The sequence below is a fragment of the Lontra canadensis genome, unplaced genomic scaffold (genome assembly GCF_010015895.1).
Source record: "Lontra canadensis isolate GAN:19392208 unplaced genomic scaffold, GSC_riverotter_1.0 scaffold43, whole genome shotgun sequence".
Classification (NCBI taxonomy): domain Eukaryota; kingdom Metazoa; phylum Chordata; class Mammalia; order Carnivora; family Mustelidae; genus Lontra; species Lontra canadensis.
Genome location: NW_022631037.1, coordinates 10,903,544 through 11,046,230, shown reverse-complemented (window position 1 = coordinate 11,046,230; position 142,687 = coordinate 10,903,544). Strand labels below are relative to the sequence as shown.

The following is a 142,687-nucleotide window of genomic DNA, read 5'->3' as shown; positions in this document are numbered from 1 at the left end:
CCCAACCCTCCCCGGCTCCAGCTTTTGGTGGAAGACGCTGGGGACGGAACCGAACGGAGGCGCTCAGACGCCGCAGATTCCGCCTCCGCAGGGGACTGCGGATCCTCTTAAGCATCTTAAGTTCATCCCGTAGTCCCAAGATACTCAGGAGGTGTGACCTGTGTGGGCCCAGGAACGGAGTGCCACAGAGTTTGGCAATAGGAGTCCTCACTTTCCCTGCTGTCTTCATTTTTTTTCTGAGCGTTGCACCCCAACCCCCATTTTGCAGGGAGGAAGACTGAGGCTCTGAGAGTTTAAACGACTTGGCCAAGATCTCAAAGCAAGTTAAACCAGAGGGCTAGCCAGGCTGTGCCGCGCCTGATTGCCAGCGCGGCACTCCCCATACTCCCCCATACACCCCATTCCCCGTAGGGGGGCACCCGGCGCCTTTCAAGAGCCGCCTTTCTCGGCGGGCGGTGGAACTCTGGGGGGCTGGGGTGGGCAGAGACCCTCTCTGGACGCTGGCCCCATCCCCGAAGCTCAGCCCCCTGGAGCTGTCAGTACCTGTGGCTTCTCTGGAGATTTGGGAGGGACTGCGGGCCGGTTTGCTGACTAACGCAGCGGGTTAGAGATGCTTCTTGACTGGGGAGGTGGGACTGGGGCGGCCAGTAGTGCGGCCCCCAGAGCGGCGAGGGCGTGGGCTGCAGACGCGGGCTGGGAAGAGTGCCCCCACCAAGAGGAGAGGCGAGGTAAGAGGGGAGCTGGGCGCGGAGGGCCTGGGGGCTCGGGAAGGTGGACCCCGCAGAGAGCGGGCTGCCCGCAGCCCCCACGGCGCTTGCCTCCGCCTCGCCCGGCTGCTGTCTGCGGGCTGGCTGTGCGCACCGCGGCGGTCCGAGTTTCTTCCTGCGCCGCGGCGATGGAGTGCTGAAACCGGAGCGCGTCCCGGCGGCTCGGCTGGCGGGCCGCGCCGGTAATGGAGGCACTTTGTCATTCAGACGTCTGTAACCGGAGCCGCCCGGCTGGCTAATGCGCCTAATAGGGATGCAACGAGGGCAGCAAATGGGTGGACAGGAGCGGCCAGGCGGGGGTGGGTGGGGGCTCCGGGATGGAAATTGGGGTCTCCCCCCACCCCCCGTACCAGTCCGGGCCCATTCACGCGCCTAGATTCTTCCCGGGGTGTGGGGGTGTGCGGGGCAGGGAGGTGGAAATAATAAAATTGGCTGAGCGCCTACTATGTGCCACGCACTGCCCTGGGTAATGTCTCTTGCGTCATTTAATCCGTGTAAGATCCCTGCAGAGTAAATCTAGTTATTCCCATTTTACAGTTGAGGCAGTTGAACCTCTCAGACTTCCGGGGCATGAAAGCAGGCTTCCCCCGTCCGTGCGTGGTGGCGCCCTTGTTGGAACCCAGAATGTTCAGCTTGGGGTTTATTCTGTCCTCCGTGGACAGGGTCTCCCCCACCCCCATCCCCCACCGCCCGCCCGGCCCCAGCCTTCTAGATCACGGGACAGGAGGACCTTAACCATCACTAGACCTAAATATTAGATCTGTGTCTCATGTCCTTGGCGCCACTCATTTGGCGCCCCTTCCCCCCACCCATAATCCCCAGGCCCCTCTCAAAGTCTTCCTACAGCCTCATCCTCAGTTAATTAGCTTGTCTCCTACCCCAAATTCAACCGCTATCTAAGGGAGTAAAGCGCATGTGCCAGCGTCTCCCCGGGTTTGCATTGACCTCAAAAGACCCTCCACATATTTGAACACTCTCCTTCCCCATGGTGGTGGCTAATGGCTCCATTCACCTAAGGAACCCCTTTGCTGAAACTGTTGTGAATGGTTAGAGCTTGTCACATTGAAGCATTCATAGAGTTTCAAATTCTTTCAACCATTTTGGTGTGTTTTCTATTTTGTCCAATTTTTTAAAAAATTTAAGGTTTTTAAAAGTCAACAATTCTAAGGGTGATTCCACCTTCGTTTTTTGGAAGCCTTGAACTGGCAAGAGGATTGCAAATATTCTCAACAATGGGATGAAATCATTCCATCAAATTGGAAATGAGTGAGTGTAATAAATGTAGATTTCAGGCACATGGGTCAGTTGATCGCTTTGGAGCAATAAGCCTGAATCCGTGTCATCCCTCCTTGCTTCCCAAGATTGCCCCACCCTGGACCAGTAGAGGGCGTGGCAGGGGCGAGGCATGAAGCCGCTTAGCAAATTGCCCCTGTGAGCCTCAGTTTCCCCAGCTGTCAGACAGGAGGTGAAGGCAGTCCCTCAAGTCCTTTTCCCTCAGCATCTTGGCTTCTGGAGTATCTGTGTGGAGTGATCTCTCCTCTCCCTCATGGGACTGTGATTTCCCTGAGCAGGGGTGGGCGAAGATAGGGTGGGGGTGGGGAGTTGGGGACCATGTCTCATTGGAAACACTTAGCTCAATGTTGAGCAAATAGTTGTTAACTAATAAATGGTTGTTAATTAATTAACTGTGAGGAGAGCAATTCCCATTCTCCTTTGGTCCCCCTGCCCTCTTCAGACTCTTCCTGGTGGGTCTTTCTTCATGTCTATCCTGCCCCACCTCTTAGGTAGTTTCCTCTCTTTGGGCCTGACTACAGCTCCCCCCTCCTCTGCCTCCCAGCCAGGCTCAGCAGCCCAGCCCGCGACAAGACACTTATCTGATAGCTAACATTTATGGAACTCCTACTGTACTCTGGACAGACTTGCATAAATTATTTCATGTAAATTTCATGACAACCCTGAGCAGTAAATATTACCAATCCAATGTTTTGTATGGGAGAATACAGGCTTAGAGAGACTGGGAACTGCCCCAAAGTTGCAGACCGTTAGGTAGCAGGTCTGGGGTGTTTTGAAATAGGACACATAAAACAAGCACAGGAAACACATGGTGACTAATTATGGGGCCTGGAGTCCAAATGGAAGACTTGGGAGAAGAGCAAGGATGGAGGGCTGTCGCCCGGAGAGCAGGCGTCAAAGGAGAGGGGCAGGCAGAGGCCGCTCGAGTGCCACGGACAGACCGCCTCAGCTCTCCAGTGCTCATCTCTCTGCTGAGCTCAACCAACGGGACCCCAGCCAGCAGCCACAAACGAGGCAAGAAAGACCTTGGGAAAGAGAACAGAGGGCTCCTGAAGTGTGTGAACACCTTCATTTGGTGTCTACAGCATCTGATGAGGCAGGTACTGTCACCTTACCTAAAGATAGAGAGACTGAGGCACAGAGAGATTTCAGCGTGTCCCAGATCACCCAGCTCTAAGCCATGAGCCAGAGCCACAGGGGCCACCGAGGAGGAAGGCAGAACAGCTCACACCTTTTACTCCGAGAATGCCCCCTTCCCCTCCCACCCCGTGCCGGTTCGGATCCCACCTACACTCCCGATGTACACCTTCCTGCCCAGGCTAGTTACACGGTTTCTACATCCAGTTTGACCTAATGAGTTAGAATGGTAGAGGAGGGGCTGCTCAGGTCATACTCTGGTGTTGGCAAAAACTGACAACTGATATCTTGACAGGAAGGAGGGAGAGAGAAACGCTAGAAAAAAAAAAAGGAAAAGAAAGAAAAAAAGGCTGATAAGAACTCAGAGACAAAAGTGTGGTGGTGATTTGGGGTAAAGAACACGAGGCCTTCACTGCACTATCGCCCAGAATCATCACTGAGTCCCCCCTGAGTCATGCAGAAACCGTGAACATATATTCCAGAATGAGAAGGGTGCAGCCATCGTGGTTAACATGAAAAACATTAGGTGATCAGAGCAGCAAATCCTCAATTCTTGGGAAATTCAGCTATCCTGAAAGTCACCCCCATCCTACATTTCCCGGCCCGGAGTTCTAGGTAATTGAGGTCGTTATTGTATTTGTACATTCTGAAATCCCGTAAATATTCAGGTTGGGTACCAGGTGCTGGGGCAACCGCAGTCCTGCCCTGCCCGGGGGCTGACTGTCCAGTGGGGGACATTGCAGCATGTCCCCCACAGTAAACCGGGAAAACATGTCACAGGGCTGCTCTGCCTCCTCTGGGAGGCATGGGGCTACAAGATCACTTCCTTGAAGTGACATTTAAGCATCAGCCTTCAAGGATGAAAAGAAATGCAAACAGACCCTTCCAGAGTCTCTCTGTCCCTCCTGGGGGAAAGCCTACATCTGGGACCCCCGCCGCCCCCACCCCTCCTGGTTTCTGGTCTGCAGATGTTCCCAGACCCATGTTCCTACCACCTGGGAAGAGACGGTGGCAAATACCCCAGGACCCCCATCCTGTGCTGCCCTCACTCTCCCTGCTGGTCTCCTGAGGACCACCAGCTGCCTCCTACACAGATCCAACCTGTCCAGCCCCCTCCTTCCACCGAACCCTGGTTAGACCTCAGGATATTTTAAAGGACTGGAGGGAAAAAGGAGTATTTTTGGCTATGAGCTTGCCAACATGGAAGCAAGGAATGTCCAAAAGGACCTTTAACACTCTGCTCTAGTCCCATGACCCCAGAGCCCATGCTTCCTCCTTGTACCAAATGGGAGCTGCATGGTCTGAGGCCAGGGAAACAGGCTTTGGAGTTTTATTAGACGCGAAGAATTTTTTTAAGGAATAGAAACATAAAGCAAGCGGCCAGCACTCTCCACCCCCTCCCCCCCCAGGGAATCTGGCGCTAAATCGTTCCATCCATGAGCAAAGAGCAAAGATGCCTCGGTGGCAGGAATCTGACTCCCCTTTCCCCTGCTCCAGCGCTGTTCCCACCGGCTGAATGGGGGCAGGGAGAGGAGAGGGCTGGTGGCTGGAAATCAGACTCTGGTGGAACTGGGCTGCTGGGTGGTGAGAGAAGCCAGCAGGCGCCCCTTTCTCCCTGCTCGGTGCCGGACTCTGGCCAATCGGCCCCAAATGGGCTCTGTCTTTGTGGGAGAGGAGAAGGGAAGACTCAGAAAGGGAAAGCAGAACAGGCCGGGACACCAGGGAAGCATCTGGATTCGAACCCATGACCCCAGCCCTCTGCCTTCTGCTCTTGGGTACAGACACTGTTCACTGACTAACATGTGAAACGGTAGAATTAAGGACCCAGAGGAGGGCCCTGCTAGCTTTTGCTAGAAAAAGTCTTCCCTCTGTGTAGACAGAGCCCTGCAACTATCCCTCCAGGGGAGAGGCATTTGGGCCAGAGTTACCTGCCAGGGGCCCCCTTGGTGGGAAGCCCCGTGCTAGCCAGCGGCCTACTGCTGGGTCCCACGCTGCCTTCTCCATGTGGTGTGCCCTCAGGATTCCAGAAGTTGCCATCACCCCAAGATGAACTCTGTAGAACGTGAGTGTCGGGGCTCTGACCTCACACCCCCGGCAGCCTGCAGGGGCACCCTGTCCCCGACTGCCTCTCTTCCCCCTGGCCCCAGCTTTGATGTGCCTGATGCCTCCGTGGTGAGCTCATCCGGGCCCAGGTGGTTCCAATAGAAGACTTTAGGAGGGGGTGTTTGATCTCTGGGAAGACACCCCCTCTTGCTTCTCTTGTTGGTCTGACCTTCCCATCTATCCCCCCACCCAGGTGTCCCTTGGAGGTGCCAAGGAGGCATGTCTCACCGGCCTGTACACCCACAGCGGGGAGTGCTGCAAAGCCTGCAACCTGGGTGAGGGGGTGGCCCAGCCTTGCGGAGCCAACCAGACCGTGTGCGAGCCCTGCCTGGACAGTGAGTACTGGGTCGGGGCGGGGGGGGGGGGTGGGGGGAGGGGCTGGGGGGGAAGGGAGGGCTCCAGGCCTGGCAGACGCATGCCCACTAGAAGCCTGACAAGGGCTCTGCCTCCTGGCAGGGTCTCCTCCCCACCTCTGTGTGGGCATCAGAATGGGTCCGGCCCAGTATAGGAGGTGAGAAGGGAAACTGAGAATGGCTGAGGAAGTCTGCGGAGGGAGGAGGAGGACCTCACGATGAGGGATCCCCAGGGGTGCCCCTTCACAGCCCCCAGGAGGAGAGTCCTGGTAGGGGAATGTGGCCAGGTGGGAGGAGTAGCTGAGGCTGAGACCAGCTAAAAATACCATCTGCGCTGTAAAATCAATGGCTGCCACTTACCCTCAGTGTGTTTGGGGGGAGGGGAGGAGGATCAAGTCCTGGCTGCCCTGGAAACTGACCTTGGGGGATCCTGGGAGCGTGTGGCTACCCATCCCGCCAGCTCTGACCAAGGAAGCAGAGCTTTCCAGAGGTAGTGGGAGCAGGGACTGTCCTCACTGTGGGGTGGTGTCAGATGGGAGAGGGCTGCTGTGGCCCGTCCTACCTGGCATTTTCCGGGGCTGCTGCTAAAGGATTCAGAAGGACGGCAGGTCTGGGGGCTGAATTCTGTGTGCTTTTGCCCCAGGCCTCTCTGTCCCTGCTGGATGTCCCCAGCCTCAGCTGCTGCCTTCAGGCCACTGGCTCAGTGCTCCTTTCCTGCCCAGAAACCTCCTCTCCCTGCCTAGTCACACCGTGCCTTCTAGGTGGCACGCACCGCGCACCTGGGCCAGTGGGAAGCATACCAGATTCTTCTTTAATCATGATAGGAGCAAGGGTATAGGAACTGGGAACTCTTTTTTTATTTAAAAAATAGATTTATTTGTTTATTTGAAAGAGAGAGAGAGAACACGGCGGGGGGGGGGAGGGGTAGAGGGAGAGAAAGAGAATCCTAAGCAGACTCCCCGCTGAGCACGGAGCCCCATACGGTGCTCGATCCCACAACTCCAAGATCATGACCCCAGCCGACATCAAGAGTCAGACACTTAACCAACTGAGCCACCCAGGTGTGGACCTCCAGGTTCCACCCTAGGAACGAGGAATGCTAAACTTATCTGCCTAGTCTGACATCTGGATTCCTCTCTACCACACCCCCCAAACACACACAGCCTGTCTGTCTGGCAACCCCAACTCCTTGGTGTTCCCAGTCACACAGTTTTCCTTTCTCTGTGCTTGTGGGTCCTGTAAGTCCATCCCACAGCAGAGAAGGGCCTGGGCCTAGATGGAGAGACTAGACATTCTGTCGTGCCTTTGCCACCTTTCCACCTGTCCTGGCCTCCCAGAGTTTCCATCCCAGGACAGGGCTGGCCAACCGTAGGCTACACTAAAACCTCCTCTTTCATTTCCTAGACTCCTACCCAGGTCCTCTCTGCCCTGGATCCTAAGTCTCCCAGGATGGGAACCCACTCCCTTCTGTCAAAGCAAGAGGTGGGGTAGAGGAGCCCAGAAGAGGGAGGCTCGGACATCTCCGGGAAACGAGGGACAGGAGCTGGAGACCAGCTAGGAGGTGGTGGCGGGAGTCCTCCCTCCCATTTGTTCCCCCTGTTCCCCTCCCCCCTCCAGCTGTGTTAACAGGCTGCCTTTATAAGCTCACTTTATGGCATTGGAGACCCCAGCGGACTTTCCCTCTATCCTCAAAACGTTTCCACAAGGAAACCCATTAAGCTCCTGCCTTCATTCTCTGCCAGAAAATACCACATTTTCCCGACCCCCCCCCCAAAACTGTCTCCCAGGAGTTTCCTACTAATTTTCTGTGCTTTCCCATGGGCAGCCTCTCCCCCAATTTCTCTCCCCCTCCATTGTGACTAAACTCACCTCCTGCCACATGTCAACCAGAGAGAATCCTCCTGTTTGTATAAGCTGGACATCCTGCATTTGGAAGTCCTTTCTGCAGACTCTCTCCCTGGGACCCAAGTTCACTAGACTTGCCATTGTCCACCCCGGGGGGGGCCAACCTTTGCAGGATCCCTGTGGTGTGTATAGTGCTTTATGGTAGAATTTCATTTATTCCCCACCCCAACCCTGTGAGTGGAGATACTATTCTGTTTTACAGAGAAAGAAAAAACTCAAAAGAGGTGAAGGAAAACACCCAGAGTCACAGCTAATAAGTGGCGGAAGCAGGTTTTGCGTCCAAGTCAGCCCCATCCCTGGGAAGAGAGACCCAGGGGTTCCTCCTCTGCCAGGACTGGCTTGAAACTGGTCTCCTTCCAGGCCCGTCCTTGTCTTGTCTTCTCTTCCCCCTCAGCGGCTTTCCTTTTCATTTCTCTCTGCTTTTCTTTTGCATCCACTTCTCCGCTGCTACCCTGAAGATAAGGGCTCCGTGCTCCTGGTGTCTTGGTTCCTTTAGAGAAGTCTGAGATCAGAACCCAGGGCAGGCTTTCATTTTCCTTTATGGGATCCTAGTCTTTACTTCTACTTCCACACGCTGAACACACCCTCCTTCCCTGGCTCCCGGTTCCTAAATCCTGCTCTTTCTGCCTTTGGAGCAAGGGTACATCCCTCTGCATTCCGACTGGCACAGAGTTTGCACCTGGGTGGGTAGGGATGAAGAAGATTTGGCTCTTTGCCTTCCCCTTCCTTGCACTTGGAGGAGAGGACCCCTGGCGTTCCTCCCTTTATTCTATCAGACATCATAACCATTAAGAGAGCATGAGTCAAGGGTGAGCTTGGAAAGCTCCCCTTTGTGCCACTGGGAAGGGCAGAGGACTCTACAGCTTGCTTTCTCAGCTCCAATCCCTCCTGCTGTTTCGTTGTCTGGAGCCAAGCCCTTAAGCAGCGTGGGGTAGCGCCATGGGTGGGAAATTCTGCGCTCTAACCCTGGTCGGGCCACACCTGAGCCCCCACCTGTGCGAAGAGGACTAGAAGGGCAGCGGAGGCGGGAGGCTCCCTTGTGAAGGCCCGCCTGTGCCTGGGTTGGGTTGACAGCCCAGTTCTGGCCCCCGGGGAGAGCTGGGTGGGAACCACGCTCAGATTATTCCTTAATCACGCTGGGAACAAGGGTCCAGGGCTGGGAACTCTCGAAGAGTATTTGCCAAGAAATGTACCGGGCTCCAGCTGGGTTATCCGCGAAGCCTCACACTCCAGACCTCCCTCACCCAGGGCTCCTGGCCGCCCCCACCTTCCTCCGTCCCCTTGGGCCGCCTGCAGATCTCACAGATGTGGGGGTGCGGGCGGATCCCGAGGGTTCGGGGAGCGGCCCCTGCATCCCTGGTGCCCAGGCAGCGGGCGGCAACCTTCCGGGCCCCTGGCTGTCCCGCACGTCCATCTGCCCACAGGTGTGACCTTCTCGGATGTGGTGAGCGCCACCGAGCCGTGCAAGCCGTGCACCGAGTGCGTGGGGCTGCAGAGCATGTCGGCGCCGTGCGTGGAGGCGGACGACGCCGTGTGTCGCTGCGCCTACGGCTACTACCAGGACGAGACAACGGGCCGCTGCGAGGCGTGCCGCGTGTGCGAGGCGGGCTCGGGCCTCGTGTTCTCGTGCCAGGACCGGCAGAACACCGTGTGCGAGGAGTGCCCCGACGGCACGTACTCCGACGAGGCCAACCACGTGGACCCGTGCCTGCCCTGCACGGTGTGCGAGGACACTGAGCGCCAGCTGCGCGAGTGCACGCGCTGGGCAGACGCCGAGTGCGAGGGTGAGCGCGCCGGGCCGAGGGGCGCCCCCTGGGGGTCGGGGAGCGCCAGGCCGGGGCGGGTTGGGGAGGCCGCCGCCCTCCTTGGAAACCCAGGCCCAAAGGACCCCCTCTCACCGCGTCCTTCCATGGGCTGCGTGTTGGGAATGCCTCCAGCCTCCTCCCAGGACGCAGCTACTACATTCCAACTCAGTTTCCAGGGATATCTTCGCTGGTGGCTGCCCGCCCGGGGTTGGATGAGCGGCAGATAAGCAACTCGGAGGCGGCCACCGTGGCCCAGCACAGTGCAGAACATGTCTGACCCTTGAGCAGGCTCTCTGGGCTGGGAAAAGGGCCTTGAGGACCCTCAGGAGTTGGGACCCTTTGGCTGGGAGGCCTGGTGTGGGTCCACAGTGGTTTATGGCTCTGGAATCTGGGATGGAATCTGCTCTGTCACTAGCTGAGTGATGGTGGGGAGGTCACTCTTGTCTCTGGACCTCAGTTTCCTCATTGGTCATACAGTTTTCAGCGATGTCCGGGTCGTGGATTAGGGAAGGTGACTGGCCCACTTTAACTGGTGTTGTCTGGGGGTGGGGTCTACAGTGGTTGTTACCCTTCAGCGGAGGATGGTGTTGGACTCGGAATGCTAAGGAGGTGGTGGGCGCAGAGGAAGAAGGGCAGCAGGAGACCCAGGGCTCAGGAGCCCAAGGAGGAGATGGGGGCACATGGAGGGCTGTCGGCCCCAGGGTGGGGGGTAGGAACTGGTGTGCTCACTTTGGCCAGGCTTTGGGCCCCAAGGAGTGCACCTAGTTCCTGGGACAATGCCTTTATTTTCTGTCCATCCCCCGTGCCCGGGCCCTCATTAGCTACTTCCCTTGGGGACCTCTCCCTCAGGGTGCCTTCACTGTAAGTAACCAGTGCCTCCTTCAGGGAGCCCCAAGTTTGTTGGAAAAAGATAGCCCTTGCCCCAGTCTGATGAGGTAGACATCCCAGCATTTAGGTCCCAGGAGGTCCCCCATTCTGGGGGAGGCAGCACAGCCTCTGCCTTCAGTCCATCCCCAGTCAGATGGGGGAGACAGTTTCCCTGCTGCGGGGAGCGTGGCTGCCTTCTGCATCCCGCTATCCCTGGCTCCCGGAGCTCAAGCTGGGGAGGGTGGTTAAACTGGGCTGAGGCCAGGTGTGTGTGTGTGTGTGTGTGTGTGTGTGTGTGTGTGTGTGTGTGTGAAGCTTCCTGCATGGGGGTTGGGAGGGGTCGGGGGAGTGGGGCCCAGAACAGAGTGGTTCCGGTGGCGATCGCCCTCAGCCAGGAGACAGGCAAGTGGCGTCAAGCACAGGGCAGAGCAGGGAGGGAGATCCAGCAGCTGGCAGGCGGGCAGCACTGTTGACGGGCAAGTCTGGACCAGCCAGCAGGGGGACTTAGTCAGGGGCGCGGTTAGAGCAAAGAAAGGTGGTGGCTGGGGAGGGGAGGGTCCCGCCTTTGGACGTGTTCACAGGTTCCTCTCAGGTACCACCCTACTCCCCCAGCCATCCTGAAGGAAGAGGGTACCCCTGACGGCTGTGTTTATCCCTGTCCCTCTTCTGTTCTCTGCTCTAGCCTCTGAAGGGTTAAATGTCAGCGGGGAGCGGAGGGAATCTTCAGGAAATGGAACTGGATGGTGGTTTGGTTGCCCTCCCCCCCCCCCAGTACATTGTACTTTCTTGTGTATACATTTCAGGTGTCAACATGGTGACTCACTCAGCCTTGGGGTCTCTTCCTCCCCCTCTCACCCCAGTGAAATTTGGGTTTAGGAGTAACCGGTCCCTCTCTCCACCCCCAAGTCTGACAGCTCCCATTCCGGAAATGGCTGTCAGGACTCGCCAAGGGCTTAGGGGGTTGGAATGCTGGTGGGCATGGCCCCATCTGGATCTCATCCTGCTGTCCCCACCCCCGCTCAGCCCTGCCCCAAAGGGGACTGGAGAGTTGAGGAGAAAGTGCCCTGCACAGCCCTGTCTTCAGCCTGGTCTGTCCCTTAATGCCCACTGCCAGTCTTTCCCCTTTGAGATTTCTGGAACCTCTGTGATGGCCTGACTTACCAACACCCCCAACATACCTTCAGCCTCTGGGGTGGAGGGGGGTCCTAGCCAGTTGTTTCTCAGCCTCAGGGCTCAGAAGTCCCCACCAACTTGCCCAGTCCCCTAGCAGGGCAAGAAAAGACCCTCCCCAGTCCGACACCCTGTCTGGGGCTGCCAAACGACAGGGCTGTGTCTCCACTTCCCGCCCTACAGCTGCCCCCCAGGGCTGAGCTGGGGGAGGGGGAAGATGGGGTGGCAGATGGCAGCCCCCTCCCTAGTGCCAGCCAGATGGATTCCAGATTCACCTCAGGGGGTTCCTTACCCCTCAGAAGGTGCTGAAAATGGGGGCCTTTGAACCATCTTCGTCTTGAGCCGAGGAGGCCCGAGAAACCAGGGGCAGCTTCCACTCCGACTTGGGTGGGCAAAACGGGGTGGAGCGAGGGAAGAAATGCCTCCCCTTCACCCCATTGGCATGTCCTGTCTGCTGCCCGTCCCTGCCCCAGGCGTGGGAAGTGAGGACGGATGGGATAGGCAACTTTGCCCAGACGGGTACCCCCAGGCCGTCTGGAGCCACAGCCCCTGGGACAGCCCCTGGCTGGGTGGCACAGTGGAAAATCCCGCCCTCTGGTGCCAGGAGGTGCCAGGCCCCCTTTCAGGGAGGCTGGCAGTGCCCACTGACATGAGAGGGCCAAGGTGGGTGGCAAGGCACAGTCCTCCCCACCACCCCCTCACCCAGGCAGTGGATAGTATCTTCTTTGAGGCCTTTGCCCCACCAACAGTCGGCTTCTGCCCAGGGAGGCTGGGGACTACCCAACACTATCTTCTCTGGGTGGCAAGACCACATGGTTTGGTTTGGGGGCCACACAAGACTGGAAACTGGCTAGCCGCTAGCTAAGGGCCAGCTGGAGGGAAGCCAGCCAGCTGGTTACCCTCTACCCCGGCCAAGCCCAGAGTTAGGGCATCAGAGACCATAAGGGAGGCCGGGTGCCAGTTCTTGGGGAGGTGGTTTGTGGGGAGGTGTCTTTCTGTCCAGACCTAAGTACCCTCATCCTTCCTTAGGACCAGGATGACTGGGACTGTTGGGACAAACTGGGACAAGGCAGAGTATGACATTTTCCCAGAGTGATGCCAGCTAGAGGCCTCCTGGTGCCCACTCTCTCTTCTGGGTGTGTTTGCCTCCATGCCAGGCTTCCGGGTACCTGGGGAGGCAAAATAGAGTCCTAGGGTCCCAGCTGCACCTCAGACGCAAGGGGGCTTAGAGACTGTCTCTCTTAGCATCCCCATGCTATAGATGGGGATTTGAGGTGTTGAGAGGCGAAGGGTCTGGTCCAGGGTCACACAGTAAGTCAAGGACAGAGCTGAAGGGGACCCAGGCCCTTGCTCTTCTCTACCGTCATGACTCATAGTCACAATCCTGGCTCTCACCCTCCCTGTGTAACGGCCTGGCGCAAGGCAGGGCCTGGGGAAGAAGGGCTGCAGCCAGTCAGTAGGGCAGGGGAGGGGCCTGGGTGGGGAGCGGGCCCTCACTCCTGCAGCTCCTTCCTCCAGAGATCCCTGGCCGGTGGATTACCCGATCCACGCCTTCGGAGGGCTCAGACAGCACCGCCCCCAGCACAGAGGAGCCCGAGGGAGCTCCAGAGCAAGACGTCATAGCCAGCACAGTGACAGATGCGGTGACCACAGTGATGGGCAGCTCTCAACCCGTAGTGACCCGAGGCACTGCCGACAACCTCATCCCTGTCTACTGCTCCATCCTGGCTGCTGTGGTTGTGGGCCTGGTGGCCTATATTGCCTTCAAGAGGTGAGGGGAGAGGGGCAGGGGACAGACAACTGGGCCTCTGCTCTCAAGGAGGGCTTTACCATGACCTTGACCTGAAAATTCACACACTTTTTAGAGTCAACCCCAAACCATGCTCATCCTCACCACCTGCTGCCCTGCGCGGGTGGGGGGGTGGTGACTCCTGTCCTGTCTGGCACCAGCACCTCCCTGCTCTCACGCTGCTCCCCTCCCTTACTCCCCGCCCCCAGCTGCACACCGAGCTTTCTTTACCAGCCACCTGTGCCCTCATCCCTCAAACCCCATTGCCCGCCAATGATCTATGTCCTCATGGGTCTCTTCCATCCCATGTGACATTGGGAATGTCGCCAATCCATCAATCCATCAATCCATCCAGAAATTCAGGATGTGCAAGAACTTCTGGAAAGAGTTTTACTTATTTATTTATTTATTTATTTATTATTATTTTTTTACTTATTTATTTACTTTTAAAGATTTTACTTATTTATTTGAGAGAGAGAGGGAGAGAGCATGAGCTAGGGGAGGAGCAGAAGGGGAGGGAGAGAGAGAATCCCAAGCAGACTCCACGCTGAGCGCAGAGCCCGACGTGGGGCACCATCTCACCACCCTGAGATCAGGACCTGAGCCAAAACCAAGGGTCAGACGCTCAGTGGACTGAGCCACCCAGGCGCCCCTGGAAAGTGTTTTAAATGTTCCAGTGCATTTTCCATTCCTAAAAAGAAAATCTTCAAAGTAATCCATGCTTGTTTGGGTAAATGCAAACAAGACCAATGTCTTATAAAGCAAAAAGAAAAAGGCCTCTTTTATCTCTCCAAATCCTACCTCTAGCCTCATTGGAATCTGTTTGGAATGGATCCTTTCCAGCCATTTTCTGTGCCTTTATAAACACATGTACATACAACTTTTTACAGTTAGACATAAACATAGAGAAGGGTTTTTTGTTTTTGTTTTTGTTTTAAAGCATCAGTGGGCTCCCACTCTCCATATTCTACAACTTACCTTTCCTACTTAATCTCCCTTGGGAGAGCTTTCCCCAGGACATTCGGATTATCTGATTGTTTGTAAGCGCTCACTCAGTGTATGGATGGATCCTAATTTGTTTGAACAGTCTTCTTTTGATGCACATTTGACTTGTTTTCAGCTTTTTCTTATTGCTAATAATAGCAGAGGAAGTCCTGGTGCATATCCCCGCACACATGTGGAGTAGTTTAGCAGGGTAGACTGGGAACAGTGGAATTCCGGAGAAATCACTGGGCGCACCATTCATTGCACGAACATTCGTGGAACCCTTGTGGCGTGCACCGAGCCCTGAGAGCCGGTCCGCCCGCACAGTGCCTCTGGTACAGGCCAGGGGCGGGTGGAGATGGAGAGGAAAAAGGATCATAGGTGGTCTAGTGGCTCTGCTTGGGGGGGCCTGCTAGGGCCCCGGTCCCCACACATCGGAGCACAGATCCCTGAGGTCCCGGGCTTGTGCGGGTCCTCGCCCCCTTAGCCTGGGCCTGTCCTCTGGCTCCAGGTGGAACAGCTGCAAGCAGAACAAGCAAGGAGCCAACAGCCGGCCTGCGAACCAGACGCCCCCGCCAGAAGGAGAAAAGCTTCACAGTGACAGTGGCATCTCAGTGGACAGCCAGAGCCTGCATGACCAGCAGCCCCACACGCAGACGGCCGCAGGCCAGGGTGAGCAGTGAGGCCTCGGGGAGGGGGAAACTGAGGTAGGGAGGAAAGGAGTGAGTAAGGGAGACTGTAGGAAGGACTGCTGGAGGGGCTGGCTCACAGGGAACGGGCCTCTGTGTGGGGTGGGAGAAGCAGGCAAGCGATAGGGGAGGAGAGGTCTTTCCAGTGGAGAGATGTGGGAGGGGAGAGCTTTGGACAAACCGGTGCATCCAGACTCATCAAGCTAATTGTGCCCCCTAGGGCTAATTACTCCCCAAAGTGGCTGCGATTAGCCTCCTGCCCTAGACTTCTGGGGAACAAGTAGTTAATGATGGGCCCTAATTAGTGGCCCACAGCCCAGCTCCAGGACACTTGCTGTGGTGGAGTCTGGGACTGAGAGGTGTCCCTCCCCTGCCCTGCCATCTTGCCCAACTGCTGGGGGTGGGGGTGGGTAGGGGGAGGCCGGGTGAGATGGCAAGGGTAATGCTGACACTGTGGGTGAGAGGGGAGGCGAGTCAGCACCCCCCAGACCCCTCTGCAGCCCTGTCCCCCATCCAAGACCTCTGCCTCCAGGCCCTGGGGGGAGGTTCCTCCTCCCTCCCCCAACCAAGGAAGAGAAATCCTCAGCCCTTCTTGGGTCTTAGCCCAGGGGCCCCCATGCCCACTGTAGGGAGCAGGGGGTGTGGCGGGTCGCCTCTGATGCCCCCCTGGTTCTTGGCAGCCCTCAAGGGGGACGGAGGTCTCTACAGCAGTCTGCCACCAGCCAAGCGGGAGGAGGTGGAGAAGCTGCTCAACGGCTCTGCGGGGGACACCTGGCGACACCTGGCCGGTGAGCTGGGCTACCAGCCGGAGCACATAGACTCCTTCACCCACGAGGCCTGCCCGGTCCGAGCCCTGCTTGCCAGCTGGGCCGCCCAGGACAGCGCGACGCTCGACGCCCTCCTGGCGGCCCTGCGCCGCATTCAGCGAGCCGACATCGTCGAGAGCCTGTGTAGCGAGTCCACGGCCACGTCCCCCGTGTGAGCCGCCCCCGGAGCCCCTGCCCTGCCCCCACATTCCGACGACTGATGCTCCAGCCGCCCCCACAGGCCAGTGTCAGAGCTGAGCTCCTCTGGGCAGGGCCGTGGGGCCCAGGCCCCTCCACCACTGCCCTGTCCCGGCTCCTGTGTGGCCCTGTCGCTTCTGATCACTCTCTCCGGTGCCAGAAGGGCCCCTGCTGCCCCTCCCACCCCTGCCCCTAAGCATCCCATCTGCATCTTCTGCTCCCCTCTCCCCACACTTCTAGGTGGGCCAGCCCCTCCCACCTCAGCAGGTGTCAGGCCTGGGGGGCTAACACCAAGGGCGGTCTTGGGGGTGATGACAAAGCCCCAGAGACTCAAAGGGAGAGACCGAGGAACCAGAGCCATGGGCTCTACACTGTGAACTTGGGGAATGAGGGACCATCACTGTGGCCTACGTCCTCCCTCAGCCCCCTCACCCTCCTCTCTGGCCCAAGATGAAAACGACCAGAGGCTTGTCAGAGCTGCAAGGGGGTTTTGAAGTCTAGTCCTACCCCCTTGTTTCATGTATAGGACAGACAGGCCCAGAGAGAGGGAGCGACTTGCCCAAAGCCACCCAGCAATGGGGAGGACAGACGTGGGCTGGCCCCCCACTCTCTGAATTAGGGGGTGCTGCCTTCAGGTTTGCTTGAGGTTAGGGAGCCAGTGGAGGGGTTGGGGGGGCGCAGGGAACCCTCTGGGAAATGTCTCAAAGCCAAATCCAGTGTGCCCTCCACCACCTCCAGGCCTGTCCAACCCCTGTGGAGATGGGAGGCTTCGCCCAAGGCCTGGTGCACTGATCCATCATGGTCAGAGGTGGACTTGATGGAGCATGGTTTGAGGTTTGTGGAAAAGGATGGCGCTCCCCTTTGCCAGTCCTGCTCGGGCATGCCAGTGTGGCATCCGTGGTGTGGCCCAGTGTGCTGGTAGCTTCCATCCCAGCACAGACCCGGAGCCAACACAGGCAGTGTCTTCTCCTAGAGCCAGGCCTGGAGGTCAGGGACTAAGGGCCCCCAACCTGGGACACACACACACACACACACACACACACACACACACACACACAGCAATCCTGCTTTTCTCCACAAGTTTTTTCTCTTGGGCTGGGACCGGATCCTGCCCAGGGCAGCTGCCAGAGAAGCAGTGAAGGGATTTGAACTCGGCTTGCCCTCTTCCCTCGCCCCTGCTTTGGCGGGCCAAGGAAGGCTGAGGCTTGAACTGGCGTCTGGCTTCCGAGGGCCTGCACGTGGAGAAATGCTCCCCCCGCCCCCCATCCTTCCTTTTCCTGCGAGCCTGGGTTTGGCTGGGCTCCGACCGCTGCAGGGAAGAAAAGCGGACCAGTGTGGGAACGCAGCAAGAAGGAACGGAGGGAGACTGGGGCCCGCAGAGGGCCTCCCCACATTGAGAAGACCTTGCGAAGGACTGTTGGTTCCCTAGCTTGGTGCCAGAAAGGGGCCGTGAGGTCTCACGAGGTCCCTCCTGGCCTGTTCTATTTTGCTGGACGTTGGAATGAGTGTGGAGCCCCTCTATTTAGCATGACCGAGCCCCGAACCCCAAGCAGGGTGTGCGCTGACAGCTACCCTATCCCCAGCCAGGGTTCTCCCAGCTCCGTGTAAGGCAGTGGGAACATTGTAAGTAGATGGCATTTCTGTGACCTCCGTCTGACGGGAGGGAGGGGGGAGCTCACCTGCTGGCCCCCACCTGTGCACCTGGAGAGCGGGACAGGATCTGAGTGTATTTATTTTCCTCCCCAGCAGCTGGGTAGGGGGTTGGGGTACCGCAAGTATGTTTTAGCATGTGTTTGGTTCTGGGGCCCCTTCTGCCTCCCTTTGGGCTGAGATGAAATCCTTTTCGCCGCCCAGCTGGGGGCTGTGAGCCCCAGATTCCTTGTCACCTCCCCCTTGCATCCTGTGTAATCATTTCTTGGGCCTTCTTAAAACCTACACATAAAACATAAATGATGAACATTATAATAGCAAAGAAAGAAAGCCAGTGCAAAGCGATTTTCTGGAAATGCATGTGATTGGAGCCAGTGGGGGTTGTGTGTGGCGGGAGGGGCCCAGGTATACTTGCTAATTTGGTGAGTTCCTGTCCTATTGTTTCTCTCCCGCCCGACCCCCCCCCCCGCCAAAATGGGGAGTGTTCATAGAAATCGAACAAATCCACATGTGTAGCCATGAAGTTAATTTAAGTGGGTTAGGGAAGGCATGGGGCCCTCTGCCCCCAGGTTTTGGCGAGAAAAGTGAAAATGACCACGCAGGAAGCCGGCCAGCTGTGAACTTGACCAGATGTCAGAAGTGAAACTGACCACAGGGGAGCCAGAGGCTGGGTAGGAGGGCCGGGTCACAACCCCACAGCTCCCAGCCACCCACATGGCCTGGGAGCCGCACACTCACACCCACACACAAGCACACACACAGGGTCTGGCTCCAGATGGCCTGGCAGGAGCCTGGCTGCTTGGCCTGCGCTGAGGCAGGCCCCTCCCTTGCAGCTCTCGAGGGGGGCAGGTCCCAACCCCTGCTCCTGGCAGCCTGGCTTCCCAGCCCTGCCTGGCCCGGGAGCGGCAGGGTTCCCGGCCCCAGGCCTGTGCCCCTCTCTGAGGCTGGTCCGGCAGCTGGTCAGAGCAGCTCAGCCTCTGCTGGGCCCTTGGCCGGGTCTTCTGGTGGGGCTGGCTCATGGCTGCTGGGGAAGGCCACGGGAGGCTTGCTCTTCCCAGAAAGAACAGAAAACAAATCTTCGTGGTCTCAGGATCATGCAGGGGCCAGCCGGGCCCCAGCCAAGCCCCAGTCAAGGATTAGACGAGGCGGAGAGTGGGGCTTCCTTCCATCTCCCACCACTACCCCCATGTCTGTGAGGGCTGTGAGGAGCGCCTGTGGAGGAGGGTGATTCGGAGTCGATGAGAGAGATGATCTGGTACTCGGATAACCCCCAGCGTGATGGGGGAGACAGGCTGTGTCTTGAGGAAGCCTTCTGTCTGCTGGAAAAAACACAGCCCTGGACTTTGGGTACTTCTCCTCTGATGAGGGAGGTACAATCCCCACCCTCAGAGGGCCCCCATTCTGTTGGGGGGGGGATGCCTCTAATTTGGTGGGGGAGAGCCAGATGCTGCCTGTGGGAATAAGGGAGACACAATCCAGGGATCCCGAGCAGGAGACAGCAAACAGGGCCTGGGTGGTGTGCCGTGCCACTCCAGGGGTGAGTAGGGTACTCAAGTCTGGAGACTTGTCAAGAAAGGGATGTTGAAGCTGAGCCCTTACTGAGAGTGGAGTCAACAGGCTGGGGGAGGAGAGCGTTACTGGCAGAGGATGCAGCTCAGCAAAGGCCCCAAAGAGAGAGATAGCAGAGCACATGCGGGCGCGGCAAGGCTCCTGTGCCTGGAGCCCAGAAAGAAAAGAAGGTCAGCGGGGCCACATGGGGAAGGGCTCACAAAGAGACAGGCTAAGGGGTCTGGACTACGTTCTGAGAGCACTGGGGAGCCACTGAGGGATTTTTAAGGGGTGGTGGGGCATGCCACAGACAGACTTCCTCTGAGAAAGCCCTCGCTCTGGCTGCAGTTCGGAGGCTGGAGTGTGGCAGAAGAGGCGGGGAGGTGGAAGTCAGTGGCAGCCTGAAGTAAAGAAAGCCTCAGCAATGGTGAGAAGAGGCCATTCAGAAAAGCTCCTCAGAGCACACAGAATTGGGAAGGGGGGATGGAAAGGGCTCCTACTGACCTAGGGTCCCCGGGGGCAGCGGAGCAGAGAGCCTGATAGCCATCATACCACAGATTGGCACCCCTTTCCCCCAGCACATTGCAGAGAAACCCTCTCTGCCCTCCTCCACCCTAACCTCCATGCCTCTTTCTCTAATTCCCCCACAAGGGCAAAAATACTTATCAGCCTCCCATCTGTAATGTGGTCCTCAGAGAGGTGCATGAGGCCCCTCCCACCTCCTCTGCACTCACTGCCTTGCTCCAGCCGTCCTCATCCTCTTCTGGGATCCCCCTACACCGGCCCTCTTACAATTCTTCAAGCTTCAATATTCCATTTGGCCACAGGGCCTTTGCACATGCTGTCCTTTCTGTCTGGAACACCTGCTCCTTCTTTCCCAAGTGCTTTCTTGGGGAGGCTCTCACCATAATCTAGACAAATCCGGTTTCTCGATTCCACGTCCAGAGGACATTGTGTTCCACTCCTTTTCTTCAGAACTCTTTGCAATCAGGGACCATTTGAATGATTATTTGATTACTGTAAATGCCAGGAATCCAGAGACAGGGTTTGGTTTTGCTCACCTTCTAATCTTCAGCACCTGGCCTGGCATAGAACTGGTGCATCCAACAAAGATTTGTGGAATAAATGAGTGAATGTGCTTTAAAAGAGCACTGTCCAATAGAAATATTAGATATACATGATTTTACATTTTCTAATAGCCCCATTTATAAGAGTGAAAAGGAGCAGGTGAGATGAACTTTATATTTTATTTAGCCCAATAGAGACAAAGGATTATTTCAACATAAAATCAATACTTTTAAATTATGAATGACATGTGCTAAAATTTTTTTCCTACTAAGTTTTCAAAATTCAGTGTGTATTTTATTCTCATGGCCCATGTCAATCTGGACTAACCCTGTTTCAAGTGCTTATAGCTGCATATGTGGCTGGTGGTCATCGCACTGGGCAGCTGGCTCTAGAGGGTCACACCTCCCAGAGTAGAGACTCATTCGGAGCCTCTAGTGGGTACCAAGGACCAACAGAGGCTGCCTTGCTTCCTCCCACGTTATCAGTCCCGTTAGAAATGAAGCTTTTAGTTCTCCTCTTCCACCCCCAACCCCTACCCCCATGGCCTTTCTCTTCTCTGCTCAGGCTGGGAAACCTCCCTTTATCTGTTTTATTCTCTAGGCTAGAGGATGAGACCCTTCATCTTTGCTCGCCCATCAGGGCCGCTTTTCTTCCCCTAGTGCCTCACTTCCCTCTTTCATCCAGTTCAATGAAGCCAAGACAAGATTAGAAGCGTATGAAAGTCCTCTTCATTCAGTGAGGAGGGGTGTGGCACCGCTACTGAGCCTGGAGCCCAGTGCTCCAGGGGGCTGGGCCAGAGCTGGGGTCACCAGGAGACATTTCCCATGATGCTCCAGGCTTTGGGGAGGAGGGGGTCTGCTGGGGGCCACGGCTCGTCTGATAATGTAAAGCAGATTCTCCCCAGCTTTGTGGCAGCTGGTGGGCAGAAGGCCAGGGGACAAAACTGATCCCCCAGGCTTCTGGGCACAAGAGAGCAGGCGCAAAGGGGGCACCTTTGGCCTCCTGCCCCCTCTTTTCTGACTGCCCCCAACACCTCTGCCCTTATGCGGACCCTCACAGCTACGCCAGGCTCCTCACAGCAATCTGCCTGGTCTGGGCTCTCTCCAGCCCCTGCAAAGTCCCCCAATTCTCAGCACATAGCCTTGATGGTCTCTGGGGCAACGCCCTCATTCATACAGGGACCCAGTATTCTTCCCAAGGGAGACGCTGACAGGGAGGCCCTTCTCATCCCCACATGCAGGGGGATTCCTGCCGGGCCCCACTGAAAGTTAAGGCTCTGCACAGTGGTCTCCATTTCCACACCCCAATTCTACCTTTTCAGTCTCCCAACTACATCAGAAGATGCCAGGAACATTTTCCTAGGGGAAGAATACTCAGGAACATTCCAACTCTCACCCTCCATCCCCCAGGGCCCTGCATCCAACCCTCTTCCCACAGCATCCTGGCACTTCCCAATCCCCGTGCCTCCCTCCCAGCAATCCCCGCTCTGGCTGTTTCCAGCAATGTTCCCAAAGGGCTCCTGGGAAAGGTAGGACTGGGTCTCCTTTTTGCTCTGAGGCGCCCTTTGGAAAAGTCTGGGAATCCTCCCGTCCCCCTCCCATATTCGAGTGACTCATAGAATCTGGTGGTCCTTGTGCGTCATCCAGCAGGAGCCCAACATCCCCCTGAGAAGCCCTCCATGCTCTCTGGCCTGGGCTTGGGGCTCAGTGTCCACATTCCAGGGGCCCAGCCCTACCCTGGGGCCTACAGCTTCAATCAGCAGTCCAGATGGTTCTCATTCTACTCCTACAGACCTTGCGATGCCAGCAGTCGGTGCTGGAGGTGCAGGCCAGGGGTATGGAGCAGCCCTGCTTCCATGGGTCAGGCTTGGAGCCCAGGGAGGTCACATGGTCATGACCTCCCGGAAGATGGTGCTGACAGCCGGGAAGCTGGCCACCTGGGAGCTCCCCTCTCCTCGCCCTGCGTACCAGTTCAGATTCTTGTTGCAAGAGGGAGAAAACCCAACCCGGGGTGGTTTAAGGGAATGTACTGTCCGTCAGAAGGGAAGGTCTAGGGGTGGGGCCGGCTCAAGGCCACAGATCGGTTCAGAGGTTCCAACAGCATCCCAGGACCTCCTTTCTTCCTCTCCATCTCTTGCCTTCATTTCCTTCTCCGGACAATTCCCTTGTGGTGATAAGGTGGCTGCAACAGCTTCGGGTCCAAGCCTGTGGGAATGAGAATACCTAAGTTCTAGAATCCCCCAGAAGGTCTCCAGGCGTCCTGGGTTCCAAATGGCCCATCCCCGTGGCCATGGAATGGCGATCAATCAGTGATCGGTGGGTCACCAATCACTTAGTCAATCAGTGACTAAGGTCACTTAGTCAATCAGTGACTAAGGTGGGGTCACACTCCACCCCGAGGCAGGAGTGTCGCCCCTCTTGATGCATGGGGATTGGGTTGGGGAAAGCAGAACTGAGGTACAGTTACCAAAAGGGGGTAAAGGACAAATGTAGCCCCCAACCTAGGTCAACATTTGAGTTCCTTCCTCCTTGCCAGGCAACCAGAACGAAACTCCACCCCCAGACCCAAGTGCATCTTTCTAGTAAGAATCTCCATGAAACAACACCGACATTGTGGTCAGGGGCAACCAAGAGGCATTGGGGTCCTGAAGGTGGAGAAAGTCCTCATGGCTGCAGGGACCTGAGGGGGAACCTGGAGGGGAGGCTTTGACCTGAGCCTTGAGGGATGGGCAGGATTTGGATTGTGAGGGGTGGAAAAAAAGGTGGTGAGAATATTTCAGGCAGAGAAAACAGCTGGAACAAAGACCAAAGAAAGAGGAGCAGGGAGGACTCAACTTTGACTGGCATAAATAATAATGGGAACAAGGTGAAGATCGGGCCAGAGCTAGCAGGGACCCCAATGCCAGCCTGAGGAATTTGGACTGAACGGGCAGCTACTGTGGTTGTTGAAACAGGAGAATGTTCTGGAAGAACATTTTGGAACATTCTGGAAGAAGAGGCAGGAAGCCCCACCGGGAGACTGGTGCTTTAGGCATGAGAACTAGCAGTGGGGAGGAAAAGAGGGGAGGAACTCAGGAAATATTAAGCAGGGAAAATGACCTCGTGCTGGCACTGGTTCAGATAGGAAACAGCACAGCAGAGCAGAGTCTCCGTGACTCCCCGTCTCCAGTCTCCAGCTATGGCAGCTGAGGGCACTGATGGTGCCGTTCATCTAGTCTGCAGCCCTGAAGGAGGAGCAGGCTTTCGTGGAAGATCTTGCATTCCCTATTAAGTTGAGAAGCCTGGGAGCCATTCAGGGGAGAAAGGCAGGAGGCATTTGGTTATACATGTCAGGAGCAGGGAAATTCCAGGGCTAAAGTGGAATGTTTTTAATCATCTGCCAGCCATTGGGTGAGGTCCCTGCTGGACAGAGGGAGGGTGCCCAAGAAGACGGAGACAGAGATGATCAAGAAGGGCCAGTTGGTGAATGCTTGGATCTTGGAGCATCAAGGAAGCCTAAGAAAGGAGCCAGTTACCAGGAGGAGGGACAGGTGATCCCCAATACCAGTGCTATGGGGACACCTGGGATGGAGGGGACTGGGATGAGCCACTGGATTGGTGGAGGGGTGCAGGAGACAGATGGCAGTTGTCAGAGGAAAAAGGGGCAGGGAGATAGTGGAACGCCTGTATGGTTTCTCCTAGAAGCTTTGCTGAGAAGGGAAAGAGATGCGCTTTGCCTGGAGGAGGGACATCGCTATGGGGAGGAGGAGGAAGGACGTGATCTCCAAGGTCAAAGAGGGCTGACCTTGAGCCATCCCTCTCCTCTTGGACTCCAAAGCCTGGCTCCATCAGCCCAGCACCCCGTGTGATGTCCCACAGCCTTGAGGGGCCAGGTCAGCAAAGGGGAGTGTGCTTTGGTCCTCAGGACCCTTCTCCTCTTGTTGCTCCAATCATCTCACCCTCCATCCTCCAGCCATTCCTTGGTCCCCCTCTCATCCCTCTCACTGCCCCAGTGCAGGATTAATTGGCAAGAGCCAGAGCCTCATTCTCAAGGAGGTCCAAGTTCAGTTAAAAGGAAGAGGGAGATTGTCGGAAAATCTACATGGAATTGGATTCTGCTAGGAGAGCCACAACCCAGATCCCTCCTCAAAATGCCACCTCATTTGAGACTTTATAAGCAGCCATTGGGCTCTGTGAGTGTCTCACTCACAGGGGGATGACTGGCTAAAAGCCAGGGCAGGAGTGAGAAAGCCGACAGCATTCACACTGGATTCATGCAAAAGCCACCTGGCCGGCTCTGGGCACCAAGGCCTGCCTCTTCCTGGGGTCACACATGGGCTGGGCACGTGCCCAGAGAGTGCCACATACCTGTCAGGCTGAGGCCTGCCTCGCGCCTCTCCAGGGAAGCTGCCAGAAGCCCCGGAGCAAATGACTCAGGCGAGGGGAGGGCCAGATCAGGCACCCTGCCCTCCCCACCCCCGAGCACCCCCAGCACCAGGTGCAGGCTAGTCAAGGGACCGGAGAGGGAGCATGGGTGCCAGGGGTGGGGGCTTGGCCTCCCAATCTGGGAGCATACTATCCTTAATAGGAGGGAAGTGGGCTTGTCAGACTGGCCTAGAGGCTGTCTCAGGCTGACCCACACTCAGAGCTGGTGCCTCCGATGCCGGGCAGCCCTCCGTCAACAGAGTCTCCATCAAGGAAGGGCTGGCACAAAGGACGGGTCTGGGGAGGCAGGGAGCCTGGAGGGGGACTGGAATTCAGTAAGAAGGATGGAGGGTGAAAATAAGCTGACCCCATTCGAACATTTTCAGTCTCCTTCCCCTTCCAGGATCCCCTGCCCCCTCCCGCAGAGTGGCAGGGACAGCTGGAACCCACCAGGGGAAGAAGAAAGGGGATCCCAGTTCAGAGCCTGGTGTCTTAACCCTGATGCAGCCACCGAAACCCCCTCTCCTCCGTGCCCAGCCCCCCACCCAGGCTGCAGGAGGCCGGCGCCACTGGGAGCCTGGCTAGGAGCCACATAGGCCAGCCCTGGTGGAGGGGCAGACCGGCACGGCCACCCTCCAATCTTGTGCCTGGACCCCTGTGCGTGTCTCCACCTGCCTGCTACTCTGCCAGTCCACGGAGACTCCTCGGGGTTTGAGACCTTAATTTGGGATTTGGATGAGTCTGCCCTTTCGAGACACCCCACCCCTCCCAACACTGGGCTCTGCTGGATCGCGCTGGGCAGCCCCACACGAACTGTCCCTGAGCCCCTAAAATGAAGGCTCCAGGGCCCTGCCAGAACCCTCCTCCCACCCTTGCCGCAGCTCATTTTGGCTCTGTCACCCAAGGGACACAAGTGGAAAGAGTGTGGGTTTTAGAGTGCCATAGTCCTGGGTTCAAACCCCAGCCTCGCCACTTCCTAGCTTGGGGATCTTGGGACCAGTGGTTCGCATCCTGGCAGAGCCTTTGTTTCTCAGCTGTAAAATGGGACTAGATGGTACCCACGTGGGAGATTTTCTGTGAAACCTAAAGTTAATATATGGGAGGCTAGAGCTCGCAGAGCCCTGGGGCCCATCTAAGCCATCACCAGCCCGATTCTGCCCTTCCAGGACGTCTCCCACCCTGCAGCCTGCCTTGTGTTCCCTGAGGACACGCTGGACTCCCCTCTTGAGGTCTTTATTGCTGTGCCTGCTGCCTGTGGGGCCCTCTCCCCAGCCCTTTCCTACTCTTCCAGGAAGCCCTCCCAACCTCCCTCTCCCATTGCCTCCAGGATCTCCTCAGCGCTTTGCATACAAAGGACCTTACTCCAAGTGGTCTCCTTGCTTCCTATCTTTTATTAGATTTATATCTTCATAGCTTTACAAAATCTTTTATTAAATTTGAAGCTGATTCCTCTTGGCAACCCTTCCCATCCTCACTGTGATCCCCTCCCCCCAGCATGTGGGGGCCCATGAGGTGCCCCAAAACCCATGGAGGCTGATTGCCTTCCTCTTCCCTGGAGCGAGCCCAGCCCATCTCCCTTCGACCTGCCTGGACCCACTTCCACACGGAGACCTCACACCAGGGCCCTGCCACTCAAGGGGAAGCCGAATGGCGCTTGGCTAGAGAGACAACTAGCGAGCAAAGAGAGAAGCACATTAACTCGGGCGGCCCTGTGATTTAATCCAGCTTGACACGGTTTGGCAAAAGCCATTCATGGTTGTCCCTCTGGCTCCAGCCAGGCCGGCAGCTCTCGCCTTCCCCCATTCTTGGCTGACAATGTGGAGAAGGAGAAGCCAGCCACAGACACCCGTTCGCAAGACAGACATAGCCTGGGCCTTCGGGCTGGAGCTGGAGGAGGGCTGTGGGGCGGGGCGGGGAGTAAAGCGGGGGACAGTTCGGAGTTTGGCTGCATTGACAGGGCAGTGGAGACTAATGCGTCAGACACCTGTCTGCTTTCCGGACTGCTCTCCTCCACCAGACCCCCGACACAACCCCTTTTAGACTTTTACTAAGGTCCCTTCATTTCACCTGAACTGTAAGCTCTGCAGGATCAAGGGACTGGCTCTTCCTGATCAATCCCTCACACCTCGCGCTGGGCAGGACAAACGGCTATTTGCACAACCACCCCACTAAACAGATTAGCAAACTGAGGCTCAAAGAGTATAGTGACTCTCCCAACGTCATGCTGTTATGCCCCAATAATGGGTCCGTGATTAAAGGAGCTAGACTGATACAAAGCGAAGGTCAAGCCAAGCTTTATTTCGCGCCCAGCATCAAGAATCTAACCGAACGTTCGGGGACGCACCTCTTACAAGAGAGGGTGACCCTTCTGTGTTTCACAGACTAGCTTTTAAGGGCAAAGGCCATGCGGTCGGGCCTGGCCACACACAGGTGGCTGATGAGATTGTAACACACACGGGAAACTCCACAGTGATGCTAGGTGACCAACTGAATTACAATTTACCCTAGTAGACATTTGAACCAGCCTATTACACCTTGGTTGGGATTGGCGCCCAAAAGGCTCCCAAAGGGCGGGGCCCATACTCCTTGGTAACCAGGGAGACAGTATTCATCCCCCCACTCATCGGATGCCTCCACCTGGCCTGACCCAACTTTGTATCTGGGCTTTGTTACCTAAAGCTGGTTTCCGGGACTTGTCTGTCTCCAAGTAAATCCCCTGGGGGAAGGGGAGCAGGGACAGTTTCTAAATAGGTCCTTACAATGCCATTGGATGTATAGCAGAGAAGGGAACCCATTTGAGATGTTGGCCTTGAAATACCCTGGGCCCTTGTCACCGTCCCCTGGGGGAAGGGGTCTTGAGGGCAAGGTATCTCTGCAAATGAACTCTCAAAGGTCAACAAGTTCTGGAGGATTCCAGGACAGAAAGCAGGCTCCTTTGGCCTGCCCGCAACCTCACCAGCATGCACCCTGGTTCTCCCAAACTGACCTCCAGCTTAGAAGGCCCTGAGCAAGGTCACTAGCCACTGACCAGAGGAGCTTCTGCCCGGTTTTGTAGCAAATCCCCACTGCTCCCCCTTCCCATGTTGCCCTGGTTCTATGGGGAAGACCCAGGACCCCTGCGGCCAGCGAGGCCCGTGGAAGGCTATGCAGGACTCTGGTCCCCAGGTTCTAATCAGTCTCACACTCTGAGCCATCCCTGTGTAAACAACAAAGCTCTGATCTCTCCCTTCTGCCATAGATCTAACCTCAGTGCCTTCTCCTCTTTTGAGCAGATTTTAAAAACTGCTAAGTAACCCCCAGACTGATGGGAAAGGCATGATTCTTGTCTGCGATCAACTCCCAGTCTGATGGCAGAAACAGGTCCCACACGGAGGACAGCACAGAGTGGTGGGCATCCATGCAGGGGATGGGGGAGGCAGAAGGAAGGCCACGGGGACGGACTGGTCAGCAGCAAAGAAGGAGGGTTGGGTTGTGGGGAGTGTTTTTGGCTGGAGGAAAGGCCTGAGGGAGAAGGGGAGGCTTGCGTGGGTGGGGTGGAGGCCGCCTGCCAGGACCAGCAGAGGGAGCCCAGGTTGGGGGTGGGTGGGCAGGACCTGGGCCCTGGGGGCCCCAGATCCTGGACTGGGCTCCCGCTGAGAAACCTAAGCCTGGGGGCCCTCCCCCTTCCCAAGGCTCCGGTGCTAAAAAGCCCACGACATTTACGACTTCAGGAGGGTAAAGAGCCTGAGAAACGAATCGCAGACCATATGGATTTGTTTCCTGGGTTTAAAAAAAATCCCTCTAATTAGGCCGGGAAAAGCCATTGGCCTCTGTCTTGAGGCCCCTGGATTCAATTACCGCCCAGCTTCCCCCACTCGTGCGGGGACCCTTCCCACCTCCTCCACGCGCAGGGTCAGGGCTGGGTGCACTGAGCAGGGTGGCCGGAGGGAAATGGGGGGACACAAGGTTGATATTCATTTCTGATGATTCCATATTATATCTCAACCTAGCACCCCCTCAGTCTCCTCACCCCTCCCAACCCCCTAGACTCCTCCAGCCCCTTTGTCTTCCCACCAGTCCCCTGCTCTCCCCACCCTAGCCCCTTAATCCCCTCCAGCCCCCACCTCCCCACCCCCATCTGCTAGGCTCTGGGAGGAACAAGGTCTTGGGACAGGACCTCCTTGGATTCTCTCTCCTTCTGCCAGGAAAAGCTTCTTGAATCAGAAGAAGGAATCTTTGAGCAAGTTGAGGGCTGTAATTATGGGTATTTAAAAAAAAAAATGTTTTAAGAGTTGGTGTAATACCTTTTCCACAATAAATTGAAATAAGCCATGAAAAAGTCCCTTACTCCTCCACCTGTGCTCTGGATTCTCTCACAGTCTGTCCCTGTAGTCTATAAACACTCTCCCACTTCCCTCATCCTATAAACACCTTCTCTGAGCCCCACCACCCTCAGGCCTCTGTCCTCTCACCTTCCCCATCAAACTCCAGATTTTCGGAGAAAGACATTCCCTCTGTCCTCCCTCTCGCTCTCAACCAATAGCACTGTGCTCCCCTCCCACTCCAGCTCTCCCCACTCCTTGTGGGATCCGGTGAGGCCTCTGGAGACCCACCCTCCCAGCATCTGAGGAAGGGCCTCAACTTCCCTGGGCTGTTGTCCTTCCCCGACACAGTTACCTGTCCTCAAGGTCAGAGCTTCGGTGTCCCCTTCTGGGCCTTCCCCTCTCTCGAGGCTGTGCTCTCTTGCTAGCTCATAGAATCTACTGCCATGGTGACCCCCATGTCTATTACCTCAGCCACCCCACTACGCCTGGTTTTCTGGTTTACTTACAAATGCCAACATCTCAAACTCTGCGTGCTCAAAATGCAACAAGAACTCCTTCTTTATCGGCACTGCCCCTCGAAAACCAAACCAACAGTAACAAAATTTCCACCCTCAGGTGCGCTGTTCATTTTTGTGTAATTAATAAACTTTTTTTTCTTTTTAGGGCGGTTTTAGGTTCACAGCAACGTTGAGTGGAAATACCAAGAGGTCCCACCTGCTCTCTGTCCTCGCAACACATGTCCGTTCCCATGATCAGCATCCCACACTACACGTGCGTTACACTGGGTAAACCTACACAGACCCATCATGTCACTGAAAGTCCGTATCTACACTAGAGTTCACTCTCCATGTTGTACAGTCTACAGGTTTGGACAAACATATCATGACATGGATCCACCACTGTAAGTATGGAGAAACTGCCTAATCATCTTCCAAAGAGGACAAGCCATTTTTGCATTCCCGCCAGCCATGAATGAGAGTCCCTGTTGCTCTGCATCCTCACCAGTATTTGATGTGTCTGGGTTTTGGATTTGGGCTGCTCTATTAGATGTGGAGTGGTGTCTCATTACTGTTTTGATTAGTACTTTCCTAATGACCCATGATGTGGAATATCTTTTCATGTGCTTGTTTGCCATCTGTATTGCTTTTCTGGTGAGGTGTCTATTCAGGTCTTTTGCCCATTTCGAATCATGTTGTTCATTTTCTTACTGTGAGTTCTTAAGAGTTCTTGTATATTTGGCATAATGGTTTATTGGATGTGTCTTTTGCAAGTATTTTCCCCCAGTCTGTGGCTCATCTTCAGCTCATCTTCTTGTTCTTTTGACATTGCCTTTCACATAGCAGAAGTTTTAAATATTTTTTAAAAAGATTTTATTTATTTATTTGACAGAAAAAGACAGCGAGAGAGGGAATACAAGCAGGGGGAGTGGGAGAGGGAGAAGCAGGCTTCCCGCTGAGCAGGGAGCCTGAGGCGGGACTTGATCCGATGACCCCACAATCATGACCTGAGCTGAAGACAGACGCTTAATGACTGAGCCACCCAGGCGCCCCCAGAAGTTTTAAATTTTAATCAAATCAAGCTCATCAGTAATTTCTTTCTTGGGTTGTGCTTTTAGTGTTGTATCTAAAAAGTCATCAGTGGCACCTGGTTGGCTCGGTCAGTGGAACATGCAACTTGATCTCAGGGTTGTAGGTTTGAACCCCACATTTGGCATAGAGATTACTTAAAACGAAAATCTTTTAAAAATTTTGTTTAAATAAAAAGTCATCACCATACTCAAGGTCAACTAAGTTTTCTCCTGTGTTATATTCTAGGAGTTTTACAGCTTCACATTTAACATATAGACCTACCACCCATTTTGACTTAAATTTTTTTTTAAGATTTTATTTATTTATTTGACAGAGAGAGAGATCACAAGTAGGCAGGCAGGCAGAGAGAGAGGGGGGAGGAACAGGCTCCTTGCCAAGCAGAAAGCCCGATGTGGGACTCGATCCCAGGACCCCAAGATCATGACCTGAGCTGAAGGCAGAGAGGCTTAACCCACTGAGCCACCCAGGCGCCCCCATTTTGACTTAATTTTTGTGAATAATGTAAAGTCTGTCTAGATTCATGTTTTGCAAATGGTTGCCTCTGTCATTCCAGCATTATTTGTTGAAAAGACATCATTGTATTGCCTTTGTGCCTTTGTCAAAGATCAGTTAACTGTTTTTATTTGGCTCTGTTTCTGGGCTCTCTATTCTTTTCCTTGATTTATTTCTCTATTCCTTTGCCAATACCACGCTGCTTTGCTTACCATAGCTTTATAATTAAGTCTTGACGTCAAGTATTATAAGTCTTCTTACTTTGTTTTTCTCAATACTGAGTTGGCTATTCTAGGTCTTTTGCTTTCCACATTAAATTTCAGAATCATGTTGTTGATATCCAAAAAATAACTTGCTTATATTTTAATTAAGATTACGTTGAATCTGTAGATCAAGCTGGGAAGAACTGAGATCTTGACAAAACTGAGATTTTAGTCCATGAACATGGAATGTCTCTCCATTTATTTAATTCTTCTTTGATATCTTTCATCAGAGTTTTGTAGCTTTCCTCAAATAGATCTTATACATATGTTGTTAGATTTATATCTAAATATTTCCTTTTGGGGGATGCTAATGTAAATGGTGATATGTTTTTAATTTCATCCACTGCTGACATATAAGAAAGTGATTGCCTCTTGTATATTTTTTTAAAGATTTTATTTATTTATTTGACAGACAGAGATCACAAGTAGGCAGAGAGGCAGGCAGAGAGGGAGGGGGGAAGCAGGCTCCCTGCTGAGCAGAGAGCCCAATTCGGGGCTCCATCCCACGACCTGGGATCATGACCTGAACAGAAGGCAGAGGCTTTAACCCACTGAACCACCCAGGCGCCCCACCTCTTGTATATTAACCTGTGTTCTGCAATTACTTATTGGTTCCAGGAGGTTTATTGTCACTTCTTTCAGATTTTCGTATAGATGATCATGGCATCTATGAACAAAGACAGTTTGATTTCTTCCTTCTCAGTCCCTTTTATTTCCTTCTCATCTTGCAGTAGCTAGGACTTCCGGGACCATGTTGAAGCACGATGATGAGAGAAGCATCCTTGCCTTGTTTCTGATCTCAGTGGGAAAGCTTCCAATTTCTCGATGTTAAGTATGATGTTAGCTATAGGTTTTTGCAGATGTCTTTCTCTAGTGGAGGAAGTGCCCCTCTATTTCTAATTTACTGAGAGGTTTGCTTTTTTTAATCATGAATGGGTGTTGAATTTTGTCAAATGCTTTTTCTGTAACTATTGATACGATCATGTAACTTTTCTTGAGCCATTTGCTATGATAGATTACATTAATTGATTTTCAAGTACTAAACCAGCCTTGCATATCTCAGATAAATCCTACTTGGTCACGGTGTATAATTCTCTTTACACATTGCTGGCTTTGATTTGCTAATATTTTCTGAGGATTCTCACATCTGTGTTCACAAGAGATATTGGTCCGTATTTTCTTTTCTTGTGATGTCTTTGTCTGGCTTACATATTTGGGTAAATCTGGTCTCATAAAGTTAGTTACTAAGTATTCCCTCATCTTCTGCCTTCAGGAAGAGATTGTAGAGAAATGGTAAAACTTCCTTAAAGGTTAACGTTCACCAGTGTGGCCCATCTGGGCCGAGTGGTTTCTGTTTTGAAAGGTTGTTGTTGATTCAATCTCTTTAATAGAGATGGGCCCATTCAAATTGCCTATTAGCTCTCTGCTCTTAATTGATGACTCTTCTACCCACACAGGCTTAGGGTCTTGGTTATCATTGACTCCAACCTCATCCCTATTTCTAACTGCAACCTAAGTAGCAACTATCTTGGTTCAGGTCTTCCTTCCATGCTCCAGAATAACCAAGAGTTTGGAAGCCAGGTTCTAGGAGACGAGAAGGAGACAATGTTCTGACACTACTACTTACAAGCTGTGTGACCTCCAACAAGACACTGAACCTCTCTGGTCTCAGTTTCTTCAGCAACTTACTCTTGGTTTCAGCTCAGGTCATGATCTCATGGGTCATGGGATGGAACCCCACATTGGGCTTTGTGCTCAGCAGGGAGTCTGCTTGAAGATTCTCTCCCTCTTCCCCTTGCCCCACTCACACTCAAGTACTCTCTCTCTCTAAAACAAATAAATCTTTTTTTTTTAAGATTTTATTTATTTATTTGTCAGAGAGAGAGAGCACAAGCAAGGGGAGCAGTAGGCAGAGGGAGAAGCAGGTTTTCCCCTGAGCAAGGAGTCTGACATGGAACTCGATTCCAAGACCCTGGGATTAAGACCTTAGCCAAAGGCAGACACTTAACAGACTGAGCCACCCAGGCACCCCTGAATAAATAAATCTAAAAAAAGAAAGAAAAAGAAAAGAAACGGTCAAACTGCTTTCCAAAGTAGTGGTACCATTTTGCATTCCCACTAACCGTGTATAAGAGTCCATTTCCTCTTTGTCCATGTTGATAATTATAGTATGATCAGTTTCTTTCAAAAAAAATTTTAGCTGTTAATAGGTGTGTAGTGGTATTTCACTGTAGTTGTAATTTGTATTTCCCTAATGACTAATAATGTTGAACACTTTTTCATGTACTTATTTGCTATCCATGTATCTTCCATATCAAAATGTAATAGATGCTTTTGCCACATTCTGCATTCTTTCTTGAGATCTCTCAGCCTCCTAAATGATTTTTAGAATTCGCATATGTGGCTCTTCACTCTTGGTAAAGCTCTGTGGGTTTGACGAATGCACAGTGGCACATGTCTACAATGACTGTTGTCATAGTTTCTTCTCTCTAAAACAAAACCCTCTATGCTTCCACCATTCAAACCTTCCTTTTGTCCCCTACAAACTCCCTGCAAACATTTGTCTTTTCACCATCCCCATAATCTTGCCTTTTCCAGAATCATATAATTAGAATCATATGTAGCCTTTTTAGACTTGTCTCTTCAACTTGGAAATATACATTTGAAATTCATCCATATCTTTTCTTTTTTCACTGAATAATATTCCTCTGGAGATATATATATGTATATATATATATAGATATATATATATACATATATATATCTCCAATTTGTTTATCCATTTACCCTTTGAAAACATCTTGATCATTTCCAGTTTTGGGCAATTTTAAGGCTGCTAAGACATGTGTGTGGACATAAAGTTTTCAAGTCAGTTGGGTAAATGCTTCCGAGTGTGATTGCTGGATCCGATCTTCAGCTTTGTAGGAAACTGCCAAACTGTCTTCTAAAGTGGCTATACCACTTTGCATTCCCACCAGCAGTGAGTGAGACTTCCTCTTGCTCCCCATCCTTGCCAGCAACTGGTGTTGTCTATTTTTAAAATTGGAGCCATTCTAATAGGTGTCTTGTTTTTGTTTTAATTTGCAATTCCCTAATGACATATGATGTTGAGTATCTTTTCCTATGTTTATTTGCCATCTGTGTATTTTCTTTGGGGGAGGTGTCTGTCCAGATTTTCTGCCCACTTTTTAATTGGTTTGTTTGTTTTCTTGTTGAATTTTAAGACTTCTTTGTATATTTTGGATACAAGTCACTTTTCAGAAATATGTTGTGCAAATATTTTTTTCCCAGTCTGTGGCCTGTCTTTTCATTCTCCTAGCAGTGTCTTCAAAAAGAAGATTTTTATTTTGATGAAGTTCAAGTTAGCAAGTTGCTTTTTCATGGATCCTGGTTTTGGGGTCACAGCTAAGAAATCTTTGTCTAACCCCTAGTTATAAAATAAACAATATTTTATTAATATTGATCACTAATATTTTATTTAAAAAATTAAAAATACCTTCTCTTATGTTTTCTCCCGGAAGTATTTTGTTTTCGTATATGATGTGAGATGTGGGTAAGTTTTTTTGTTTTTTGCTTTTTGTTTTTTTGCACTTAATAGATATCTACTTGTTCTAGCACAATTTGTTGGAAAGACTGTCCTTTCTCCACTGAATTGCCTTGGTACCTTTGTCAAGAACCTGTGACCCTTGGGGTGCCTGGGTGGCTCAGTGGCTTAAAGCCTCTGCCTTCGGCTCAGGTCATGATCCCAGTGACCTGGGATCGAGCCCTGCCCTGCATCGAGCCCTGTATCGGGCTCTCTGCTCAGCGGGGTCTCTGCTCAGCGGGGAGCCTGCTTCCTCTTCTCTCTCTGCCTGCCTCTCTGCCTACTTGTGATCTCTGTCTGTCAAATAAATAAATAAAATCTAAAAAAAAAAAAAAAAGAATCTGTGGCCCATATGCATATGGGTTATTTCTGATCTCCATTTTGTTCCACTGATCTATTTGTCTATCGCCACACCAATACCATATCGCTCCGATTATTACAGCTCTATAATAAGACTGGAAATCAGCTAGTGTTAGCTCTCCAACTTTGTTCTTCTTTGTTCTTTTTTTAAAGTTTTCATTTATTTATTTAAGTAGTCGCTATACCTAATGTGAGACTCGAACTCACGACCCTAAGATCCCAAGTCACATGCTCCACTGACTGAGCCAGCCAGGTGTCTCCGTTCTTCTTTAACAGAAGCAGGTCCAGAGCCGAGCACTTGGTCCAGGGCTACTTATGCCCCGTTCCCGAGTGTCTCCGAAACGCTGCACGGGTTGTGAGCTTTTCCAGTCCAGCTGGTGGGAACAGACACTATTGCCAAACAGGCACTGTTGTCTCCTCCTTTCAGAGGAGAGATCATCTTTCTCAGCCTTGGGTCATTTCCTCACCCATGTGCACTGACGGATACTCAGCCAAATGCTCAAGGGGTCCCCTCTGCAGATCCCCTCTGTGCAGACCTCTCCTCCGGGGTACTCTTTCCTGCCAACTCTAGACACCGTGTGCTTTGCTCTCCACTCCCCACCACCACCCAGGCTCTCACTTCTACCCCTCCTCTCTGGGAGCCCCCTTACCCCCCCTGCCTGGAACCTACTTTGGTCTCTTTTCTGGGCCACAGCTTGGAAACGCTCTCCAGGCAGGAAGCTGGGGGATCCGAGGGCCCAGCTTGTTGTTTCCTTGTTTCCTTGTTTCCTCTCCCTCCGGGATTACTCTCCTTCGTGGCCTGACCTTGTTTCACACATTCTGTCGGCCTGGTTGTTTTGGTTGTATCGGGAGGGCAAACACAGTCGCTGTTACTCCGCCCTGGGCAGAAGCTAAGGGATCGTAGGTCTCTTCCAGCTTGAAAGCTTGCAGTTAATTAAGACTCCTGGCTGATCAACCTGTGCCACAGAGGTCTCCTTGCTAAGTCTAAGGAGACCCTGCCAGGGCGCGGGAGTGGGGATGGACTGCGCAGGGCGAACTTGGTGCAGGGCATGGAGGCGGGGGTTCGGGGGGCTCTACGGCAGGGCGTCTGGGGAGACAGGCAAGTAGGAAGCAGGAGAGCAGCCCCTTGGAGGAGCAGAAAGGGAGGGCAGAACCAGGCTTTCCTGGGCCCAGAGGTGCTGCTTCCCTCCAGGAGGCTGAGGGGAGCCCCCGATGTGTGAGAGGCTTGGGCCTGGAGGTCCCACAGGAGTCGAGCTCCCACCCAGAGCCCCATGTGGTACGGAGGACTGGGGGGCAGGGGGACAGCTCATGGTAAATACTTTATTGTGTCCCTGAAGTTCTGAGGGTGGGGGATGGTGTGGCCCTATCATGTCAGCCTGGCAACTTGCTGAAGTGCCCCCCCCCCCCAGGGAGATTCGGGTTCAGTGGAGGCTGGGTCTCAGAGCCCCAGGTGATTCTGCTGTAGCAGGGGGTCTGGGACTCCGGTTTGAGAAGCACCGTTCCAAGCAATGGCCCTCTGTCCCCCCACAAGGGACAGAGGGAACGTAGCAGGCTGGCTAGTCTCCATGCTCTGGGAATCTCCCAGTCAGGAGCCCAGTGGGAAATCAAGGTCTGGGGTGAGCACTGGCTGATGGGGAGGGAAGGAGCCCAGGCAGGCAGAGGTTAGCCTGCCAGGGAGGCTGTCGGCACCCTTTCAAGTCCCTGGTGTCCTGGGCTCCCTCCCATCCCAGATCTTATCTCTGGGTGCCTGTCCCTGGAGAGAGAAAGTTCCGGGGCACCTCTGGATCCCTGGGGCAGGAAAAGGGGGCAGATCAAAGGGCAGAAGCCCTAACAAGGGAATCTGAGATGCCTTCTTTGTCTGCATCCCGGAGAGGCCCTGCCTGAGACAGGATGGATGGGAGCCCTGGGCCACGGGCTGGGGAGGAGGGTGTGAGCGGAGAAACCCAATCCTGGGGTATTCACTGTGGACAAAAGGAAGCTTTTGAAGAGGGGGTCAGGCTCCTCTCACCAGCTGCTCTGGCTGGAGGCTTCCGGCAGGGTCTTAGGACATCTGGGTCAGGTTCTCTTCAGGGGCGGAGAAGACCCAAAGGGGGTGACGTTTGCACCCCTATTGGTTGGGGACCCAGGTCCCTCACCCCCAGGAGGAAGCCTAGCAGCAGAGCCAGGAAGGGGGTGATGCAGCAGGAAATAGACCCCTCCCAGATTCTCCAATCTCAGACACCCCTGACATACTTGTCCTTCCTGGGAGACCAGACCAGCCACTTGGGTGAAACACTATCCCTAGGCTCTGGGCTCCCCCACATCTGGAGCCCCAGCTGCCGACCCACCATGGAGGCTGTGAACTCTTCCCCCGAAGCCTGCCTGGTCCCAACAACAGGAGCAGAGCCGAGGGGAGCAGCAGCTGTCTGAGCAAGGCTGTCTGGGCCACAGGCGGGCGCCGGGGCTCTTGGGAGTGGGGGAGGCCGGAAGAGGGGAGGATCCGTGTTTCACCTGCCTCTGTGGTAATTTGGGGGCTTACAGTTGCTGTTAGAGTTGGAGGTGGGTTTGGGATACAATTAGCCTTATCCCAGCTTTTCATGTGAATTCAAGGAAACCCAGAGACAAGGACCCCCAAACCATGTACCCCACAAGTCCCCCACTGAGACCTATTGGACTCCACAGAGGCTCACTGGACCAACACCCTAGTACTGCCAGGCCGGGTCTGAAGGTGGAGATAGGTGGGGTCTGGGGCAGGGCACGGGGTTCCCTCATACCTCCGGCATTGCTCCCTGAGGTCTGTTATTCTCAAGCCCCCCAGATTAGTTGCCGAGTAACGAAGTACCACAAATTTAGCAGCTTACAAAACAACGCACATTTGTCATATCATGGTTTCCGTGGGTCATAGTCTGGGTCCAGCTTCATGTCAGGGTCTCACAAGGCTGCGGTCAGGTGCTGGCCGGGCTGCACTCCTTCCTGAGTTCAGGTTCTCTTCTGAGCCCCCTCTTTTCTTGCAAGAATTTGGTCCTTAGGCTATAGGATCAGCTGCCTCCTGAAGGCTGCCCTCAGCTCCTTGCCATGGGGTCCTCTCCCTACAGGGCAGGTTACTTCCTCAAGACCAACAAGAGGATCCCTCTAAACCCCCTCTTAAGAGCTTTCACCTGATTAAGCCAGACCCACCCAGAACCAGCTCCCTTTTGATAACTTGAAATCAACTGATTTAGAACCTTAATTACATCTGCGAAAACCCTTCACCTTTGTCATACTTTATTGGCTATCAGGTCTGTCCATGCTCAGGGAGAAGGGATTATCTGAAGGTGTGATTCACCGGGCGTCCCCCTAACCTTGCCTCTGCCACACCACCGTTGAGGGTCTTTGTAACGTAACTAAGTCTCCTTCCACAGACCTCTGCCATCTCTGGGCTGTGTGACAGCGTACCCCAAGCCCAGGGAAGGGGGCCAGGTATGGACCCTTTCTTTTTTCAACGTCTACTCAACAAAGGGCAGTTGAATGTGCACAAGGCATGCAGATTGGTGAGGCCGTGACCCTGGTCGCTGAGACCCTCATCCTCAAGGGAGAGGCCAACCCCACATACAGAAGTCATTTTATACCTTTAGGTACGTCCGGGAAGGCCTCTGAGCTGGTTCCGGTGGGATTTTGAAGGTGGCCAAGGTTGGGAGTGAGCAGGGGAAGGGCTATTCTGGCAAAGGGACAGCTTGATAGCAGTGAATTTGGGGAGCAACATGGCTGCTGAGCGCAGGGCTTCAGATGAAAAGATCAGACGGGAAAGCCGAGAGGGAGGGCTGAGAACAGACCAGCTGGGGAGGCAGCAGGGAGCCTCGAACGTGAACTTCAATGAGCAGGGACACTTCCTGAGAGTCCCACCTCCCTCTCTGTGTTGGGCCCCCACTATGAAACAGACACTGGGGTGACACTGTGAGCCCAATGCTGAATCAGCAGAGAGGGGACCTCAGGGATCTCAGATGAGTCAGGGACACGGACATTAACCAAATCATCAGTTACACCTGGAATATGCGCTAGGAGGTGTGAACTGGCTATCGTAAGAGCAAGGACCTGGACCCTGACCTAGACTGCTGAGTCCACTGAGGCTGGGAGTGGGTGAGGGTAGCCTGTGTGTCACACCCCAGCAGCACCAAGATCACGGGAGAGCACTTAGCCTGCTCTCCCACATGCCTCTTCAGTCTGAAAGCAGACTGTCCCTAATGCTCATCGTCTCTCCAAGCAAAGGCCACCAACACTGCTGTGTGCCCAGCTCTGGGCCAGCACGCTCGCTGCCTCTGCCTTGACACACAGCGCTGTGTCCCCAGGCCCCGGGAGCCCCACTGTGCCACCGTGACAGCCCCCGGGGGCCGTGCTCCACTGCCTCACAGCTCTGCACACCCAGACCCAGATGTTCTCATGCCTCGTCCTCCCAGACACAGCCCCAGACAGCTGCACAGCTGGCCAGCTGGCCTATGGGACAGAGGACCTACCAATAGTCCTGGGAAGGAGGGCAAAGAGGGGACACCTCAGGCAAACAGAGCCAACTCCCTGAGCCAAAGCACACACTGGTCAGAAGCCTGAGCAAGCAGGCTTTGTATGTTTGTGTGTGTGTTGGGGGTGGGAGGAGATGTTTAACCCCTTCTGTCCCAGCACGACCCCAAGGAGTCCCCCACGAATTCATCTCTGCCATTCTCCTGCCTCCGGCTGGATGTCCCTACTCCTTAACTGGGAGTTAAGTCCTGGCAGACTCTTGGGGCTGGACAAGGAGAGACTTTCCTTGCTCTCCAGCAAGCAAGCTCACTCATTCACTCCTGTTTACAAGAACAAAGCACAGTTCTGGTCCCCCAAGGAGCCAGGGTCTGGAAGTTCTTTCTGTTGTCTGACCTTGCTCCCACTCCACCGGGGTCACAGCTGTCCATCCGCTATGGCAGCTGCTGGCCACCCCCCTCTCATCTCTAATTCCCCTCAGCCTCCAACCAGAGAGCTGGGAGATGGGTCCAGGGACAGGAAGACCAGAATCAGCGGGGGCCGGATCTGGAGGAGGCCCCAGGGGCAGCACACCCCAAGGGCTCTGCCTTGATCTGGGGGCAGCACAGCACGGAGGCGGGGAAACCTGGGCTCCCACTGCAGCCCCCCAGACCGCTGGCGGCGTGTCCATGGACAGGCGGCCAAGTCTCGGCTACCATGTCACCGTAACTGCTCCACCAGCCTCCTCCGCAATCCTTCCCACAACAGCAGTGCCTGGCTTTTGCCAGGCAGAGAGATAGCCCGAACCATCGCGAATTCACACTTGTGGGGCCGAGACGGACCCTGATCGTGTAAGCAACCAGCAAACAAGATCATCCCAGACCGTGACAGGTGCTGGGAAGAACTCAGAAGGTGGCGAGCAGAGCTCTGGGTGGATGGGTGGGAGGCAGCGTGGGGTGGGCTGGGTGTTTAGAAGGACGCTGTTGGCCTCTCTCTCCGAGTCTGCGTCCTTGTGTGCGGACAGAGATTTGCAGGCGAGCAGGCCCCAGGCCCTGTGTCCAAGACTTTCAGGTCCTGAGGGATACCCAGAGAGACACAGGTTACGGGAGCCCAGGGCAGGCAGGGGTCTAGTGAGGCTTGGGAACCACTGTGGAGAACTAGGGGGCTGGGATGATGGAGGTCCTGTGAGGTCGCGTGTGAAAGGCTCTGAGTGCCAGGCAAGGAGCTGGGGTGCTCCTGGGGTCAGTGGGGAGCCATGGAAGGTTTGAGGTCCAGAAGGGACTATTCCAGGTGCGGGTTTTGGAAGGACCACTCTGGCTGCAGTGAGAAGAGAATGGAAGTGCTGCTCTCCTCCACCCCAGCGGGTAGGGGGAACCAGGGAGCCCAGGCAGGGGCCACGTCTGTGTGTTTAGAAGGAATCAGTAGCTCCTGGAGACTTCCTGGACCAGCAAGGGGAGCCATGGGTTCCCCCCCAGAAGCCAGACTGGGACTCAGCTCACACTGTTCCCTTCGTCACCTCTCAGTGAGAGTCTGCGGGGTCGGGGGTGGGTGCTGGTGCAGACACAGCTTGAACAAGTCGGGGATGAGGATCCTGCAGAGATCCCAGCCAGTGTGGGAGACACACATCACACAAACCACACAGGGAAGGATGACTTAACGCATTATTTTTTTTTTAAAGATTTTTTTATTTATTCATTTGACAGACAGAGATCACAAGTAGGCAGAGAGGCAGGCAGAGAGAGAAGGGGAAGCAGGCTCCTTGCTGAGCAGAGAGCCCGATGTGGAGCTCGATCCCAGGACCCTGGGATCATGACCTGAGCCGAAGGCAGAGGCTTTAACCCACTGAGCCACCCAGGCGCCCCCATTATTTTTTTTTTAAAGATTTTATTTATTCATTTGACAGAGAGAGATCACAAGCAGGCAGAGAGGCAGGCAGAGAGAGAGGAGGAAGCAGGCTCCCTGCTGAGTAGAGAGCCCGATGTGGGGCTCGATCCCAGGACCCTGAGATCATGACCTGAGCTGAAGGCGGCTGCTTAACCCACTGAGCCACCCAGGCGCCCCAACTTAACGCATTATTAAAGGAAAGTGGGACGGACTGTCTACTCTAGACCTGGGCTTCTTGAGGGCAGGGGCTGTGTCTCCCCTTCACCCTAGAGATCTCTGAGGTCAGAGCAGTGAGCCTGGAGGCTCCCTACAAGGGGGTCTGCCTCCTGCCAGGGCTGGGGTTGGTCCAGCCACTGGGCACCCACCCGCTCCCCACTCCTCCCAAGAGGCCAAGGGACCGAAAAGAGACGGGAGCGGGTTATGTCCTGCCATTTCCTGGATGGAATTTGCGGCTGGCTGGGGTGGCAGGGCCCAAACCCCCACCTACCTCAGGCACACTTCTGGGGTGTGACCAGGCGTGGGGACAGTCAGCTGCCCCCAGAGTCTCCCTCAGGATTCAGCCCTACTGCCCCCTGCCCTCCCCGATGCTGTAAGCTCACCCAGCTGCTGATTTCAGGCGGGGAGCACGCCGTGGGGCACTGGGCTGAGACCACAGGTCCACACTCACCGTCCTCCGGAGCGGCCTGAGGGCAGGAGCAGGGTTGGAAGAAGACAGAGGAGAGCTTGCTAGAACAAGGAGGGTCTAGGAACAAGTTCTGGGAGACACAGCCTCTAGCCTCTCCCCTCAATTCCTATGGGCCCCCCGGAAGGCCCTTTCTGTCTTAATGGCCTGGTTTCCCATGCTGCGATGGGCTTAGGAGGGTCACTGCAGTCCCTTCTGGCCCTGTCTACCCCCCCCCCCCCTTTTTTTTTTTTTTACAAAAGTGACAATGCATCTTAGAAAACTGCAAGGTCAGGAAACCTCATGTGAGAGCCCCATGATGCGAAGGAGAGGAAGGGCTCCGGCATAAGAGATCTGAGGCTGATACTATAAAGGACTTCCGGGAAGGAAAGGAGAGTCCCGGTCCCCAGACAGGCCCTGTGTCACTGCTTCCCAGGGCCCCACCTGACTGAATAGCAGGAGGGACCTGAAGCCAAGGCAACATGGGGGGAGGGGAGGATGCCTCCAGGCAGGACTGGGTCCTGGTCAGCCTGGATTCCCTTCCTGGCACTCTGATGTTTGTCCTTCAACCTTTGGCTTAATCATGCCCCTCCCCCAGTGCAAGGGTTAGGATTTGGGGGGCCCCTCCCGCTCTCATCCGGTAGACCATACCAGGCTTCCATCTTCAGGGCCCCCCGTGGAAGGGAAGAGAACTGCCCAGGGAAAATAGGACCCAGGAGTCAGATAACCACAAACCCCAGACTCTGGAGACAGCTGGACCCCCAGCTGTGTGTGAACCTGAAACTGGATCTGGGAGGCCGAGATGACAGCGGGCCCAGCAGTGAGTGCAGTACAGGGGCCAGGACCCCATGCCCCTCGCTGCCGCCCACACCGCTTGTCTCTAGGCATGTACAGGGATGTAAGGGAAGGGGGATGGGTGAAGGCCTGCTGCAGCCTGTGCACACCTGTGAGCCGACGTCCAGGTACCGGTGCTCAGGCCTGGGGGACGGGGGAGCCCGGGTGAATTGTTCTAGGTGCTGGAGCAGGCTCCCCACGGAGACTCTGCTGGGCACCTGGGTGCAGGTGTGTGCACTGTGCATGTTAGGATGTGGGCCCTCAGTGAGGTGGGGAACCTGGGCCCGCTGAACCCCATGAGGTTGGGCTGACTGTTCTGCATGCCCTCCCCAGGCCTGGGGTCCCCTGCACAGAAGGGGGTGGGGTCAGAGGGCTGTGTGATGCTTCTTCAACTCTATCTCTCTGTGCTCTAAGCTTCAGAGAAGGCCCCGGGGCCCTGGTCGCCCACCTCTAGGCCTTCTGTCTGCCCTTGATCCCCATCCTGGCGCCCAACAACTGTGTCTGACCATCGGATCCCGTCTGGGCAGCTGTCACTGTGACATCCATTCTCCTCGGAGGGCTGGGAGCGCCCACCCAGCTCCCAAGCCCCCTCCCTCCCACCTTTCCCCCTTCCCCCTTTCCACAGCACTCCCACAGCTGGGCATCAGGCTGGGGGCACCTGGGAGCCTCCCCTGGCCATGGAGTCTCTGGGGTTCTGAGCCTTAATCCCTGAACTGGGAGAGACCAAGTGACAAACAGCTCTGCTCCCAGCACCCCCAGAGCCCCACTTCTCACTGCCCCTGCCCTGAGGACCCCCCCATGCCCCCGTCAGGGCCTCAGCACTGGCAGGAAACACATCTGATCATTTGCATATCACTTACATCTGATTTACATGTGCCTCCTGATTAGTCATTTCTAAGCAACCCGGACTTCTGATCTCTGGGGAGGCTGAGCCTTCTCTAGAGGTTTCCTTCTCTCCACCCTTCAGAAGCGGCTTAAGGGAGAGTCACACACACACCCATAGCCCCAGTACACCTGGCACACGTGAATAAGTGCACGACACACACGACTGAGCTTCACTGAGGGGCCGGGGCCTGCGCTGTGGGCTGGCCACCAGAACCCCAAATGGGCAAGACTGCCAGGGGTCCTCACGGAAGGCAGCACTCATCAAGCGGCTATTTTTAGGGGCGCCTGGGTGGCTCAGTGGGCTAAGCCTCTGCCTTGGCTCAGTTCACGCATCCAGGCTCTATGCTCAGCAGGGAGCCTGCTTCCTCCTCTCTCTCTCTGCCTACTTGTGATCTCTCTCTCTCTCTCTCTCTCTCTGTCAAATAAATAAATAAAATCTTAAAAAAAAAAAAAAAGAAGTGGCTATCTTTAGTCACTTTCCCACCCGTGGGTCCCCAGGCCATTGCTGTCAGGGCCCCAGTCCTGCAGCTGGAACCTTGTCCCCCCCTGAGCTATAGCTCTGCCTGCACTTTCTGGCTTAACAGGGGCCGCCCCTCCCACCCTGCCCAGACTTTTGCCCTAGTAACCCTCACCGCGGCCTCCTTGGGTGGTTCTGCCTTGGGACCGGAGTCACCCTGCTCACCACCAAGAACACCTCCCTGCCCTCCTCCACCATAATTATGCCTCTGTGCCTCTGCTCCTGCTGTTCCTTCTCCTCAGATGCGTTTCCTCCCCAACAGCACACGCCCATGCATCTAAGTCCCCCCTCAAATGTCACCTCCTGGGTGAATTAGGCAGAAGTACCACTCCTCACCCCACAGCTCCAGAGGCTGAGCAGAGAGGGCTGGAAAGACAGGGTTGGCCTGGGCTTATCTGTATGGGAGCTGTAGAGGGCTTCGGGGCCTGCGATCTTCCGTTTGTAAGAAGGGGCTCGCAGACTGCGTGGAGAGCACTTGGGTCTGATTTAAATTTTGCTTATTTTAGGGGGAAGAGCGTGTGCACCAGTGTCAGACAACGCTGCTTCCACCCCCTCTGCTGTGAGCCTTGGGCGAGTGTCCCGGACTCCAGCCTTGGTTTGCTAATCTGGAACATGGGCTCACCGCGGGGGATTTTGAGGATCAAACAAGAACTTGAACATTTACGGTCTGAATTCTCATTTCATCAAATAGTATAGACTAATTTAGCTCCAAAGATTTTTGTTTTAAAGATTTTATTTATTTAGTTGAGGGAGAGAGAGAGAGAGAGCCAGAGAGCGAGCGTGAGCGTGGGGAGGGGTGGAGGGAGAAGGATAAATGGACTTTCTGCTGATAGCAGGGCTCAATCCCAGGACCCCCGAGACCATGACGGGAGCCAAGGTCAGACACTTAACTGACTGAGTCACCCAGGCGCCCCTGGCTCTAAGGATCTCTGCTTACTTCTCTGTCTCCCCACCGGACTGGAAGTTCCTTCAGAGCAAAGGCTCTGTCTCTGTCTTCAGAAATGAGGATAATACCAGGACCAGCTTCGTGCCCTTACAGTGAGGGTCCGATGAGTTTACCCGGGTACTACTCACTCTCTGCTCTGACGGTTATCACTACCTACTCTACCTTGTGTAACTGAAGATATTGTTATCCCGACTTAACAGGTGGGGAAAGTGAGGCCAAGTGCGTAAGGCTGTCCTTGCCCAGACTTGAGGCTGGATCATCAGACAGAGTCTTCACCACGGTGCCCTCCTGTCGCCCCATCGCCATGACAGTTCCAGGCAAACTGATGGAGCGCCCAGCCCAGGACTTGCTGATACAGCTTCTCCACTCACGCCACATCCCTCACTGTGTCTCTAAGGCACACGGGCAGGAGGAGCTCCATCTGGGCTCAGGGACCAAGGACAGTGTAGGACAGGAGCTGCCCCTTGGTCTGATTCCCAGAGCCAGCTGAAGTTCAGCCGCATCCTGAGAACTCCACGTGGAGAGGGGGACACAGGAGAGGGCCTTGGGGTGTGGGGTCTTTGTCCACACTGGCCCAGGGTGCTGATGGGTCAGCTCCTCCCCACACATTCATTTGGCCTCCCAGTCCCGAGCGCCTGGCAGGAGAGATACTCTCCACTCCACGTGTCATATGGCTGGGGCTCCTCCCGGGAAGTTTGCCCTGGAATGTGTTTTCCTGAAGCCCCACTAGCCAGGCTTCACTCACACCACTGGACCATGACAGACCCTGGACCCACAGCTTAATGGGGGCCCCTGTCCTGCCGGGGAGTGACCCTGGGGACCACAGAGGGCCAGGGAGGCAGGGTCATGTGGGTTTCCCTTTTGGCAGCTGGGCAACGGCCAAGCCAGAGAGTGATTTCTCTACATCACACATCAAGTCTGGGCCTGCTCAGCCCCCGGAATCAGTGGGAGCCCCCTTTCCTTAGCTCACAGGCAGCAGGAGTTCCCCATGTTCTGCTGGGGACCTGGTCTACCTATGTGCCAGCTCGGCTCCAGGGAGAGTAGCAAGGATGGCCAGAATCCCAGGAGGGACAAATGAGGCATCTGAGAGGCCGCACCACTTCCTCTGATCCTGGGACAACCCACGTCCAAGAAGCCCGTTGGGTCTGGGTTGGCAGAGCCAATGAGGCATTAAATAGGGAAGGAGGAAATTTCCTGGGACGAGATGAAGCGAGACATGGCAGTGAGAGGCCTGCAGCTCAGGGCTGATCCTGCCCACAGATGTCGGAGCTGGGGCCCAGCCAGCTCTGGATTGGAGGGTGTGTCCGGGGGAGACCTCCAGGAAGGGAGAGGAGACGCAGGGATTATTAGATACAGGGGCATGGAAGGAATGACTTCTTGAGCCCTTCAGCCTCCAGATCCAGCCTGCCCTCTGCGGCCCAGGCCCAGAGAACCGGAACCCGAGTCCTGTGGACACTGGCGTGATCAGGGGAGCAGAGACAAGGATCCCTGGATGGGGAGGCTGTAGACGCGGGGGCACACCCAGGACCTCAGCCCGTAGGGAGCAGCTCTGGGTCGCGCGGAGCCAGCTAGGTGCGGCGGCGCCGCAGCGCCCTCTGTTGGCAGAAGGCGGAAGCTGCCCATTCCGAGCTCTGTCTTGGGTGGGGGGATCAGGGCTAATGCGGGCTGGACCCCAGGACGCCAGTTCTCTGAGTCCCAGGAGTCAGTGCCATTGATGAGGCCATCCAAGCTGGGAGAACCCTGGTGACTCCTGTGTCAATCCCTATGTTATTGTTGAAAAAACTGAAGCCAGGAGAGGGGTGATGACTAGCCCCCACAGGGCCTTGGGCCAGGGACTGGACTCTGGGACCAGCTGTGTCCCAGGGGGTAGTGCTGAGGGATGGGCCCGGATTCCCAAGTCACCCCCACCAGCCATGCTCCCCACCAACCATCCCAAATCAACTCACCTCCAACTGACTCTTGTCATGCCTCCCAGTTCTTCCTCTGCCTCCCACCCCTTCCACCCAGACCCTCCCTATAACAATTCTAGAAATTTCCATGTCTCCCCCAAACCCTCTTCTGCCACCGTAACCTCCATCCTCTTCAGTTCACCCCAATCCCCAGCCTCAGGAGCCTCCCTGTGCCCCCGCCTTCGACACACCAAACAATTTCCCACGTGAAGCCTTCAACTTTTTTCTTATGTTTCTCCAGGAAATGAAAGCTTTAATTTATTTCCTTTCTTTTTTCTATTAACTTTATTGGATTTTCTTTTTAATTAGAAGCCACAGTACTACATGTTCTTTGTAACAGCTTAAATAAACCAGAGGGATCTAGAGAAAACTTTGATAATCTCCTCTCTCCCTTTCCAGCCCCACACCTCTGAGGTCACCAACATGGTTGAAAGAGTGTTGTCTTTGTTTCTCTAAGACCATTTGCTCAACAAGTAGGAAGCAGTGAGACCCACCACAGTCCACTGCCTGCCCTGTGAGAAACCTGGCCTCCTAGGGCAAATCAGAGAGTGACCAGGATGTCCACTGCCCTCTCGGGGCTTTACATTCCAGTGGGGTAGGGGAGGCAATAGAGAGGGAGTGAGAATCTTCCAAATGGTGATGAACTTTCTGGGGGCAATAGCAGCGTGATGCCTGGAGGTGATGGCTCCCGGGACAGGCACCAAGCCGCTGCTGGAGGTGTGTTCTGCGGGAAGAAGGGCTCCCTGAGGTGTATATTACCAGTGGATCCCCACTTGAGGGCGCTGGAGGCCACTGTGAGGGGTTTGAATGTTATTCTAAGGTCACCAGAAAGCCAAGGTCAGCAGGACCGGGTTGCGGGTTGCAAAGGGATCAGAGAAAGCTGTCCCTGTCTTCTGGGGAGGGAAAGGGAAATAGCAAAGTGCAACAGCACGTTGGGGGGGTGGGGGGACAGGTGTCTTGCGGAGGAACAGCGGTGGGAGACATGGCAGCTCCATTTCAGGAAAGCTTCAAGAAGGAAATGCTGCCTGAGCTGGGGAAGCCGCCACAGGGAGCAGGTGTTTGCCGGGCATCCGAGAACCGGAGGTCAGGCGGAGCGAGCGGTGTGCATAAAGGCACCAGGCCAGACAAAGCCTTGCGTGTCTGGGGAGCTGCAGGTGGCTCCAAGGCCCCAGCAAGAGGGTGAGGGTAGGGAAGGAAAGGGAGAGAGCAGCTGGCCGGGTATGCGTACTGAATAGACAGCCCTTCTCTGCGCAATGCGTTAAATTACGCCCGACACCTTTTCCATGTCCAAGTTCCACCTGTGCTAGCATATACTTCATGTTTGTCTTTAAGTTAGCTACTTCTTTTCCCTAAAATTAAATACATTTTCTAGGGGCATTTTGTATGACTCCCATAAATGGGAAAACAGTATCCCTTGCTATCAGTAAAGGAAAATAGAAGAAAAGCTGTAAAAAGAAACACTTCTGGGGCGCCTGGGTGGCTCAGTCATTAAGCGTCTGCCTTCGGCTAGGATCACGATCCCAGGGTCCTGGCATCGAGCCCCGTGTCGGGCTCCCTGCTCTGCGGGAAACCTGCTTCTCCCTCTCCCACTCCCCCTGCTTGTGTTCCCTCTCTCACTGTCTCTCCCTCTGTCAAACAAATAAAATCTTAAAAAAAAAAAAAAGAAACACTTCTATCAAAATCAGAATTGTTCATCTGTGCTATTATAAAAAGGCATCTCCTAACCAACACAACAAGCACCTCACTTCAGGACGCTCTGGAAGCCAGACCGCCTGGGTTCAAATCCCAGCTCTCAAGAGTCTTTGCCGTGGATCCTTGGGAAAGTCACTTTGTCTCTCGAAGCCTGTTTTCTCTTCTGCAAAATATGGCAGTAAGAGAAACTACTTCTTTGGGTTGTGTGGTTCAATGCGAGAATTTGGATCATGTTTAGGGAGGGTTCTTGGCCTGGCTTGGCTAGTTTGGGGCAACAGCCAAACTTCCAAGGATTTGAAACAGGAGAGGCACAGCAGCTCGTTAGCATCTGGGAAATCTGTCTCCCTCTGGGTAGGGAAGGGTTGGTGGGGATAGAACATTCCAGGGCTGCCCTGGCCCTGGTGAGCCACGGGGGACCCATGAAGCCTGCAGCGCAGTGGAGAAAATTCTATTGGATCCTGGGAAGAGAGGCTCAAGGTAAGAGTGGCATGTCTGATGAGTTGGAGGCTGGAGCCCTTCATGGAGTGGGGAACACCAGAGGCCCCATGTCTGCCGGTCAGCACATGGGGGTGCGGTTTTGCACTCCCTGAGTTGGCATAGTCTGTGAAATCCTGGAGGTGGCTGACTTCAGGCCTGGCATTCAAGACTGAGGAGGTTATTATGCCTTTGGGCTGAGGTCAGGCCCTTCTGGCCTGCAAGGGCCAAGAGCAGGCTGGTGTTGAGTTGGCAGGAAGTGGGTGTGGGCAGCTACACTCCCCTGGCAGAACAGGGGTCAGAAAAACATCTCCAGGGGACATCCTTCCTGCTGCTTCTCCAAGTCTGCTGCTGGTCCTTAGGCCTCCACGGCTGCAGACCGAGGCCCCTTTCAGGTTGTGGCCATTCCTAGGCTCTGTCCCCACTCCAGCCCCATGCACTGTCCCCACACCACTCCCACTGAAATCTGGAGGCACCAGAGGGGAACCGTGATGACCCCAAATGATGTGGAGGGAGAAAACTAGGGAAGCCTTCCTCTGAACTCTCTGGTGTCAGGTCAGGCTCCTACCCCAACCCCCCACCCCATCTCTGATTTAGTTTACATGGAAGACCCCAGATTCTATCTCTCTAACAGAAACCCAGGCCTATGCTGCCCCCAGGAAGCTCTTCTACATTCTGGATCCTCTGACAGTGCCTAAACCCCCAACCCCAGTCCACCAGCTCCCACCCAAGAGCTTCTCAGCCGGGACTCCTTGCAGGGCAGAGGTCGCGGTTGTCCCTCCCTCTGCCGCCAGGCGTCACCACAGGCCTGGAAATGGAAGGATCAGCCCGGCGCGTCCGGACGCCCTGACGACAACTGGCCGGTGAGGGGCAGAAGAGCCCCAAAAGCCGTTTCGGGTGGAGAGTGGGGGGGCGGGAAGCTCCCCGACCTCCGGAAGTGACTGCCACTTGGCGCTCTGGCCCCATTGTCTGTGGGGGTGTCCAGAGGGGCGCGCACCCCTGTATTGCAGCCCATGTGGCCAGGACTCAGGAGGCAAATCCCGACTAGAGCTGCGGGAGAACGTGCGGGTCCTGGGGTGCCCTGCCTCTTCGTCCACCCCGCGCCCCTTCCGTGAAAAGGAAGCGGGAACTTCTCACTGCTGGTGTTATATTGACCCGTTTCATAAATTCAAAACCCAAGGCACATTTCCGGGCACCAAGTCACACGAAGCCCCTCTCCCCCTGGCAGCTGAGGCGACCTCCCCCATACAACTGCCCCCACCCCCCGCCCTGTGCCCCAGCTCCCGGTGTTTGAAAATCCGTGGTTGAACGAGTAACTGAGCATGCAGGTACCAGCCAGCATTTATTGAGCACTTACTATGCGCCAGACGTTGTCCTCAACAACCTCTTACGTGGATAGTGTTACTGTCCCCACGAGGCAACTGAAGCACAGACTGATGAAGTCATTTGCCCAAGCCCGAGCGGTCCCAGGGCTGGGACCCCCGCCATCTGGCCGCAAACCGCGGCGCATAGCAACGCCTCTGAGTAGCATTCGCCATGGGTTGTTTTAAGGTTGTCTTTAGCTGGGCCCCAGCGGGCGGGGAAGTGTGAGCACCAGCAGGGGCGGGGTGGGAGGGGTCGGGCCGGGTGTGCTGCGGGCGGAGGTCCTGGCTTTCCCCGGGAGCTCCAAGTGCCCACCAGGTGGCGCGCTGACCCCACGCGTCTCCGCCGTGCCACGCCACGCCCGCTCAATCTCTCCATCGCCCCCTGCGGGAGCTGGTGTTGACCACAGCGACCCGGGTCGGCCGACAGGTGGCGGACAGGTGACCTGGTGCCAGGTGTCGGCTCCCTGCCAGGTGTCCTGCAGTTTAGCGGCCCAGCTCTGGCCTTGTTTTCTCCCCCTTGCTCCTCACCTTTGAAGATACTGAGATGTAACAGCAAGGAACATAGCCAGATGCCTTTTTTTTTTTTTTTTTTTTTTGGTGCTTCTCTGTTTACAAAGCCCTCTCCACTAGCTCAGTTCTGACCAAAGACCAGAGCGGCGGTACTATGAGCCCAGTAGAGAGCCAGATGCTCTTATACTCAGCAGTCTCCACCCCACAAGATGCAGGATCTCTAGGATCCCCCTTAACAAGGAGGCTGAGGCCCAAAGAAGTGGAGAGATTCACCCAAGATCACCCCAACAGCCAATCTCGGGAGATGCACCCTGATCCAGGCCTGCTGGATTCCATGTGTTCACCCTCGCCCCTCTCGGAGAGCACATGTGGGAGCCTTGACAGCAAGGAGAGGTCCCTCTTGGCTGGTGACATCCTGCGAGAGGCAGGGGCGTAGACGAAATGACGGCTCAAAGCTTGAAGCATGCAGGCTTGAGATGTGAGTGGGCACCTTCCCTCAGAGCTCTCAGGCCAGGGGGTCTCCTACCTGCTTCTCTGGGTCCTTTGCCCCTCCCTGTCCCCGTGCCCCCACGTCCCCCCCACTCCCTCCTCCATGACTGGCCGGCCCCTGGCAGCCACATTTTGGACCCTTGCTCCCCTCTGTTCTGTGCAAGCTCCTCCCAGTCTCACCTCTGATGATGCTCTGGGCGCCAACACCTCCCAGTCTGGTCCCTCTAGGGGGTCCTGCCCTCTTCCCCCAGCTAGTCCCTGCCCCTGAGCACCCCATAGCACGGGATACTCCCCCTGTCGAGGATGGGACTGCCTCTCCTCCAGTGAACCTGATCTTAGTCTCGTCCTTCAGACCGGAAAACCGGGGGTCATCTTTGCCTCCTCAACCCCATGTCCTGAAGTCAGACTCTTCTCCCTTGCACCCCTTAAACATCTTTCAAGGCCATCCCGTCCATTCCATACCCCTGCCCTAAATCAGCCCACCCTCACCTCCCAGCCTCCAGTTTACCTCCTCCCAAATCCACCCTCCACACTGCTGTCAGAGTGATCTTTCTAGCGACTGTTCCGAGTGTAGATCTGACCCCTGTTTAAAACTCGTTATCAACCCAAACCACCTGAATCACAGGATGAAACCCAAGACCTTTCTTTAACTGGACCCCTAAAGCCCTGGGCCATCCAGCCCCATCGGCCCGGCTGGCTTTCTTCTTCCCTCTCCCGTCCTGATCTACACTTTGAGGCGCTGGACTCTTCCTCCTCCCGGGGGTCCCAGCACATCCTGTTCCTTCTGCCTGGAAGCCCCCTCTCCCACTGTGTGGCAGCCCAGGCCTCCTGGCCGTTGGGTCCCAGCTACACCGGCAGCTCTCACAGCCCCCCCCCCCCCCCCCCCGGGCCCCCTTGGGCTTCCCACTCGCTCAGAACCTGCTGTCCTGCCCTCACACTGCTTGCCACCGCTTAGAGCTCATGTTTCTGTGTGCTCGGCTGGTTCGTCTCTGCCTCTGTCAGAGCCCAAATTCTGCGTGCCCATAAGGACCGCCAATCACAGCTGTACCCCCACACCCAGCCCAGGGCCCGACATAAAAGTCGAGGCCCAATGCCTATTTGTGGAACAAATCATCCTTTCATCTCGGCCTCTCAGAACCCCACTCCCATTGCTCTCATGTCTGGCCTTTGCAGTTGCTTCCTCTTCCGGAAAGGTTCCTTCCTTCCCCTCCCACCTGGGCCGATCCTTATATCACAGGACCAATTTCTCGGCCAGTAGTCCCTGGCCCCCTCATTTGAATTAGGATTTCCCTCTGGGCTCCCTGAGTCCCCTGTACAGAGCACCCCATGACAACACTGTCACCTTGCAAATGGCCAGGTAAATATGAGCGATTGTTGCTGGTTATGATCTGCGGCTATCTCCCCACCCTGCCCCCAGACCTCTTGGCTCCAGCTGGCTCAAGGGCATCCACTCTCTGCCTTTCAAAGCATCAGGAACCCCATTTCCCATCCATTCGATATGCACTGATCAGGGACAGCCTGTGCTGTTTGCTTTCCGGCAGCAACGGGGGTGGGCAGGAGGAGGAAAGAGAGGCAGACATGATCCTGCCCTGGGAGAGGCAGAAGCAGGTGCAAACGGAGGAGCTAAGTCAATGCCAATGGCACCCGGTGTGCCCACGGAGGCACCAAAGAGGCTGGGGGCCAGGGGGCGGGGCTCATGCACTGAGTTCTGCCCCTTCACTGATCAGCTGCTCTCTGCCCCCGGGGCATGGTAGGGGAGGAGCCATGGGGACATGGAGAGGTTAGCCATGCTGGCCACCCTCCCCTGGGAGCAGCTAGAGGGCCCAAGGTGGGGTATAGCTAGCTACCAGAGGGATCTCAGCCCAACCCGGCGGTCACTTTTCTGTCTGTCTGTGGCCGGGCTGCTCGGCCTCCCCTCTTTCCTGACACTCCCCACACACCAGGGTTTATCAGAGTGATGTTCAGAGGCAACCTCCATTGATGTCACCTGGGATGGGCGGGGGTCGGGGTGCAGTGGCTTATGGTATTGGGCTCCGGTCTCCTGAAAAGCTCCCTGGGATGGGATCCTGGAATCTGCATGTGTTGTAAGGACCCCACTCTGCCTGGCACACTCAGTTGTGAGAGCCCCACCGCAGCCCTGGCTTCCAGGACCAGCCTGCCTGCCCTCCTTGCCCTGGCGTCCAGTTCCTCGCTGGGGTCCTTTGGGGGCTGCTCTTCCTCTGCCCATCCCTTTAATGCCAGGGTGCCCAGGGCTCCCCCATCCAAGCCCCTCGCTCCCTTTGTATATCCACCCCTCCTGCACCCCAGGCTAGACTTTATTCCGCCCTTGGATGTCCAGCAGTATCCAGATTTGACCTGACCAAAGCTGACCCCATCATCCTTTCCCCAGAACCCGCCTTCTTCCCTACCCCCACCCGGCCTTTGGTGCTCACCTCAGCAAGCGTCCCGCCTTGTTGCCCACACCAGAAACTTGGGGATCATACTCAACTCCTTTCCTCCCTTCCTCTCTCATCCCAGCAACAATCACCTCCTGATTATTTCACCTCCTAAAGATGTTCTTGGCGTCCCCCCTCTTTCCCCAGACCCTTGCCTCCATCCCCTAACTGGTTCCTGCCCCTTCCCTCCCTCTAGTCTCTCCTCTTTCCAGTGTGTTCCCCAAAGGCTTTCCAAAATGCAATCTGACTAGAATCACCAGCCCCCTGAAAACCCTTCAAAGGTCCCAGCCCATGACCCAACACATGAGAGCCTCCCACTCCAGCCTCTTCTCCCCACCTCACTCCCCTCTGTGCTCCAGGGAGAGCACATGGCTTCTGCTTCCAGCCTCCTACCTCTGACCAGTCAGTGCCCTCTGCCAGGAAGGAGCCTTGCTGGGCTGACTTTTCCTCACATCGTCGGCATCACCTCCTCCAGGAGGCCATCCTTGATTCTCCCGGACCCTGCCCGCACTGTACCTGGTGCATCCATAATGCCTGTTACAGGGATCCTGCTGTTCCACTCGCCACACTGAATTATAATCATTGATTTCCATGTCTCAGATGCACAGCAGCCAGTGAGATCCTTGAGGGCAGGGAGGGTGGGTGTCCCATCTGCCTGTGTATCCCAGACCCTGGCCTCGAACCTGGCACTGAGGACAGGCTCAGCTAGTGCTCGAGAGATGAATGCAGAGGGGGGAACTCGAAGGAAGTGAGAGCCGGAAACGGCCAAGAGGGCAGGGAGGGCAAGCCTGGCAGGAGGCACAGCCAGAGCAAATGTGTGGGAAGTAGAAAAGCGAGAGCTTCCCTTTATTGCCTTCCCACGACTGCCCACCAGCCACTGTGCCTGAGCTTTGTTTGCACATTTTGTCTCTTTTAGTTCTTGCAACAACAGATCAGGAAACTGGCATCAGAGAACCAAAGCAACCTGCCCAAGGTCACACAGCCGAGCCGGGAGAGGAATCCAGGAATTGTCTGGTCTGAAAACCTGTGCTCGTTCCCCTGAGCCACACTGCTCTCCTGGGGTTAGGACCTTCTGGGGATGGACAGGGAGTGGGCCCCGCGACGCCTCTGCCTGGCTGAACACCGGAACTAGCTGCCCACGCTCAGGCCGACAGCTTCTCCCTCCCAGCCGGACCGGAGGCTCAGAGGCCAGACCAAGATTTATCTACTCCTTCTTCCCCTGACTTTGGGGGTCGTTGATGGACATGCACACACACACAAACACACAGACTCCACCAGGGAAGGGCTGCTGCATCCTGGTACTGCCCAGGGTGCCTGGGGGAACACAGGGGGCTCTGTGACGCTGTCTGGGTTCTGCAGAATCTGTCTCCCTCATCGCACTTGGCCCAGGCTGATATTAAGATTCATCTGCATTCCCCGCGCACCCGCCTGGCAGATGGTGGGGGAGGAGGCTGGGTGCGTGCTGGGGGCTGCAGCCAGAGACCAAGCTGGGCCTGGAGGGCCACAGAGCACAGTGCCCACCCGGCGTGCTCCCTGGGCCCCAGCCCAAGCTGGGGCCCACTCCAGCTGCTGGGGTACCTCCTCACCCTCCCAGCCTCTAAGGGATGCTAGGACTTGACCTTTGCTTTTCCTAAGGACTTTAAAGGGGTCCTGGAATTCCAGCAAGGAAATATGGGTTATGAGTGGGATGATGGAGGATGGGATGCACCTTTGGGGATTTCAGATCAGGGTCCTTCTCTTCCTCCTTACCCTGGAGGTTGGCAGAGAGGTCAGAGAGGATGAAGGACCCCGTTTGGATAGAAGCACCATGTCCCAGCCCGGTCACCCCCTGAGTTACAGGGAGGGGAAGTAGTGAAGATTGCCGGCACAGCTCCCAGGGAGACCTTGCCTGCCTGTCCTCAGCTTCTTGGGAGGCTTACCTCTAACCCTAGCCCCAGAAATCCACCTGGCCCCTAGTGACCTTTTCAGCCCAGGACTCTGGACGAAAGCTTCCTGTCACAATGACTGGACTGGGTGTGTGGGGGTGGGGGGTGGTTATCCGAGCCCCTCTGAGTAAAGCAGAAGAGGAAAAAACTGACATTGTAACAAGGGAGTAGAAGCTAGACATCTAGAAGAACTTCCTCTGCACAGAAACAAGTCCTGCAGAAACAAAGTGACTTTCAGCTATGGGGATAGGCTCCTCGTTATTGACGTTCTTTATTGGCTGTAGGAATGGGTTTGGAAAAAATAACCTTTCCCAAGTCCAGGTCTCCTGGGGCTCGGGGAGAACAGCGGATTCCCACTGCCCGCTGCAGAGGAACGGGCGCCTTGCCAGAGGGATGGAAAGGGCAGGGTCCCCATCCCAGGGCCACCACCCTCTCCTCTCCTGGCCGAGAGTTCCTCCGCCCCCGCGTCCTGCCCGCTTAGTCCTAGGTCCCCGGGCTGCGGGCCGGCAGGGGAGGAGTTAATTCCGGAGGTACCGGTTGGGCTCACAGTACCTGCCGCCGCCGCCGCCGCCGCCGCCGCCGCCGCCGCGGCGGGTGGGAGGGACGAGGACGCGGGAGCCGCCTGGGCGCCAGGAGCGCTCCAGTCTGGCAGGGTGCTGCGCGGGGAGCGGGCGGCGGGGCTCCGCGCGGCTAGGGGCTTCCGCCAGGGGGTGCGCCGCGACGGGGCGGGAGGGGCCGTCTGGTCTGGGGAATTAGCGCCAGGGACGGGCGCGCGCGCGGGTCCCCAGCACATCTGGGCGAGAGCGGCGCCGCTGGACCGAGGGGGGCGCCTAGCGCAGATCTGGAGCGGCAGAGGCACCGCGCGGCTGGGGCCCTTCGAGGCGTTCGGGGCGCACATCTGGGACCTCGAGAAGGGGCCGCGCCGCGCACAGCTGGGCCGGGGGAGGGGAGCGGCGGCCGCACAGCTGGACCGGAGGGGGCGGGGTCGGTCCCGGGCGCCCGGCAGAGGAGAGGGCCGCGAGCCGCTGGGGACTGGAGCATGGGACGGCGCGCCTGAAGGAGCAGGGGCGAGACAGGGGCCTGGGAGCCCGGCAGCAAAAGAGGAGAGCGAGGGGCCCGAGAGCAAAGGAGGAAAATGCAACTGACTCGCTGCTGCTTCGTGTTCCTAGTGCAGGGAAGCCTCTATCTGGTGAGTGGCCCGCGGGGAGCTGCGCGGAGGGGCGGGGGCCCGGAGGACGGGGGAGAGCCCGGAAACTTTCTCCCTTCCCCACGACATCCCCGGGATGGAGGGGGAAGCCCGGAGGCCGGGGGAGAGGGCGGGTCCGAGGACCGAGACTGGCCCGCAAGGGTTAATAGGGGCGGGGAGAGGGTGCGCGGCTGGCCCACCCACTCGGCCGCCGGCGGCGGGAGGTGCGACCAGCAAGAGGGAAAAGGCCAGCAGCGGGGCGCCAAGGGTTCCTCGACCCCGTCCCGGCGCCCCGGGACGCGCGGAAGGGGAATGGAGGTGGGCGGCAGAGCTGACCACTTGCCGGGTCTGGGGCCCTGGGATCTTCTCTGACCTCGGGGACCCCGAGGGCCCGGGACCTGGGTCCCCCGGCGCGCAGAGCCTGTCCAGGCAGGGGGCGGCCCCTCGCGGCGCCCGCTCTCGCCTTCCCTCCCGCTCCCTCCCTCCCCGCCTGTTGTTTTCCTCTCCTTTCCCGGCTGCGCGCAGCCCGAGCCCCACAGGACCTGGGCAGGCGGCTCCCGCCCCGGGCGCCCGCGGCGGCTGAGCGGAGCGCCCCAGAGCCCGCTCCCCGAGCGCTCGCTCGCCGCGTCCCTGCCGCCCGGGACGCCCGGGAGTCCCACCCCGGCCCCCCGCCCCCAGTCCTGCCGTAGGGAAGCCTCGGCCCCACATCTGGACCTGCCCGTTTCCTCAAAACAATAACACTCCCCCCCCCGTGCCACCTCCCCTTTGCCACAGTGTGGAAGCACCCTTTCCTTCTATCCGCACCTGCGGCCCTTCTCCCCACCCTCCAGCCACTGAGCGGCGACCCCCGGGGGCCAAGTAACAGGGGGCTGCAGCCTGGGGCCCTCCTGGCTGTCCCTCTGCCCTACCCCTGGGGCCTAGGGGGTAGGGTCATATGCCTCTGCCTATGAGGCATAGCTGAGGCCAGAACGGGGGAGGGGTGAAGGGAGGGGGAGCAGGGAGACCCAGGGGGTCCCTTTGGAGCCCTCCAGAGACCAGCCCTCGGGCCTCCCTCATCCTCACCCCAGGGGCCACCCGGAAACCCAAACACTGCCCAGCTGTGAGCTGGAGCCCCTAGCGCTGGAAAGACAGACACGCAGGGCGAGTACTCTAGAAGCTGAGTAAGCACACTCCCGACGCTGCCCTTAGGAGACCTCGTCTACTCCCTGATGCCCTCCTGAGCCACTGGATGTCCGAGCTGGGTCACACTGTCCGGCTGGCCTGCCCCACAGCCCCTCCAGGAGGCCTTCCCAGGTGCTGCCTGTTGCCGTAGCCGATCCGGCATTGGCTGGCCAAGGCTTAGCAGTTTGGCACAAGAGTCCCAGTGGGCCTGGGCTTGGGTAGAACCTCCATAAACGACCCTATCTGGTTCCTGAGGCCAGGAGGGAGCCGTGGAATGAAAGGGCTGACCCTGTGTGATTCAGCCTTGTAGGGATGTCACCTTTGAATCCTGGTGTCCTCATCTGTAGAATGGGCATAAGAACTCCTGCCTCAGGGAGCAATAGGGTCCCGGCAAGTCCTCATGGGTGATCCCCTGAGTTTTTGACCTTCCCTATTTTGGCCTTCCTGGCGGTGGAGTTCACTCTAGGGCTCCTCCTAGTCCTCCTGTCCAAACTTAAACTGCATTTGTACATGACCGGAAATGTCACTGCTTTCTTATTCTGTTGTCTGTTGGGTCTCTTAGCCTCCGAGGACAAAATATCCTAGGGTTTCAGAGTGGCGATGTCTCATCCGACAGAAAAGGACATGCCAAAAAGCAGGGCCTACACCTCTCCTGCCAACCCGGGGTCTCTCCCAGCGTAGGGGTGGAGCTTTCCTATTCAACTCGGGGCTCCTTCAGGGCAGTGGCTATGCCTTCCCATCACCTTGTGAATTTCTCAGAGGCAGGGAATTTCCTCTGTGAAATTGTGACCTTATAACCAACTTCTCCTATAAGACCGGAGGCTCCCGCAGCACAAGGCTACGCCTCTGACAGGTGAGGACTCTCCCAGGATCAGGAGCTGGGCCTCCCCCATCAGACTGGAAACTCCCTAGGGGCAGGGACTGTGTCCTCTTGTCCGCTGGAGGGAATTCTTGATCATCCTTCCAGACTTAGAATAGTGGCCAAAGGCAGGATGGTGGGAGGGATGGGGTGGGGGTGACCTGAATGTCAGCAGGGGAGCTGGGGCCGTGACACAAGGCAGAGTGTACACTCAACCCCTAGCGAGAGTGGGTGATGTGCAGGGGTCCCTCAACGTCAGGTCAGTGGAAGGGACAGGATGTTGGTGGGGGACAGAGACCAGAACTCCTGGGTCCTCTGGGGACAAGGGTTTCACTCTCCTCCCAATTCCCTCCACAGGTCATCTGTGGCCTGGATGATGGCCCTCCTGGCTCAGAGGACCCTGAGCGCGATGACCATGAGAGCCAGCCCCGGCCTCGGATGCCTCGGAAGCGGGGCCACATCTCACCTAAGTCCCGTCCCATGGCCAACTCCACTCTGCTAGGGCTGCTGGCTCCGCCTGGGGAGGCATGGGGCGTCCTTGGGCAGCCCCCCAACCGCCCAAACCACAGCCCCCCGCCTTCGGCCAAGGTGAAGAAAATCTTCGGCTGGGGTGACTTCTACTCCAACATCAAGACCGTGGCCCTGAACCTGCTCGTCACGGGGAAGATCGTGGACCACGGCAACGGGACCTTCAGCGTCCACTTCCGACACAACGCCACCGGCCAAGGCAATATCTCCATCAGCCTCGTGCCCCCCAGTAAAGCTGTAGAATTTCACCAGGAGCAACAGATCTTCATCGAAGCCAAGGCCTCCAAAATCTTCAACTGCCGAATGGAGTGGGAGAAGGTGGAACGGGGCCGCCGGACCTCGCTCTGCACCCACGACCCGGCCAAGACCTGCTCCCGAGACCACGCTCAGAGCTCCGCCACCTGGAGCTGTTCCCAGCCCTTCAAAGTCGTCTGTGTCTACATCGCCTTCTACAGCACAGACTACAGGCTGGTCCAGAAGGTGTGCCCGGATTACAACTACCACAGCGATACTCCCTATTACCCCTCGGGGTGACCCTGGGCAGGCCGCAGAGGCCAGGCCGGGGCTGGAGGGACAGGCCTGCCCATGGAGGAGGCCATCTGGCTGGATACTGGGCAGGGAAGGGAAGGGACCTCAGGCAGGGGTGGGGATGGAGAGGAGGAGATACTGAGTGGGGCCAGGGCCAAGTCTCCAGTGGTGGCGGGGAAGGGGTCCCAAGCACTGGCCCAGCTTGTGGTTGTGGAGCGACTGGGACATGGGAGCGCTGGAGGAGGAGCGGGTTCTCTGGGCAGCCCCGCGGGGCTTCCCCACTGCACAGCAAGAAAATGCTGGGTCCGGGAGGCTTCTGGGGAAGGCAGACCAGTGTGGCCCCAGTATAGGGCTGGAGAGGAGCCCAAAGCCTGGGCTCCCTCCTTGATGTCCTGAGGAAGAGCAGCAACAAGGAGGGGGCATTTCATCAGCGTGGACACAAGTAGGCCACAAAGGACGGAAGAGATGGGGCAGCCTGCGAGCCAGCTCTGGGAAGGGAGAGGGGTGGGGAGGCAGGAGGAACTCTCGTGCCCCACGGAGGGGACCCCCCAGCCCGGTAAACCCATGTCCTGGACTATGGACTGAACTTGGCTTGAGGCTCAAGTGGTGACCCTTGAAGTCTTTTTGATGTCTTGACAAATAGACCCTCTGTTCCCAGCCAGGCCATCCCTTTCCCAAATTCCCTCTCCTGCCACGGCCTTGTCCTCCCTCACTCCCGCCCCGCCTTGTGCTGACGGGACACCCATCCTTAAGCTGAGACAGAGGGTGATCATGGTTCTCCCAACACCAAGGCCACAGATGGAAGCCCGCCCTTGCGCTATGTCCCTCTGCCACCCCACCCCCTGCCGGCTCCTCTGGGAGTGTCCTTGTCCAGCCCGCCGGCCTGGGGCTCCCCTGGATCGGGTCGGCACCTCCCCTTCTCGGCCCGTGGGGCTGGGGGCGCCAGACTGTCAAGGGCGTGCTGGACCTGTTCCATGGTGTCTGTCTGTGGGTTGGGGAGGGGCGGGCGGGGTGTGGAATCACCTGATTGTCAATTTCTGTGTGCCGAGTCTTGTTCTGGAGCCAGGAATAAAGCTTTCCCAAGGCATTGAATTCTGAATTGTCCAGGGAGGGAAAGGGCCCCGGGTGTCCCACCAACCAGCCAGCCTCGCTCAGAGGGCGGCGGGATGAGTCCTGGAGACCAGAGCTGGGGGGCTCTGCTGGAACTGTCGCTCCCTGAGGGCTCAGAGCTTCCCTTTCTAGCCCCCTTTCTGGAGCTGTCGGGAAGGCTGGGCCAACACCCCCTGGTGCTCCTGGGGGGCGGGGGTGACAGCTGCAAAGCCACTTGCGGAAGAAAAGCTAGTAGGCCGCGTGGCCCCTTGTGTTCCTTGTCACCTCCCTAGGTGGCCATCAGGGTGGGCTCTGGGTGGGGGGCCCCTGCTCTCACTCTGTCAGTATTTTGCGCCGTGGCCTTGGATAACTCCTTGCTCCTCTCTGGATCTCTTATTCCTTCTCTGTGAAATGAGATGCTTGCCCAACCCAGAGCTTCTCCCATGGGAGGGGGCATCCGGATCACTGAGAGTGGTGGGTAACACATGCATTTCTGGGCTCTGGAGTTTCTAATCCACTAGGTCTGGGCTGGGGTGTAAGGATGTGCCTTTCTGATGACGACCCAGGGAGACACCGATGCTCCTGGCCCAGGGACCACACTCTGAGGACCACTCGTATGGCCTCTCCTGTCCTCTCTGGCTCTGGCCCCCTAACATGAACAGACCCCTCTGAGGCTCTCTCCCAACTGTGACTTCCAGCTTCTTTTCCTGGGGAAATCTCCTGGAAGGGCCCTTCCGGAGACTTGGGGTGTCAGGGGTTCAGTCTGATAACGTGCTGGTGCAGGAACAGGCTGGGTTGGGGGAAAATGGGGACAGAGGGAGGCTTGAAAGCAGACATTGCCCTGCCCCCACCGAGAGGAGGGCCTCAGGATGGATGTCTGCCGGTGGCATCTTGCCTGGGAGTCAGCTGGGCCCTTTGGGGCTCAGTGAGCAGAAGGCTGAGCCCCAAATACCAAAATTGCATTACCCCCTATGAGGTCATCCTAGGTCTGCTGGCTTGGGAGGGCAGCACTCAGGTCCCCTGGGTCCCTTCCAGCCATGCGGCCAGAGCAAGGAGCATCCTAGCATGTGGGGAAGGTGGTCCCGCCACCCCCAGACAGCCTCCCCTGCCCACCGGCGCTCAGCATGGCTCGGGGCTCCTCTCACTGCAGAGCAGAGCTGGACGAGGCCTTAGCAGCTATCTTGCTGTAAGAAGTGACCCAGAAAGGGCACATGACTCAAGCTCACACTCCGGTTCCAGCGTTCCCCTCCACCATGACTCCTGGGGTCACCTCTCCCGAGCGAAGGTTTGAGACACCCACCCACACACTGGGCCTTGGGGATAGGTGCTCAGAATTCAGACAGGCCCAGGGGCTCAGGCTCTGTTCTGGGGCTGGGGTGGGGGGTGTGCTGGGATCTGGTGGACTCTATCACCTGCGGATGCCCTCCAGACTCACCTCCTCCCACAGCCGTGTGGGCGCTGGAGGAAGAGAAGCAGGCCAGTGGTCCCGAGCCCTCCTTACCTGGTCCGGTGGAACTAGCAGCAGGAAGCAGGGGACTCTCTGCCCCACCCCCTCCGGCTCCTCTTTTGTGGAGAGCCAGATGCTGCGGACAGCTGGAGGGCTGGCCCGCCTGGCACGCGGTCTGCTTGGGCAGGGGGTGGGTTCATTTCAATAACTTCATTTCAGCCTCGCGCACAGTCCGCGGCCTCATCCCTCCTCTCCCGCCTTCTCCGCTAACCTGGCTGCTCCTGTCTGCTAGGATCTTGCTAATAGGTTTTTCTCCTGAGCTGTAATTCTTTTGGAATAGACCTCTGGGCCCTGATACTCTGGCCACCCACAGATATTTCCTATGCCCCCATGGTCCTCATGAAGGTAAGGGGTCTGTTTATCCAACTATTTCTCATCACGAAGGCACAATCTCTGCTCCCTTTGGTGAGCGACGTCCATGACCTCTTCCCAGGGGAGATGGACCCCCAGTCACTACCAGGCGCTCTCTGATCGTCTGATCTTGCCATTCAAACACAGGGGAGCAGACTCCTCTGGAATGAACCTGTCTCCTCTCGCAGGAAGCAGCTCTAGGTCCCACTCCCACCCCAGCCCCTTGGCCTCCCCCACCACTGCCCTGCTGTGACAAGGCTTTTGGTCCGGTGGTCCAGCTCCTCCATCGGCTCAACCCCGCTAGGGAGCCACCCCAGGACAGAGTCCTCTTCTCCTTCATCCGAGGGGAGCAACGGTCATGGCCCACATCGCCCTAAGAGACTGAGGAACCAGGGTCTGTAACCCCATGAGGCCAGTCTGTGCCTCCCTCGTCAGACTGACATCTCCCGAGGCAAGAACGGCAATAAGGGCACGGGTGGGAGAGCTTGCTTTCAGAACCCTGGAGGCTGCCTCTGCCCTTCGGCCTGGGGCACAGGTACTGTCTAGGCCTCTGTGTCCCCACCTGTGATGGGGTGAATCTTCCCAGCAGCCTGCGAAGCTAACGAGGGAACCCATGGCGGGTCAACGGGCGACAAAGCTGAGTCTTCCTCTGAATGAAGAGTGAGGCAAAAGCAAGAGGTGTCTAGGTCCCTCCTCTCTCCTCCTTCCCCCTCATTTTTCCTCCCTGGGATGAGCAAGCGGGAACTGAGTCACCCCCTTCTCCATCCTTGGCAGGGATGCCGGTGACCTTGCGTGTGGCAGTCTCCTGAGGCGAGGCCCGTTGCTCAGAGCTGCACGAGGTGGTGGGTGGGTAGGGAAGCGGGGGGAAGGGAGTGTGCATGGAGGTGGAGGCAGCTGAAGGTCAGAGGGTGACCGGGGACCTGGAATGTCAAGTTGGGTAGGTTTGGGGGGGTGTGGGAGACACAGTGAACCAGTCACTCTGGGCTGGGAAGTGACTCAATACCATGGCTGGGAGTGGGAGAGAGAAGTGTTACTTCCGGAGACTCTGAGTCCTGTGGTGTCACAAGGAGAATCGGGGGCTGGGGCGACAGGCAAAGAGAGGCCCCAACAGCCCTACCAGGAGGAGGCAAGCTTGAATGCAGGGCGGGCCCTGCCAGTTACACTAAAGTCCCGGAGTGGCAGCTGTCGCCATCCTGAAGGCGACGAACGCCGGAGGAGACCCCGCACTCAGGAGTCGGGGGCTGGGCTCTGGTTCCACGGGACCCCTCTTTGCCATCGGCCTGCCGAGCTCAAAAGCTGACTGGATAACCCAAGTGACAGATGCCTGCTTCAAAGCTCTCCAGTCCATCATCTCGGGCCCATCTCCCGAAACACGGAGGCTGCCCCCAAACGGACAACACGTGGTGTCTGCGTCCCAACTGGCTGGGTGGCTTTGGGCATAGGACGTCATCTGCCGGACCTCCTCAGGTGGAAACCTAGGGATCTACTTACACTGGAGCACTTTGGGGGAAATAAAACGACCTTCTCGACAAATGTTACCTCTTCCTCGTCTGTTTTTGGACGTGGGTTATGTCCGCTTCAGCCTTGTTTCTGGTGTAGCTGGGGACTGGAGGGAGGAGGAGGGAGGAGACCCGGCTTCCCTGCCTGGTTCTGCCCCGTAATGCAGGAGGCAGGGAATTGTTCCATGTTATCCATTTCCCTTTCTTCCGCAGGAATGGGATCCTCAGGATTAAGCCGGGCTTCTGGCTGCCTGAGATAGATACTACATCTCTCTGCCTCACTTGTGCCTAGATGTGGTCATGTGACTGAGATCTGGCCAGTGACACGTAAGCCAAAGGGCTATTTGGCAACTTCTAGAAAGACAGTTGGGAAGACAGTTTGAAAGACAGTTCTCGCTGCCATCTTAGACCAGGGGCATGAGAGTCACATCCTGGGAGTGGCAGAGCAATGAGCTGGGGGACGTCTTGGTTCCCGAACACCTCATGAAATAGAAAATGGTGTGGACAGAAACATCATGCTAGCCCTAACCTGCCTCCCCCCTCAGACTTTACCGTGAGAGACAAATCAAATGTCTGTCTTATGTAAGCCGCCGTGCTTTGGGTCTCCATTCCCTACAGTTACATCTATTGCCACCTGCCCCCTTCCCTACCCACCCACCACCTCGCCATCAACCTGGGGATGAGTTTGAGCGCTGCCCTACTGCAGACCTGTTTCCTCATCTGGAGAGATGAGAGGATGCTCCCGTATCTTGCCACACATCAGAGAGGTTTTCCTGGGCCGGTGGGCAAGAACGAACTTGGGAAAGCTCTGGTCCTCCCCCCGGGTCCCTGGCACCGGGGCACGCAGCCTCCATTTTCGGAAGGGGAATGAGTTGCTGCAGCATGGCCCGGAGGCCCTGAGGGTTCCGAAGGATTCTCCACCCCGTCTGAAAGGCCTCCAGTCCCCAAATTCAACCCCCACACGTCTGAGTCCCCATCCACATTCTGATGTTGGTGACACGCAATCCTCGTTAAGGGCCTGGCTGATCCCAGCCAGATGGGATCCTAATTTAATTAAAACCCTTTAATTACCTGCAACAACACAGCTTTGGAAGTCCAGGGCAGGAGGGGCCCTGTGTTGGGAGGGGAGAGGGCGGGGCAGAGGAATGCCTGCCCTTCCATCACTCCATAAATGCAGGCTTTCGGGATGGTTCTTCACCCGGTGGACACAAACTGCAGGGAACAGACGGTGCAGCCCCTGCCTCTGGCTTGGTCTGCAGCCAAGCCGTGGAGCCGGGCCAAGCAGGCCCCAGGGAGCAGAGTGGCAGGCTCTAGAAACCGATGCTGTCAGGGTTGGTTTGGGGCTGGCACTAGGATGGCCATAGGGTGCAGAAGCTCAGGTCTGAGCTGCCTGAGACCCCGGCCCTGCCCAGGGCACTCTGGGTAAGAGCAGGCATGCTTCCGATGCCTCCTGCACTGGCCTGGCTTCAGAAACAGGAGTACCTCCACATCCGCCAAAGGAACTTGGGCACCGATAAGGTCCTCCACGGTGCTGGGCCTCAGCTGGCTCCTCCCTAGGAAGGCAGAAGGAAGGGGCCCCGGCCAGAGCCCACCACGCCTTGGCAGGGGCAGATGCTGAAACCCAGGCTCTGTGAGCCGGCCTAGTCTTAAGCCTTGTGGACATCATACACTAATACCCATCTGTTCTCTCCCTTAGTGCTCATCCATTCAACAAATACTGTTTAATAAAGCCTCTGAAAGTTCTAGCAGGTCTCCACGGTGCCAGGAGATCCAGAAGAGGTTTCCATCCACACTTCAGCTACGGCCTTCAAGGAAATGATTTATTGAGGTCAGCATGATGTCAGTGGTCGGAATTGGAGCAAGAAACCCCAAGGTGAAGGAGAAATGCAAGGGGAAAGATTCGGAGTCACCAGGCCCTGCAACTCCACACCCCAAATGTTCTCCTTCCAAAGCCAAGCTGGAGACACTCTGTACTTTGCTCTGTTGGACACACTCTCCAGGACCTAGGCCTTTCTGCTTCCACCTGTCCCATCCCTCTCCCCTCTTCTTGCGCTCAGCCTTGCCCCGTGCTCCGTCCCGTGTCCTCTGCTGCCCCCTGACCCCCACAGCTCTCTCTGAAGATCCTGCTGCTATCTCTGACTCAGGCTGTGCCTGCAGTGCTATGTCCCTGACAACTTGGGGACTGTAACCATAGGACATGTGGATTTCCCCTCTAGACTAATGAGAGACTGGGCATGGGAGCTGTTGCTCCCTTGGAATGGAGACTCCGTGAGGGTGGGGTTTCCGTGCCACTGGCCCGCTGGCCTGGAGCTCCCCAGAGCCAGAGGCCCCTCCTCCGAGGCCCAGCTAATGAACTCCCTGCACCCCGATGTCCTGCATACCGAACCTTCCCCACCCTGGGATGACCACAGCTGGGGAGGGGAAGTGATGACAGGAAGGCAAGTCACTGTCCCCACCTGCCATGCCTGACTGCCTGGCTAGGAGAGAGCCCCACCCCTCCACCCACTTGTCCCCAGGATTGTATGTTGTCTTCTCTAGAAGGGTCTTCAGGGCCCCAGGTTAGCTCCGAGGACACAGTGAGGGGCAGGGTCTCGACCTGAGTCCCTGAGAGTCATGGGAAAAGCCAGGGCTCTCTGTATCCTGACCCAGTACCCACTCTTTCCATTAAAACAGGCCTCCTCACCCCAGATCCCCTTCGCGGCTTAGGGTGAAGCCCAGAGAGCCAGGGCTCCCCTACCTTGAGGTCAAAGCAAGGCCACACCCCAGCAACGATGTGCTTGAAGAGAGGTGGGTTGACCTCTTAGTTGCACGTGATCATGACCTGGTCTCACCAGCCTTCTCTGGGCCACAGTTCTTTCCCCACCTGCTCACGCGGTTACTGTAAGGGACCAACCGACTGTGTGAACCGTGGCGCCATGTCGGGGGAGGCCCACAGGCATGTAGCACCGCCTGGCCCTCTGCCCGCCTGCCGGGGCCCAGGGGTTTCCCAGAGCCTCACAGGAAGGGGCAGAAAGCTGTTTCTTTCTTTTTGAGGTAGGCTGTGTAGGGCAGTGGTTGTGAGCACAGATCCTGAAGCCAGGCTGCCACTTCCTAACTGTAGACCTTGCAAGTTACTGAACATCTTTGTGTCTCAATGTCCCCATCTGTAAAATGGGGATAATCTTTACCTGTCAGAGGGCCATTGTGAACTGGAACGTGTGTAGCCATTGGAACTGTGTTTGGTGCTGAAGCAGCCATCAGGTGAGTTGCTCTGAGGAGACCCACTCTACGGCCACCCGCCCCCCTTTTGGGCCAAGCCTGGGAGGGAGGGAGCAAGGGAGAACAGTCATGGACACACGCATTTTTCTCTGCAGGAAGAATGTACAGGAGAAAACACCACAGGGGAGGTCAGAAGTCTGTCATGTCTACAAAAGAAGATGCAAACCAAGGAAGCTACTTTTGTTTTCCTCGATTCTGGCTAAGAAACGGGGCCCTTGGTGGCATTACTACTGCTCCTTGGCCCCAGAAGCCCGCGTCTGCGCTCTAGAAGCCTGGTGGAGCACTGAGGTTCCTCTGTGTCCCCCCTCGCCTGGGACCTCTACTTATAAACGTAACAACAGGCTCAGAGAACGCAGGTGGCCACAGGGTCTTTATTTAGAAGCACAGAATCATAGAGCAGCTAGCCAAGCGTACCGAGGCAGCCTGCCCAGGGCCCCTCCTGCCTTACCTCGGCCTCCCCCCTACCTTGCCTGTCTTCGTCACCTCCACCCGTCCCCTCCATCTGTCATCTCCACCCTAGGGATCGGTTTTCTCATCAGCCTGGAGGGCCCGTGGTCCCCTCGTCGGTACCCCTGAGAACTGGACATAGGAAGAACGCCCATCTCGGACGCTACCCCTGAGGTTGAGTCCCCCGGAGGACTGGGCCTTGTGTGACCCATTTCTTCCACACTTTGAGAAGGGCCAAGGGTGTGGGGTACACACACAACCTAGCCGGTGGATCTTGACTCACAGACGACCCTGGAACTTTACTGCTATCGTGGGAGTCTCTCATAGGGGTAGGGACGAGAAGAGGAGAGATGCAGGTCAATGGGCAGCATTTGCACAAGACAAGAACTGGGCTGGTTGGGGAAACAGGGCCTGGGTGTGGGATCCAGGAGCAGGGAAGGGTATACAAATGCCCCATTTACCAGTCTTGGCAGCACCAGGCCTGGGCCAGGAGGGGCTGCTTACTCAGGCTCGGCCATCTGCCTCAGCTCAGCAGAGATCAGCACTGGAGGGCTCGGTGTAGGCAGGCTTTTTTATTTTTTTAATGCGGCAGGATCAGGCTCAAGATGTCACTCCAGTGAGCCGGACTGGAGACGGGGGAGAGAAATGTCTAGGAAAACAGGGGAGAAAGAAATGGAAGCTTCCATGCTCCAGGAGGAGGGAAGGACAGGGAGTAGAGAAAGAAGGTAAAAGGAAGAGGAGCCCAAGACGAAAAATGGCGTGGAGAAAGATGGTCTTGACATCATGGCTCTTTCCACGGCAACTCAGAAGCCAGCAACAGCCAGAGAAATGGGGCTCGGGGGTCCCAAAGTAACTGCCGCCCCCTCCCCAGTCCCCAGCTCTCTTCTCACATCCGCAAAGCCCCGGGGCTTCTGCCCCGCCTCCTACCTTCCTCTCTGGAATGCCTAATGTCAAAAGCTACTTGCTCTCGGAGACTGTGACAGTGGTGACAGGGGTGATCCTACACGCACTATCCCAGGTGACTGAGGGATCTGGCGCAGGCGAACTGCTTCCTGAGGCTTCTGTGGACTCCCCCTCCTCCACACACGCCAGCCCCCTAAGAGCCCAGAGCTCACTCACAGGACACCAGGCTAGCCTCTCGACACGGGTCCTCTCCCACAGGTTAGTCTGCTCCAGAAGATTCCCCCATGCTCCCAAAGGTGCCCATTTCAGCGTCTCATCGAAGATTTATATTCCATTCCAGGAAATCCTAAAAGCGAACGGACTCCGAAGGCTATTATATGGCGTAGGCTGGAACCAATGTGAATTATGTGGTGATAACATTAGCAGTTTACCTTTCTTGTTCAATGGCAGTCACTGGATTAAGGACTTGATATGTGTTTTCTCATTAATTTCCCAAGAGAACTCTATGCAGGATGCCCCATTTTACAGATGAGAAAATTAAGGCCTACGCAGGCAAGTACTTTGGCCGGAACCACGAGTGGTGGCGGGAGTGCAGAGCTCCCAGCAATTCTCAGCCATTGGCCTTATTCCCTACTTAACACCGGAACACATCCAAGTCCTCAGGTGCAACCTTGCTCAACTCCCCATCCTCACACAAACCCGCCTGTGTCTGCAGGACTCTCCTCACACCCAGAGAGGGTGTCCCTCCTCTTCCTCCTTAAGCTCCCCAGCCCCCTGCGTGCTCAGAACCTCAGGCCATGGACCATCCCCTCTCTATTGGAGCCTTCCCATCAGTTTTAACCAAATAGGTTTTGTCCTCTGGGAAAGCCCACCTTCTTCTCATTTCCCTCCTGCAGACATTGCTTGAGTTTCTCCCCTTCACAGCCACACCTGAAGCCCGTGCCTATCCCTCACCTCCTCCCCACTCCTCACCTCCCCCCGCCCCGGGCCCTTCCCTGAATGACCCTGGCTAAGGTCACCAATGACTTCCATGTTGCTAGCTCCAATGGGCATTTTAAATCCTTGCTCTTATTTGACGGCACTGGACACTTTTAACTCTTTCGTATTGGTCCTCTTGAATATGATTTTCCTCCTATCTCTGGCCACTTCTCCTTCATGATTTATCTTCCTCCAACAGCCTTCAGAGCTAAGGGTTCCTTACAGTTTAGACCCGGGCCCCCTTCTCTCCTCACTCTGTACGCTTCCTTGGATCCAGCACACCCAGAGCTTCAGTTCCACCTATAGACCAGTATCTCCAGAACCTTCTCTCCAGTTCCCACCTCCCCTCTGAGTGCTAGGCTCATACATTCAAGAGTCCACGGGATGCCTCCCTTGGATTTCTCACGTCATCTCATGATCAGCAAGTCGGATGAAATCAGTGATCGAATTTCCCTCCAGCCTGTTTATCTTCCCATCCGTCTCTTTTTGGGGGTCTCCTTCCTGGTGGCCTCTCTGTCCCTACTCTTCCAACCCATCAACTTCTGCCAAATCTTCCCCTTAAATCTCTCTCAAATGGATCTTTTCAGCTCTGCTACAAGTTCTGAAGCAAGTTCTGTGATCTCTGGCCTTCCATAGTCCCCACTGCCAAAATTAAGTTTTCTAAACTCTAGCCAGAGAGCTTATTAAAATGAAATCTTGTCACCCTCTTCTGCCTACATCTCTCCAATGATTTCCCACTGTTCTCAATTAAGTGCCTAAATCCCGCATGTGACCTAGGGAGGCGCTCCCAGCTCCGGCGTCTACGTCGTCTACGTCGTCTACGTCGCTGGTCTGCAGGCCAGCCTGCCAGCCTTCCGGGTTCCTTAAGCGCTCCGAGCTCAGGAATTCACACCATTTCTTCTGGGCAGAACGTACCTCCCCCACCTTCCCAGGCTCACAGCCCTTCACCCTTCAGCTCTCACCTCAAAAGCTGCTTTCTTAGGGAAGCCTTCTGGATCCCCCAGATTAATTCCCTACTCACAGTCCCTCCCAGCTCCCCATACAGTTCTTCCAGAGCACTCAGCATGGTCTGGCATCCCGTATTTGTGAGATCATCAGGGACATCCTCTCATCATACTCGAGGCTCCATGGGGGCAGGGAGCAGTTAGCGGAACTCCCTGTTACCGCTAAAAGCTAGTGCAGTCCCTGGCACATTGTATATTGAATGTGTAAATGAATAATTAGCAGGGAACACCGAAGAGAATTCATTCTTGCAAGGCCACACGGAGGCCATGTTCTTAGACTTAGGTCGGAGTGGAAGGCCCTGGGGATCGCCCAGTGGTATGCAGACCAGACACTTGCGCTCCAGATTCAGAGGTCGTCGGGGCAGGGAGGACCCTCGGTGATCACATCCCTGGAATGGCTGGAGATTCCACTGGATCCTGTGGTCAGGGGATATGCCTGTTTTTCCTTAGTGGTTCAATAAAATACTTCTAGCCCTGATAAGAGATAGAGAGAAAATGTTTCTTTACCCAGAGAGATTAAAATGTGTAATAAGACGATTGGCTCACATATCAGTGTCAGTCTAACTATAGATTTCTTAACAACACGGGTTTGAACTGCATGGGTCCACTCACGTGTGCATCTTTTTTGATACGGTGCGGTACTACAAATGCATTTTCTCTTCCTTATGATTTCCCTAATCATAGTCTTTTCTCGAGCTTACTTTGTTGTACGAATACAGCATGTAATACACACACCCAGTATGTCCCTCAACTGCTTATGTTCTTGGTAAGGCTTCTAGTCGAAGGTAGGCTATTCATCATTAAGCTTTGGGCGAGTCCAAAGTTATATGCAAATTCTTGACTCCACAGTGGGGGTTGGGGGTACCCCTGACTTGTTGTTCAAGGGTCAGCTGTAACTTCCTTTTACCATTAAACGAAGGAGTTTAAGGCATTTGCAAGTGTTGTGGGGTAACAGGATATAAGGAGGTGCACAGATGTTGGGAGGACAGATTTGAAACCACACCAGTGGTTCACGCTGGCTCTCTCAAGTCAAACTGTTACATTTTTAGAAAATTTGAGAGCTGGTTGTTAAACAGCCAATTAAAAATTGAATTATATTAACATAAATGAACAGCAAAGGTAATAAATGCTCCAAATTCATCTCTCCCGAATTCTTTCTCATTCTACCATTGCCTATGTCTGCCAGGTCAGCATGGCAGAAATGCTAGGCAGCGGGGAGCTGCGTGCTTTCCTACTCTGCGCCCTGTGACGTCACCTTTGAAGTCTGAACTGGGCCCGGTGGGAGTATTTACACCACGGAAACTGGCAAAGCTACCAATCACGGCGTACATTTTGGGGTACTGAATGTTATTTTTTGGTAGCTCAATGCTGAGCCAAACCACTGGCTCCTTAAAACATTTTAAAGGTCTCTAGTAAATGTGAGGCAAACTTTTACTTGGAAGATGGATAGGTTGAAGAAGTACAGAAACATATGTCTGTCTAAATTTAGGAAATCATTCTCAAAATTGTGTTAAGGGCTGAAGGTGATTGTTTTCTTCTTCAGCTTAAAACTGGAATTCTTCTACATCCATTTTATTACAAATATCAGTTACTAAAGTGTAATTTTATGGAACAACCTGTACACCATGACTGCTAGACAAAAATAAACGTGTTGACTAAATTGAGGCCTAAGTCCTTAAGAGTGGGTGGGAGAGATTCCTTTTCTCTCTCCCTGCCAAACTTCTGGAAAGCGTAGCTTCTACTCATCCTGTATTTGCTTACCTTCTCGTCAGTCTTGGCTTCTGCCTCCACCATTTGACAGAAACTGCTCTCAGGTAACCACTGACTTCAGGTAACCACTGACCTCCTTACTGCAAAATTTCTGTTCTTCTCTTCTGTTCTCAATGTCATGACCTCTCTGCTTTGTTTCTGAGGGCCACGCCCCTGCCTCCTCCATTAGACTGAATTTGTAAGGCAGAAATCCCACCCTCTACTCCAACCCTACCCCACCATGATGTTTGGTACCTTCTGGATGCTCTGCCATTGTTTGCTGAATCACCGGCCCAAGTTTAATCCGTGTGACCTTGAACATGTCCTCTCCCTCGGCTGGATGTCTGTTTGCTCAGGTATCAAAAGAAGGTGAACTGTGTGCGGTGCCCTTCTTTCCCTTTGGCTTGTCAAGAGCTCATCTTAAAGGGTCTTGAGAAAGCTACAACTCTCCCCATTTCAGCGGAGCCTTACGAGCAGGTGTGTGTCCACTCCACTGCCAGGCAAACTCTTGGATTTTGATTTTCTCTTTGGGCCTTGGGCCTAAGCCCCAAAGCTACTCCTTTGCCTTCTGTTGCTTCTGAGCTCAGAGCCAGGTTGAGTGACCTTGAGGAAGTTACGATATCACCTTCCCAAGCTGTACGATTGGGATGAATGGGAACCGTGCAAGACAAGCTGGCAAGAGTTCAGAACTCCTGTGAGATCTGTAAACCGCGGGTCCTGATGCTACATTCCTTACTTGAGTTACGCGTATTTTATCTTCATAATATTTCCCCCCTGGAGTTGATCCCCTTCAACTCCTTAATCATCTCTGTTGCTTGTGCTGAATTCCCTCAAGTCTAAAATTCTTTTTTTTCCTAGAGCTGCAGGAATCAGAACCAAACAGTATTCCAGATGCCACTTTCCACTCCAGCATTACGGGATTTACAGAGGGGGGAGTGATCATCTTGCTAATGGCTTAGCGGCATCAAGATCCCATCAGTCAACAACATTCAAGTTTCTGCTCTCATCTGGAGGTCAAAGCTTCTGGTTCTCCCAGCTCATTATCCCAGATACTGATCGTCCTACATTTGCTTTCTTGCTCGCTGCCTCCGTGAGGCATCCACCTATTGGGTCAAAGGCCCCAACGTGGCACGGTCACCTCCGAAATTAAAAGGGGGAAAACACAGCCACCTTGTGCATGCACGTACGTAAAGAGCAGCCCGACGCTCCTCACCTGAATGTTAGATTAGTCAGCAAGCCATTAGAAATGAATCTAAATGATGTAGGGCAGAGTTCAGTGAAAAGTCATGAGATAAAGGAAACACACGGGGTCCAGGCTGATTAAAAAGATAATTGGTTGTGGAAAATAAGGTTGGGCTCCAGCCAAGAGTTTGTCTTTGACGAAGATAAACGGAAGGATCCAATGCAGTCAGGTTGGGGGATTCAGCTGCTGTTCTTTTCTAGGAGTTGAGGAGCCAGAACAAAGCAACAGTCAGTTTCAAAGTGCAGCGCCACGCCCCCTCTGTTTGTTGTTCGGCTCATAAACATACAAGCTGTTTCCTTTCATCTACACAGGCTCACACAATACGGAGAACCCACAATAGGTTTAAACCAGATTTATAAATGGATGAGCAGAATGGGGAAGCCAGAGATCTTCTGGCCTAAGAAAGGATCTTGATGTTCCTGGCTAGAACTAAAAAAAAAAAAAAAAAAAAAGAAGAAGATTCTCTTCTAAAGATCCGCCAAGCCCAGCAGAGTAGCCAGTGAGAGGCCGCTCTCACCTGAACTGTCAAATCCCATAAAGGGGTAGGAGATGCCTAATGGCAACACAGAAAGGGCTCATCTCCACAAGAGCAATGGGAAAATTTTCCACGGATGACCAGATATGGGGGCCAACAACGGGGTGGGGGGTGCGGTAGGGACCAAAGCCAGATACTCTGTTTGGACCTCAAACCGTTAACTCCAAAGGTTCTGTGAAACTACTTGCCTGAAATATTGTTTTGATAAATAAGCTATATCCTTGTGGAATTGAAATCTCCAACTGTTCCACTGGCGCGGACAGCTCTACAGTGACAGCACATGCCCCAGATTGTGGAGTTAACTTGAATTAAATTTCAGATGTGGGGGGAGCTGAGGGAGGGGGTGGTGGCAGTGGGAGGTTTATGAACAGTATGCTGGGGCTCTGATGTTGTCATAACCAGATGGCTTCAACTGTATCATTTAAACAAAAACAAACACGTCCAGAAATAATGTAATAATGACAGGAGAAGCATCGAGCAGTTTCACCTGTACCTGAAATCCTAACAGCTTTGTACCCACATTGGAGATTCCAAAAATATTGGAAAATCCCCAAAGAGACCTTCCTCCTGATGAAGCTTGGTACCAGGACTGCTCCCCTCCCGAGGGCATAGGCCCTGAAACCACCGGCCCCCAACCCACAGCTTTCTATGAATGAGGAGGAAAGCAAACCTGAAGGCGGACTGATCCTCCTGGCCCCCTGGAAGAACAGGACAGCAGATGGATCTCTCTAGAGCTTTGCTCTTGCTTCTCCCATAGGAAGGAAACTTTACCTCTGATTTTGGACCAAAATTTTCAGAAATGGAACCTCCTCCCTATACTTACGTAATCTTCTCAGGGTACTGTATATCAGGAGAACAGTCACTCGACAGTTGTGGGATCTGACGCATGTCACTTGACTGCTCTGTGTTTCCACTTCTCTTCACTATAGAATGGGAAGGTGCTGTCTGTCACTCGGTTGTTGGGAAGTTTAAATGAAATACTGTTTATGAAGGTTTGGTGAAAATCAAGAAGAGCTGAGCGAATGAGGCAATGCAGTGGCCCAGGAGGCCACATGGGCGGAGGAGACTCTGTGCATGCTGGAGTCCTGGACCAGTGTGCTGACCTGGAGAGCCAGGACGAGGTGGCACAGGGCGGCAGCCACGATGTGGAATACCGGATACTTCCTCCCAGACATTAGTCGTGGGAGGAAACTGACAAGTGCCATGGGATGGTTTCTAATAAGCGCATCCTCTGTGCGCCCGTGTCGATGCTCGGCCACAGCTGGTCATTCTAGGACCTTGGGCAAGATGAATGAAAACTGGAAAATCTGCCAAGGCCAAAGTCACTGGAGAGAAATGGGAGATGGAATACGTTGAGTCTCCATCTAAGGTCAAATGTACACACCTTGGCCACATGGCCACTGCATTTTCCGGTGTGTCCCACTGTCCTGTCCAGCACTGTCGTGAGAAAGGCAGAGGAGCCCTGGAGTGTCCTTGTGAGCCCACCTGGTATTCAGACATTAACTTTTCTGGAAACACATCAAGTCAGTGACAGAACCAGTCAGAGATAATGATTTCCCTTTATTTAATCTCCACATTCATGTCCCCTTGATCTATTTATAGTTAGCTAGGAGAAGGGCGGTTGGGAGTTAGGTGTTAGAACATGTAGGGGGTAGAAAAGCCCACCCCCATTACTTGCCTTGGCAGAGGCAGGAGCCTGATCCCTCATTAGAATGTGGCCTGTGAGATACTCGAGGAGGACAAGACACTGGTAGATGCTGGGAGCTCCAAGAGACAGCCCGGGGTGAGGGAGACACAGTAAATCCCCATGGGTAGACATTTGTCATAGAATCTCTGCAAGCTGAAGGCTCAAACCAGGACTCTGAAATCCCTTGAGGAACTCAGACCCAAAAAGCCAGCCAGGTGAGTGAAACAAAAGACCAGAGATACCACACAGTACAAAATAGTAATTATTTATATTTTCAAAAAGAAAACAATTAACATTTGGAAGTTCTCCCCTGTAGGAAAGGGGTGAGTTGGAAGGAACAGGACTGGCTCCTACGCAGGCGGCAAGTCAGGTACGAACAGCTGAGCAATCTGGGCTGGGATTTTTGTCACACAGCATTAATAATAAAATTTCCTTTTCTTTTCTCTTCTTTTTTGTTCTGTTTTTGTTTTGCATTTTATTTTCTTAGAAAAGGGGGGGAGGGAAGAGAAATAAAATCAGAGAAAAATGCCAAAAAACATTTTCCAATATATCTAAAAACAGAGAACCAGAGTTCTTGTCAAGACAGTATGAATTCTGGATGAATTATTTTTTCCAGTTTTCAACACCAATAAAGATTTTTTGCAAAAGCCACCACATCAGAACACGCATCTTCCAGCTCAAATAACCTCCTTCCCCTCTCGCCTTCACTTGTCAATTTTCATAAAAGGATAAAAGGATGTATTCTGTTCTTGCAAACAATAAGTGCTAACAACAAGAGAGCTCTTCTGATACTTGTATGGTGGTGAGGAGTTGTCACAAATATCCAAGTTTTAGCACAGCTGGATGGACTAAAATTTCTCTCAACATAAATACTACTGGAATCCACAAATTGATTTTTGAGAAATTCTGCAAAAATCCTTTCTTCTTTCCTTTTCCCTTCTCTTATAACTAAATGTCCTTTTTTTTTTTTTTTTTCCTTTTTGCTCCAGGCACCTGACGATCTGTTCTGCTCAGTCAGATGCAGACAGGTTTCTCCGAAGTACCACCGCTGGGACGTCCTCCGGGCCGGCGCCTAAAGTGAATCCCCACAGTACCAAAGTCGGCCAGGCCAAAGGGAACACAGTGACGCAGCAACAGGGTTTTCATTAGGTTGAGCAGCCCCAGGTCCCGGGCCCTTCCCACCCCCCACTTCCCCCAAGTTTATTTAGTGCTGTTTTGAAAGTCTGGGGGCCACGATGCAGTCTTCTGCCCCCACGACAGAGTAAAAGCTCCACAGATTGCGCTGTCTACCTGGTGGTCAGTGGCAGCAACGGTGGCTGCTGCTTCAGGAAAACACACGGAGTCTTACGACAGGTAGGATCTTAGGACTGCTTCAGGCGCTTGCGTGGGGGTCCCAGAAAAGGGCACTGTGCTGAAGCCAGAGAGCGGTAGGCCTCAGCCACCAAGTGGGGATGCGACACCACCATTGACTTCCACCCGGAGGTCTCCAAGACATCCGAAGCATGACTAGGAGAAATGTGGAGAGATGGATTACCAAAGGCACGAGAGAGGGCTGGGGTCCACCGCCCCCGGCGCAGTCTAACCTCCCAGAGTTCGCTGTAAAGGGGGCCAAACACTCAGGCGGAACCCTTCGTAGACAGAGCCCAGGCTGGGGCTGCAGCAGCTCGGAAAGCCTGGACTTGGAGCACCCCCCATCAAATACAAAAGGCGAAATGTTCCTCAGGCCCTTCTCTCCATCACCGATGCTCTTCACATTCACTGGTGAGGCTACGACAGAGAGAGAGCAAGGGCTCTCTTGTCCGGCAGCTCTGAGCTTCCATCTGGCTCTGCCATCATGCTGGTCCCCAACCACAGACCAGATCATGGCCACGGCTCTATTCGATCAGCCGGAGGGGACCATACCATGCCCTACCGAATGTTAACATCTAAAGAGCGCCACGCGAGTGTCCGGCACGGAGCGAGCCGTCACTAGAAGGAACATCTGGGGTCTATTCCCACCTACCTTTGCCGTAATTGGTAAACTCCTTTGAAACAACCTTACAAACAACCTTACATTGAGGAAGCTGATTCCTCTTTGGGGGCATTTTCTGTGTTAAACAATGTCCACTCATCTACTCAGCAACCTTTTAAGCCGGCCTCAGCCCAGAACTGCTGCTCTGAGGGCTTTTTTTTTTTTTTTTTTTTAAGATTTTATTTATTTATTTGACAGAGAACACAAGTAGGCAGAGAGGCAGGCAGAGAGAGAGAGGAGCAGGCTCCCCACTGAGCAGAGAGCCCGATGCGGGGCTCGATCCCAGGCCCCGGGATCATGACCTGAGCCGAAGGCAGAGGCTCTTAGCCCACTGAGCCACCCAGGCGCCCCTGTGACGGCTTTTTAAGGCCTGTTTCTCCCCTTTGGGTTTTTCCCAACTTCTGTTCTCCAACAGGCAAGGGAGCAGAACATCCCCACTGAGAATTACTGCAGAGAGCAGTATGGCCAGGTCATCTGTCATTTAGGATGACAGGACAGATCTGCTGGAATGAACACTTCCTTTCCAAGCAGTATTTAACAGCCTCGACAACTGGTTATCCCTTCTCTTTTCCCCATTCCACAATCAGCTGTCAGACACGTTTTACTAGCTCATACAAAACCCACCTCTGTTCTCCAGGAGACCTACATGTCCTCTACTAAGCCCAGGAGTGGGAAGTGAAGGTGCTGCCATTCGGGGCACCCCGCCTTTCCTGGCCAGCCACTTATCATTTCACTGCTTCCCATCACCACCAAGGAAGGAAAGCACCTCGCTTACCAATCGGGTTAGCCCCACAAGACAGAGCAAAACCATCTCCCAAAACCATCTCCCGTCCAGTCAAGCTGAAGGGAAAGATAAAAACCCTCTACTTACTACAAGGGGCTAACGAAGCCACGTGCCTGTTTTACTCCCTAATTCAAAGTCCCTCTCCTTTCTCTTGCTAGCCCGGCTCTCCTGAAAGGACAGCTTTGAAGGTGCCGACTCACTAGTTGATGAAATCCACTGCCTGAGTTTTCAACTGATCGGCGCTGTGGAGGTCAGCCAGGATGAGAATCTCTGCGGCGTTCTCCACGGAGAGGTTACTGCAGAGGGCGTCCTCGCACATGACCTTCAAGCGCTCCAGGGCATACTGGAAGACACAAGCACTGCTGTGGTCAGGGCGGGGGTGCCTCGGGGCTGCGGCCGCTGCAGCTGTGCTCCTCAGCGGGACCGCGGCGGAACGGGACTCCTGAGCAGAACTGCACAGCGCGTGACAAGGCCACTGAGCTACCGCAGTGATAAGGCACAAGCACGCCCCAAGGCTGAAAAGAAGACTGCTAAAATAACGTGCATGGCTGCCACTCAAATTCTAAAATCCACTTGCTGGGAAAATGGCCATTAGGGAGTACACCCACATCCTCAAGGTCACCCTGCCCCAAGAGGGACTCGAGTGTTTCCTGGACCACCACCACCTACCCTCCCTTACGATGAGGCATAACCCTGCTTCAAGCCAATGGGACATGACCTTTTACATTCCTGCCATCCTTTGAGTCAGAGCCAAACGAGGGTAAAGCACAGTCCTTTCTACTTAAGCAATGTCACCAGCCCGGCAGGTATGCCAACTGGCCCATCGGGCTGTGAAAAGGAGCCCCGGGGTGACTTTCACCAGCATCTCTGCCACTAGCTGGTCCTGAATGAGGGTCAACCAAAGGTCTCCTTTTCAAGACAAAGGGATAAATGGAGTCCTCTTTCCTGAGGTTGAGGTTAAGATTCTCAGGGTAGGAACAAAGCAGCAGAGACCCTGGATCCAGTTTTGATCTAAAAACTTCCTATTTTCCAAGTAAAGGGTATAAATGTTCTAGAAATGAAGGTCTGGGTTAACACTGGGCACATCTGATCTAGCGGATTTGTTTTGATGCCACTGTAGTATGTGCTCTCAAATATGAGATTATGAACTTACTAAGGAACTTCAGGAGCGAGGAGGAGGAGGAAGGTATAAAAGGAGTCACAAAATAAAACATTATTAATCAGTTCATAGGAGAACCCTCTGCTTTAAGGGTATCCACAGTCTCCGTACTGGTCCCACCTCCAGGACCTCAGAACTCAATGACACAATAACTACTTCATGCTGAATCATGGCAATCAAACCAAGACAATTTTATTTTTATGAATTCTGGGTGAGGAGGCATGTCTGTGGGCACTGTGATCTCCTGCAGCAAAAAGAGAGTTTTATTGGTTTTGGTGCAGCTTTAATTTTTTACATTTGAGTAACTAGAAAACAGTTTCCATTGAAAACAGGAATGACACTAGACAAGCAAGAAATTAGGTTGCTGTTTTTGTTTTAAAAGCCTGGAAAAGGTTGAATAAATGTTCGGTCTTTATACAGTGCTACACAGAACATTCCTCTTATCCTTTCTCGATACATTCTTTTAAAAGGACTTTTTACTGTGAATAGTTCTGATCCCTGCTGCATAACTAGACAAAAGTAGCCATTCTTGTCCCTTGGGAGACAAAGTTTTTTTTCTTAATTATGCTTCTGAAAAACCTGCCTAATGGCTGTACTTACTCAGGAGATTGAAATTGTGTCTCCCAGGCCTGGCCGACGTGTTTTGTTTTGTTTTTGGTCTAATTACACGTGTCCCCAGGAGACTGGAAAAGCCCAGAAGAAGCTGTTTCAGCCTCTTGGGTAAATTTTAGATGTTTAGATCCTTCCATGAAAGATTTCTTACTCTGTTTTCCTGAAGCTCACAATGAGGTGTAAAGGTAAAAATGTTTTCAAGTAAGCTTGGAGCAAAGACTGTCTGATAGGAAATTCTGAATGGAATTTGAAAATGCACCCTTCACTTACTTCTCATTCATAAATTTAAAGCACTGCTGTGATTCGACTACTTTATCTTTTAAAACTGTAAGTTAGCACACTATACTGAAGACAGCCACAGAATGCCAATTCAGGCCGATCCCCATGCTCTGCGTACTGACGGGGGCTGCCCAGTACGTTCTCTGGCTGAGGAGCAGGAATAAAAACCCAGGAATGCCACAGACATCAAACCCTGGCTCTGAGAATATATACCGCTCAGCCTCAGTATTTCTGTCTGAAAAGTGGGCTTTCTGACACTACTCCTCCCTTAGCCCACTACAGTGGGCTAAGTACCTGGCATGTATACACTTCACTGAAAATCAGAAGGCAGATGAGGCAGGATCATTATAAACGCGTGTTTACAAAAAGCTGTGTCTTCTAGTTCTCCAGAGCTCACGGCAGATAGTTCCTTACTGCCCCCACTGAAAGCAAGACTCCTGTGGTCAGCACGGAGCCAGACTGGGAGCACAGGGAATGTTCGCACTGCCTAACTGGATTCATAAAATCTTGAAAGGATACAGCTACTACTCAATCCTTTCAAACCCAATCAATGAGGATTTACGTGCCTCGTCCTCTACAAACACTCCAAAAAGCTGATCAATAAATACAAAACTCCACTGTCAAAGCACGTACTTCCTCTGTCCTCGAGGTGCAGAGAAAGGTGGAAGGAGACTCTTCCCACGGGGAAATCCTGGGAAGGCTCTAGTGGCCTCAGGTCTGAGCCAGCTCTGCCCCGAGATGGGTGCCAGAGCATCATACGGTAGGAAGAGGAGCAACACTTCCAGCGGGGATTGGTCCTTTTCATGGGGTCTGCTGCTGGCCAGGTATAAACTCTTTTAAGAAACTTCCAGAGGAAAAAGAGCTTGTGCTTCCTCAGACTACAGGGCCTTGGAGGACAGGTTACCGAGCTCTTTCTGACCTATCTGCATAAAGAAAGTCAGTTACCCCAGGTGTGTTTTTGGGGACACTAATTCCCAGAGGTGATTCTTGAGGAAAAGGATTTCAGGGTTGACTAAGCTAGAGAAATGCGGTCTGTCATATTTTTTTAGAAAACTCACAGTGTACATTAACATACTAAAAAGATTCTGAGAAATCTTGCAGTTAAGACAGCCAACACACAGGAACCTCAATTTGACTTGTTTAAACTCAGTGTTTCATCAACATTTCCCTCCAAACTTCTTTTGGGAATAATTGGCCTACTGGTTTTGGTCCTTCCCCTGTTTCCTTGATCCTAAGGTCCATACTTTAATTTTCACACTTCAATGTTTCTCAAATTGAAATGAAATGATCAACGCACGCATTTACTGCAGTACTATTTCTTCTTTCCAAGAGCTACCGGTCATCTTGTAATTCTGACTGTGGTATACTTCAATAGCTCCTTAGGTAAAAGTCGAAAATGCTAACCACAACACTGGGTAAAAGACTATTCTCTTACTGACAAAGTTTAAAATAAAAGTTTATGCACTCAAGGGGAGGCGGGTGGGAGGAAGGGTGAAACAGGTGATGGAGATCAAGGAGTGCACTTGTCCCATCAGGAGCCACAGGATGTATGGGATTGTTCAATCACCATATTATATATATGAAACTACTACAACACTGTAGGTTAACTAACTAGAATTAGAAGAAAAAGTTTAAAAAAAAAATCTCTCACTATTTAGAAAGAAAAAGTTAATAAACTCAAGAACACTTTGTACATTATAAAGTCAAATGTTAGTATTATCTGAATCTTTAATATCCCTGTGCTTACATGTGAGATGGGGAAGAGAAGGGAGGTGAACATCAAACTTACCCTTCTTTTCTGTAATTAGGGTGACCACAGAAGTTACTTTGACAGCAGGACACTTTGGAAAATAAAAACGGTGGTGCTATCAATTACTGCAACCCAGGACTGCCCTGGGCACACTGAGATACACGCTCGTCTTACCTACTGTGTAATACAGAGGCCCAGTCATGAAACTCACAAGGTCACAAACACTCCTCCTCTTATGATTCCTTTTCTAGTCTCATCTCACCTTGTCAGCAGCTGCCAACAAATCATCAGCCATTTTGTCGAGGTTCGGAGCCTTCCCCGTGTAAATGAAGCACATCATTTCCTTAAAAACTTCAGGCTCCACATCATTGATTTCAACCCGATTCTATGCCAGAAAAACTGAAAATGAGAAACATTCCAACAGAACAAAATCCCTAAACAATTTTCATGATTTTAAGCTCTGGTGAGAGAAAGGCTTGTTATCATCTAAAACCTAACATGGATGAGAATTCTCTCTTTGCCCTATTTCATTAGAACAGCCTTTGCTCCCATCATATGCACCACCTTTATCTTCTCAAATACAAGAGCAAGACAACTGTTTCTTTGATTTTTTGGTGTTTCTTCGCCTGAGTACAAACACACGTCTAAGAACCTCACACAAAACTCGATGATCTACCTGGGATGGAATGAGTCTGTTTAACCTAGAATGCTTCCGGACCACCTCTCCCTGCTCTCAGAAAGTGTTCAGAGAACAGTATTCCATTTTAATAACGTGACTGGAAAAATACATGTGGTGTGAAATTGGGAAATCATCTGCACCTAGTCACCTAGCTAAAAAGACATATCTTCATTCTGTCACATACCTTTTTGCTCTCCTCCATTTCATGTTCAAACATGGCACTAAAAACTGGAGAACGAGCTACAAAGTGAAAGGGAAACAGAGATAGATAAGGTTATCACACTGAAACCTCTTGGTTCTTCTGTTATGAAGAGAGCACCTTCTTTCTTGTCCTTTTGCTACTTGAAAGGGTCTTAGCCTCAAATTACACTGGAATAATAAAATCCCTCTCTTCTTACATTACACCAAGAAGTGAATAATATGACAGAGGGAAAAAAAGAAATCAGAACTTTCAAAATAATTTCTCAGGAGCTCCATTCCAACCATTCATATTGGAACGAAATTACTCAGACTGGAGGACAATGACCTCCTCTGGGCAGGTTTGGGGGTTCAAACGGAAGATCCTTCATGGTCTAAGCAAGGCATCCTAATACCTCAATTTTTGCCTAGAACAATGATACTAAATTCTCCAGTTCTAGGGACCACACGGCAAGAAGGCCAAGAACAGGGCTCAGTGCACCATTAACTAGAGGAAGAGCATGCTTGTTTACAGCAGGTGCTCTGTTCCTTCAGGCCACGCATTCACAATAGAGATGGTAACACCCCAAAGAGGCAAAAAAAAAAAACCAAAAAACTAAGGTATGACAACCATCTGTGGTCCTTCAAAGTTCCACTCTTCCTGACAAAAACTTAATCCTTAGTATTTAATATCTCCCATTAGGAATAATTTGATTTTTTTTCCTTGGGGGAGTGGGGATAATGAAAAAAGGTTGAGAAATGGTGTTCTAAGCCCACTGTGGTCTAATGAACATAGAAAAATAAGTCAACTTAATTTCAACCATGAAAGTAATAAAAGGCCTAAAACCCTCAAACTTTATCATGTTGTCGAATAAATCAGAAGTTTTGATGAAGGCGGAGACTACCAAATTTCTACCTGAGAGAGGAGCACCAGATGGAAAATGTAGCAGGACTCTGGGCCACCAGGTCACCTGAACTTGGGCCTACAGTTTATGTCAGAAAGGATTAATTCTGGATCTGTCATTTTCTAACCACATTATCTTGGGCAAATCACTTATCCCTCTGAGACTCAATATTTTAAAATATTCCAAAGGGACATTAATTCTCACCGCTTTTAGTTCAGAAGGCTTATCAGCTATAGGGTACTAAAATAAGTATATCACAAAAGCCGAAGAGTAAAAGGGCTGGTGGTTTTTTTTAAAAAGGGAAGGGTCCAAAGCAGCGGTATGCTTAGAAGATCTTCAGTGGCTAGACTCAAAATGCTGCTATGAGAATAAATAAAACTGAGGCAGGCCCTTAGGGACACCAGTGTTGACAGGGACATGTGAAGAAGAGGGAGGCCACACATCAGAAGTAGCCAGAGCATCAGAAGAAAACCAGAAGAAAGAAGTCAAATAATACACAAACTAAGGAATCCCTCAAATTTAGGAATTAGCAGGTCAGAGAACTTTGGAAAACTGCTTTCGTGGCACGGAGGTGAACTGAGGATAAGTGGGAGGAAAGAAGCAGAGACAGTAAATGTGCTAACTCAAGAAACTTAGCTCTATTTAAAGAGAAATGGAGAGAGAGGGAGAGACAGAGAAAATGAATATGAATGAATGAATAACTAGAGGGAGACGGCTGAGCCAGTTTCCAGGCTAAGGGTAAACAGACAATCGGAGAAAGAGAGATGGTGGAGATACCAGGCAACAAGGGTATAACCGGCAGAGTAAGGACTCTGGGAAGGCAGCATGCGATATGAAACAGAAGCCGAAGAGACAGCCCGCTCTGGACACGAGGAAAACACCACCTCCACAGAGAATGCAGGGAAAATGCACGCAAGGCGACAGGCAAGAGCTGAGGGAGAAGGGCCTCAATTTTCTCTCCGAAGTAGTAGCAAGCTACTCTTTCAGGAGTCCGGACATTAAAGGAGACTGGTAAACAGTCTGAAGTATCCATTGTTAAGGAAAAAGAGAGAGAGCTAACTATGTATCTGTAGAAGAGCTCTTGGCAGTGCCAAGAGCCTAGCTGCTTGTGGAGACACTAACCTAAGAGTAGATGACTTCCTTTGGCAATAGACAGCAACACCTAGTTGAGAGCAGGAACAGGAAGACAGTCAGATTGAGCCAGACTGAGGTTTTGCCAGGTGTGTATTTTAGAATGATAGAGCTGAGAGTCTTGGTAAAAAAAAATTGTTGCCTGAAAGTTCATGCAATTTCCTCTTATGTCTTATGGTCTGAACAGAAATCTGTGGCTGACTGCTATGCCTTTGTGGGAAGTAAAGTCAGTCCTGCCTTATCAGCTCCCACTCTTTGTCAGTCTTTCTGGTGTTAAGGACAATGGCCTTGAGCAAGACCTAATCCTCCACGTCACTAGCAAATTCTCATTCTTCTGGTATGTCTGTACTGAAGGCTAACGCTCCAGGGCTGGGGAAGGCTAACGCTCCAGTACTGAAGGCTAATGCTCCAGGGCTGGTTTAGTCCCAAGTCCAGAATCTTCTCCACTACATCTTAAGCCCCTGTCTAGGGGCTAACACCTCCTCTTAACCAGTGTTTTGACATCTACCCTCTAGGTGCAAAGGCATTCAATATACATCATCTACTGCTTGACAATGGTGGCCAAGTCCCCTAGAGAGAGGAAAAACAGAAACTCCACTTCTATGAAGAGTCGGCTTTTTGGTTATGACAACTAATGTCCTCACCATAAAAATACATATATTTAGCTTTATTTTTTTGTGCACCAGTTCGAAGAGTTGATGTTATTCAAAAGGTGATTATGCAGCCACCATTTTTCCTTGTTTCACCAAAACTAAAGCTTCTCATGAATAAAGACCAACCTGCCAAGATAGCTTTGTGAGCCTGGAACTCCTGGCCGGCAACGCACAGACAGCAGTCCGTGAACCGGGAGTTCTCCCACAGTCCTCCCAGCTCATCTGCCAGCCGGCACTCAGGGACCTTCACCATATTCATGGTGTTCTGGCCGGAAATGTTGACGGAATCTTGCACCACGCTCACCTGTGAAAGACAAGGAAACACAGCCCAAAGGTTTTATTACCAAGAGTTTTCTTCCCAGCAGGAGAAGAGATGACTTTTACCTCAGTGCTGTAGTACATTCAGATACAAATGTTAGTCATGTTCTCTTGAAACCACCTCCACAAATCAAGGCTTTATCCTGTGGATCAAGTAATTTCCAATCTGCCACAATCATACTTATTCTACACCATCCTAGGATGAGAGGCAAAAGCCCCACAAATCTCCTTCTCCTCCAAATGCTAATAAACTCTGCCTCCCCTGCCTTGAAAACCGGGGCAAAACGGGGGTGGTGGTGGTAGGGGGAGATAGGCACACTGACCTAAGCACACATTAAACCTCAAGTGTTTACCTTATTCTGCCTTAAGCAAAAGGTTAAATACAAAGAATTCCTATGGAGGGGCACCTGGGGGGGTCAGTCAGTTAAGTGGCTACCTTTGGCTCAGGTCATGATCCCAGGGTTCTGGGATCGAGTCCCGCATCGGGATCCCTGCTCAGTGGGGAGTCTGCTTCTCCCTCTATCCTTCCCCCCTGCTTGTGATCTCTCTGTCACTTTCTCCCAAATAAATAAAATCTTTAAAACAAACAAAGAATTCCTATGGAAACTACCATTTAAAATTCTCTAAAAGAAAAAATTTCTGATAAGCCTAAAAGTACTTCACTTATTTTAGTTAGGTCTAGAACATGAAAATAAAATGCAGCTTCTCTTGGGCCTGGTAAATAATTAGCATTTCCTCACAGATGTTAGTCTAATGATCTTCAGATCTTCTGGAAGATCTTCCCCAGCAGTGACAACTCGGTGGGTATCCCACACCACTGACACCCTTCCTCAGTCCCTTGTGACAGTGACCTACAAGAGACCTGGCTCCAGCCCCATGTGCACTTCTAGCCCTGGAACAGAGTGACAGCCACAGATTTACAGAGGGAACCAACTTGCCCCCCATGACTTCAATAGCAACACACTTTAACTAGTTCAATTAACTGTTCAGCCTTGATAAAAACCAAGATGGGTCAGTGAAACTCAGATAAACTTGTTAGATACCAAGCACAAGGATTTATAAATAACGTAGCATTCTAAAATAAATGGAAACTACCAAACTGAAGTCAAGGCCCAGCAGATCAGTCTTCTGCCTAACAACCACTGCTATGCTTTACCTTGTCCATCACATGAGGTTAAAATTGGTAATACCAAAGCAGAATTCACAAACCTGAAGAATCAGCTCCTCACTCTTGCTCTACTGCTACAAGTTAGATGAGAAAGACAGCTTAGGAATATCCTAAATGACCCAAATTTCTCTCAACCTTCAAGATGCAAGTCATCCCTTAAATGCAGTCATAAACCCAGAGGCAAAACGAATGCCCTGGCATCCAAATGACCCGTAGTCTCTTTTCTGAAGGAGGGAGATATTTACTATCAGGTCGAGAAATGTATTCATTTGTTTCAAACTAACCATTATGATCCTGTGCAGTGAAGTCTCCAACTTAATCAATTATGAATGTATTTAACATCAGTAGCACATTTATCAGAGCCAGATTATAACATTATTTTAATAGCTCAGGACCCAGCACAAACTACCCCCACAGAGATTTTCTCTTGTCCTATGTTAAGATCTCTAATTTGGTCCAGCCACTTTCTCATACTAACACCAGAAGTAGAAGTTTCCAGTCTCCAGTTACAGCCTCAAAATACTGATTTTTTTTTAAAAAAGTGGCGGGGGGGAGGAAAAGGAAAAGACCAATTAAATCCACTTCATCACAGGAAAAGGCAGGAATCTCTTGGGATGGCCAGTGGAGGGAATGGAGGATGCTTCTGGCACTGGGTTCCTAAGCTTATATTAAATCAGGTTGATAAGAGCCCAGTCATTAACACTTGATGGCAATTTACTGGATGGGGTAAAATGAACTGGCAGGAACTAAGCCGAATGTCAAGCTATGGTTACCAGTGGACCCTCTGCTGGTTAGATGCACGCTTGGTAATGAGTGGAGCCCAAAGACTGTGATCCGTCTCACTGGGGCAATTCCTCTCTCCAGACACAGACAGGAACACAGCAGGAAGGAGAATGTACCTTTACTGTCTGAGCCAGACTTGTTCTGTAGATATATGGATGCCTGAAGTCTCCAGAGCGCTGAATGTCTGGCACCTCTTACCAACATTAAATACGCTTAATTAAAAATAAATTTTAAATGGCATTCGCAAATGAGTCTTCAGAGCCCAAACTTTTAACTTAGGAAGGGATTGTTTTCCTCTGCAAATGATGATGCTAAAATGAGACCATTTTGAGAAAAACTAAAGATTTTTTTAATGCCTATGAAGTTGACTACGGAGACTCATTCAGAATTGCAGCTGTGAAGATGACGTGACTGTGACATTTATGTCGTCTTATAAATGACTACATGGAAATGTCTCAGGAAGGCTGTATAGCCCTCTACATTTCAAGTCGTAAATGGGCCTCACTTTTAAAGTCAATTCCTTGTCTTAAAAAAGAAAATTTCCATAAAAGACTAAAGAGTGTGCCAATTCTTATACATTTTATCTAAACATGAAAAGTCAAACTAAGACCAATGGAAATACATTTTTTAACTTCCTTATAATTAAAACAATCAAGGAAAAAATAGACTCTGCATAGAGATGGCTTATAGCAGCAGCATTACTTTTAATCAAAAGGCTGGCCACAATCTAAATGTCCAACAAAAGAATGAATCAACAAACTGTTTTACATTCACACAACACACTATCACATAGCACTAAAAATGAAAGCACTAGAGTTACACCCATCATTATAAATACATTCTGAAACCATTTTTATAAAGCGCAAATAAAACAAGCAAATCTAAACTAGTACATTGTTCAGGCACACACATAGTGAACAAGAGAATGATTGCATACAATTTCGGACAGCTACTTATCATCATTCCCTGAGTGGGGGGACGACAGGTCTAAGGGAGAGTGAAGAAACATATACAGGTTAGTTCCAAGTTATTGGTGATGCTGCTGGGTTGGGTGCTGCGTTTATTACAGTATGTTTATAACCTAAATAACGTTACATATTAAAATCACCATTTTCATAGGTCAAGACTAATCAAATATTAGCCTTGTCATATAGTTCAATCAATATATCCAAATAACCCCCCAAAAAAGAAGAGACTCACATATTTCAAATTTGGTAAACATACACATTCCCAGGCTATGAAAGGACATTCTATGTTTGAGAAGAAAAGGGATATTTTAAGAGTCAACTAGTGTCTGCGTGGTCCATATTTGGTATTTCAAACTTCATAGGATATTTCATGTTTCAACTTTAACTGCAACATCACAAACGGACACTGGAATCTTCCACCTGTCAAAGGTACGTACAGTGAAGGGGGAATATCTGTCCCTTTCTTGTTAGTAGCTATTTGTTTTCAGTATAAACAAACAGGGAAGGGCCAACAGAAGCTGAAACATTTCATGCAGATGTTCTGTGAGACGAACTATTAAAGAGAAAATTTAAAGTGTAAAGCCTTCCTGATTCTTTCATTACCAAAGTAAACACTCTCTGTTAGGAAAACTTGCTAGAGCCCACGTTTCCTTGGGGGAATGGCATGCGGCTCCACTTAGGGCTGCGCGGCCATCCAGAGGTGGAAAATGCAGAGCTGACATGGCCTGACACTAATTTGCGGTACAATGTTAGGAAAAATTACCTGACCTCCCTAGGCGCTGCTTCTCTCCCAGTAACATGAAATGAAGATAACAGAACTAATCCAGCTCGAAGGATTGTGATGAGACAATTCAGGGAATACTTTGAAAATGCTTCCAAATATGTTAACTAAGCCATATCACCTTGGAAGAATGGACACATTTCCTAATGGACAAAAACATCACTGAGAACTGAAGGTGAACCCAGTGTGGCACATTATAAACAAGACCACCCATTCAGCATTTGGACAGTATGCGATCGAATTTCATTTAAATGTTCATTAACAGTAATACCACTGAAATAAAGCCCAAACACAGACATGTGATTTTTAGTCTTTCGCCTTAGGATAGGAATGTGGTTTCTAGGAACAGCCAAAAGAATCCATAGAACTGTTCTTTTTTTTTTTTTATCGTGATGCAGTAAACTTATTTATAAATAATCCGTCGACAGACAGGATGGAAATGCCCAGGCCAAAGGCTGAGTGAGGAACAGAGCAGTGGAGGGCTCATAACCTAAATTTGTATGTGGACGTTGGCTTCATAAAAGCCTCTGAATAATAATAATAAAAAATAGTACTAGCTCAACCAGTAATACATAAAATAAAACATGAACTAAAATACTTGTTTATAAATAATCCACTGGCAGAAGGCAGCAACAGGTCAAAAGGACAGAATATGCAGAAAAGAATGATCTAGCTTTGGAAAGCACTAAGAACTGAGATGAGCTGCAGACATTTTTAAAACCCACACATCCAACACACCCCCCCACGCAACCGTCTTGCAATGCTGAATGCTACTAAGTCCACAGAGAGCCTTGGAACAGAAACGAGTCTCACTAGGCACAAGCCCAAGTATGAGAAGCAACACTCAGCACCTGTGGCCAACAGAGAAGTGTGAGAGGAACAGATGGCACACCTGGTTCGATGGTAAGAAACCGATGGCATCAGCAGAACTCAGCAGACGCTTCCCTGCTCAACATCTCCTCATTGCCAAAGTGTCATCTCACTTCCCTTCTAAGTCAGTAAGACGAATCTAAACTTAACCACAGGATTTCTCCTCAGAGAATTTCATATGGGGAAGCGAAGGGAGAGAATTTCGTGTGGGGAAGCGGAGCCTTGGACTTAACCACAGGATGAGAGACTGCCAAGTGAGGGCAGGCCAATCGGTTTCCAAATCAAGAATGTCAGTGCACGGGTTGGAGCAGCTGGAATGGATCTGCGGGGTGGAAGGGGGATCATGGGAGAAAAGGCTGGACCCGCTGTGGACTGGAAAATGTGGCAATACAGGGGAACACTTTGCCTAAAACACCAGAGGCAATATTTAAAGGAGAGTTCTCTTTCTTGAGAACAGTTCAAAGACTGGCTTCCATTTCTAGCAGAAATCAGAATTTTCCACTATTTCTAAATCTTTCTGAAATACCGGTCTCTAAAGTAGGTGAAGATTAAATTGATGGTCTGAAGTTTCCATCAAACCTCACACGAAACCACCTAATTGTTCTCATTTCTTCACTTGGGCAGCTGGGTTTGATCTAGTAGGACTTATATGCAATTCCAAACTCAAGTTCACAGACAAAAACAACTGCAACACTTTAATGTATTTATAGAGATGCCATCGGTCTAGTATTTCCTTCTTTTACTTCACATCAAAAAAGACGACATAGCTATTATGCAACTGTTTTATATATTCAGTGTAGTACTTTAATAAACTCTGCATCCAGACTTGTCTAACCCCGAGCAACTATTCTGCAAAAGAAATACTCAATGAGCTGTGACTGGGGAGAGAAATCGACTACTGCTGGCCAGGCCTTTTCCGAGAAAGGGCAAGATCCCTAAGGGACACCGTTCTCTGCTGCACAGGTGGCATAAGCCTTTGGAAGTGTCATTAACTCACAGCTTGAGCCCATTATTTGGCAGAACACACCGGTAGTTAGGGAACTTGCTCGCACCCTGCCCATGAACACACAGTGGCCACTTGCAAGTGGTGTGGCTCAGGAAGTGGTTCTCGACCACACAAAGTATGGGGAACACAAAGATCCCATCAGACTGGAGGCTTTATTCATTTATTATGCTGTAAGCTTATGAGTATTTGTAAATATACTGATAACAGCATGAAGTGACTTATTGGTACATGTAAGCCCATTAAAGAAACCACTTTCCAACTCACTCTGACTTTGGGAATACTTCAAGGCTTCTCCTGTTAAACCCAGACAGACTCTTAGGTCACTGGAGAGAGAGAAACTCTCCTGGCTAACGACAGATAACCCTGCTAGCTAACCACAAGTTAGAGAGCTTTATCTACCCTTCACTCCAGAAAAAATGGTTCTTGCCATCATTTCACAACTACTCCAGCAAGACAAACAGGATATACCCAACTCCTGAGACGAGTCATCTAGTGGAGCACAACAGGAAAGTGATCTGAGGTCAGACCCAAGTGGACCTCACACATCAGAAGTCAGGAAGTTTAAGGGACAAATCCACACACCGAGCTGCCGGCATTCTCCTCAGCTTTCAGCGCCAGTCTGTCCACAGGCTACCTGAAAACACCCCCAATGAGAAGCCAGAATCCTGACCCAAGCAAGTCCAGAATCGCTCATGCCAAGACAGTGCACAATCTTTGTTTTTAAGCACAGTAGCAACAAGCAGAAAGGTGACGTGCCCAACAAGCCTGAAATCGTGACGCAGTTTCAGTCACAGAAACCACATTCGTGGAGCACCACTCCACTCAGGGAGTTTTCTCCCTCTCCATCCCTGACACAACGTCATGAAGTCTATGGATACAGATCAGGTCTGGGAACTGTGACTCTCAGCGTGGGGTAAAGGACTCACCTCACAGAAGAGGGTAAGCTTGTCATCAGGGAGAAGCCCGTTAGCCTCATCCAAGAGAAAATCTCTACGGATGAATTTTTTGAATCCCCAGTCTTTGCCTTGCACAAACCTATATGCCCGTTGACTCTCTGGAGTGGGGAAAAAAAAAATAAAAGTCATATTTAGATTTATTCAAAACAAAAACCAAAAAAACAAAAAACCACACCAGATCAAATCCATCACTTGTCTGCGCATGAAATTGTTTGATGTGCAAATAAAGAGTCGAATGAAGACGAGAACATTTACCCATAGCTTTGGTTTCCTCTCCCTTGGCATTCAGGATGGAGAATTTGAATTTTGCCCGAACTTCACTCTTTGGACAGCTGACCAGTAACAGGTAAAGTGACAGATAATCTTTGCTTTCTTCATCTAGCCCTTTTGGGTTTACTCGCAAACACCTGCCCGAAAGAGGGAAAATTTAAAAAAGATGTTGGAAGCATCCACGTTTATAGGCTTTCTGAAGTGACAGGAAAAACAGAACATCTATTTCTCAAGAAAGGAAGATGTTAAGAAAACCAGTCCGGGCCCCACAGCAGGAAATTCAGATTGAACAGAATGACTACTCAGGAATCACTTTTTGAGAGCAACCGGAGTCACCTTTTAAAGAGTAAACAACAAAAGTAAAGGGGCATTCTAGAATCTGACAACACATCCTTTACCTCTCTGCCTCCTTCCTCATAATCTCGTAAATCACCTTTTTCTCTCCCTAAAATATTTTAAAACTGAGCCTACTTCCACTGTGTTCTAATCCTCAATCTCAGGAAAGGCAGCCCCCCTTCTTTTGTCAGGACTATAATGAAACTATGCAAAACACAATGTTGGGGGCACATGGGTGGCTCAGTTGTTTAAGTGCCCAACTCTTGATTTCAGCTCAGGTCATGATCTCAGGGTTGTGAGATCAAGCCCTGCATCAGGCGCTGGGCATGGAGCTTGCTTAAGATTCTCCCTCTCCCTCTGCCTCCCCTCCCCCCGCCCTAAAAAAAGTGTCATTGAGCTCTCTATTATCACCTTGAGAGAGAAAAAAAATTCCAGAGAAATAGGTGAATAGTAAATCATCTTTTAGAGGTATTTTATCAATCTGGCAATAATATCCTAAGATTGAAATAAAGAAGGCAGTATGGAGGAAGCACAGATAAAAGTAAACTCCCATTACACAGGGTAGAGTTCCAAGCTAGGCTTCCAAATGGAGTCAGAGATGACAATCTGTTGCCAATGAATCAAGACAAATTTCAGACAGATTTAATAGGTTCAATTGAGTTAAGTTGCAAATGTCATTAGTTGAACTGCATGTGGTTCACACTACTTCTACCACATATAATACACAGGCCATATGTATCCTTACGCCTTGCCAGTGTTACAGCACCTCTCTCAAACAGGTGGCCCAACCCAGTGCCCCTCTAGGCAGTGCATATGCCGTGTACACTGTGCTCAAGATGTGAATTTAAATACAATGCCCAAGTAGGGTGCCTGAAATCAAGAGTCTGACTCTTGATTTCAGCTCAGGTCATGATCTCAGGGTCATGAGACAGAGCCCCACACTGGACTCTGTGCTGGGCACGGAGCCTGCTTATGATTCTCTCTCTCCCACTCCTTCTGCCCCTACCCCATGCTTGCTCATGTTCTCCTCTCTCTTAAATACATACATACATACAGCACCTAAAAATAAAGCATTCTCTCGGCACCTAGTAATATACTGCTTAATGCACACAGCCAACAAATACTAAAGAGAGTGGTTTAACTCTTCAGTAGGTTAATAGAGATCCAAACTGGGTGGCTGACACACGTGTTGTGGTCCTGGCAGCAAACCGATGGCCGTATCCTTAACTGCCAGCGCCTCTTCAAGGGGATGCATGGTTTGGAAGGGACCGACCCCGACTCTCAGATCATATTCCCCTTGCTCTAGAGATTAATGGAGGGAACCCAAACCTAAGCCAGTCAGTACATGTAGGACATATTCTTGGCCACAGAGTTAATTCAGAGAAAGTTCAAAGAGTTCTGTTGGATGGAAGTGGGTTATACCCATTGCTATTGCCAGTCATCCTTTAACCACAAGGGAAACTGACTTGAGGTGTCCAACAGTGTGGAGAACAGAGAGATGGGGTCCTTAATCTCACCACTGGGCTGCTGGATCAAACTACCTTCAAAACCACCCTACATCCTGGGCATTCCGGTTCCATAAGCAAATAAATCTCCTTCACTGTTTTAAGAGCAGGCAATTTAAAGTTGAGATTTTCATGCTAAAATCTAAACTTCTTGCTTTTCTTAAAAAGTCAGCAAATATGACAATGGTCAGCCTTTATCCACACCCAGCCACAGAGAGCTGGAGCTGAGCAGCCACCACCCCTTTTAGAAGGTCACTCAACACTCACACCACGTATGAACATCATTTACAACACTGGCCCTCTTTACTCATTTATATTACCCTACAGCCATCTGAGTTTGCTGATCCCTGACATTACTCACTGAATTAATTCAACAAATATACAGTGAGGGCGCCTGGGTGGCTCAGTTGGTTAAGTGGCCGACTCTTGATTTCGGCTCAGGTCATGATCTCAGGGTCCAGGGATCGAGACCCGGGTCAGGCTCTGTGCTCAGTGAGGCATCTTCCTGAGGATTCTCCCTCTCCCTCCGTTCATGTTCTCTTTTAAATAAATAAGTCTTTAAAAATACATTTTTACAATGAACACCTATCACGTTCCAGGCACTGTTCTAGGCACTAGAGAATACGTGAAGAACATAACAATGTCTCTGCCTTCGAGGATCTTACGTTCTAGTCAAAACAGGTAACTTTTAGAAAAACTTTAACAGCTAGAGATAGTCTTCCTCACCATTTCAGTTTATCATTGGCTCCTGATGAAAAGGTTGAACTTTTAATGACTTCACCCATTTCCTCCCGGCAAAAGCTAAAGTTATTGATGGTCCACATGTAGGAGAATTTCACTACCTTGATCTGTTGACAGAAAACCAAGAAATTAAATAGGAAGTGGGCAACCTGGAAAACAGGCTGCAGATCAAATAATCATTTCCCTTCCTCCCTCCATCTGCATGAGTCCCATAGGAAGATAGCTCTGTCTGGCCGGCACGGTGGCTCAGCTTTTTCTGTCCCTCACCCACATTTTAAGAAATCTCACAGTGACCAACTGCTTTCATAACATTTCTCCACTTCTGAGAAACACTGGGTGGAAAGTGAGAAAATCATGGACAGGGGTGGGCAAGCAGATAATAAAGCTGTACCTAAAACAAGCCTCTGCTCAGAGCAGTGTTTGACAATTGCTGATGACACTGCTTGGGGCTGCAAACCTCAAACCTGGTTTCCTGTGAGTTGCCCAAAGAGGAACATATTTCCATCAAGGTGGCTGTGAGTGGATCTCGTTTCAAAGACTCCCCCTGCTTTCAACCTCCAGTGAAAAACCACTGGCCTAGTACATTCAGATGTCATGTGGAAAACCAAGGAATGGAAAGCTGACAAGTACTTTATCTATCCGCTCTTTGACAGTTATGTCCTAGAGAAAGCAGGAAACCTAATGAAGAAAAGAAATCTTATTTCCTTCATTCACCCAAATCCTCCCAAGATACATGTTTTACAGGGTGATAACATGAACTTACCTGTGTGTAGCACCAGCTCTCAGCTACAGGGCCACTCGACATTTCTGCCGGAGGTGGAGGACTTGGAACCCTTGACATCGCCAGTTTGAAGGTTAAACAAGATCTCCAAAGTCAGGGCACAAAGATTTCTGTTCTCTCTTCACCCTGGTTGACCCAAGAAGCATGAGGATTTTATTAGATTAATGGTATACTATCCTATTTCCGTTTGACCTTGCAGGTTGGAAACTGTGTCTCCTGCCTGGAATGCTCTACCATATCACTCAAATGGCTCTAGCGTTCAGTGTTAACCTTGAGAAGACTACCTAATCGGAAGCAGCCTCCTGCTCACAAATCTATCACCCTGTTTCCATCCTCTGCTCAATTCCTTTTTTTTTTTCCCAAGATTTTATTTATTTGACAGAGAGAGAGACAGTGTGAGAGGGAACACAAGCAGGGGGAGTGAGATAGGGAGAAGCAACCTTCCCTCTGAGCAGGGAGCCTGATGTGGGGCTCGATCCCAGGACCCTAAGGATCACGACCCAAGCCAAAGGCAGGTGCTTAACGACTGAGCCACCCAGGCGCCCCCCAATTCCTAATATTTTCTTACCAAACGGCAGATAAAGCACATCCATGAAAAGGGTGCCAAAGAGGAGACAGCACAGTGAACACCACTACAACTCTGCCACTGGCTCCTTTCTCTGGGGGTACAAACAGTCCACTCTTAAAAGGAAATGACCTTGTTACCTCTCTAACTACTGTCTCATCTCCTACACTGCAGTGCAAACTTCTTAAGAGCAGTCTTCCATTCTTCAACTCAGCGCTGGCTGATCTCCTGAAGGGCAGCATTCTCCCCTTTCTTAGATGTGTTCCTTTCTCTGCGACATTAGAGATCTCCTTGCTTACATACTCTATCACTACCCAATTTTCCAGATTCTGCTCCTTGCTCTGTTTTCTGATCATTCCTCCGTCTCTCTTACTGGAGTCTCTTTCTCCAGTGTTGCTTCCATGGTTTAATTTTCCATCATTTTCTCGATCTACATTCTCTCATTTTACCCACCCCCAGTGTCAGAGTTTTGCTTTTATACAAATGACTCCCAAATCTCTCTGTGACCTGTCTCATAAGCCACAGGCCACCTTTAAATAACTGCTGTACATCTCAAGAGGGTGTCCCAGCAGTATATCAAATCCAAGTCCAACTTCTCCCCTCCAAGGCCTTTCTAAACACAAAGCCATTCAAAACATTGGTAAATCTGGTTACAATTTTTTTAAGTACCATAAACAAAGCCAAAAAATAATCTGGGGGGAAAAAAAAGAGCTTGCAATGCATGACGAAGGGATAATTTATGAATTGATATGTAAGTTTTCTACAAAATTCATAAAAAAGGCCAACTACCCTGTAAAAATATTGTTCACACAAAAGGAAATAAAATAGCTCTTAAAGTCTTACACCTCTCAGACCAGCAAGAAAAAAAATCAACCACACCATATGTGGGGACATGGGACTCTCCGACACTGCTGGCGAGACTGTAAACTAGGATGTGTATTTTGGGCAGGAACTTCCTGTACGCAGTGTGTCCACACACACCCCAAGACTTGGTAATTCTGCTTTTACTGTCCATGCACTAGTGTAGGAGTTTCTCAAACATCAGTGTGCATCTGAACCACCTGCTGGCCACCATCCCCCAAATTTCTGATTCAGAGATTTGAGCTAGGTCCACAAATTTGCACTTCTAACAAGTTCCCAAGTGATCTTGATGTTTGGGCCCTGGCACCACATTTTAAGAACCACTGCCCTAGAGAAACCCAGCATGTGGGCAAAAGAAGACACTGAGAAGGCTGCTCAGTGTGGCACCGCTTGTTACAGTGAAAAACTAGAAACAAACCAAAAATCCATTAGGAGGGAAACAGAAAACTAAAATGGGTTATTTCCATTATAATGGAAAACTATATTTCAGGATTTAAAATTAATGAACTAGATCAGCAGCACCATGGAGATGAGATCAAACACAATGCTAGTGAAAAAAAGCAAATTTTGTAATGTCATGTGCAGTACGTTATTTATGCAAATTTAAGATTTATATATTATTTACAGATATAATATATGCATTCAATAGAAGTAACAAAACACACTGACAAGCTATGCATCAGATCCACAATGGGAGAGCCGGGGAGAAGAATGAGGCCAGGATAAGGATATAAGACATTCAAAGTTGCTCTCTCCTGTTTCTTTCTTAATGAAAATGAGGATGATCTGAAGCAAATATGGAAATACCTATATGTCTGTTAGTTTAGGATGATAGCCTCTTGAGTATATGCCATTTTTCCTACTGTTCTGCTTTATTTAAAAAAAATATATTGTAAGAATAGTGGAAGGACGTATTCCATTACATCAAACACTGGTTTATAATATCCAAGGGAGAAATTTCTTTCCTGAACACCTGGTTTGTTTTCAGCTGTGCATAGACAGTATGGATAAAACGGATCATGTGGTCCTTTGCCTGGCTACTAGGAAGCCATGAGCCGTATATGTAAGCCATCTCTTGAAACTCTAGGATCACATGCTCATTCTACAATAGCTTTATTCTTTTCTTTTTTCTACTTTTATTTATTCATTTATTTTAGAGAGAGCGAGCAGGGGGAGGACCAGGAGAGGGATAAGCAGACTCCCTGCTAAGGGCGGAGCCAGATGCAGGGCTCGATCCCACAACCCTGAGTTTATGATCTGAGTCAAAATCAAGAGTTGGATGCTTGGGGCGCCTGGGTGACTCAGTGGGTTAAGCCTCTGCCTTCGGCTCAGGTCATGATCTCAGGGTCCTGGGATCGAGCCCCACATCGGGCTCTCTGCTCAGCGGGGAACCTGTTTCCCCTCTTTCTCTGCCTGCCTCTCTGCCTACTTGTGATCTCTGTCTGTCGAATAAATAAATAAAATCTTCAAAAAAAAAAAGTTGGATGCTTAACCGACTGAGCCATCCAGGTGCTCAGTTATTCACTTTGCTATATATAATTATATATTATATATAGCAAAGTGTTATTCACTCAACTGTTTACTCTTTTATATGATACATACTTCTGGAAACTGCCTCAAATCCTTTGTAGAAAGAGGTATAAATGAACAACAAAAATCACTCAACTAACACACACTCGCTGGCCACTTAAGTAATAGGCATGAAAGGGGATTAACAGGATTCAGCTGTATCCCCACAGAGTAATACCATTGGTATTACCGGAGTCCCCACTGGTTTTAAACACTATCCTACAGACATTTACAACTAAAGCATCCCATGTAATCACAGATGGGAGTTAACAGTTTTATACACATGACATGCTATTTCACTTAAGCTAGCAAACTAAGCAACAGAGTGGCATTTGGGGCTCCTTGGTTTGTGCAATTCATGATTCCATGATATACTCAAGAAATGAAATGCTACACTTGATCACCTGTGGTGAAGGTATGCTTCCATTTGATGGAAAACACATTCTCAAGAACTGTTTGTCTAGTAATGAGTAAATGCACCTTAGGCAGTTTTACAAATCCCACTTACCATTACTGCCAGTAAGAGCCAGAATGAAATTTCAAAATTCCCACTTAAAACTATCTTTTGGGCAGATTGACAATGAAGATGTGAATTTTACACATTAGTTAAGAGCATAAAATTTGGCTCTGGAGGTGTGTGGTACAGCTCTACACTGAGGGATCATAAAATGCTAACTTAAGTTTACTTGAAGTTTTAAAAAAATACTTCAAATTTATCTAACAATTAATTTAAGGATTCTCTAAGCCTAAAAAAAAGACAAGTTTAAAAACTTTTATTTTAATGGCTTAATTGTTGTTACTGAACCATAGTCCATTATTAAAACCAGAAAAAAAAAATACTACTTTGATCTTGGTCAATTTTTTCTATCTTTTTTGCTTCTCATTTATTTTGTAGCCAAGTCTTTTTGGTTTTTCTTTTCTTTTTTAATAATATCACTTTTATTCCAATTTTAAAGAATTTCTAACCCAGCAGCTAGTAGCCCTGGATGATGCGCCTTAGACTCTGAGGAGCTCTAACCACACAACCTGCTGAGAGGGAAATTGACTAGGATAGCACAAGTCTAATGAATTTCACTCATAGCTGGCACCATGGGCAAAGTGTTCATCAGCAAAGTAGCCTAGTGTTACATGAACTCTCTAGCTCTTCATGCCAACTGCTCAGGTGCCCAGCAGAAAAACAATTTCAGAAAAGGGGAGGTCTATTTGAGGGTCATAGTTTGAGAGACTTCCTAGAAGACAACTAGGACCAAAATATAGTATCCCTGGCTTTTAAACAAGTTAGGACAAGACCAAGTTGTCTAGTGAGAAATTTCTTTTCCAAAGCTTAGCAAACTTCCCAGTATGCTGACAACTCTGAGGCTGAACATGTCTGTTATATATCATCATTTATTTTCCTGTTTACTAAATCCTGACCCATGCAGTGACACCTCTTCTGAGCCACAACAAAAAAATATACTTTAAAATATCTGTCAACTGTAAAACTGGTCAAATTCCAATGAAGGTAGTATCAAGTTAGCAACCAATAGCAATCACTATCAGAATGTGTCTTAGCAGGTACTAGGAGTTCATAAAGTTGCTAATTATTTTTGCCAAGAGACTCCAGTCCAACAATATAGTATGATTTCTAACTAGAACATTAAACTCTGGAGAGTAGACAAAAATAAAAAAGAAAATATTTTAATGCTGTCATGATGCATATGCATGATACTTTCAATCAAACCTATACAGTGTACTTCTTTTCTGCCTTCTTTTATACCTATCAACACTTCTGTTGCCTTCAGTAGACTTGAAGCTCTTTAAAAGGAACTTGCAACTCTTCTTTGTGTCCCCTTATCACCTAGCACAGCCTGCCTAAACAAGGCATTCAGCAAAAACACTTTGATGACTGAAACACTTACCCAGTTGCATTCTAGTTCATTAACTTTTCTGCTTGTTTCTCTCACATATCTCTAAAAGAGCCCTTTGAACAGTGCTGAGTATATTAGATTTGCAATGTAATGAGAATCATTAATTTGTTCTTTTGGATGAGTTACACAGAAAGCCAAAAACTCCTAGCCTGGCACTCTCAAGTACCAGCCTTGGTAAAACTAAGGTTCTCATCCAGTACCAACTGTATCTTCGTTCTACAAGGGGAAAGAGAACGGATAAAATTTCTTTCATTTTGAAAACATGAATCAGTAATTTGAACCAAACTCTTACATAATCAGGATCCTTTGAGGACAGAAGATGAATTCCCTTTACAATGGAGAGAAACGTCCCAATAGTTTAACCTGCAATATATGCACAGCTAGGCTAGAACACTCTGAAAAGTTTTACAAAGACAGCTTCTACAGTTCTTTTTTATCTTTCTTCTATTCCCCATAAGCATTCCTCCATCTTCAATCTAATCCAGTCAACCAGAGAGGGGGAAAAAACGAAGAATATCAGCAACAAACACAGGCATATCACATACATGGTATCTGTAAGTTAGCCATACAGGTCCATCGGTCTTAAAAGTACAGGAATAAATAATAATAATAATAATTACAGGAAGGAGAGAGTATGAGATTGAACCATGAAATTGTTTTGTCAGCCAAAACTAGTCAAACTTTGGCAATTTCATGTGGTTCAACATAATACACAAACACGCACAAGCTAGACGGCTGGGAACAGAGCTTCTTAAAAGAATGGTTTATTAGGGACTTTTTAAAAGCCTATTATTTTTTTTTTCTTTTGGTTTAAAGCCTTGTGCAGTTTCCAAGTAAGGAAAAATCCCAATGTCATACTATTTTAAACCTGAGAGTTGTTGCATTTTCCCAAACAGAAGATGCCAAAACGACTGCTGACCAAAAATAAATAAATAAATAAAAATAAATAAATCACAAAACTATGGGAAGAGTTGTATATATTCATTTTTGAGAAACTAATGTGACTTCAAAGTAATGTTTGTATTTCTCCTCTTAGTGTCCTCAATAATATACAGCCTGTGAGGTAATAACTTCTCATTACCCTAAGGATAGATTATTACAGGTCATACTGACTTCCTCTGTTGCAAGGTTTGAATGACTTTTGAAAATTGTCATAGGTAAACTTACTGCAATTCAATCTAGTCTAACAAAATACTAAATGTACCTTTTTTTTTTCTTTTTAATTCACAGACACTTCTTTTAAAATGAAACTAAGGGCAATCAAGAGAGACCTTAATAAACAAAGGAAAGACTGGGTTTCTTTTATATCCCTTATCAGGTTCATGCTTTATAGAATTTACAACTTGAAGATGACTGCTTTTGTCTTTATTGAGATATAACTGACATACAACACTGTATTTGTTTCTGTTTTTTTAATTCTTTAACAAAAGGATTTCGTATTAAGGGAATCTAAAGATCAAGAAGAAAAAGTCAACAGCCTAATGGAAAAATGGGCAAAGAACAGCCATGATTTGCAGAAATGTAAATACCCGTGGCTCTGAAATATATGAAAACATGTTCAACTCTCATTCATAATAAGATAAATGCAAATTAAACCACACACTGATTCACCCAGTGAATTGGCAAAGATCAAAATGTTTGATAACACTTGCTCAGGGTAAGGAGAACATTTCTGATTAGAGTATAAATTGTTACATTCTGCATGAAGGGAAATGTATATCAGAATGAATAAGAAATGCACATACCCTTTGATCTAGCAATTTCACTTCTAGAAATTTACCTTACTGATATATTTAATATGACAAATATAAAAGGTTTTTTCACTGTGGTATTATTTGTAATCACAAAAGAATGGAAAAAACTTGAAAGTCCAACAAGGGTTTGAGTAAATGAATTATGATATAAATAGACAATATAATACAAATCTGTTAAAAATGGGGAGATTCTATCTAAAGAGGAAAAAATATTATTTATTTTAACATATACATAATATTCTCTGTAAAGTTATATAAGACCCCAGGGACACTGGTTACTTCCAAGGAAGGAAACCAGGGTGCTTGGGTAGGAAGGAACTTTCCATTGTATTTCCCTTTTGTACTATGTGAATATATAAATCTTTTCAAATAAAATTTTTTTAAAAATTTTAAAGCCATTAGCAGGCTTTACAATTAATTTTTCTAACTGATGTGATGGCTTATAAACCAGAGCCTTATGGAAGACAAGATAGGAATTCTCCATCGGTATCCATTGCTATCTGAGTAAAATCTACCTCTGTCATGACTGCCAAAACCTTGGTCTATGTCCCTGACCTCATCTAACACTTACCCTTCACAGTCCCTATGCTTTAGTCACTCAGGCCTTTAATTCCTCTTAGAGAGCACACCAGGCTCTTTCCTGAGCCTGGAAAGCTCTTTCTGACTTCAGATCTTTTCATAGCTGGCTCCTTGTCATTTAAGTGTTCTATCAAGTATAGTATTCTCAGAGAGGCCTTCCCTGACTCCCCACTTCCAGGCTGCCCCTCTCATTACATTATCCTATTTTATTTTCTTCATTACCACTACCTGAAATGATCCTGTTTCAAGTTTCTTACTTGTCTAATGTCTTCCCCCCTCCAGAAATTAAGCTCAATCAGAGAACAGCATCCCCATACCTAACATGGTATTGTAACAGGTACCCAGTAAATATTTGTTCAATGAAATTATTGTTGAATAACTAGACTACTGTCTTTGGGGTTCATATTTTTCCTTAATGAGCTCCAGTTAGAAGGTTAAAGTTTAGGAGTTGCTGAGTGATAACAGCTACAGAAATCCAGGCACACTTTTAAAACAATAGAACATTTTCAAAAAGAAAAGTATCAGTTCATCTCACTCCAATTTTAAATAACTCATTCAGTATGTTCCAAACTATACTCCCCTTCGATTAAAAAAAATTCCAAGAAAACTTGGGAGATAAGATAAGCCTATACAACTAAATGGGGAGTTCTAAATCCATAAGACAATAGCGAAGAGAGCACATTTTCCAGAATAGGGCAATCCTGGTCATAGAAAGTACCACTACAATAGCTGTCAGGAATTCAGGCTAGACCTTCCGAGTTCTTTCAAGTTGAAGCTTATATAATAAAATTCCAATATATTGATAAAACTGAGGCAGATCCTTTGCATCTTTACTTAGATTTGACCTTAAATTTTCGTATCTGACATGGTTTGATTCCCTTAAAACTGACATGTAGAGAAAACATATTTAACATTAAATATATACACATGTAAACATGTCCATGTTTAATACAGAGAGACAGACATATCCCTGAAACATGCCTAGACACATAACTAAGTTTTTTCTATACCAGGCTAATATGTAGAACATATTTTCTGCCATAGCCAAATATTTATCTAGTTAAGAGTTGAATTATTCTTGCAACTATTGTTATTTAAGGAAAACTCAGAAACAGGTATACTAATATGTATGCAGGTCAGTACCTTTAAGATTCCCCAGTTGACAACTATCTTAGGCAAGCATAGACACTGAAATGATCGTCAGGATTAGATATACTTTCATTACATAAAAAGGCTACTTGACCTTCTTCTCCTCAATCTAAGTGTTATAAGATGGAGATTTACAGAAACAGCCTGGCTAGTAAGGCTCATTCAAAGCCAAGATGAAGATGAACAAGAAGGTACAGGAAAGAATCTCAAGTCATGGAAAGCAGTAGGATAACCAAAACAACACTGGCTCCCAAACCTTAGTGTGTGCTGGCTGTTTCCAGCCTTACTGCCCTTCTCCACGGGTTATAAATAACTGCAAAGTGTCCTTGTCCCCAAGGAGACCTTTGCAGCCAGCTCAAAGGTTAAAATATGGAATAATTCTCACTTTGGATGAAACTCTTCCAGTTACCAGAAAAATGAAAGAGCAAAAAAAAAAAATTATCACCAATTTAAGTTAAAGGCTGGGGAATCATTTCCCTCTCCCTAAAAACTATCAATTCTATAAAAGTTGTTACACAGACATATTGGCATAGTTCACTACTCCAAAAATATATCCAGGGAGAATGCAATGCGTGCGCTCTCTGTTCCAAAAGCAAAGGTCTGTCCTGAAAATGGGCAGATGCCACTCAACAGTCCTGCAGGATAGCATCTTTTCAGACCTTAAAGAAAGACTTTTTGAATTGTTTTGCTTTTTAATTTAGGTAAAAATGACTGAGTTAAATGCATCTATGTATCCACGTCTTGTCTCCACCTGGAGGAGGGATCCAGCACAACCAATCATGGCTACAACAAGCATAGGTTTCACAAACTCTGGGCTAATACAATCAGGTGATGTGTTGCTGTTGTTCATTACTGAACCCCTGCTAGAAAACAAAACAAAACAAAAAAACTCCATCTGCTTAAAAAAAAAAAAAAAAAAAAGGCAGGGCTCATTAGATTAAGCTTCTCCACACATCACTTTCAAAACCCATCATCTGGGAGATGTCTGTAATGGAAAGACAGGAATCCAAATCAGTAAACAAATCTGATCGTAAAGGGGCTATTTCACTTCAAAGTGGATCTCTTTCCAAAGGAAAACACCTTTAGAAATGAAGTTAAATAGGCAGAACCAAATAATCAGCAACTTCTCTCTTTTCACAAATTACAATAATGTGTTGATTCCACTGATGACTTGGACAAAAATCTCTAGGGCCACAAAGAGCAAACTTAGGAAAGATGAAGATTTTAACACATCCCACGTGTTATCAAAGATTTCTCCTCTAGGTTGAGAAAATTCATTCTAAAACAAGAGCTAGAACAGAATTTAAAAAAAGAAGGAGGAGGAGGAGGAAGAGGGGGAAAAACCTTATGGCTAAGAAGATATGTTTATTATATAATTATATTCTCAAAGCTGTTTCAAGGTTTGGGAGGTTACAGCTTTTCACCCTCTTCCCTCAACTACAAACGACGAAGAACCTTCTAAAACTCGAATAGTAAACACATGAAAGGCTTGGCCCTCATGCAATTGAAGTGTGTCCAATCTGCAAGGAATTCAAAAACAGAAGACTCATTTCATGAAGCAGACAGAGGTTGCATAAGCCCCCTAGGTCCTCTGGCCTTTCTAGAAGCCAAATTCAACAATGCCGTTCTCTTCGGCCATCTATACTTCAGTCGAACCATTTAAAAGTATTTATTAACACAATTTGGCTACAGAAAGAGCTCAAGGAATACACAGCAAAGAAGATCATCTAAACTGGTCTTAGGGTAAACTATGTGGACTAAGTTCATTAACTTCAAAGCTGAAAAGACCCATTTACTCCAGAAAATGTGGTATACTACAAAGGCAACCAATTCACTTCAGTATTAACTACGACAGTCTAGCATTACAGAATTTGGTATTCTCTAGAGATACTGTTCTTTGTAAGAGACACTTGGGCCTCCCTTCAACTATGAAAGAGAGATCGAAGTGTATTTTTGCTTTAATCTCCTTTAACTGTAGTCTTACCAGAAAAAATCTGATGACTGTTCACATGAGCCATGTCCATGCTCCTTACTTTGAAACCATCTGCAGAAAATAAATTCCCTCTTCTTCTAAAGTTATTAAAAATAAGCCAATTTTGATGTTAATGTTAAGGTTCTAACTAAGCTAAATGGAACAAAGGGCAGGCAGGAAGTTCTGTTTTTAAATGTTCATTCCAAAATTCATGACACAAGGAAAAAGTAAAACCACACAGGCAGATTTTCAAAACAGGGGAAAGTTAGACAGAATGTCTGTCTTAACAGAAATTCCTGGCTCCCAACAATTTGTGTCAGATTTAAAAAAACCTAAAATGCAGTAATACCTATTTTACCCGATAAAACTCTATAAAAACATACATAAACATTTGAGGCATGAATCTCATAGGATAAAGTAACATTTTTAAGATGCTGGCCTGAATGGCAGAAACATTTTTTTTAAGTTACCCATAAAGAGATAAAGAGATGAGCTCTACATTCATACACAAACGCAATCTGCTCAGAATCAAATGCCTTGAACAGAGTAAAATGAAACCCATGACTTACTTTATTTCCTTTTATAAACTGTAATTCCTCATTTCCCTGACGATCTTTTTTCTAGGGAGAAAAATCACCTTACTCTAAGGTCTCCATATCATGCATTAGCAACCACTGATTGCAAATGTAAATCCTAACTTTTCTCCCTTCCACCATTAGTGTAAAGCCTTATATTATATGCTGCAGTCACCACAGATCTGAACGAACAGCTATGGTTAACTTCAGGAAAGAATATTTAGAATAAAACTTCTTTTGAAGTCACATATGAAAAATGTTTAACATCATTTGTAATGCCCATTATTAAAAAAAACCCAAACCTTTCATGTTTACCTTCCATGACTTCCAACTTTACATACCATTTGCACTGAAATGAAACTCAAGATGTGCATTTTTTAAAGTCATGGTAAATATTTCTGTGCATTTCATTCTGCTTTTTTCCTCATGATCTTAAACTACGTTTAAAATAAAACTATGTAAAAACTCACCAAGTCAAGTCAGTAGGAAGACTCTAATTTGTCTGGTCTAACAGGAAACCTCTGTTGGAAATAGAGACGATGAATCAGACTTACCCAGATTCTGAATCTCATACAAGTCTTTACTCATTTTGGCTATTCCGAAAGGGAAAACCTTACAAAAGCAGGTAATACGTTTGCTAGGATTTCCTAGTCAAAATTACCATTCTTGTATTTTATCACTAGCTCTGGATATTCTATTTTTTAAATCATCTCTCAAAAAGATTGTACTTATATATGATAAGGTCCAAAAAATCCAAGCTAATTCCCTTAATCAACCGGCCTATGAATGCAGCAAAAACAAAACAAACGGATTGCTTCGTATCAACACGTACAAGAGGGGGTCATCATCACATTTGCCAGTTACCTCACAGACTGTTGAAAGAATTATTTTGTTTTTATATAAAATGTCCTTTATAAAAAGTGCTCTGTGGGTCAGTTACACTAAAGCAAGATACACTTAAGCAAAGCAATGTATTCTATGATTTTAACGAAACGCTACCACAGAGAGGTTCCTGGTAAAGACTGAGATGTCTTGGCTAAACATCACCACCACCCTAATTATCTACCATAGCCTACAGAGTTACTCAAAACAGAAACAGGGATAAGAGTGGTTGCCAGGCTTCTGGAAGCCTAATATAAGCAGAAAATTCTAGCACTCTCTTCCCTTTTGTGGGAAAACGAAGTACTGTATACACACTGGGTGATTCCATAAAAACAGAATCTCTTCTTGAAAATCTAAACACTAACTTTTACCGGTACACCTACAAATAAGCTCTTATTTTCATAAACAATATGATAAATACTATCATATTGATAGTAACTATCAATAATGGAAGGAGCCCTCACCAAAAACTGTCCTCAACTACTGATGCTAAAACAGGCCAGTCTTGATCAGAAGGTTTAAGAGTAGCAAGACAGGGTGAATTCATTTAACAAATATTTACTCAACACCAACTGTGCAAGACACAGTGTTTAAGAAGAAGACGACGACGACAACGATGAAGACAGACACAGTTCCTGATCCTCTGAGGGTAGACAGACAGATTATCTCTTAAGACTCGGTAAGAATTCCTAGGTGGAAGATACCAATCAACCGTTAAGAAATACAAATGCTGAATGTTGGTGAATCTTAAAACCAATACCTTTAGTCCCTTACTCACTCTTTTTTTTTTCAAGTGTTAAGGCTTTGGTTTCTCAGTTTGCTACAGTGAACATTTTCAGACCCAATGGATTGGCAAAATGTAAGGAGTCTGACAATACTGATGAGGATTGAGTGGAACAGGGACACCTCTCACTCTGCAGGTAGGAGGGCAAATTAATATGACTACTTTTGAAAAACAGTTTATTTTCTAATAAAACTAAAGATCCAGCAATTCCACTCCCAAAAACAGCCCAGAGAAATTCCTACACATTCATCAGCACACATAAATAAGAATGTTCATAGCAGCATTGTTCTTAACAGCCAAAAACATCAACAGTAGAATGGATACATAAATTATGGCACACTCATATAGGAAGCTAGATGGCAGTGAAATTAAACCACTGTTCTTCATAACAACACGGTTGAAAGTTACATATTGTTAGGTTCTAAAAGAAAACACAGAAGAACACATATTGTATTATTCTATTTATATAAAATTCCCCAAAACAGACAAAACTAAATTATAATGGTTTGTAAGGAATTCTAGGTTGTAAAATCATACAGAAAATGATTATCATAAATGTCAGATTCTCTACAAGAGTATGCGTTATGATCTAGAAGAAATACGCAATATAACAAGCTTCTTGGTGCTGTGAATGATATATTTCTAGGTCTAATTGGTAGTTATATAGTACTTGCTTTTTATAACTCATCTTTAAACTATACAGTTATGTTTTATGTATTTTTCTGTTTATATTTTATAATAAAAATATTCAAGACATACATTAAAATAGAGTAGCTACATATGTATATACACACATATACATATATATGTATCCATCCTCCTACATCTAAGCATATTCCCTTGTTTATTTTTTTTCCCCAGGCAATTCATAAGGAGAAATCAGTAATAAAGCAGGGCCACCTAGGAATGAACACCTACAGATAGACTTTCCTATTATACCTTCTTTCTTTAAATTTAAATGAAATACCCAAGATCTGTATTTCAGGGAAATTTACAATATTGACACAAATGTTTAAATCTACGTATGGCTACTCACCAGAAGCCAATAGTTAAAACCCAAATTATTATAAAAAAAAAATAATCCAAAGCTTCTGAAAGCAAGCCAAGATACAGTATTTTTTGGTATTGCCTTTTTTAATTTAATCGCAGCCTCTGATAGAACCTCCAGTGACTTCCCATCTCACTTGGAGTAAAAGCCAAAATCCTTGTAATGGCTGAAAAAAGCCTGCACAATAGGACCTCATTACCTCTCCAGCCTCACCTCCAATTACGTTTTCCTGAGCTCGCTATGTTCCAGTCAAACTGACCGTCTTTGCTGTTGTTCCTGATACAGAACAGACCCATTCCTGCCTCAGGGCTTTGTACTTGTCTTTTTCTCTACCCGGGTAACTCTTCCCTAGATACTCTCCTGGCACACTCCCTCACCATTGCTGGGTCTTTCTGTAATAGTCACCATCTCTGTGAGGCCTTCCCTGACACCCTTAAAAATATCATCCTCCCTCCCCCAAGGCCACAATCCTACGCCTCTTTCATTATTTCACTTTTTTCTCTAGCACATAAAATCATCTACCCTACTGTGTCTGGAACGCCTGAAAGGCAGATGCCTGTCTGCTTGTCCCCAGACTGTGTTGGGCACAAGGGAAGCCAGAAATAAACATTTATTCAATAAATGGCTGAGTTAATCTCTTTTTCTTTTGGATTTCCATTCTTGAAAGATTAGACAGTTTTTCCATACATTTAAGAAAAAAAAAAGAAAAGTGAGGCACCTGGGTGGCTCAATGGGTTAAAGCTTCTGCCTTCGGCCCAGGTCATGATCCCAGGTCCTGGGTTCGAGCCCTGCATCAGGCTCCCTGCTCAGCAGGGAGCCTGCTCCCTCCTCTCTCTGCCAGCCTCTCTGTCTACTTGTGATCTCTGTCTCTCAAATAAACAAATAAAATCTTTAAAAAAAAAAATTTCCCCTCTATGTCAAAATTATTAACAAAGTTTGTTTTACTAACAAGTTTCAGGTTTATTAGCATTAGTAAGTCACGGATAAGGTAAGGCTATAAAGAGCTGATGCAAACTAAGCTGCATCTTCCCACTACCAAGTGTGCAGTCCCTATGCTAGTGATAACAATCCTGGGAAACTCCTGGGAGGCCAGAACTCTCTTCCAGCGCACTGGTGCAGCTGTGTACTGGTCTACCCATTATGGGAGCTTTCTGACAAGATGGAGCATGAAGACTGACTGCTTCCTTTACTTAGGCTTTTTAAGTTTTCCTTTTTTTTTTTTTTTTTAAAGGAGAATTTCAGACCAATATCCCTGATGAATATGGATGCCAAGATTCTCAACAAGATCCTAGCTAACAGGATCCAACAGTACACTAAAAAGATTATCCACCATGACCAGGTGGGATTTATCCATGGGATGCAAGAGTGGTTCAACATTCACAAATCAATCGATGTGACAGAACAAATCAATAAGAGAAGAGAGAAGAACTACGTGGTCCTCTCAATAGATGCAGAAAAAGCATTTGACAAGATACAGTATCCGTTCCTGATCAAAATGATTCAAAGTACAGGAATAGAGGGAACATTCCTCAACTTCATAAAATCTATCTATGAAAAACCCACAGCAAATATCATCCTCAATGGGGAAAAGCTGATAGCCTTCCCTTTGAGATCAGGAACACAACAAGGATGTCCACTCTCACCACTGTTGTTCAACCTAGCAACAGCAATCAGACAACAAAAAGAAATAAAAGGTATTCAAGCTGGCAAAGAAGAAGTCAAACTCTCCCTCTCTTCGCAGATGACATGACACTTTATATGGAAAACCCAAATGACTCCACCCCAAACTACTAGAACTCATACAGCAATTCAGAAACGCGGCAGGATATGAAATCAGTGTACAGAAGTCAGTTGCTTGTTTATACGCTAATAATGAAAATATAGAAAGAGAAATTAGAGAATGGATTCCATTTGCTATAGCACCAAGAACCATAAGATACCTGGGAATAAACCTAACCAAAGAGGTAAAGGGTTTGTACTCAAGGAACTACAGAACACTCATGAAAGAAATTGAAGAAGACACAAAAAGATGGAAGAGCATTCCATGCTCATGGATCGGAAGAATAAACATTGTTAAAATGTCTGTACTGCTTAGAGCAATCTATATTTCCAATGCCATCCGATCAAAATTCCACCAGCATTTTTCAAAGAGCTGGAACAAACAATCCTAAAATTTGTATGGAACCAGAAGAGACCCCGAATTGCTAAGGAAATGTTGAAAAAGAAAAACAAAACTGGGGGCATCATGTTGCCTGATTTCAAGCTTTACTACAAAGATGTGATCACCAAGGCAGCATGGTACTGGCACAGAAACAGACACATAGACCAGTGGAACAGAGTAGAGAGCCCAGATATGGACCCTCAACTCTTATGGTCAAATGATCTTCGACAAAGCAGGAAAAAATAAACAGTAGAAAAAAGACAGTCTCTTCAGTAAATGGTGCTGGGAAAATTGGACAGCTATGTATAGAGGAATGAAACTCGACCATTCTCTTACACCACACACAAAGATAAACTCGAAATGGATAAAAGACCTCAATGTGAGGCAGGAATCTATCAAAATCCTAGAGGAGAACACAGGCAGTAACCTCTTTGACATCGGCCACAGCAACTTCTTTCATGACACGTCTCCAAATGCAACGGAAACAAAAGCGAAAATGAACTTTTGGGACTTCATCAAGACCTTTTTTTTTTTTTAAGATTTTATTCGGCAGAGAGTCAGGCAGAGAGAGAAGGGGAAGCAGGCTCCCTGCTGAGCAGAGAGCCCCATGTGGGCCTTGATCCCAGGATCCTGAGATCATGACCTGAGCTGAAGGCAGAGGCTTAACCCTCTAGGCCACCCTGGTGCCCCAGGACCATTGTTTTTTAAAATGAGGTTTTATTTTAATAGAAGGAAAAAAAGGTGTCTTTAAAAAGACTTATGTAAACAAAAGATAATTTCAAGAAGAAAGTTCTTTATATTTTTACTCCCACAGAAGCAGAAGGCTTCTCTTACGTATCCCGATGAAATAGCCCAAGAAGGGGACTACAGAGAAAAAAAAATGATTTCTGAATTAGGTACCAAAAATTGTTATAGCAGTTTCCAGAGTGAAAGGGAGAACAAAACTCCTTACTTATTCTAAAGAAAGATTTAAAGTAGGAACATTTCTCTCCAACGTAAGTTGCGGGACTGATGTGATAAAGACCAGGTAAAGAACTTCATTCAAACTTAGTGAGGACAGTGGCATACGGGCAATTAATTCGCTAAACAAAGCTGCCTATCAAGTGACATGATGGTCCGAGCATACAGACAGAGCTTATACTTCTGATGGAACACTCTGCTCAAGTTAAAACCGGAGTAAACTTAGATCCAAAGGTTACTTTTCAGCCACAGTACTTGTGACCTGAACTATATCCTAAGACGTGAATAAATCTGCAAGAAAATACACAGGCATCTGATATTCCATAGTTATACTTATTACTAGGGCTTCGACATGAAGGTCTTATCAACTGTTAAAAAAACACTTCACACATAAATTCTTATCAAATTCTTAAAGTCAGTTCACATACCCATGAGGTGAAAATATCATGAATATATATTCGTACAGGAGGTGGCGGCCCAAATTAGTTAAGAAAGGAAGTCCTCCTCAAACACTTGCAGCAGGCAGAGTGTATTATTAGAGAAGAGTAACAGTTTTCATGTGTAACACTTCAGCATTCCAAGTGCTCAAAGCTCTGAATAGCATCCACGTTTAAAGAGGAAAAGACATGGAGCATAAAAATTAAAAATATACTGAACCTTGCAATAATGAAGAAAGTAGAGTGGATTAAAGAGTCCAGACAAAAAAATTACAAATGAAAACTACTGACCACTGAAACATATGGTCCCTGAACAAAATTTATCAGTAATAATTCTAATATAAGGTGAAGGTTTATATTTTTAATGCTTTAATTGGGTTAAGAATGCTCCAAGAAACTCATAACTATCAGCTATGTCTGGGTCATGCTGAATTTAGAAGGTAACACAAGAATTCCCTGAACTGAACTGAGGTCAGTGGATAGTCCTACACTTAGTGGGTGGGAGCATCCTAGGAGTTAAAAAGTAGTAAGAAAGGAGGGGAGAAAAGGAAGAGGTAAGGAGTCACTGACATTTATGAAAAACAGCTACTGGATATGAGACAATAAAAATACAGAACGCTGAAATGCAAAAGTTGCCAAATTTATCAGATTCCAAAAAGAATCCATAGGAAAAGAAAATTTTAGAACCTCTGACCCTAATAAAAAGAAGTTGGCATTCCGAGTTATGAAAGGGTTTCCTCATCCCTCCCTCATCCCCCAAATGAAGATGTAAATACCAAAGTGATGGGCCAAGTGGCAGAATTCAGGTAAGATACTTAGGGGGAAAAAAAGAAATCGAACCAGGGAAGCAGCAAGAACAACTGTCAACAATAATGAGGAGGAAGTGGAGGACAGGGAAAGCGTTAGGGATCCACATGAGGAGGTGTTCACTGCAGTTCTGTCTTGTAACAGCAAATAAACAGAAACGATTTAAAGATCCATCAAAGGGTTTGGAAAAACTGAAATATTCACAGTGATATAAAAATTAAACAGCTAAAAAGAGGGACCTAGATTTATATGTATCCAGATGGAAAGACCTTGAAAAACAATAAGCAAAAAAACCCTCAAATGACTGTTACAGAATTTACATCTTCACACACATTCTCTCTCATAAAAATGCGCTCACACGCTGCACTGCAAGGATGCACCCTAAATTCAGGGTAAAGGCGGTCTCTGGGGGGTGAGGGTGGGAGAAAGAACCGAGAAAGTCAATAAAGAGGGACTTCAGCTAGAGAGGTTTATCACAATCTCTCCACTTTTTGTTTGCCTTTTAAAAAAATGTTTCAAAAACAATGAATTCAGAAGGAAAAGTAAATTAGAAATGATTCTGTAAAATCAACATCAGAGACATATTTTATTTTATTTTATTTTTTTTTAAAGATTTTATTTATTTATTTGACAGACAGAGAACACAAGTAGGCAGAGAAGCAGGCAGAGAGAGAGAGAGAGAAGCAGGCTCTGCACTGAGCAGAGAGCCCGATGCGGGGCTCGATCCCAGGACTCTGGGATCAAGACCCGAGCCAAAGGCAGAGGCTTTAACCACTGAGCCACCCAGGCGCCCCCAGAGACATATTTTAAACAGACAATAATATCGTCTGAATCAAACCAAATAAAGCCAATGAATTCAGACCCGTATTTTCTTAATAATGAAAAAACTAGTTCTTGTTGGTAAAACGCTCTTCCCCGCTGACCGGAGTCACATAGCACTGGGCTTACGTAAGCAGAGGGAGGAAGAGGCTGGCTTCGTATACCTCAGCAAGAAAATACATTTTATTTGATTATTTTTATTTATTTAATTTTGAGAGGCAGAGGGGCATTTTTTAAAAAGGGGGGCTCGGGGGGAGAGGAGCAGAGAGACAGGGAGAAGGGAGAGAGAAAGTGCTAGACATGGAGCCCCACATGGGGCTCAGTCTCATGACCCTGAGATCATGACCTGAGCCAAAAATCAACAGTCAGACGCCTAACAGACTGAGCCACCCAGGCACCCCCAAGAAAGCACATTTTACATACAAATAATACTCACAGTAATCCAGCCTATCTTCAGAGACTGTAAAGCCTTATAAAGGAACCAGGTTTCCATAGAGGACCTTCTCCTTCCTCTCCACCATCCTATCTTCTAACCTCTGAAGACCTGTCCTCCATCCTACTGTAATTTTATTCATTGCCCTCATAGGACTAATCCCACCTTCTTTAATCACCTCAATTTTTAGTGTCTGAACTCAAAGACAGGTTTTTTAATAAGAGAACTTGAGACTTTTTGAAATGATTTATGCTTTTTCTCCTCTTTCAATTATGTTTTTTCTTCTCTCTTCCTTTGCTTTTTGTCATCTCCAACTTTTTTTTTTCCTCTTCCACTCTCTTGCTGACCAATGGCTGCTTTCAACTGCTAGCAAGCCTCTGGCATATTTATACTTTTCGCTTCTTAACCAAACAAAATCCCATGCCATAGCCCAGAGGTCAACTAAAGGGGAGAACACTTAAAGTCAAAAATACTAACCATATTTTGCTGCCTTTCATTTTGGCATAAAGACCAGGAATACAGTTACAACTACCAAATAAGACAGCAAAACCAAACTTCCTTTTTTACATTTTATCATCTTTATAGGACTGAAATGTATCTGGGGCTGTCTGTTTCACAAGACACTTCGGTTAAGAACTGTAAGACCACTAAGAATAGGTCCGTAAAGTTAGGTATGACAACCTAGTGAAACCACAGCCTCAAGATTGACAACAGAGGTACAACCCAAGCACTACTCCCCCATCCTCCTGGTCTTCGTTAAAAGGACTTCTGAGGTCATCCTGTGTTAAATGTTTTAAGCTATATAACCATTTCCTCACAAACATCAGTCACTGCCTCAGTCTCCAAAGTGCTCTGACATTCATGATCTTATTTGGGATTTATAACAGCTCTGTGAGGCATGTGGAGCAAGTATTTTACAAATAAGGAAAGAGAAGCTCGAGGGTCATGGTCACATGGCTATGAAAGGATCTAAATTCAGAACTCAATTCTTTGAGTTCTCCTAATCCAAAACTTTATCATTCCTATGACTGATTCTTGGATCAGGTATGGTCAGGCATGGTCAATTCAATTCAATATGTAGGAAATGGGAAAATATCTGATAGAAGATATATTTATATACTCTAGCTTTCAATTCCCATTTCATTTTCAAGTGGCAACTCTGGTGAAAAGTATGACCTTTTTTCTAACCAATTCTGAGCACCATTATCAAGGGGGACCTGAGTTAATCATTGACAGGCTCATCCCTACTTTCAAGGCTGGGCCCTGGGAACAAATCATATGTTCTAATACTGTAAGAAAGACTTTCCACAGTTTAGCACCTAATCATCAATTTTTTAAAATAAAATGTCTAGTGTTCTAACATGCCAGAGCAATTTTCTAGCCTGAGTTTCCAAGAAACCAGCATCTTTCTCTCAAGATCTCTCTCTCTAGTGCCATAAGCTCACAGAATTAAAAAGCACAATTTCTATCATTCCTTAATATTGATTTGAGATATATATACCATGACTGAAATACTAAATAGCACCATGCCCCACCCAATTGCTCAAGCCAAAAACCCTTTTTTCCGAGGGTTCCCATCTATCACCAAGTCCTGTCAGCACTCTTGCTTCCTAACACATTCCACATTTATTCATTTCTATGCTGTTTCCTCTCACCTTAACAGGTTTCTAATTGATCTCTATTATTATAAAGGATACTGGAAACAAACCAGGAAACACACCTACCACTGGCATCCTCCAATCTAGCTTTCCAGTGTTACCTAACGTGACTGTTCAAATTCAGTCAACTGTCAGACTATCCAATTCCATTGCTCAGTCCACAGTCACAGAGCTAACGTGGCTATACAGACTGGATTCCTCCCTAAGGATGTGGGGTTACAAAGATAAATGTGCCACTCTTTGTTCTTGGCCCTCTAAGAACCCTTTTTCCTTTTCAATTCAACCAAACCTTTACTGATCACAACTGCACAGACATGATTTGACTCTGATCCTCAAGATGTTATTTTTTTTTTAAGATTTTATTTATTTGGTCCCGCATCGCATCGGGCTCTCTGCTTAGCGGGGAGCCTGCTTCCCTTCCTCTCTCTCTGCCTGCCTCTCTGCCTACTTGTGATCTCTGTCAAATAAATAAATAAAATCTTAAAAAAAAAGATTTTATTTATTTGAGTGAGAGAGAGAGAGTGTGCTCATGAGAGAGAGAGAGGACGCGAGAACGAATGGGGGAACAGGAGAGAGAGAAGCTGACACCCCGCTTAGCAGGGGGCCTGATGCAGGGCTTGATCCCAAGACCCAGGAGTATGACCTGAGCCGATGGCAGACCCTTAACTGACTGAGCCACCCAGGTACCCCCCAACAACTAATCATAACATTAATAAATATGTTTTTATATTGCTGCAGCCAAAGAGTCAATCAACCATAAAAAATATTCATTGAATATCTCCAGTCCCATGTTGAACTATCAGCCTTAACACTACCAATTTCTTTGCTTGTTTTTGCTTTTTTTAAAAAGACTTATTTATTTATTTTAGAAAGTGCAAGTGCAAATGGAGGCTGGAGGGGCAGAGGGAGAGGGAAAGAGAGAATCTCCAAAAGACTCCCCACTGAGCGCAGAACCCTACACTGGGCTCATTCCCATGACCCTGAGCGGCAAGCTGACATCAAGAGTTGGACGTTTAACTGACTGAGCCATCCAGGCGCCCCTACTTGGTTGGTTTGACTAAAGAGAAAATGTTTCTGGCCTGAAGAGCCAGGAAAAGACTCAACTTATAGTTAAAAGAAGAACTGCTCTTATTTTCAGGAACTGAGAGCTTCTCCTCAATATGTAAGTTTTCTTCCTTTAAAAAATTATCCTACCATCTTTTACAGTACACTTTGCCTTTAAATAGCAAGCCCTTTTGAAGTCACAAAAATTATTTCTCCAACTATTCAACCCCTGGATACCAAATGGAAAGAAAACCCAGTAAAATCAATTTCAGAAATCTAGAAGAGTCAGCAAGGTATTCAAATCAAACAGGGAAGCTTTGGACTCTGAACACAAATTCATTCAAACATTAAAACTTACAGAACTCATAAATAAATTCACTTTTAAGGGACTGGGCCTCCAAAGTTACAAACCGTGGGCAAAAGTTACCACTATCCCTTTATCTTTACTGCCAGAGGTAGTTCCTTTAAGAACTATCTTACAAAGGTCAACTTTTATTGGGTCTTCCAAAATCAATTCTTCACAATGAGAAATGGGCATCGGTTAGATAAATAGAATAAGAATAGAACAAGTCAATATATTCATAAGCTTCTGCTGTCCTTGGGACCTGAATTCTAGTGCAGGCTTTGCAGATGCTTTCCTAAATCAGACTTTTCTCAGCCTTCAATTGAGGATGACTGTCCAAGGTCTCTTTCAGAGCACAAGTCTATGCCCCTCTGGAAATAATGTTAAAATTTTAACTGCCTTGGGGTGCCTGTGTGGTTCAGGCAGTTGAGTGTCTGACTCTTGGACTCTTGGTTTCGGCTCAGGTCGTGATCTCACGGGTCAAGGGATCAAGCCCACTTCAGGCTCCGCCCTCAGTAGAGAGTCTGTTTAAGGATTCTCTCCCTCTGCACCCCCTCCACTCACACACACTCACTCTCCCTCTTTCAAATAAATAAATCTTAAAAAAAAATGTATCTGCCGCTCTTCATATATGCTTTCTAAAAACTAAAAGCAATACATATACAGTACAAATAATTCAAAAGTGATAGGAAGCTATAAATGAAAAGTAAAAGCTTTCTTCCAGACACCTAGATCCCTATTCTAAAGCCTAAAGACAACCACTGTTTTGCAGCTTCAGAAACCCCAAAAATGCACACAAAAAAGGGCATGTACCAGCAAACACACACACACACACACATACACGTATGTGTGTGTGTGTGTGTGTGTGTGTATTCATTCATTCCCTAGAGGCACACACAGACCTATCCTTTCTAAAGGTTGTAAAGAATTCCATGTACCCTGATGTGTGGTTTCCAGGCGTCTGCTATGGCAAAGAGCCCAGCAAACAGGTGTATCTGAACATACATGCAAAAAAGTCCAAGAAAGCCTGTACATTGTTTGATAGATAATGCCAAATTGCCCTACAAATGTTATATTTATATATATTCCCTGAATGACTGTCAGATTCCTTGCACCTTTGAGCATATACCCACTTGACAGATAGTCATCCAGGATGGCCAGAGACAGAAAAACAGAAACAAAATGAACCAGTGAGACTTAGACCAAAAAAAAAAAGTCAGAATTATCTTTTATGAATCAAGTGGACAAACTTCAACCAAAAATATAGCAAACATACTATGTGGTACTTGCTTGTTTATAAGATATAAGTGCTGCTGCTCCCCTGAGATGTTTGTGTAAAAAGACATTGACAGAAAAATAAATTTCAGGTGGGAAGCAAAAGGAGCATAGGTAAGCAACTTATACTGCAGAGTCTACGTGAATCCCAAGAACACATGGTTTTTAGATCGGAATGTGGATTTAATAACATGTATCGCTAAATTCCTTCACATATAACCTGGCTATTTTCACCCAGAGAGGTTTATCAACACAAAAGTCAATTTAGTTCCTTATCTTTGTCACTGGCAAAGGATCCCGAAGAGTTCAGCAATTTATCCCCAAATTAAATGGGATAATATATGATTCCAGAGGTGATAAAACTGTTAATGAAGCACATAGGAAGCAACTCTTGATGTATTTTTAAAGTGTTATCCACTTTGACAATTATCTTAGTTTAATAGGACGTATTCACAAAGGACCATATAAACATCAGGTCACTCTCAGAGTGTGTTTGTGTATATACGTGTGTGTATGGGGGTAGCGCATGAGTTTCTAAGAACAAAATAAATATATTCAAAAGATCTTATTTTACTTTCCTATAATTTACTATCAATATTACATCTTCACTGGCAGTATGCTATCACATTTTGGAGGAAAAACAAAAAATATGTTAGGGTTACACTGATATGTAAAACAAAACAAAACAAAACAAAAAAACCTTTTTTTACTTTAGTATCAGGGAAATGCAGTATATCTAATGCAGTATGTTTTGTTTTCAGCAGGAGCTCCCTCTAATTTTGTAAGAACACTGGGAAAACACAATTTAGGAACACATACTATGAGATTATTCCCAACACATTTTTCCTCTCCTCACCCAAGTAAACCAACCACACCCAACACTAAATCTCTCCAGAAAACTGCCCCCGGGTTCTTATATTGTCAGGGGATCACTAAAAAAGACACACACAAAGCCTCACAATCTTAAGCATCAATCGGAAGCCCTCAGAATCAAGGCCAACCTTACATACACCTACACACAAAACTAACCAAGCCCAGCACATCCTACATTGAGAGACAGAAGCATTTCTTTCAAAATGAGAGTGGGGGAAAAAAAAGAGGGTGGTTTTCTCAGCCCTTGCCCTGACTACACCACAAATGATCAATGGGGCCCAACTCCAGACACTGGACTCGGAGCAGATAGTTCTGGGTATCCAATGAGGCATCAGGTGGGAAAGGAAGGGGGAGTTGAACTAAATGGGAGGCAAAGTCAAACAGAAAGAGTGCCTGGCAAGGGTCCTATGATATTATCAAAAAATCACTTGAGACGTCCACAAATTCTGCCACTAATGAAGAAGCCCTTACCTGTAAGGCTTATGATTTGGGTAGGCCCTTTAAGACCGCAGCTGTAGAAAAATTAAAATCTTCTAAGAGCTGGCAAATTCTACCTAATGGAATTCGATGTCCCAGCTACCAGACTGAAGTCCACAGCTTAATAGGTAAAAATTCTAGATTAAGAGTTTTCAAATAAAAATTATAAACCAAACAAAAACAAATATTCTATTAACATAGTTAAAGAAGCAGACCTCAGAATGGGACAAAATAATTACGTCCTTCACTGCAATCTACTGTTTCCAAGACACATAAGAATCTGTTTCTTGGATTTGAGATTGGTATTAAGTGGCAATGAATCAAGGACAGAAAAACAAATGACTACTTGAAACTAATCCAAAAACCAAATCCAAAGACATTCAATTTAATACTGAGCTTGCACATACTGTCAAGAACGAACTAAAGCAGTATTTGGGTTGAGTTGCTATGTTGAATGGCAGACTACTATGACCTAAAAGAAAGCAATGGCTTATGATTGGCTACAGACAGTCTGGGAAACCAAGTACGTATTTATTGGTTACTGCCCATCCTTGCCACAAAGTTTATCCAATCAGATCATGAAATACAAATAACTTCCAAAAGTAAGTAGTTTGAATTTTTTTCCATTGTATCAGTTTTGAATGAATATGTCCTCTATACAAGGCACAGCAGCCAAGGCACAGTCCTATGGGGAAAGGGAGGTATCGTAGTTTTCTACTGTTGTGTAATAAATTGCGAAAATCTGACATCCAATGTCCTTGAGACTTCCACATAATTTACAATTAACTCAATCACTTCTGTAAGTATCTCATGTCTATAAACTGACTTTTCACAAGTGATGTTAATTTAGCTAATTCAAAACATCTTCCTAGTTGGCAATAAACATGATACTGTTATCCTAATTCTTTATTCCAGAATGAAATTATGACCTCTACTTCAATCTCTATAATACTTGGAGATGAAAAATTATTCAAAAAGAAAAAAATTGTTTAATTATTTTAAAAAGTACTATAGATATTTATAGTGAAATCATTCACAATTTGTAGGGAGGGAGGGTAGGGGGAGACAGGTGTCAGCACAGTGCTCACTATGCAGTTTGTAGACTCTTGAGATCTTTTCTTGCCTCTCTGCCTTCAAGTAGTGATAAGTAAGAGAAGAAGAGATAAATTTAAATCCACCCATTTTAGTACTTGTGAGCTTGGTTAAGGAACTGGAGACTAAGTTTAGAAAAATTTGTTAAAATTAGGTTTCAGCATTATAAAAAGCTTTAACCAGATCCTATTAAAAGGATCTAAACCGGGACACCTGGGTGGCTCAATTGGTTAAGCATCTGCCTTTAGCTCAGGTCATGATCCCAAGGTCCCAGGATCAAGTTCTACATCAGGCTCCTTGCTCAGCGAGGAGGCTGATTCTCCCTCTGCCTGCTGCTCCCCCTGTTTTTGCGTGCGCGCTCTCTCTGACAAATAAACAAAATCTTAAAAAAGGGGGCGGGGTTCCAACCTCTGGGTGTACTTCTTTTTTTACAGTTTTTATATGCAATAAAATTAACCTTTTTGTGTAAACTCTTGTGAATTTTAACAAAATTCATGTGTAAGACCACTGCAATCAAAATACAAAACAGTTTTTATGTAAATTTTAAGACAACCATAAATAAAAGAATTACTTAAAGCACTTACTTCAAAAGACAAGATTTCTACCAAGTCAAAAGCAGACAAAACAGGACCTAAAAATTTAAACAAGGATTTACTGAAAACAGAGGAATACTGGCCCCTGTCCACTTTTGCTCTTGCCTTCTAGCCAATCCCAAATCACTACAATTGTCCCCATTTCATTAATTCCCACAGCTTCAGTCACCATGTACGTGCCTATCTCTTCTCAACTGCAAACCAGCTTCCTGCTACTAGGCATCAAGCGCCTATCTCACAGGCATCTTAAACTCAGCAGATCCAAAATGGAATCCTATCCTCCCCCCAAAACCTGATTGTCTTGTGTGATCCTACCAATCACCCAAGTGCTCAAACCAGATATGCTGGAGTTAGCCGTAACTCCCCACTCACTCTCACTGCACCTCCACTTCCCGACCCCAAAATTAGTCTTGTCAATTTTACCTCAGAAATATATTTCAAACCCATCTGTTTCTCTTGATCCCCACAACCAACAGCTTAATTCATTCAGGACATTATTAGACTGCAATATTACCTTAACTAGTACAATACTTTCTTGCTTCATTCCTGCAGAGTAAGCTAGTGCTTGGCACAACATCGTTGCACAAAGTATTTCCTCTATCCAGAATGCCTTTCTTTCCCCTTTGTAAAGGACTAATCTCTCCAAGTTGAATTTAAATGCTTCCTCCTCCCCATTTTCAATGTGTAAATCTCTTGCTGCTGTAATTACCTGCCTTTCTCACTAGACTCTGAGTCCCAAGAGGGCAGCACTCAACTGTGATATTCACCTTGGCAAGCCTGGTGTCTAGGCAGTGCCCAGCAAATAGTAGGTGCTTAATAAGTGAAAAAGGAATGAGTGACTGTATCATGATCCAGATAAAATGGCCTCAAGGATTTTTACTTTGCTAAGATTCTACGCTTAACAAGTGATCTTCTGCTTAATACAACACAGTAGTTACAAGCTGCATGATCTCAGGCAAATTATTAAAAAAAAAACCTCTGTGCCTCAGACTCCTCACCTGTAAAATACAGGTAAGAATACTTCCTTCATAAGATTACTACGAAGATCAAATGACTTACATACATGTAAAATGCTTAGAGCAGGGCCTGGAACACAGTAAGTCCTCAGTAAACATTAGCTATTGTTAGCTTTTGCTAATAATATCCTGACACTAGAAGGGGAACGGACTGAGCAGACATACATTTTCTATGTACGTTAGACCACCCTTCAGTGAAAATTAGTCAAATGGCATTCTTGGGGAACTGAGTTCCTCAGCGTTAAGGGGCTCTTGATTTCGGCTCAGGTCATGATCTCAGGGTCCTGAGATCCAGCCCCATGTTGGGCTCTGCGCTGGGAATAGAGCCTGCTTAAGATTCTCTTTCTCCCTCTGCACTTCACCACCCCCATAAATAAATGAAAATGAATGAATGAATAAATAAATAGATATAGATAGATAGATAACAGATAGATAAAATGGTGTGCTGGTTTATCTGTCGGCCCCTTGTGAGTTTGTGTAGCACTTTTCCCTGAGGCCAATCAACTCTCGTGACACTGAAGAAACAGTTCACTTGCAAAACTTTAGAATGTACCCTGAATCCTGAAGGCCCCACCCCAACCAAAGCACCCTGAGAGGGCTTGTCAGAAGAGCTAGTTGGTCACCTTATGACATCTTACCTTGGTTCTCTCTAAAACACAACATTTTGGCCAAAGGCAGTACAGTTCAGTGAAAAGAATATGATGCTAGGTGAGAGACACTTTAAAGTATGCCACTGATTAGCTGTGAACCTGACTGTGCACTTTATGAAGTTTTTATTTTAATCCCACTGAATTTAGCCCACACTGTTATATTAGTTTCAAGTGTACAACACAGTGATTGAACACTTCCACACAACACCCTGTGATAATTGTGCACTTTTTTTTTTATTAAAGATTTTATTTATTTATTTGACAGAGAGAGATCACAAGTAGATGGAGAGGCAGGCAGAGAGAGAGAGAGAGAGAGGGAAGCAGGCTCCCTGCTGAGCAGAGAGCCCGATGCGGGACTCGATCCCAGGACCCCGAGATCACGACCCGAGCTGAAGGCAGCGGCCCAACCCACTGAGCCACCCAGGCGCCCCTAATTGTGCACTTTAAATAGAGTCTGAGTTACAAAAAGTACTAGTCAGTTCTCAATTATCCATACAAAAGGGGGTAAAAAGTGGCACAAGTAATTCAAAACAGAGAGTAAAAAACAAATCTTTAATATTTTACTTTGGAATGTATTATGTAATTTTCCTATAGACTGATATCTAAAATTGTATCTGGGCTAACCTAATAATAAAATATATTTACACAGCATGGCCATACATTAAAGTCATCATGGGAATGAATTCAAAATAAAAGGAGGAGGCCAGCATGAAATAAATTCCTATGGATAATAACAGGAAGATCATTTAAAACTGACTATTATTATATAATAATTCCTCTCAACCTCACAGCATCCTCTTAAGGCTCAATCTTAGCCATAAAATTCTTCCAAATGAAAATCTCTAAATGCCATTTAGAAATAAAAGGTGAGACAACTGAGTTCCCACAGGTGAATCATTCTAGAACTGGGGAGCCAGGAGACAATCATCCAACTGAAGATTTTTGCTCTCACAGATGTGGGGGTGCATTACTGTGCCTGAGGAGCTAGAAGCAGGTATCAGCCTAACTGCAGGCCAATCTGTCATAAAACCCAGGTTTTCTTGAAAGGTTCCATATCAACCTCAGCACCAGAAAGTATTTCAGCGACCACCCTATCTAAACTCTTTGAGTCTATAGAAGAAACCGAGATCCACAGAAGTTAGAACACATCTGTGAAACCACATAATAAATATTTAAGTACTAGGAAGTTCACCTCTTTATTTGTTTATGATATAATTGACATATAACATTGTATTAGCTTTAGGTGCATAATGATTTAATGTATGTGTAATACAACAAAATGATCACCACAATGTTAGTTAACGTGAATGATGACACATGTTACAAAGATTTTTTTCCTTGGGATGAGAACTTTAAAGATCTATAGAAAGTTCATTATTTAAATAATACACTTACATAAATAAATAACATTCTCCTACACTTCTTGTAAAAAAGAGATTTTAATGCATTCAGTTTAAATTGGGCCACATCTATGTATCTGCTCTATCTTCCAGTTCTATACTGAACAACTTCAGATGTGCTAAGAATAAAATCAGTCCTCTGGAATATAACTGAACTCCCATACAAGCCTCTCCACTATACCACCACACGAAGCCTTCTCGCCAATTAGTCTGCCGGTTAGGCTGTAAGCCTGTGTGTCAGCTCATACACACAGTCATGTGCCTTCCTCAAATCTGGTCATGCAATTCTGAAAGCCAGGAATAGTCTCCTACCTCTTATTTGAATATTACTCTTCTGGATCCAGGTCAAAGTTCTACCTTGCCTTGAACACTTCCCTGATCACCCCAGCTCCCTCTGAATTCCTATCATACTCATTGTTACTTTCTTGGCAGTTAACAAAGGTTACTTAGAATCCCTTACCTGATAATTAATGTAGGATACCCAGCACTGTAATTCTGTGTATGTCTCTCCCTACCCCCAAATTCTCTTGGTAGGTCTAGTGAGACTTAAGGATAGGTACTTAAGAAACAAAACAACATATCAGATGGAAAGGGGGAAATGGCTGACAGAATAATAGATTCTTTTCTTCACTAAAATGTTCTTTAATGCTGCTTAAATATCTTTGCAACTATAAAAATATCTGAAGAATAATTAGGAAAAAATGGAACACTGCAGACCCTTTAACACAGAAATCCCATTTCCATTTCGAGAATCCATCCTAACGAATCAATCTGATCAGTGTATAAATATTTATGTATTAGGATGCTCATCAGAGCATAATTTACAAGCAAAAACTGGAGAAAAAGGAAGTTCATTTGTAGGGAATTGACCAAATAATGATGCATTCGTATAACAAAACTCTGTAGAGGAATTCTATGTAGTTATTTTAAAAAGATTATTTTTAGTGGCATGTGATGTTTTAAGTTTTTCTTTTTTTTCTGTTTTTCTATTATTTTAAAATCAGAAAAAGGAAATCTTTTCATTCTGAATAAAAATACAGCATAGATTTTACAATCACACACCTCTCGTTTTAAGGACTACATAGTGCATTACTCACATTTACTGCTGTCACCACCACTTAAGGAGTGATGCACCAGCTTGTGAAGAAAAGTAGTCCCTAACAAGCCACCAGGGTCAACATGCAGTTCATTTCCTTGCTGTTTCCATGTTGTTTCTTCAAGCCAAAAGTTTCTGAAATAATTTACCAGCAGCTTTCAAAAAGGAAGCTTCTCACCTACGCAGCGGACATTTCCCTAAGTGGTGACAGGAGGGCTATGAGTCAGGTTATCACCAAGTTGAGTTATATTCCAAAGGTCGACCATCACCTCCACCACCATCATCAGAGCACCAACTTGGAGGGGGACTATCCCTGACTGAGCCTCTCTGGTCAACAGATTAGACTCCTGGGGAGCACTAAGACCAACATGGTCCTCGGTGTCTTTGTGTGGACAGAACTGCAACAGTCTGTGGCTCCCGGCACCATTCTACTTCAGATTCGCATCCACGCTCTCTACCGAAGCAAGGATCTCTTGGAATATTATTTACTCCCCAGATACCAACTTCTGAAGTTGTTTCTCTGAACTCCTATTCCCTCTTCCAAGGGGAAAAGAAGAGTCAAGATGAAAAAGTGCAAAAGCTCTGAAGGAGGACTTAGCTGGATATATTGGAAAAATAAAAAGAAAGCCAGGGCAGCTTGATCATGGTAAACAAAGGAAAATACCGTACACGAAACAGGCAGGAACCACATCACAGAGGACCTAACATGTTATGATAGAGACTTTGGATGTTTATTTTCATAAAGTTTGCCGCTCCCACGGTGAATCAATTTTATATAAATGAGACCTAGATCTATCTTTCAAACCTCATCTGCTCTTCGAAAACCCAGTGCAATAGATTCAACTGCCTGCTAGCCAGGCAGCCTCTCCTAAAGTCAATACATGCAAAGCCAAACACTATCTTTTTTTCCAAAGCAGCTCCTCCTGACTATTTCATATCTGCTAACAGACCGATCATTCACCCGGGCTTGCTATCTCAAAGCTGTCTTGCGTTCCTGGCCTACTGTCCACCCCCACTCCTTACAGGCTCCCCGGGGCCTCAAGTCTCCAACTTACTCTTGTTTCTCTTCTCTAGTCCCACCGCCATGATCCCAGTTCACACTAGCACCAATCCCTGTGCAGTTTGCTGGAACAGGCGAACCAGTATCCACACCTCCAGCTCTTTCCATCAAATCTATCCTACGTGATGTCATTTAGATGCTTTGAAGATCATCATAAGCACATGATATACAAATGTATTACCTCAAGTTCTGACTTCACTTCAAGCCCCACTCATAGATCTGCCTACTTAACGTATTTATACTTAGCCATATTCGCATCTCAAATTTAACATGTCTAAAATTGAACTCCTGATTTCTGATCTTCCCTCCAAATCCCACACCTCCCCCTCCCATTCTTATCTCCCACTCCCATCTCAGTAAGTGGCACCTCTCCACATCCAACTGCTTGAGCCAGAGCCGGGAGTCAGTCTTGACACTCTTCTTCCTCAACCCCCACATGCAATCTATAATTAAATGGATTCTTTCTTTAACATACTTCTCAAATCCATCTCCTTTTCTCCATTGCCTCTGCCACTGAGTCCCACCTGCAAAGATTCTTAATTCTAGTGGCATCAGGGGCAGCCCAGGCACTGGGATTTGTAAAAGCTCCTCGGGTAATGCAAACACGCAGCTCTGGGCAAGAACCACCGCTCTGCAGATTCTGGACCACTAGCCTCTCTGAACCCACTTCAGCTACTTTCCCCCTTGCTCCCTCAACTCCAGCCATGCTGGCCTCCCTCCTTGTCCTTGAACATCACTCATGGCATTTGCCTTTGCTCTGGTTCACTCCTTAGGTTCTACAGATATTTACTCAAATACCACCTTTGTAGTGCTTTAGGAAGACTTTCCACGGCTATTCCACTTAAAACTGTGGAATCCACATCCACCCCAACATACCCTATCTGTTTCTTGGGCTTTATTTTCCTCCTTGGGACACACTGACTTCAAACATATCATATAATTTATTTATCTTATTTACTGCCTGAATATGCACTTCATGAGAGCTAGGATTTTTGTCTCTTTTGTTCCTTTATATATCCCCAGTACCTAAAACAGCATCTGGCCCAAGGGAGGCGCTCAGTATTTAAATTCCCCATCAAGGCCTTCCCAGATTCCTCCAACTAAACTGAAGTATCCCATTATTCCCCAATAGGAATTTACTCCTTTCCTTCATTAATAATTTGTCATTACATTTGTGTTTATTTGTTGACGCTCCTTTCCTAGACTGGAAATTCCATACAAATAGGGATTTTCTATTTGGTTCGCTATTATAGACACTTTTTCGTGCTTAAGTGGCAAAGAGTAACTATTTTCAAAAAACAGTCAACAAACGAATTAATGAATGAGGTTGAATACATTTTCTGAAAACACACATTGATCGTGCTACTTTTCCAATCAAAATCTTTCAAAGTCTCTCCATCACTTACCACGTTAAAGCCTAGCAATCTGGTGTTGATAGAAGACCTTCCATGATCAGGGCCGATTTCTCTCCTATCTTATCTCCTATTCTCTCAGGTATCTTTTGCTTCAGCTACACTGCACTGTTCATTATTTCCAGTACACACCCTATACTAACAAATACCGAATTTCCCCACCTCCGCATTTTTGCTCATGACATTCCTTCTGCCTGAATCCCCTTGCCATCTCTGCCAATCAAAATTCCAGCCTTCAAACCCTAGCTCAAAGGTAACCTTCACGAAGACAGTCCTGACTCCCACCCCAACTTCCCCAACTAAATGATCCCCTTCCTCTTATAAACACCAAAATATGTAATAGTGGTTTAATTCTCCACTCATTTCACCACATACCCCTCCTCACCTTTTGTTTGTAGTTACTTAGTGGGTATTTCTTGAAATGAAGTCAGTTAATATCACTACTCCTATCTCTATCATAAAGCATATTTAAATGGGGATAGGAGGTGGGGGTATAGCGGTTCTCTTTAGCAAGACCTTTAATAACCAAAAGATATTAAGGCTGGAAGAGCAGATTCCCAGCCTTAACCTCCCCTTCTCTGGCTTTTCTACAGAGACAAGATCTTCCCAAATTTTTGGATCTCAAATTTTTTAATGTATTCAACTGCTTGAAAAAATATGTTAAGCTGCACGTGCTACCACCAGGACAGAAATCCCATAAAATATATTAAAATGGGTTAAGATTATTACATACTTGAAAGAGTATCTGACTGAAAAATCTGGATACCTTAAACTCTGCTGTTTGAAAATGATCATGACTAGGAAAACGTTTCTGTTCAACAAGAAATCTGAAACTTTTAAAGTATTCCTTTCATTTCCACATCATGTTAAAAGATGGTGATGAACAGTAGTAGCAATGCTATAAAATCCTACCACAAAACACTTGTATTTCAAGGAACAGGCCTTTGTTTCCCTACCCGCACTCTCTCATAAGGCTGTGGTTCCCAAAATGTAGTCCACAGATCCCTGGAGGTCCGTCTCAAGGAGTCCATAAAGTTGAAACTATTTTCATAATACTAAGAAATCTTCTGCCTTTTTCACTACATGGACATTTGCACTAGTGGTACAAAATCAACAATGGGTAAAACTACTGGTGCTTTAGCATAAATCAAGATAATGGCATCAAACTGTACTAGAGTCCAGTGTCCTTCACTATCATATCCTGGTGATTTTTTTTTTTTTAAGTCAGTTTCACTTAAGAATGTTTTTGATGAAGCAATAAATTTTCTTGATAAAATTGAAGCTTTTAATCAAAAATTAGAATTCTGAAAATCTTGTAGCTGCCTGACAGATTCCCAATACTCACAGACTTTTCTGATGAGATGAGTGATGATATTAACTAATGTGGTTTTTTGCGTTTTTTTGTTTTGTTTTGTTTTGTTTTTAAAGCAGTCTCCATGTCCAGCATGGAGTCCAATTCAGGGCTTGAATCATGACCTCGAGATCAAAACCTGAGCTGACATCAAGAGTCAGTCTTAACTGACTGAGCCACCTGGGAGCCCCTAACGTGGTTTTTTTATATTGCATTATGAAATGTGCCGTTTGCAAAATTTGCTTAACTCAATGAACCAATATTTCCCAAACACCAAATGCATGCTATGAAATCACAAATGGGTAAAAAACCCATTCAAAGTGCAAGACAGATGAATGGATTTTAATGTAACAGTAACATCAATGATTTCAGTTCCCACACTGCAACTTAACTTTTGTCAAGTTTTGGTGTAGTATCAGAGAATACGCACAACTGTCTGAAAATACTCCTCCCTTTTCCAACTACATATCCCTTGTGGTTATATTTTCTTCAAATACTTCAAGCAAAACTATCAATCACATCAGACTGAATCCACAAGTAAATCTGAAAATCCATCTTCTCTTAAGCCAGATATTTAGGAAATTTGCAAAAGTGTAAAAAAAAAAGCCATATTCCTCTAAGTTTTTGAAAAGTTATTTTTCATAAAGATATTTATGTTAACACGTGAAAGGTTTTTTTGGGTAATTATTTATTTATTTTGAAGAGAGGAGAGAGTGAAAGAGCGCATGCTCGCAAGTGGGCGAAGCCGAGGCAGAGAATCTCAAGCAGACTCCCCACTGAGCGCAGAGCTCGAAGGGAAGCTCCAACCCATGACCTGAGATCATGACCTGAGCCGAAACCAAGAGTTGCGTGCTTAACCAACTTAGCCACCAAGGCACCCCTAGGTAATTAACTTTTTGAAACTGTTTTTTTGAGATTTTTTTATTTATTTGACAGATAGAGATCACAAGTAGGCAGAGAGGCAGGCAGAGAGGGGGAAGCAGGTTCCCCACTGAGCAGAGAGCCCGATGCAGGGCTCAATCCCAGGACCCTGGGATCATGACCTGAGCCAAAGGCAGAGGCTTTAACCCACTGAGCCATCCAGGCGCCCCTTAAACTGTTTTTTACTTTAATTTCTAGTTTGGTAAATATCAATATATATAAATCACATAAACAAAAGCTCTTATGGTCCTCAATAATTTTTAAAAGTATAGAGCCATGAGACGAGAAAGTTTGAGAAACACTGCTCTGATTCCAGCCACTGCCAAGATTGCTGTTTGTAGCAAATCTTCCTTTCCCCATCCTCAGCCAGAGTTGAACCTAGGGCAGACATCTGGTCCAGGGAAAATCATGCCTTAGACTGGCCAAATCAGATATCATTTGGGAATCTGAATTAAGCCTCATGGATACTGAGGGCTATTTATGGCAGAACACTAGAGTCCATGAAGTCTTACTGCTGACGTTCTTGGAACTGTTTTGATTCCAGCCCTTTCTAAGGTCTTGTTGTTCAGCTTCTCCTTGGATTCTACTACAACTATTTCTTCTGGAAAAATCTTTCATATGTTACTTTAAATAGGCTTCTTTTCCTTATGATCAAGAAAGCCTTAATACCACAGAACTTCAATACTGTTACCATGAGTGTTTTATTCCATGTCCTTATCTGAGACACCGTATTATAACGGAAGTTCTCCTTCATTTGAAGATCATATCCCCACTTAAAATGAAAATCACTCCAACAAAACTAAAATCTGAATGGCAATTAGAGCCTTATTCAGAACAAGAGACAAGCTTAATGGTCAGCTGTTAGACTAAAGGAGGCTTGGTTTGTTGTTGTTTGTTTCATTTTGTTCTGGAGAAGGCCACTATATATCATGTCAATACACTTTAGACAGCAAATGCCTTCATTAAAATATACTAGCCTGACCCAGTTTTTCAGGGAGGCTGATGAACAGAAAAAGAACAAAGTAGAGACTTGCCCTACTACATATGAACAATTACAAAGCTAGGATAATTAAGGCAGTGTCGTACCAGTAGGAGATAGGCAAACAGACCAACATTACAGAACAGGGAGCACAGAAACATGTAAATGGCATCATAAAGTCGTAAGGGGCAGACATAACTGTTCGATACATGATGCCGGGGAACATAAGACATAACTGTTACCTCAGTATAGGGGAGGATTTCTTCATTAAGACACAAAAACACACGATAATGGAAAAATGTCATAAATCTGACTCTGTTAAAGTTTAAAACTTAGTGTCAATAAAAGATAAAGTTAGGGGCGCCTGGGTGGCCCACTGCGTTAAGCCTCTGTTTTCGGCTCAGGTCACGATCTCAGGGTCCTGGGATCGAGCCCTGCACGGCGGGAAGTCTGCTTCTCCCTCTCTCTCTGCCTGCCTCTCTGCCTACTTGTGATTTCTGTCAAATAAATAAAATCTAAAAAAAAAAAAAAAAAAAAAAAAGAGTTAAATTTTTAAATACACTCTTAGGCTGGCTACTATCAAAAAAACCTCCAGAAAATAATAAGAGTCGGTAAGGATGTAGAGCAGCTGGAGCCCCCGTGCACTGCTGGTACAAATGTAAAATGATGCAGCCATTACATCCAACGGTAAGGCAGTTCCTCTAAGAAATTAAAAATAGAAATACCATATGATTCAGCAATTCCACTTCTGGGTATAGATCCAGAAGACCTGAAAGCAGGATCTCAAAAAGCTAGCCGAGAACCCATGCTCAGAGCGGCAGGATTCACAGTGGCCAAAAGGCGGAAGCGACGCAAGTGGAACACCGATGAACAGATGAACAAACAAAATGGGGTTTATGCGCACAGTGGAATATTATTCAGTCTTAAAAAGGAAGGAAATTCCGACATGTGCTAGAACACAGATGAACCTCAAACACAGGATGCTACGGGATATAAGCCAGATACAAAAGGACAAATACCACATGACTCCACTCATATTAAGTAACTAAAGTAATCAAAACGAGAAAAACAGAAAACAGTACCTGTTTCTACATACCAACAAATGTGTAAACCTTAAATTAAGGAGCTGAATGATTACATACATTTTTCTTACAGACAGACAGACAGATATACTAGAGAAGAGAATTAGAGGCTTTCCAGAGAACTACTGCAAGCCCTTCTCTAATGTAGTTAGTGCCTCAGTAGGAAAATTTGTGCCAAGAGCTTCTTAGAAACAAACAGTTAAGAAGAAAGGTCTTCACAGTCAAGTAAGGGTTACTGTCTGAATGTTTAACTCCCACTCTGAGGTCTGCTCCCAGCTCTCCCCAAGCGGCATGACCAGCTTTGCCACACAGAGCAGCTAGGCAACTCCTGCCAATTCTATTAAAACGTGACTACAGTTGTAAGAATGAAGGACCAGGCATTTCCCGGAGAGATTAAACTTCAGAATCTTTTTTCCTATAATGAGAGCTTGTCAAAAACAAAAGAAGCTATTGGATCTTAGTGGCAAATGTGTCAGCATAGCCTTTCAGAGTGATTCACCAGGCCTGCAAACAAACACGCAAAAACCACCCTGAATACACAACCAGAATTTAATATGGAGCCAGTACTGTCCTGAAACCAGGTTGAGAATAACCTCCTCAAGCCTGGAAGTAAATATGACAAGATAGTAAAAAAATAAAAATAAACAGAATTTCAGATACATATTACAATACTGTTATTATCAGGCCTCAAATAACTTGAAATCAGTAAGATTACTCAAAACACCACTACATGGTAAGAATCTAATAAAACATTTTCTACTAAGACAGGAATTAGTCCAAGCCCTAAAACTAGCTTTAGAATGCAGTTCTACTGCACCTTTTGTTTGTATTAACCTTCATTAGTGTGATGGATTTTTAAGAAAACACGGTAGATGTGCCAACATTTCTCCTGAGTCTACAGTACATGACAAAAATCCACAGGATTCAGCACTATTCCAGACCCTGAGTTAGGATAGCTAGATATCAGAGTTCATGGCCTATCTGAAAAATTTCTCTAATTAAGAACAATTTGTCTCATTCCTTTTTTTTACGATGAAAATCTAGTGATAATGAAAAAAATATGCTATCACAGCATAATTTTACATAACGCTCTAATTGTGTGAACTGTGTAGAAACGAGGAAAAGGGAGGAAAGAAACACACACTTGTGCACGAACACACTAAGATGCTTTTACAGAACACTCAAACCCTACGTCTCCAAGAAAGCTCATAAACACAATTTCCATCTCTAAATTCCATTTTGTGTACCTTTCGTCTTGGAAAAAAAGCCAGGCTGCTCATGAGAGAAGAAATTCCCAGTCTCTTCTACAGCTAACCTTACATTGGGGAGGTGGGGGGAAGCAATGCTGTCTTCAGAGGTACTACCTGTCTTTCACAAAGAGTATTCAAAACAAGGAATCTGTGAGGTCTAAGATCCAGAATCCAACAACGTCAGTGGCACAGAGGTGAGTCAAACACTAGGCGCATTGTGTTAGAATAAAGGCACCTTCAGTTTTTAGATGTTGGCTCCAGAAGTTCCATGATGAACAACATAATAAAAGGGAAGATGTGATATACATATAAATGCTACATATGGGTGTATACACACAGACGTGTATGTATCTCTCTCTCTCTCACACACACACACACACACACACAGATGGTTCCACAACTAGAACAGGAAAAACACAAAGTGAGGCAGGAACTGCTTGTACCAGAGGGCAAGGAAGCACTCATACATCAAGCTTAAAAGGTCTGCACATAAAAAAGAAAAAAAAAAAAAAAAGGTCTGCACATGCCAAATATGGAATATTTTGGGCTTCAAAAAATGTCTATAATTGTTGGTAACATGTAGAATAAATTAAGGTCCTGAATCTACAATGATACTAAAACAAAGAAAGTGAGAAAAAGAAACAATTCATTTGCCACCATTAGAAGTGATTATTATACCATCCACTTACTCAGGAAATTGTTAAAAGGAAAATTAAGAATTTGTCTAACTTTTGATAGAAATTATAATTATTCCTAACTGATAAGGGAAATCTTTACAAAAGACTAAAGGCTAATCAATGTAAAAGGGACAGCAGAATTGGAAAATTAGCACTTTGCAACGACCAAAGAAACAACTGGTTCAGACAAGGATCCCTATCATTAGGTGACAGACCGCTGGAAAAGTGGAATAGCATAGTTCCAAAGTTTCACCACTCTACAGATTACTTACTAACCACAAAGGGAAAAAAAATGTCTACACTGGAGATTTGGTATTTATCATTTTAAACAAATGATCAAACAAACAAACATCATTAATAATGGGATATTATGACATTATTTCTCTTATTGTGACCCAATGGGAGGTACAGAGCAATACCTATGAAGAATTCTTACCAAAATCTTACCAAAAGTATTTAACCTGAATCTAATCAGACCATAGACTTAAATGCCAGTTTATAGGAAATACAAGCATAAAGGAACCAATTAAATGAAACCATGAAGAAACAATCAGAAAATTCTAAAAGTGATATATTCAGCAAGAATATATCACTTGGTCTCTTGGTATCACTTGGCTTGGTCTCTTCATAAAGGCAATTTCTTGTGGCTTCTAAATAAACTGCTCTAAATTTAAAAAGACTAAAGATACATGTCTGGAGAAAATCTGAACATTAACTGGATATTAGATAGTTTTAGGAAATTACTGTTAATTGCCTTAACTAAGACAATGTATTCTAAGAACAATTAAGCAAAACAATCTCTTTAAAAAGATGCATCTAAAGTATTTAAAGTATGAAAGTATTAAGATGTCATGATGTCTACAATATAAAAATTTACACATTATATATATAAACATAAGTGCACATATATATGTAAAGTAAATACAGCAAAATGGAAACTATGGAATCTAAGGGATAATTGGTATAAAGGTGATAACTGTTCTATTCTTTGAATTTTTCTGTATGTTTAAAATTTTTTACACAAACAGTTGTAAAAGGCGGAGTGGGGAAGGGCTCAAAATGCACTTCCTTCAGGAAGGCCTCCGAAAGGAACTCTCGTCTAAACCTTATCACTCTCTTACAAAGTCCTCTCAACATGAAACACAGTGTATTGCATTCCCATTCTAAGTATTCACTTACTATTTCACATATGCAGTAGATTTGGTTTTCTAACAAGACAGTGAGCTCCTTCAGGCCCAGGCATTTTTAAGTTATTTTCCATTTCCTCACAACTCACAGTGAAACAGTCTACAATTTAGGAGACTTTTAAAAAACACTAGTACCAATATCTTATGAAAGCTCTCAGTAAAGCACCTCTAACTAACTGGGTTAGCTTTTTCAGCTCCTCAACAGAATGGCAGTTTGCTTGTACAAACAACTTTGAGTCAAAGCTATCAAAAGGAGATCCTAAAATATCGCTTATGGGCTTACAGAATTTTGCAGAGAAAATAGCATCTAGGAGTTAAAGGAAGCTTAAGTTTTACAGGTCTTCTGAGGAGTGTCATGGATTTGCTGTGTTATTCAGACCTGTGACTTTATTCTCACGTTATTCTTTAGTGAACACTATCTTCCACCACCACTCCCATCTGCAGACAGACAGTATTTATCCACAACTCTTGGGTATAATGAAACTTAATGAGCTACATAATGAACTTAAAATCTTAGATAAAAGACTGTACAAAGAAAAAAAAAAACACTTTGATAATACAGTGCTGGTGAGGAAAAAGGCAGACTCACACAACTCCTAGCAGGAACATAAACGCATACAACCTCTATGACAAGCAATTCAGCAGTATCTAACAACATTAAAAATGCATACATCCTCTGATCCCACACTTCTGCTAGGAATTTACCCAAAAGATACCCATGTACCTAAAAAGCGCATACAAGGAATTAGTTGTAGCGCTGGAAACAACCTAAGTATCCAATGATAAGAGCTGGCTGAATGATGGTACATCTGTACAAGGCAGTACCTGTTATCTTTCAAAAAGGAAGAGGTTTTCTATGACTGTATGGAATGATGGCCAAGAGTTACTAAGTGACAAGAGCAAAGTGCAGAATAATGGCTATAGTATCTTACCATTTGTGTAAAACAGTAAATAAAAACAAAAACTTAAAAGTTGTATATGCTTATAAAAGCACTGACTATCTCTGGAAGGGTAAACAATATAAGGGTCACAACAGTTTACTTTGCGGAGGGTTTAGGAGGGTTTAACTAGATGGACGAAAAGAGGACAGAGAAGGAGATTTTTCTCTTCCTGTGTACCTTTTGAATTTTGTTTCATGTGTGTTACCCATCTTATTTTTTAAAATATTTATTTATTTTAGAGAGTGAGAGACAGTGAGTGCAAGGTGGGGAGAGAGAAAGGGAGAGAGTCTTCAGCAGACTCTGAGTTGAGTGCGGGGCCCCACGGGGGACTAGATCTCAGAACCCTGAGACAACTGACCTGAGCCAAAACCTAGAGTGGGAAGCTTAACCAACTGCGCCACCCATGTGCCCCATGTGTTACCCATTTTAAAGAGCCTTTTTAAACATGGCTTTGCACCAATACAAATTAATGATACTCCTCCTAATCCTAAAAGCAGTCATACGTTCACATCATAACAATTTTTGAATAAGGCTTCAGTAAATTCAACCAAATGAAACACTTCTAGATAAAAACAAAGCACCACACATGACAGAAACCTCCTGAGAAATGGCTACTTATTTCTTTCAAAATTTTTACCAGAACCTGATGCAAGTGTGGACACAGGCAACACTGAACATCTTCCAGTTCACTAACCACTATGAAGAGCTCTACCAGAAGTCACCAAAGCGCCAACAGACACCAACAAACCATCCCCACCCTAAGTGTGGAGCTGTCCCAATAACTTTACACTCCTCAGTCTTCACACAAGGAAAACAAGATAAGTCTCCAGCTCTTTCCAGGAAATGGGATGATCTATGCCCCCCCAAATTCCTATGCTGCTTCTGTGTCATCTCTTGGGTCCCACTGTAACCATGGCAACAGAAAACAGCACAAAAGACAGCTGAAACATGCAAAGGCCAAGGTTAAAAGGGGAAGTGGGAAAAAAAAATATATATATATATACTTTAAGGCCCCAAAACATAAGGTCCTACAGTTAAGAATGGCAGCCAAGGGGTGCCTGGGTGGCTCAGTGGGTTAAAGCCTCTGCCTTCAGCTCAGGTCATGATCTCAGTGTCCTGGGATAGAGCCCCGCATCTCTCGGCTCAGCAGGGAGCCTGCTTCCTCCTCTCTCTCTGCCTGCCTCTCTGCCTACGTGTGATCTCTGTCTGTCAAATAAATAAATAAAATCTTAAAAAAAAAAAAAAAAAAAAAAAGAATGGCAGCCAAAAAAGCCTTGCTAGAATACCAAAGAAAGAACACAAAGGGAAGAAAATAGAAAATAAAATATCACCCATCCCCAGTTACCAGATAGGAAACTGGTTTGTCAAAGATAACTGAAAAATAAACAAAAAGCTGCCCCCGCCCCCAACAATTCAGTTATTCATTTCATTGCTATTCAGTAAACCTTCTGCCTGTAAGAATTTATCATCTCCTCACCCTGTTCTGATGTCAGAGGGAAGAAGCATCCAAGTATCTAAGAGTGGCCATATAGCAGCAAATTAAGGACCATGTAAAATCTGCCAGCTGAAAACCTACGTCCTGGATCACTGAAATAATACTGTACTTTAGAGTTCCTTATTTTATACTGATCTTCATTATTTGCAAATGGGCAAGAAACATCACTCCCACTGCTTAAAGTTAAAAACTCCATGGGCTAAGTTATCCCCCACTAGTAGTTTCAGATTGCTTTTGTTTTCGTGTGATATTCACAGAGCATCAATAATGTACAGCTAAAACGAAAGTGCTAAGGAAGTTTTGTTTTGTTTTTTTAAAAGGAAGATCTTTCACAAAAAAAGAGGCAAATAGGTCACACAAAGTAGGAGGGCTAGAGAGGAAAGAACCCTGATGTCTTGATTTACAGTTACTGCTCTAAGCCTTACACTGTGTTCTCTATCTCTACCATATCTAGTTCTACAAAGACAGTTAAGAATTTTACTAAAAGGTAGTCCTTACTTTCTTTTTTGTGACCCTTAGTGCTCCTTAGAAAAGCCACCAAAATCCCCTGCCAGAATAATTGAATGGGTTGGGGCACCTACTCCTAAGTTTAGGGGATGCTTGTATTTAAAAAGTACACCATGACGGTGGGAGGAAAGAAAAGTAATACTGGAACTAGAACTTGCAGTGGCAGTTTCAAAAGAAGGGTCAGCGTGGGGCACGTTGGCTCTGGAAGGCGTTAGTAGCCTGGGAGTCTCTAGGGCAACATCAGATGCAAATACTGCTTTGTCAGTAGGTCCGTCAAATAATTTAAACGCTCCCTTCAGGATAGGAGCAACAGGCGCACTATCTGGCAGCCCACTATCTGCGAAGGCGGGCGCGTGGTCAAGGGGCTCTTTATCCCGCAGGTCCCTGCAACACTGCGATGCGCATGCGCCCCGGGGGCAGCGAACAAGCACCCCTAGCTCTTTCACACTCGCGCATGCGCAGTCACCCATCTCGCCGCAGGCGACAGCTCACTATTTGGCAAGGGGGATGGGGCTGGGAAAATGATGGGGGGGCTGAAGGCAGGGGGCGCATTTGTGTCTCCTGAATGCTTAGGATTGGGGAAGGAACGGCTGATTAGGCTCTGACATTCCCAGGCCACGTAACCCAGGATGTGGGATATGGAACAGAGAAGAGTATGTGAGTGGCGGGGGGGGGGCGGGGGGAGTTGGGGGTCAGTCACCTCTTAAGGGAGGCGCCCCCCCACACTCCCACAGGACAACCCTCTCCCTTGACTCTCCTCCCCCCACTCACCTGAGAACGGCGGCGACAGCTGCTGGTCCCCGTCCCCCTGCGCTCGCTTCATACTGTCCGCAACATCCGGGACCTGCGGGACCGCCGATACACAAATACACACACACTCGGAGCGCGCACACTCACACACACACACACACACCGACACACACCGGCCGGGGCGTCATGGCGTCAGCACGTAGACGCAGCGAGCGCGTACCCGCCGGGCCCCACCCCGCGCGGCCTCCGCCCCTCTTCTCCCCTCCCTGAGTTCTCCTGCCCCTCCTCCCTCTTCTTCAAGACTCTGCCTACCTCCCTTACTGCGCGTGCGTCCCGCCGGCCCCACTGGGCCGGGGGATTTGAGGGGAAGGAGGGGCTTGACTAGAAAGAGGCGGGAACACGGAGGGGGTTGCACGCCCGGCGCGGCAGGCTATGCGGAGGTGCGAGGACCCAAGAGAGGCCTACCAAGGGTGGGGGTGGGGGGTTAGGGGAGTCGGGGTGGGCAGCGTAACAATAAGGGCATTGAACAATAGCAGTTTATATTTGCAAGAAGTGTATGGATTACCGACACTTTTAAGTCGCATTCCCTCACTTTTAATGAAAGCATTGTGTCAGTAAACTATTTTTTGGACTTCATGATAATTCTAAAGACTTTTAAGTCACCTAGATTTTGGCATTTGAAAACAAAACCAAGGATCATCCTCTTGGGGGAAGACGGGCATGTGGGTGGCTTAACTGAAAGGGACTTTATTCAGTGACAACTTGTTGTCTTGGACACCCAGGTCCCCAGCTGGCTTAACATACCGGCTCCCAAGGGCCATCAGTGACTCCTGGGTTGAGTAAAAGAAAAAAAGCCTCCAGCATCTTGGCCCTTGGAGGGGAAAAAAAAAAAAAAAGTCATCCCCATGTTAGAGTGATAATGTCAGTGGTGGGATATTTGGGTTTTTTTTTTAAGATTTTATTTATTTATTTGACAGAAAGAGATCACAAATAGGCAGAGAGGCAGGCGGGGGTGGGGGTGGGG

The 142,687-nt window shown here is 48.5% G+C and overlaps 3 protein-coding genes across 6 annotated transcripts in view; 2 read left to right on the top strand and 1 right to left on the bottom strand.

Annotated features, from left to right (window-relative positions):
* Nucleotides 1-16,517, top strand: part of NGFR (nerve growth factor receptor) — a 17,915-nt gene extending 1,398 nt beyond the window's left edge. The window contains exons 2-6 of the mRNA XM_032871316.1: nucleotides 5,494-5,635; nucleotides 8,983-9,342; nucleotides 12,919-13,171; nucleotides 14,685-14,845; nucleotides 15,543-16,517. Coding sequence (XP_032727207.1) covers nucleotides 5,494-5,635; nucleotides 8,983-9,342; nucleotides 12,919-13,171; nucleotides 14,685-14,845; nucleotides 15,543-15,844 — 1,218 coding nt within the window. The 3' untranslated portion in view covers nucleotides 15,845-16,517. The remainder of the gene's footprint in view (nucleotides 1-5,493; nucleotides 5,636-8,982; nucleotides 9,343-12,918; nucleotides 13,172-14,684; nucleotides 14,846-15,542) is intronic.
* Nucleotides 16,518-56,837: 40,320 nt separating this feature from the next.
* Nucleotides 56,838-61,486, top strand: NXPH3 (neurexophilin 3). Of its 2 annotated transcripts, XM_032871315.1 has the most exons (3): nucleotides 56,842-57,326; nucleotides 59,244-59,337; nucleotides 59,701-61,486. In XM_032871315.1, the coding sequence occupies exon 3, from the start codon at nucleotides 59,782-59,784 to the stop codon at nucleotides 60,403-60,405; it is 624 nt and encodes a 207-aa protein (XP_032727206.1). In that variant the 5' UTR covers nucleotides 56,842-57,326; nucleotides 59,244-59,337; nucleotides 59,701-59,781; the 3' UTR covers nucleotides 60,406-61,486. The 2 variants fall into 2 exon arrangements, with proteins under 2 accessions (XP_032727205.1, XP_032727206.1); XM_032871314.1 differs by lacking the exon at nucleotides 59,244-59,337 and having other exon boundaries at nucleotides 56,838-57,326.
* A 15,412-nt stretch (nucleotides 61,487-76,898) lies between these two features.
* On the bottom strand, nucleotides 76,899-141,857 carry SPOP (speckle type BTB/POZ protein). Of its 3 annotated transcripts, XM_032872147.1 has the most exons (11): nucleotides 141,685-141,856; nucleotides 108,674-108,724; nucleotides 97,255-97,398; nucleotides 96,477-96,598; nucleotides 93,895-94,046; nucleotides 93,610-93,737; nucleotides 86,916-87,093; nucleotides 84,108-84,163; nucleotides 83,507-83,629; nucleotides 79,645-79,787; nucleotides 76,899-78,155 (listed from the first exon to the last, which is right to left on the bottom strand). In XM_032872147.1, exons 3-11 carry the CDS (start codon nucleotides 97,330-97,332, stop codon nucleotides 78,011-78,013), a joined length of 1,125 nt encoding a protein of 374 aa, XP_032728038.1. In that variant the 5' UTR covers nucleotides 97,333-97,398; nucleotides 108,674-108,724; nucleotides 141,685-141,856; the 3' UTR covers nucleotides 76,899-78,010. The 3 variants fall into 3 exon arrangements, with proteins under 3 accessions (XP_032728038.1, XP_032728037.1, XP_032728039.1); XM_032872146.1 differs by lacking the exon at nucleotides 108,674-108,724 and having other exon boundaries at nucleotides 78,011-78,155; nucleotides 141,685-141,857; XM_032872148.1 differs by lacking the exons at nucleotides 96,477-96,598; nucleotides 108,674-108,724; nucleotides 141,685-141,856 and having other exon boundaries at nucleotides 78,011-78,155; nucleotides 97,255-97,338.
* Nucleotides 141,858-142,687: the final 830 nt, after the last annotated feature.

Excerpts from the sequence above, each read along its gene's own strand:
- NXPH3 (XM_032871314.1), top strand. The coding sequence starts at position 57,273 with ATGCAACTGACTCGCTGCTGCTTCGTGTTCCTAGTGCAGGGAAGCCTC. Across the intron at positions 57,327-59,700 it reads TGCAGGGAAGCCTCTATCTG|GTCATCTGTGGCCTGGATGA; the intron begins GTGAGTGGCCCG and ends TTCCCTCCACAG.
- SPOP (XM_032872146.1), bottom strand. The coding sequence starts at position 97,332 with ATGTCAAGGGTTCCAAGTCCTCCACCTCCGGCAGAAATGTCGAGTGGC. Across the intron at positions 94,047-96,476 it reads GCCAATGATAAACTGAAATG|GTGTTTGCGAGTAAACCCAA; the intron begins GTGAGGAAGACT and ends TCTTTCGGGCAG. Across the intron at positions 79,788-83,506 it reads TGTTGGCAGCTGCTGACAAG|TATGCCCTGGAGCGCTTGAA; the intron begins GTGAGATGAGAC and ends TGTGTCTTCCAG.